This window comes from Carassius gibelio, chromosome A21 (genome assembly GCF_023724105.1).
Source record: "Carassius gibelio isolate Cgi1373 ecotype wild population from Czech Republic chromosome A21, carGib1.2-hapl.c, whole genome shotgun sequence".
In the NCBI taxonomy this organism is placed as follows: Eukaryota; Metazoa; Chordata; class Actinopteri; order Cypriniformes; family Cyprinidae; genus Carassius; species Carassius gibelio.
This window is the reverse complement of record NC_068391.1, coordinates 14,711,268-14,850,673: the sequence shown is the minus strand read 5'-3', so window position 1 is coordinate 14,850,673 and position 139,406 is coordinate 14,711,268. Positions and strand designations below refer to the sequence as shown.

The window sequence follows — 139,406 nt, the reverse complement described above, 5'->3', positions numbered from 1 at the left end:
AACCCCACCCATCCTCGTCCCCCCTCGGTCACACACGACTAGCTTAATGTAGCTCGATTCTCTAAAACCTAGTGATGTGACAAAACCTTAAAGTGATACTTCACCCCCCCCCCCCCCCAAAAAAAAAAAAAAATTACATCGTGTCATTCCAAACCTGTAAGACTTTCGTTGATCTTTGAAACGCAAATTAATATATTTCTAATGAGACGACTTGAGAGATTCCTGTCCTGACATTGAAGTTAATTCCATCTAATGTTCTCGTGAGAACGAAAGATCTCGTCATACGAATTTAGCAACTGGTTCAAGGTGGTTACATGGATTCGTTCAGTTAACTAACGGAAAGCTGCTTGGCTTGAAAGTGACCCCTGTATTTTGCCAGTGAAATTTACAGAGACAAAAAAAATTATATTCTAAGTACTAGTGTAGCAATTCGTGAAACACAGCTCACACAAAAGTCCCACCAAGCTGCTTAATTTTAGTCAACGCAATTCTGCATGATCCACTAAACGCAATGAAAAATCTTCTGTCCTCAAACGAAATTCCCAGTGGCATTCATTCCCATTAAAATGTCTGTTATTTGTCCGTAAAAATTCACCAAATGATGGTTATGTGACCACACCTTAACACGTAATCTAACTTTTGTAGTTTAGTACTTTCATAGAACTTGTAAATCAATTTCTTTAACACCTGCAAGCTATTAATAATTTTATGAAGTTACTAGTACAGCTGTGCAATTAATTGAAATTAATTTGGCCTCCAACGATTATGAAAATGCAGTAATCGAGATAAAACGATTACTGCACTCCATTCTGCCCTCTTTCAAGTGGTGCGCTTTCGCACTTGGTGATTATACACATAAACCCTCGTCAGTTATGTAGTATATGAACGTAAACGATTGAGAATGAAAATACGTGTGTAACAGTTAATTGGATCCGTGTGGCTCTATATTCCTGCTGCTGACTGTCTGCTTAATATTAATCAAACAACCAAAGACAAAGAGAAAGACAAAAACACTTTTGTAGCTTTAATAAGTAACTTAAGTGAAGACTACTATGAGGTTTTATTTTACATTCAATTATTCAATTTTTATAGTAGGCTCTTAGCTGAATACTTTATACTTGCATATAAAGTATATGCATTTTTTTTCTATTGTATTTGTCCTTATTACTGACCGTTTCATTATTTTCAATAAGTTTTCAGGGCTAGTTTTAGTTTTTTACTAATTATTAGTTACCCTGGTATTCTGCTGTGTTATTAAGAATTGTGAAATTTCTCTAAATCTCTAAAATGTAAATGTCATAGCATTTTTTTAAATATATATATATAAAAAATATATTTGATATAAACTGCTATCTTTAAATCACTTGTATAAAGTTTTAGTAGGTTATGTGGCCCACTCAAAATCGTGTTAAATAACCATGATTCCAATATTGACCAAAATAATTGTGATTATATTTTTGCCATAATCAAGCAGTAAGTAGGTATGGTTAAGGCCCATTTGCAGTATTAAGGTTTAAGTATTAAGATTATGGTTACATTTGCTGTCGTTTAGCAAATTTGAATGGGTTATATACAGTCATTTCAATAGAAATCCATGGAATTGCAAATTGCGTGTGAGAGTGAATGATTTCTCCACACAGATTTTGCAATAAGGATTCACACTAGGGCTGCACGATATTGGGAAAAACTCACATTGCGATATTTTGTATTTCTGTGATTTATATTGCGATATGAAAAAAAAATGACAGGTGATTTCAAAAGCTCTATTTGAAAAAAAAAATCAATGATTTGGGTGATTTTGTAGATGAGTAAATCAGCACAGAAAAATAAACAGAGTACAAACATATATAAATATAATAAAACAAAGATATAAATGAAATAAACAGTGCTTTGTATTTTTCTGGTAAGTCTAACTGTATTCAGGTATACTGGTTGAATAATCAAATGTAAAATAACACTGCATAGTCTTCACTGTATAAATTAAATCTAATAAATGTGTGTAAAAGTGGTAATCACAGGACCAAATTTACTGACTAGATGCGCATGATAATATTGTTAGAAAAATCTGTGTGGCTCTCGCCGTGTCTACACCAGACGCGAGCACCGCGATGTAACAAAAAACTATAGAACCCATTATAATCAGTGATGCTGTCTACACTGGATACAGCGTGACACAGAAAATCCCTTGTTCTTTTTATGACATACTGACACAAAGTTCAAAGGATTTGCAACAGTCGTTTTTTGTCGCATCCAGTGTACGTAGCACAGCGGTCACGAAAATGATCAGTATAAATATAATTATCAGTAAAACTAGAAAAACGCACATCCTGCGATGTCGATGCTAAAACGTTATATCGTGCATATCGCCCTAATTCACACTGACCAACATAAAGTTTCTTTGTTTGAAAGTGACTTCAGTGTGAGGGGCTTCATAAAGATGCAAACTTTTTATAACAGACGGACTGGTTTGGCCCATGAAATAAAGCGATTGTGTCTTAAATTTCTCGATTCAACTGCTCAATTCATATGGAAAACTTTTACATTCTCCTTTTTAATTTTTTAGGTGGTTTTGATGGAACAGATTTTCCCAAGTTTCATTAAAAATATCTTCATTTAGGTTTAAAGATGAACTACAGATTTGGAACAACATGAAAGCGAGTACACTTGCTGGGTAAATCATCATTCTTAACCCAAATCCTGGGTTCAGCCTGCTGGGTCATTTTATTGGGATATTTTGTAAGATTTTTATCCAGGTGTTGGGTAGTTTTTCTGAAAAATGTTGGGTTGTTTATTTATTTTTCCCACAATTCAGCTTGCTGTATCATTTTAATGGGTTACTTGAACTGGAACAGCTTACTGATATCAATTTTCTTCCCACAGATTCCCACTGGCTGCTCTTTCTGCTCCTGTCATGTCCTAAAAAGCTAACTAAATTTTACTGAACAGATTTTAGAGTGAATTTTTGACGATGAAAAACCTTACATTTTAAAATTAAGATCTAGCACTATGTCAAAAAAACAAACCCAGAAAATTGGTTAAATGTATAAAACCCAACAAGCTGGGTCAAAATAGCCCAGCATGTGTTCTGTCCAATATTTACCTAGCGCTGGGTTGCCAAATAACCCCAAAAGCTTTGTTTTTAACCCAGAATGTTTAGAGTATAACTGACAGAATTTAAATTTTTCGTTGAACTATCCCTTGAAACTCTTTGTGACAAAAAAAAAAGTGCGCATTGTGTTGTTTTCCTAGTAACAGGCACATGTGTCATGGTTGTTGCATTAAAAGAGAGGTATTTGGTTGTGCTTTTATTCATGCAAACATATTTTCCATTCGAACTACGCCAAATGTGACACAAATAAACAAAACAAGGATGCGGAATGAGACGAATATCTGAACTCTGTCCTAAAAAAAGCAAGAGCCAATTGTTCATTAAAGAGAAAGCTTATTTTTGGAATCTTGTCCGGCCTGTTGTTTACGTACAAAGCTGCTTGTGTATTTTGGGCTTTTTGTATGTGCGTTTGTAGATACAGATGATACATGTTACCAACATGCTTGCTTGTTTTAAATGAGAGGGCGAGGTTTGATGGGTTTTTCACACCATGACATCTGTTTTGTGATAAGTCTGCATGCCAGAAGGAGGGGGAAAATATTCTCTGAGCAATCATGATAAGAGATACGACAACAATTGATATCAGCTTTCCCATACCTCGCCATTATGGAGAGCTACAGAAAAAAACACAATTATTTATAGGTCACAGTGCTTGGAAAGGCAGGGGAAAGGTCATGAAAATATTTAAGAGGGCAGAAAATGATAGGATGGAAAACAATGGCCAACAGGGGTGCACAGAATTTTGCCCCTTCATTAGCCTGATAGAGGTGGACAAGTGCTGTCAAGCAGACACTGTTAACTTGTTTGGCTGCCTTTAAAGTTTCTTTTCACCCGTGACAAAGGAATGTCACCACCATGAGAACACCCAAAATGCATATACCAAAAAAAAAAAAAGCAAATTTTCTATTTGCGTGCATTCTGAGACGCAGTTTTGCGCATTTCCGATGACGGCGCATGAATGTTTAAACTGGCAAGGCTTAAATGAGTTTAGTTTAAACAGAGACAGCAATGTGTGCTGTTAAGGTCTCACCTGAGTGAAATCAACACCTGAGTGATGACAGCATCAATGACTGCTCATATTCCAGCATACGGCACTCACATTGAACAAAGAGTGACAGTTTTGTCCATGTTTTTTTTTTTGTCATTGTCGTTGTTATATACTGGAAAGCCAGAATGCATATCTATCGACAGAAATATACATTATCCAAACTATTTTATGTGTTTTGATAAAAAAATATATATAATAACATTTTTCAAATGTGTTTTCATTAAGTTGAACTACGGTGCAAGTGCATGCCGAACCATGGGTGGAGAACACTACGGTTTGATTTCTTACCGAGAATGAGGCCATATTTATTTGATCATAAGTACAGTAAAAACATTAATAATGTGAAATATTATTACAAAAAAACAACTGTTTTCAATTAAAATATATTTTTTTAAATGCAATTTATCCTTCTGATGGCAAAACAAAATTTTGAGCAGCCATTATTCCAGTCTTGAGTGTCACAAGATTCATCAGAAATTATTCTAATATGCTGACTTGGTGCTCAAACAACATGTCTTATTATTATCAATGTTAAAAACAATTGTGCAGCTTAATATGTTTGTGGAAACCATGATACATGATGTGGTTTCAGGATTCGGGACAAAAGAGAATACAAATATAGCAAGGAAACATCTTTTTATGGAATTGTCTTCACAGGATACACATGAGAGACAAAACAAGGCCTGTGAGATCCATTTCCTGAGCAAATTACTAAATGCCAGTTCTTTTAATAAGTCATTTAAAAAGTCTACTGAGTTAAATCAGTCTGATGCATCCTTCAGGAAATGAACTCAATGAATACACTGAAGAATATTATTCCAGTGGTTTATTTACTCATTTATCTTGTTTGCGTATTGGGTGAAGCAGATATTCTATAAAAAGAACACTGGAGATCCAGCTGAAACGCTACAGGGGAATCCTCCTCCCTGTATGCTCTGTGAATCATATGCAAAAGAAATGAAGCTTCAGATACATGTGGAAAATTCGGTGGAAGACTGTTGTATTGACTACTATATCTGTGTTAAGCAAGATGTAACTAGCTGTTAAGTGCAGGAACAGAAACAAAACTAACTAGGCGCAGTTTGCCTCCTACACAGCTCTACTGAGGCGAGTGTAAAACAATCAATCTTTTGACTCTATGAATGTCCTGCTTGGTGTGTGTATGTGTGTGTCTTTCTCACTTTCGGACATCTCCACTGAGCTCTCCTCTATGAAATAGCACCATTTAAATCCGGCTCTATTTAATAAATCAGTCATAGAAAAAAAACAAAAACTATAAAAATACTGTACAAATAGTTTTTTTTTAGTAACCAATAAGTTGCCTTTTTTTTTTAATTTACTAGTGACAAAATTGTAAATGGTTTTACATCACTTTTTCTAAAAATGTTTTGTAAAGTACTGTCAAAGTAATGTTTATGTATAGTAAAAACTATAGATTACTTTAAACTTATTGTGAAAAATATTATTACTAAAGGCCCCGTGTGAAACATCACTTTTTTTTCTTTTTACATTGTTTTATCTTATTTCTGATAAATAATGTACATTAGGGTGCTTTGTGTAAAATTTCTTTATTTTTAATTCTTTACTTCTTATTTGTTATTTAGAAGTAATTGTTTATTGCATTATTTTAGTGTGCATTGCCCAGGTGATATTTTGTCTTTGTGTGTTTGTTTATACATGAGTACTGATCATGTGTTATGTATATATGATACTGTTAAATAAAGTGTTTATGGAAAAAAGAACAACTCCTATTATGATTTACAGTGAAACCCCGTAAACTGACATTTCCAGAACTCCCTGTGTGACACTTCACACATGATGTGTTTCTTATGCTATGCATGTTAGGTTTTTTTTTTACAAATTAAACATTTTAATTTGTGTTCATTGCATCGTTTTAGTGTTTTGTACTTAATTTGTGTGCATTATTAACATACTTCAGAAAAGCAAATTGTGATGTAATTTGACTTTATCTTTACCACCTGTTACTATTTGTGATTGTCAGTAAATTTTAAGATTTTAGTAGAGGAGCGAAATTACAAATACTTTCTTAATTATAGGTTGTTCTGTAATATATGCTCACATTTTACTTTATTTTTACGTTATTATTCTAGCATGCACATTTTAAACCTTAACGCCATTTAACAGGATAATTTTTTTTTTATTATAGTACTAAATCGGTAATCATCAAAGGTATGAACCCTGCAGATTCTGCTTTGCTCAAACACGTTGGGTTATGGAAAAACTATCAAGATACCTCAGAAGACTGACCTTCCCAGAACAATGCGGAAGAAGGCACAAAGAGAGGTCTTGTGGCTCTCTCTTCTGCAGTTCGGTATGAATCCGGCTGCAGAAGCCTTCATTGTTGTGGCCTGAATGGAACCTCTCATGGGAGTGAGGGCCGCCCATAGTAACTTCTGTCAGAGCACAGATGACAGGGCAGATAGACTGCGCAGACACCGCCGTAAAAGAGCCCTTTGTTGTTACCGGCTCCGCTACAAGAGGCAGAGGTGACGCTTCTGAAAAGCACTGGCCAGCCACAAAGGCGGACGGAACGGATGAGCAGCAAAGAGTTGAGATTCAGCTTTAGCAACATAAACAAAAAACAACAGCCAAAGGAATGTGGCTGCAGCGGTTTAACTCTAGAGAAATGCTTTATTCTGAATTCTTTGAGCCGCAGAAACACAAGGTGTTTTCTTAGAAGTGCCATTGAAACAGGAACTTTAGCTCTATCTGGGCCATTGTTCTCGCATTCTGCAAAGATAAACTGTAATTTTGATTGTGTTGATTAAACACCTACAGAAAAATAAGGAATCTGTGAATTTCAGTGGTGACGGTGTGGTGGACATTTCAAATGAAGTCCCCTCTCCGCGTCTGGGCTTTTATGGTCTAATTTAAATTCATGTTTCATTTGATGTTTAAACAGTTTCCAGGTTACAAGCATCAATAACCTCACACCATCGATAAGCTTCCCAATATATTGCACTGGAGAGTCTTGGGTGAGTTGAGCGAATGTTATATAATGTTGGCTAAACTAGCTGGGTAGTCTGTTTACATTATATCTGTTAGGGATGCACCGATCATGATTTTTCATGGCCGATTCCGATAATAATAACAAACGGTTGAAAACAATAACCGTAACCATCTGGAATTAACTGCAGTAACTGTACAGTAAGTAGCCGACATTCAATACAAACATAGATGGTACAGACATCAGCATTTAGCTTTTTTTTTCGAATTGGGTTGAAACTAAATAGAACTGGTCTTAAATGAAAAGATTAACTGTAACTATGTGAAATGAAAGGGAATAACTGCATAGTTCTACAGTCCAAACAACACAATCAACACACATTCAATGAAAGTTTTCTTAATCAGCATTCAGTATTTGTTTAAGTTTATAAATTTGTTTTGTTTTTTAAAAAGGTCTTTACCAGTGAGACTAAATAAAAATATGCTATATAAATAAAAGTGATTAATTCATCCAATAAAAAAAAAAAAAAAAAAATTGGGTAAATATTCACATCTCTATTTTTTTTTTACTTGAGCCAATGAAAAATAACTATTGTCTCAAGTTAAAAAATATAGATGTGAATCATTACCCAATTTTTTTTTTTATTGGATGAATGAAACACTTTTTTCAGTGAGCGTTTGGCGTGTATGCCCCATAATACTTATCTTGTTGATTGTTATATCAGCATACATTTTCTGTAAAGATACGAATCAAAAAACACTCATATGTCGAGTAAAACATAAGCGTGAATGGCATCTCTTTCTAGTTGAAGTTTATCACGAAGCTCTCTCCATCTAGAAAAGACACCGATATTGAACTCCGCTCTTTCTCTCCTTTTTCTCTCCTCGTTACGGGAGCTGTCCTTGTCAACAGAACCAGCGGCAGATGGTAAATAGTAATTATGTTGCATAAATAAGTAACACAATCCACCATAAAATGTGAAAGAAGTAAACAATGAACTGCTTGAAGTAAACTAGTGGTTTGCTGGATGTTAGAAACTACTTCCACATCTGTCCACGACACTGTTGTCATGTGGTTTCTACGTCAGTAAAGGCGGTCACAAAAGGTAACTAACGTCATTGACAGGCGACTGCATTGCCCCGTGTCACTGTTTTTAAAATGGGGATTTTCTCATGATTTACAAGTAGTTGAAAACATTAGAGATATTGTTAATCATCAGCTGGACAAAATTTGTAACACTAGCCTAGTGGTTTTTGGATATTTTACTGCAAATGTCTTACAAATTGTACCGTTAAACCTTAACACGTAAAACAGTAATTTTAAATTATTGTAAAATTTCACAATATTACTGTTTATCATATTTTTGATTATAAATGCAGTCATGGCAAGTATAAAACACTCAAATTTCAAAAACATTAAAATATATTATCAACCCCAAACATTTGAACAGTATAATTATCTTTTATTTTTGCAAATAAATAAATAAACATTTGCATTTTAAAGATCAGTCTTTCTTTTGAGGAGGGGCCAGGCAAAATTTTGGCCCTAAGAGACTGTGTGAATCTTTGTGAACGGTTTCGTCTAATATTTTATGTTTTATTTTCATGCTATCAAATATTTTTCTTTGAGGGTGCAATAATTGGATGGGCACTTTTAAAAGAGTAGTGTAGTTCTGTGCTACTGTCAAGATCAAGGGTACAAAGTCAAATGAGGCGCAGCACAGCGGGTGCGAGGAGACCCATCATGTGTCTCAAAGAAGATGTGGGCATGAAAGTGCCATGTAAGGACATTTGTCCCATGCACTGACACCCAAGCCATGCAACTAAATCTGCAGCATCTCCCCTCCTGCTGTCTCTGGAGTATTAATAACAAGCTTCTCCTATCTTTCACTGCAAATGCAACAAACAATACCCCGGTGAGACTCAGGGAAGGGGGCTGACAGATCCATAACAGCCCTGTCAACAGGTTATCTCACACGCTTCACAACAGACCCTCCCCCACTATGGGCACGCAGCCCACCTGCATCGTGGGCCAATTATGAGCTCATAGTGGAACCAGCAGTGGGGTTAGTGTCACCCAAAGAGTCATCAGTCATGTATGGGGATCACGAGGGTGGTGTGTAGGCCAAGGCGATGCTCAGATGCTGACAACATCGTGTTACCTCGTAACGTATTGCTTTGCGTCTAGGCTGTGTGAATACCGAGGCCAAAGGAGTCATGAGTTCATTCGCTCTCTGTGGTCTAAATGCAGTCTCAGTATGTACTAGGCGGAAAATGGCAGCTATGCGGTTTGACTGTACACAGGCGTTAAAAAAGCAAGGAGGCTTGTGAAACATTTGTGTGACTCAGGGGTTGTCTTTCAAACGCTAACAATCACCATCATTATATCGGTGCCCTTAAAAGCCAATTCACACTGCACTGACCGACGCCAACAAACGGCAACAGACACGTTCATTAGGTTTTTGTCTGATCAGTGTGTTACCCCTGTTGGCGTTGGTCGGCACTTGTTTTCGCCAATTGAACAAGTTAAATCAGCATTTTTTTGGGTCTTGGAATGTCTGAGAAGTGACGTACTTTATTCAGTCGACTACCAACGCAGAGTGAATTGGTCTTAAAACCAACAATTGATTATGACGTTTGGATAAGCAGAAAACATTTGTGTCTGGGGCCGGATTCACAAAAATCTTCTTGTTAAAGAAAATGTTTTCAAAGATCAAAGACTTACTGACACCCATACATAAGATGTTGATTACGGTTTTGATGTAAATGAACTATGTTCATCATAAGAAGGGACAAGATCTGGATTAAACCACTTGATTTATAAATTACTTTTTCTATGCCTTTATGATCTTTTGTGTGTTTTGGCTACTTGGAATTTTAAGGGAGGGACAGAAGCATTTGGGGTTTCATAAAGAATTATCTTAGTTTATGTTTTGAAAATTAACCAAAGTTCAGAACAGCATGAGGGTAAGCATTTTCATGGTTGAGTGAAACCCTTAAGAAAAAGTTCTTGGGAGTCCTGGTCACCTGTAAACTTTCTGACTTGTTCAAAGCCAATATGAGGCCTCTATATAATTATGTTAAGTCTTTATTCCTATCCTATCTCTTTAACAGGAAGGCAGAATATGATCAAAATGAACTTCAGTGGCTTCCTATAGTTACACCAAAATCTTTAATCGTTTATCAGCAGAATATTACATCTTTTATGTGGAATAATACGTTTAAATGAATTAGTCAAAATCATCTCATGAAACCAAAATGCCTGGCTCTGTCACTTTTTCAAACATATTATTAGGCAGCAAATATAAGGAATATGCAATTTTTGGTTACATCATGACATACAACTTCAGAAATTACTGATGAAACCTGCCTCCTGCTCCACTGCAACTTTAACATCCTTGCTATGTGCACCATTCCCTTTAAGTACACTCATTTTGTTAAAAACTTTGTTGTTAACATTCATTTAGGATCGGTCTCAGTTTTGTCTCACATTAGGTCTCAAGGACCATTCTTTTACAGCACCTTTTTTTTTTTTTTTTTGCAACATATTCACCTTCTTTTTTTAGAGGGCCTGGATTAGCTACAGTTGGCCAACTTTTCACATAAAATTTCACATACACTTTGCATGATCTGCAAAATGTTAATTATTTTACCAAAGTTAGAGAGCTCATTCAAAATGCATGTTATTTTTTATTTAGTATTGACTGATTAAGATATTTTTCACATTAAAAGACGTTTACTAATAGTCAACAAGAGAAAATAATATAGAATTTATAAATATAAAATGAACCCGTTCAAAAGTATACATACTGTACACTTGATTTTTAATACTGGGTTGTTTCCTGGATGATCCACAGCTGTTTGAAGATGTGTACAATTTTCTTATTTCGCTTAAACATCTTTTTTTTCTCATTTAGTATAGCCCTTCAGAAGCTACAGAAGATACTTACATGTATCAGTTTACCCTGATCTTAAAGGGGGGGTGAAATGCTCGTTTTCATTCAATATCCTGTTAATCTTGAGTGCCTATAGAGTAGTACTGCATCCTTCATAATTTCAAAAACTCTTTAGTTTTATTATATTCATAAGAGAAAGATAGTCTGTACCGATTTTTCCCGGAAAAACACAACCGACTGGAGGCGTGACGTGTGGGCGGAGCTAAAGAATCACGAGTGCGAGTAGGCTTTTGTGTCGAGAGCGTTTGGAAGCTGTGACATTCCCTTGAGGGAAAAACCATCATCCAAAACAAACCATGGCTTACAGTCAGATTCAGCCGTTTATTTATGATCCAGAATCAGATCCCGAGGCTGAAACTGAACGAGAGCAGCAGCAGCAACGACTCGCTCCGAGCGGGGCTCGAACCCGGGTCTCCGATGGGAGCCAGACGCACTAACAAGGAGGCAGAGATATTTTAAGCAGTTTTACTCACCGTCTGCGGTTCCAACACACGATCGTGACCCTTTTTCATTGGGATTGCATCATCCTTAAGAAATAAACGATACGCAAATCCGGCGTCAAACTGGGCCTTGTTTGTAAAACAAGCATTTTCGAAATGCAGGGAACAAACACAAACACTTGCACAACTCCGTTGATGCTCTGTAAAACTAAACTCCATCCACTGGTCCCTTAATGCTGTTTTTTCTTTGGTAATCTCTGCAGGGTTGTCTTGCCCTGGCAACCAAAAACACACTCCTTTTGTGACATTTCGCGACGCTCTCGCTCTGATCAGTGTTTGTCTGTGCCCAGCCTCTCAGTACTCTGCTCTACGGGAGCGCACGCTCTTCGGGGAGAAGTGCCCTTAAGACCCATATAAGGAAATTCCGCTCCATCTAACGTCACACAGAGCCATACTCGAAAAAAACTTTCCGAAACTTGTGACAAACCGGAAGAGGTATTTTTGGAACAGAAATACTCCTTCAAACGTACAACTTAATTTTTGAAACTTTGTCCATATTTAGCATGGGAATCCAACTCTTTAACAGTGTAAAAAACTCATTATGCATGAAATAGCAAATAGCATTTCACCCCCCCCCCCTTTAATCGTGTTTCCTTCTGTAAAATTTATACTATTGTCCCCCTCAATGGCTCCGTTGAGGATGCTTTGGAAGTAGGAGCTTAAACTGGTGCTTGAGGAAAAAAGGCTTGGGACTCAATCCTTGCTCGAATCCACTCATTATCAATCAATGCTAGCATACTCTAATTCAATTCAAGGTAGTGCATAGAACTCATTGGGTCCAGAACTAAATCCAGACTTGACCCAACCTGTCTTCGTTGTGAAACTGAACCAGCAACTTTACTGCACTCTTTTTGGTTGTGTCCCAAATTGTGTTGACATCTGGGGGAGAGTGTTTAGGTGTTTCTCTAAAATCTCTTTTTTTACCAAAGGACTCTAACCCCTTAATGGTATTCTTTGGTGTTTTACCAGAATCTGTCAAGCTGACCTCACTGCAGGGTGAAAGCACAGCCTTGGCGACTTTATTGGCTAGATTACTCATTCTCATGAATTGTAAGTCAGCGGTTCTCCTACCTATGACAATGAGTTTTTGATTTTCAGCATGCTCTTAAATGGAAAAGATCAGATCTGCAATGAGACAGAAGCATAATCTCTTTTTGATATGCCATAGTTCACCCCCTAAATTATTATGTTTTCCTTGTCAACTCTATTGACCACCCCCACTGACTATCGACATCTTGACTGTGGAGAGAGTCAGCAGCACTAAATTCCTAAAGGGTGCATACAACAGAAGACCTCACCGGGACCACCAACACTACACCACTCTCAATGAAGTTGCAACAGTGGCTACACTTCTTCAAAAGGGAAAGTCTCCCTCCAGCCATCCTCACCACATTCTACAGAAGAACCATTGAGAGCGTACTGACCGGCTGCATCACTGTCTGGTATGGGAACTGCAGTGCTGGTGACCACAAGACCCTATAGTGGACAGTACACATAGCCCCTCTCCCCTCCATTCTGGACATTTTCCTTGCACAATGCTCAAGTAAAGCTATGAGTATCGCAAAGGAGCCCACGCATCCCTCCCACAGTCTCTTCCAGCTCTTGCCAACAGGAAGACAGTAATAGAGCATCAAAGAGGAGAGCATCAGAGGGTTTGACAAACCACCTGTAGAAAACACCCTCTCTTCTATCTAGATGCAGGGTTTTTTATAAATACTTCATGTTACAAAGATTTAATAAGACAAATGTTTACTTGTGAATGCACCAATAATCATACTGTACTTCTTGCTTCTTAACCTTAAATGCCTATTTTGCATAATGTCAGGCAGTTATCATGTAAAGTAATTGTATAGTCTGTTTTAGGTTATGTGTATGTATAGTCAACTATTTATTGTACATGTAGACTGTAAAAAAAATATTGTAATTTTAACAGTTAAAGACTATAAGTTCTATGTAAGTGTATGTAAGCAACTATGTAAGTTTACATACTATATTCGGCAAATAAACGTAATTGCATTTAATGTAATTTTACAGTAAAATACTGTTAAAAAAATCAGTTTTTGTAAGAGAAATGAAAAAGTCATTGTATAATTAACGGTGACAAACAGTAAAGTGACACTCCTAGAATTCACTCCATGACATTTCATATTTGATGTTTTTGTGTGTGTGTGTTTAATAATGTTTTTTAGTTTTTTTTTTCTTATTAGTTGTGTACATTATGGTTAAATCTTACATCTAATGATGTTAAAATGATGTTTATTGCATTATTTCAGTATCATGTGTGTCATCATGATGGGATTTAGTGTTTGGGTGAATGACACAGTGCAACTTCTATATATAAGTATTGCCCTTATGTGACTTTCTCAGCACCACCAGTTTTTCTTGGTTATCAGTGCATTACAATGGTACAATAAAAACTTCAATATGTTGGTTTATTACCATTATATCAGCTTATAAATGAGGGTATTTTATTGTGAATTTAATTTCAATTAAATTAAAGTCTGTAAAACCCAATATATTATGCTACCATATATTTTTTACTGTGAAGTTCTTGCAACCACAGCTGCCTGTATTTTACCATAAAGTTACAGTTTTTCTTTTTTTTTTTTTACAGTGTTTAATTAGATTATCGATTCAATTAGTTAGCTATGTAGGTCTAATAATTGTTCTAAAGTCTAGTTTTGTATGTTTTAATTATGTTTATTTATGTAGCACCGTGGTCCTGCAAGACACAACATTTCATTCCACTGTATGTCCACACATGTAGCGGAATGACAATAAAGCTCAACCTGACTTTACTAAGTACAATCTTATGGTAAAAAAAAAAGATAAGAACATTATTAAAAAATGTACAAAATATTCGTACATTTTATTTTTAAGTTAGAAAATAAGAAGAAAATAGCAGTTAAGAATAAATGTATACGAATGCTTTTAGAATCTGGCCCCTGGTCACTATGGGATATGTAACGGGCACAGTGCAATGAAACCAGCTGTCATCGGGTTTGATGAGGTACTTCTTATGGTGGGGTTGGGCTGCACCACCAGGGAAGCCCTGGGCACCGTTCCAGAAGTCACCAGCCCTGAATTTGTTCAGGATGAAGTCATGGCTGAGCCTGGAATTACACCCAAACTGCCCAGTGCACCGCAGCCAAAGTCAGACAGGCCCAGACACGATGCAGAACACAGTCTCAGCCAGAACACACACACACACACACACACAGCTCAGAAATACTGTACATGAGTGAACTCCTAAGACCATACAGCCCTCATGTAAACTTAAGGTGCACTTCCTTTTAGCTCATTTGCCTTTTAAATGCTCAGTACCTGCAAATAATGTAAGTAGCATTAAGAAAAGTATGTGCATATGCAAAGTTGGGAGGTGGATGAGTAATTGATCAGATAGTAAATACATTATTCAAACTATGCAAAGTGTTTTACCTTGACATCTTGGATAAACAAGGAAATGCATTTTCCATATCACTCTGACATCATACATGTGCAGTGCCACTCAAAGCAAAGAATATCTAACAGGCTAATAGACTAAATTTCAATTATTGTTTCATTAATAACCTGAAATGATAACAATTTTAAAAACCCTGTGTCCAAACATGCAAAAGCAGTTATTGCAATTAACAGTCGAAAACTTCATCAAGTCTCTTATGCTTGCGAAGCTGCATTTATTTGTTCAAATATACAGCATATTATTACAATTAAAAATAATGGTTTTCAATTTTGATATATTTGAAAAGGGATTTAATGTTGTGATGAAAAATCTGAATTTTTGTCAGCCATGAATCCAGTCTGATTGACTGCTTAATATTTAATATTATTGGCTTAATATTTTTGCAAAATTATGAAACTTTTTAAAATAATTCTTTGATGAATAGAAAGTTTAAAAAACAGACTGAATGAAAAATATTTTGTAACAAAAGTCTTTACCGTCACTTTTGATTAACTGAATGCATACTTGCAGAATTTAATACTTCATATTTCTTATTAGCAATCATTTCTTTAATAAACACTGTACTGATCCCAAACGTTTGATTAGATTTATGTATATATTTGTAAACAGCTATTAAATTAACAAAACCAAATTAATGAAGACAAGTATATGAGAAAGAGTGAGTGAGAGAAAGAGAGAAAGAGAGAAAGAAAGAAAGAAAGGATTTTGTGCCTATACTTCTGATAAAGATACTTGATGATTGTAGCCAGAGGGTAAATACTTGCACAAGGTCATGACTTAAACGTTTTGATCTACATTTTCAACACAGGCTCAAAGCTGGAGAGAGATGAAGAAATGATTCTGCATGACACATCAGACCCAGACAGATGAACTAGACCACTGTGTACCTGTACTAAATGTCTCATCTGCTTCATCTGTTTCACTGCATCACAGACCACCTTTCATTACTTCATACACTCAGATCAAGAGGCTCTGACACAATTCATCTCCACTGATATCTCTCATTCTGCTTAAACATGATCTTACCAGCATTGTGCACTGTATAAAATAAACTATTTTTAGTACATGACTTTAAATTCCCATCATAAGGAAATAAATACTTGCTCTCATCCTTCTCATAAAATTTTCCAAACTTGCATAGTCTTAAAATATCTTTCAAGAAAAATAAATAGAAGCACGCCTCACAATATGACACCTTGATGACAGGCTGTGCTGTTTTATTAAAACTTCTCACCTGAATGGGGTTATATCTTGAGTAAGAAAAAGAAAATGCAAATACGATGAAGAGAAGTTTCCGGCAAAAGCCTGCTAAATCCCCCCAGAGTGTGTAGTAAATGCTAGTATTAAGCAGTGTTTACGGACTGGATACTTCACATAATAACATGCATTTGAAAAATTTACCACAAAGCAAAGTTTAATGACCAGTTTCCATACAAGGTGCTAACTTGCTTGTGCTGTTTAATGTGTGTGAAATGCTTTCTTCAGTTCAATACTTTTGTCTTACTGCTATATTCTATGTTGTTTAAATGTTAAAAACAAAAAATCACATATTTCATTTTGCAAAATGGGTTGTCTTAACAGTTAGCAATTTGGCATTTAACTTCATGCAAAAGAGAAAGAAGTGCTGTACTTTTGAGTGAAATTTGTATTTAGAGAATAGTTAGGCGAGCGTCAAACTGTAACTACCATTTAAATGTTTGGCGTCGTAATATTTGTTTCATGTTTTTGAAAGGAGTTTCTTATCCTCTTTATTTTAAAATAGTTTATAATAATTTCTCCTGTCTTCAGCATCACACGATCCTTCAGAAACCATTTCTTATCATCAATGCTAAAAACATTTGTGCTATGTAATATTTTTGTGGAAACTGAGATGCATTTTTTCAGGATTCTTTGATGAACAGAAAGTTCAAAGAGCAGCATTTAGTTGAAATAGAAATCTTTTAAGATTAGAAATGCCTTTGCTGTCGCCTTTGCTCAGTTTAATCCTTCTTTGCGTAACAAATTAATTAATTTAAGATGTAACTAATAGGATTATAAAAGACTTTAAAGTAATAAGTACATTTCATGAATAATTAAATAATACAGCTCATTAAAAGGAAGGTTCACTTTTAAAATTCTTTACTGTATAGAATAAAAAAGATATGTAAAAAATGCAATAAAAATGGTCAGTAAAAATCTGAATGGATGATACACACATACACAAAAATTGTATATATATATATATATATATATATATATATATATATATATATATATATATATATATATATTAGGGCCGGGACTTTAACGCGTTAATTGAGATTAATTAATTACACAAAAAATTACGCGTTAACTAAGATTAATTAATTACAGAAAAAAAATTCCCGCATTTTTAATAACTTATTTTTGCACCGCGGAACGTTTCTCACTGGATGCGTTTCGGCGGACCGATACTGAAGCACCAACTAGCGTTCGCATATCACCGCAGCACATCGAGCCTCAAGTATCACCTCAATGCAAAACATATAGCAGCTAGCGTGAACTTTACACTTTATGTTGAACTATGTATTATTTTGTTGGTGCAACAGTTTATGTTGAACTCTTTATTGTTTTGGCCAAGGTTATTGAGAGTTGGACTTAGTATGTTATGGCCTCTGAAGCAACAGAGAGATGTTTTCTAATAGTCAGTGTTTCCAATGTTCTGAATGTAATTGACAGTATTGTGTATTACTTAAAAAACACTTTACAGAAGGTTCCAGCACCTATAAGCTTCCTGAATTTCTGAAATGTACTATTTCTAAATTGTTTCTAAATATGCTATTGCTACACTTCATGGCAAAAATTGCACTGGTCTGCTAGACTTGGTTGAACAAAAATAAACAATAATTGTCTTTAAGCTTATGTATTCAGTCATTATTCAATGGTATACTATAAATCCATGTGAAAAAAAAAAAACTTCTCACTGTTCTCAGGTCAAATATTTATCTGCAATTAAAATGCGATTAATTTCGATTAATTAATTACAAAGCCTCTAATTAATTAGATTAATTTTTTTAATCGAGTCCCGGCCCTAATATATATATATATATATATATATATATATATATATATATATATATATATATATATATATATATATATTTAGTCTACTGCATCCTTGGACTCTACCTATTTCATAATGTCAGAAATCCCTCAAAAACCCAACAAACAAGCAATCCAATTTCCCAAGGAACTTTGAAAGAGCAGATCATTTAAATTTGATGCCGGTGACACCAAAACCTGTGACAACATCTACGATTCAACACCCCACAACAGGAAAAACATGATGTGACACTGAATCCATTGCATCAGTCATTTTCATAGAGGCCCACATGTAGATGATGACGATGACATTTGTCATCACAGTTTCCTTATAATGAGTTCTTGGTGAGTCAAATCAAGAATGAATAGATCAGTCCTTTAACAATTTCTCTCAGACCACCTACTAAGTTCCTAAGCTTTCTCACTGGCTAAAATAAATGACTGTCAGTAGACTATGAATTTCATAAAATCTTTAAGCAGTATTTTACACAGTATGGATGTACACGGTCCGCAAAGCAAACTAACCGCGCAAGCATTTGGGTTTTTAAAGAAACAGAAACTGAGCACAGCTTCCATGTAAACACTTGAAGCCACACACACACACACAAAAATAAGATCTTTCTGCATCAAAATACTATTTATACATTAATTAGCATCTTTAAATGTGGTCCAGTGTCATTAATAAAAACACATTTAGTCTTTTTTCTTTGTGTAGACATGGTTTGTCTGAACAAAGTCAGACATTTCTTACTCATGAATTGTCTAAACTTTCTACTTCTAATGGTTTTAGTCATCTTTGTAATAGAAGCATGACAAAGCAATTGAACAAGCTAACAGTTCTGACACCTTCTTTTCGAAATTCAAGAAGAGGGAAGAGAAGAATAGGTATACTCGGATCAGAAACACAAGACATGGGCTCTGTTTACACCTGGTAGTAACATCGGTCTTGGGTGATTTGATCATGAGTGGTCGACCTGATCGCATTACACCTTACACCACATGCACTTCAAATGCATTGGACCACTTGTGATTGGATTTCATCAAACTGGGGAGCTTTCCTTTCACGAGTGCATACATCACAGTCACTGTATCAGTGTATCTACTGTTCAAAACATTGGAGTTGGGATTTTTAAATAAGTCTCTTATGCCCACCAAGAATGCAATTATTTGTTCATAAATACAGCAAAACAGGAATATTGGGAAATATTATTTGAGCTATATTGTGAAATATTGGTTCAAAAATTAATTCAAATATGCTGATTTGGTGCTCAATAATTTTTTTTTTTTGCCATAATCCGTGTTAAAAACAGTTGTGCTGCTTAATACTATGGTAAACCGTGATTCATTTAGCTTTAAACAGAAATCTTTCATAACATGATAAAGATAAAGCAGAGAATAATAAACTAATATTTTTAATAATTATAATGTACATTTATATAATAAAACACAAAGTTGTAAACAGTCAGAAATATATCTGCTAATTTTTAAACACAAAAATGATGATTAAAATCCAATACTCGGTTATTTGCAAAATCTAGCGACCCGGGAATACATTACCCGCACATTTTCCGGAATCGCCGTGTAAAAGGGGCTTGTGTCCATGCATATGGCATGCTGAAGCTGTTCTGTGTAATGTGTATATGCATGGAATTCCATCATATTTTTCTAGATGATGCATAAACAGAAAACTGTGAAACGTTGGTATTTTATTAGTGGTTGAGTAGACAATTACATATTAGCATGTACACTAACGCAATCAATGTGCCACATGCAACATCCCTAAAATGTGGTTTCAGTGACTAGGTCCAAAACGCTTTAGGCTTTGTTTACACCTGTACTGGACACTTGCGATTGGATTTCAATATATATGTTAATACCAGATGTAAACATGTAAATCAATACTGCTGAGAAGTAAGAGAAATTGCTGTTGTTGTTTTTTTTTTTCGTGGTCCTAACTTACCTCAAGCTCCTTGATCTTCTCATCTGCCGTCTTCTGCTTTTCCAAAAGCTGATTGGCGATCTCATCTTTTGACTGTAAAATGAACCTGTAAAAATTGAGAAGATGGTCAAAACAGTGAACAGAGTAAAAAAAAATAAAAAATTTAGTGCAGATTTTACACCAACAAGAATGTACATACATGCGTCCTGCTCCCTCGTACATGCGGGTGCTGTCAGGGAGCAGTTTGATCTCTGCGTGCGTGAGGTTGGAGTGCTTCTTCATGCGGCTCAGCTGTTCGATCTGCAGGTCTGCCAGCTTCACCTTCTGCTGGGTGTCAACCATTTTAGCCTGCAACTCTGCAAAGGCCTGTGGCATACAGATGTAAGGATTGCAGTTTGAGTTAAATGAGATCTTAAATGCAATATCATCGTCTTTTCGCATGCCTTTAAAAATGTTTTATTGGACGTGAAAGAGAAAGTTATTATAGAAGAAGAACATGAAGAAGGGTTGTTCTATATAAACTACTATACACTAAACTATATGGACTACACTAGACTCTTTAAACCTTTTTGCAAAAGGTTTATCATTTGAATCATACATTTCATCAAAAAATATCGCAGTTAATCAGAAACAAAGTAAACATCAATTAACCAAAATGACAGCTATATTTTGAAAGCCTCGTACATCATTTGATGTATGTATTATACATATTAATTTATAAAATGTTTACAGTAGTAAAAAGTGTAATGTCTATGATATTTGGACTTTATAATACTGGGAATAAGTCAATAAAAAATGAAAATGGTTCTAGTGCAGCGAGGTTGCATATTGGTATATATCACATTGTTTTTGCAGTTCCATTGCATAATTGTAATCTACCTGGGTTTAAAAACTCTTTACTCGCTTAATTTATTATGACGAAGCAATAACCCCGTTTTTTTTGTATGAATAAATCTGTATTCCCTCGTTTACCTTCTTCAACTCGAGGTCTATGGGAGCCGCCATGATGCCGAGTAGAATGAGGCGCTGCGCTGCGCATGCGCACGATTGTCGCGAAGACTCGTGACAGGTCTGCCTAGAGACACTGGCATTTTCGGTTTCGTACAGACGGCTGGGTTCTCAAAAATGCTTTCTAGCTAGGCAGCACGGTAGGTTTATAAAAACAGCATCAGCCTTAAAATAGTGCAGCACAGGAATGGCACAGTGCATAAGATATTAAACGTGTGTAATATTTTATATTTATTGTGAATGATGTTTTAAGTGTAAATATGTAATTCTGTAAAAATGGCAATGTTTCAAAAGCCAGTGCTGCCTTTTCTATTTTTCCAGCCAGTTTTGCACTGGAATGTTTCACCTCAGTGCTACGTTGCTCGAGAAAATATCTGTAATTATAAAAATCTTAACGTAGTTTTGTCTTCTAAAGTCATGTATGTTCTGCACTATGGCTCAAATGAGTCACTTTATTTGGTTTCTTCTGCCATACAGAAGACAAACTATAGCAAACCCACCAGCACAATGCACATTCTATGATACATACCAATACATAACATAACATAAACATATTAATTCCCACCCCAGTGACCTCTCAATAGTTTAAACTTTACAATAAATAAATAAAATATAAATATTTATAAAAGACAAATGTGCTACAACATATATTATAACATTATATATTATAGTATTATAAACACTGAAAACAAAATCACAGACATTCATAATGTTTATTAAACAATTGTTTATTAAAATGAAACAGTAATATCATTGGTTAAAATGTTTCGTTGTCATTGCCTAAAATTTACTTAAATTTTTTGATAAACATATTCTATTTTATTTCACTTAATTTAAGCTACACTTTGTCAGTATTAGATATACCTACAAAGCCCTGTGTCAGACATTCCTCCACAGTATGTGATTTAATTGATTGCGTTTTTAGAGCTCCACAAATCGGTTTATTTCACAGTTTAGCTATAATATTATTAAACTATACAGGAGGGCTTTCCATACAGGTATTAGATTGTACAGTCTGTCATGCAACTTCAGTCCTATTATTATTTGATTGTATCTATCAATAATAAATATCTATACAATAAAAACACATGTACAAAACTATCAGTGCATTCACACAAAATTGTTACATATCAAAATAAATAACCAATACATTATAAATAAATAATTACAAGTGTTTTGTGGTGTTTCCAACAGTACTATAGATTTAGACTGATGGGATAAACGCTCCGGTTGCTAACGTAACCTCGGTTCCCTGAGATAAGGGAACGAGCTTTGCGTACACACGCTTATGGGGAAAACTCCTGTTTACTCTGATACTGAAGCCTGATTTGTTCAAGTTTGTGTACCTGCATGAACAAATGGTGCTTCAACCTGCCAAAAGAGGAGGAGCCACTACTATATGAGTTAGCTCAGAGCGCCATTCGTCAGAATCTTTCGACTGTCAGCTGCAGCCATCGACTTGCATGCAGACTTATAGCATGGCAATTTATGTAACGCTCGTTCCCTTATCTCACGTAACTGAGATTACATTAGTGTGACGAGTGGGGCGGGGCCGAGAGCCGTGGGACCAGGCCTGGACCTCTCTCGTCCGTCACTGTTGTCGCTCCTGTTTTATATCCTTCCATCTCCTCCGTGGGACTTGAGACCGGTGGGTCGAGCAGGTGTCGCTCATTTCCAATCACTCTGCCAGCCTTGCCCCGTTCCCACGGCTCTCGGCCCCGCCCCACTCGTCACAATTAGTAACCAGAGTGTTCCCATTCGAATGGTATCTCCTGTTGAATATACACGCTTACGGGGGAACGCATCGAAAAAGCAACATGTTATAATAAACTGCATAACTAAGAAGCTCTGCATACCGAAATAAGGGCCCTTAAGAAGCATGAGTATGAATGAGCCCTGAGCTCAACTCACTGGGGACTACATACAGCAGTAAAATCTACATAGGATGACCAGCCAGCAGTGGCACAGATGTCACCAGTAGAGATTCCACTGGACCATGCCCAAGAGCCCAAGAGGTGGTCATTCCTAGAGTGGAGTGGGCCCAATGTAGCATAAGCTAGGGCTATACCATAGATGGTCATTGTTTCATAACTGGCAGCCCTTTAGAGCAGCCTCCAAAGCTTACAAAGAGCTGCTCCAAGTGTTGAATCGGACCAGAGCGCTCAACATACACTCTAAGAGCCCTAACAGGGCAAAGTGGATTGGGACACTGCTCGTCCTCTGAACTAGGAAGAGCTAGAAAGATAATACCTTGTGCTCTAAACAGGGTTGAGAGAAACTTAAGCACATAGCCTTGTCTTGGCATGAGGATGACTTTTCAGTCGTTAGACCCAAACTCAAGACATGAGGCACTGACCGACAGTGCTTGCAGTTCACCTATTCACTTGACCGATGCTAATGCCAAGAGAAGGGTGTTCTTGAGCGACTGGTGCCGCAAATCAGCCAACTGGAGCAGCTCGAAGGAAGGACCTCGTAGACACAGTACGAGGACGAAACAGGTTCAACATCGGAGCTACCCTCAGAAATTTAACGACCAGGTAATTTTTAGTCACTTATTGGCCAACCACTAGAACATGATTCGCTGCGATGGTTGCCACATAAACTTTGAGTGTGTAACTTTGGGTGCACCCTTTATCCAGCAACTCTTGTAATAAAGGTTAGCACGTGTGGCACGTCACAAGAGGACGGATCCAGGCTGCATCCTGTACACCAGTCAGAAAGGCATACAAGTGAGCGCTGGGGCAATCGTGGGCCTGGGCATCTTGGTGCTTCAAAAAGTAAATTGGGCAGTAAAAGTAGTCTTCTTCGGCAAAGAGGTCTAACTCTGCCCTCTAGAAGACAGACCAGATCATTTGAACCAGGCGACCTATATTGCTCACTGTTCGCCGGGGGAACAGTCTCTATTGCTCCTTTTTACAAGCAATGTTTGCACTTCAGCCTGTAAGCATGTGCATCACTATGCTGTACCAAAGTATGAATAATACATCTGAAGCTAATGCCGCGTTTCCACCGCAGGAACTTTACCCAGGAACTAGGGACTTTGGCCTGGTACTTCGTGTGTTTCCACCGCAGAAACCAGGAACTAAATAAAGCTCCGGGTAAAAAAAAATGCCCCTCAGAAAAGTCCCTGCTGGCGAAGTAGTACTTTTTTAAAGTTCTGGAACTTTCGGGGGCGGGACTTGTGCTCTAAACGTCCTGATTGGTTGAGTTCATACAGCATTGGTTGAGTTCAACCACCATTTATTCGGATCAAAATATTACTGTTATTGTGTCATGAAATGTAATCTTAAAAGTATTTCAGGCGAGAATGTAGTTGTTTAAAACTCAAATATTTGGTTTATTTATAAAGACAGCGCCTATTTAAAAATGTGTTTCGCCGATCTTGGAGACGTGAGCCTCACCTCGGCTAGACCTTCTGATATGTCCCGCTGGCTTTGATGTCTCTTTAGTGGTTAAACATAAAATATCATTTGTTTTGGGTAAATCTAACAGGTTATCTTTGGTCTGTATTCAATTTATCTATATGTTAAAATTTAAATTAAAATAGGCAAATTTATATAATATTTTGTTTCATTGTAATGGCTGTATAAATACATATATCCCTGAACTAAGTACATTTCTGCAGCTGTTATTATGTTAAAATGAAAATGAAAGGAGGCAGTGGTATTTGATATCCTATTGCGTTTTATTGTAAATATACAGTGAGGAAAATTGCAGTAGTCAAGGCAAGCTGACTGATGTTATCAAGTACGCTGCCGTTTGCAGAATTACCGGATTTACGTCGTCGCAGACATCACACTCCCGAGTCGAATGCACAAAGTCTGATCTACCGAGGATGTACATCCAAAATCAGCGTACTTTGTATTGAGAAACGCGCGCAGACCTACGTCACCAGACTATTTGTCGAATCTTCCCGGTACTTTACACCGCGGTGGAAACGCAGAAAGCAACAGGTCTGGGGGGAAAAAAGTTCCTGGTACAAATGTTCTGGGTAATGGTGGAAATGCGGCATAAGTGGCCTTCGTGCGCACTGGAATGAGTAACCTCATTCTATGGTTTTTACAACCTATACAACCTTGCACTTTTACAACCTGACACATCCGGGAAAGCTGTCCAAGCCTGAAGCCAGATGAACAGTGGTTTTAGTGTTTTGATTGGCAGATTGCCAATATGGGGTAGGGAACTGATTGCCACGGCAGTGAGAAGTGATGAAATGCTCTTTTGAGTTTGTGGGTCAACTATCTCAGCAGTAATTTTCTTGGGCTGAAGGGCTCTTACAAAAGAGCTTCCATAAAACACAAGGCCGGGAAACGGAAAGCAGACACGAGTCTTCTTTGAGGGAAACACAGCCTCTGTAGCCCCTTTCACACTGCACGTCGGACCCGCAATATTCCCGTAACATTGCCTGGTCACCTTCTGTGTGAAAGCAACCACGTCCCGGAATTGATTACCGAATCGAACCCGGGTCGGGGACATAGTAACATTGCGGTAATCGATCCGGAATGAGCGCTGTGTGAACAAAAGCCAGATCTAATTCCGTATCGAAGTGATGACGCGCGTTATCGCGCGACTCTTTTACCGGCTGTTTTGAAGGAAGATCAACATTCGCGACGAAAACATATGTGCAAACTGTAATGAAGCAGAGATCAGTTAGTTCCTCACTTTCCGCGCTGACGCAGAGATCGTTTGCTTGCTTCAGTTAAAGTATAATGTGCCAAGCATTGTCGACTCGTACATTACACGTCACGCGCTGATGTCACATGTCGTTACGGGATCTTCAAGGGTTGTGTGTGAAAGCACGCACATATACCGGGTCATCACTGGCAGTGTGAAAGTGCCAAATCTAGCGACCAGGGAACAATTACAGGAACACTTTACCCCTGTATTTGCCGGAATGGCAGTGTGAAAGGGGCTTGTGAGACTTAGCCCTCTAATCTTCCTCTCTTGCTGGTCAGGATAGATTTTGACGAATGGCTCTTGAATAGTAGTTGGCTCCTCCCCTTTTGATGGGTTGAAGAACCATTTGTTTGTACAGGTACACATTGTCAACAAATCCGGCTTCAGTATCAATATTAAACGGTAGTCTCCCCCATAAGCGTGTATACGCAATTGGAGAGACTTGGGAAGGGAACTAGAAACACCCTTTTTGAAATAAATAAATAAGCAACAAACAAAAAAGCAACTTGATTAAAGTCGCAATACATTCATTCGGTTCAGTCCTTTCAGTATGCTCTCCACAAGGAGAATACATTGATAAGGACATTGTACTGCACATGGAAGCAGCATTCAAAACATCCTTCATGCCAGTGTAGACAGCCACCATGACTGCAGGACATGGGATCAGTTTGAACGGGGGCTATCTATCCATGGGTCACACATCCTTTCGGCTTTCTTCACCCTGTAAATCAGTAATAAATATTATTTTGGATTAAACTGAATAAGAAGTAAAGTCTGGCCATTCATTGAGAACTATTTACCTTTCTTCCCTTATCACTTCTGTACTGATGTTGCCTGGAGTTTGACCTTTTCTTCTCTTTCTACATCAGCATCATCTTTTTTGTGGTACCTGTAAGAGAAACATGCTGAATATCTAAGGAATTTTGTCAAACAACAGTGGTTTAGTGATTGAGAATAATAGAATGCTGATTCATGGTAACTCACCTTAGGGCCAGCAGAATAGCGATGATTGTGAGACACATGAGGGACAGGACCACAGCGATGACCGCTAGAGCTGTGGTCCGGCTGTAACGCTGTTCCTCCTTACCAACTGGTAGTGTAAATATATGGCACCTCTCTCCTGAGTATCCTGCTTTACAACTGTGAGAAAGACCATCCAAAAAAATCTAAATTAGTGTGTTACCGCGCAACACGAGAATCATATTCATTGATTTACTCAAATATTCATTTAAATTCCTATTCTGTAAAAACAATTAATTATGTTATCTCATCATTCTACTTTTTTTCTGCTCTACTATTCAAACTGTATATTGTAATATTGCTGATATTGGGGGCCTTTAAATGATTAACTGCTTGTTTTTTTCCTTCATTTGTAAACAGCTTTGGATACAGCTAGATGAATAAAAGTAAAAGTTAAGCCTAAAACAAAAGATGTTCTTAATTTGTTGAACAAAAACTGAAAAACTGTATGACACTCACACACAAGAATGAGTGTTCAACTCCTTCAGATGCTGACACTCCCCGTGAATGCAGAAATCTTTGTATTCCTCCAGGCAGGGGTTCTTCTTTCTTCCCTTGCCTTTTCCTTTGCCCTTCCTTTTCCCTTTTTTTGTCTTCTTCTCTGTAGTGGGAATCACTGACGGATGTTTGGGTTTGGTGGAAAATGCCACTGTTGAGCAAGAAAGAGCGGTGATGTCAGTCCATCATGATCTAATATCATACAATAGTCTATCACACTCATTTCATATATTCACGTATTCACTAGCATTTCCTGTTGAAGTATACGCCACTTAGTTTTATGATTATTTTTAATAGTAAAATAATAATCAGTTGGTTTACATAAGTAGTCATTCCACAAAGTGTGACTTCAAAATGTACTTATGTTAAACAATTATATTATGTTTTTTTACAGTTAAATTGCGAGTAGCATTGAAACACTAATTGACCAGCTTTACAAATTGCATTCAAAGAAATATTGCAACTCTACCTCTTGGCTGGTTAGAGTCATAATCGTCAGATAGATCACCATCTTCGTCGTAATCATCATCATCTTCATCCACAACAGTCCCACTGTCCACCTGGTGCTGGGTTGTGTTTATTTTCTCTAGGGTGTGAAAGAGGTTGCCCACTGTTGTTCTGGGTTTGGCACTCTCATACCTGTCCACTGAGGCGCCACTGCACACCTTGAGTAACACTGGAACAAGAACAAGACTCTTAATAGATATAAAACACATATTTTGTGTATCTTGCATACAGTCAATATGAAAACGTAAAAAAAGAACAATGGCAAAACTGAAAGCTGATGGAGATTATAGATACAAGTATAATGCAAAATGTTCAATTAAACCACGGCCAAATTGGGGAATAAGATTAGTAATCTGTCAAACGTGGTTAGAATAAGCTCACAGCAAAAAATCATTTACTTAAAAAAAAAATGTCTCTTAAAAGGTCTCACACTCATTTAAGAACCTGATGTAACAAAGTGCCACATATATTGGCCAGGTCCGCGTGCAAGTTATAACAGCATGTTTCATTAAGAAACCATAGTTTTAAACACTCACCGAGACAACAGAGGAGAAATGTCGCGATTCGTAACGTATACATACTCCTTTTAGTATAATCCGAGATATTACAGGATCAGAAGTCGGTCTCGCTGTAACGTTGCCTCCCTGCCTCCAGCACCGTCCGCGATCTGGACTTAAATGCGCGTGCTGGGTACTGTGTCAAAAGTCTCGTGCGGAGTTCTGCTGGAAACAAGAGCGCGCGCCAGTGCAGTTATATAGACCGACACACCTCCCTTTTATGAATCATTTTTGCCACACCTAATCAACCATAAGCACGTAAGACACAAAGCTAATATATAGTCTGTCTGGCTGAGACTGTTTGAAAATTTGACATGCCAATAATTTGAGGGTACAGGAGTGCTATATATATATATATATATATATATATATAGATAGATAGATAGAGAGAGAATTGATAAAGAGTTAATAAAAATTGAAACAGTCTGAAATCACTGATTACTTTTAAATACTTGTATTATTTCAGGATACAGAAAACGTTCATTAAAAACTGTGATCATTATCTGTAATTGGATCACTGGCACCACCTTGTGCTCAAAATAATAAGCTGACAATATGTAGACATTAACCATAAATTCAAATCCTTCTTATAAACATTAGTGAGGAGTAGCTGCCTAAAAGAAAGCCTATATTAGTCTAGTCATGCTAACTTGGTTGTTCTTGAACTACAGTTTACTGTTGGCCCTTTTTTTAACCTAATGAGTTTGTCTGACAGAAAAAAGGGACAAAATGTGCATAAAGCAGAGACAACACATTGGTGAATGTTTATTAACCACATGAGAAATCAAATACAAACCAATAAAGCGGATCGTGACATCAACAATGAAAATGAAAATATGCCTCTTGTGAAGTAGCCAGACAAGAAAAGAAAAACATTTTCCAGTTTATTTTAAAAAATCAATTTCAACAAAGTTCTTTCCGCATTATAAAAAGTGGAGTTGCAGCACATCGTGCCATGTGAGGCTGGTGCTCTATAGTCTCTGAAGTGAACGATTTATCTGGAGGATATTTACAAGCATGGGGCTAACGGACAATCGTCATGACTTGAACTCAGCGGTTGACAGTCAACTCAGGAATTGCAGGAAATGTAACACTGATTCCAACACTGAGCTTCAGAGTACAGGTGTGCAAGGAATGAATCTGATTCTTCCCATAGTCGTCGTCAAAAAAACAAATCCAGATGGCCTCAGCAAGAAGACCAAACACTCAAATATATTCCTTCAGGTGCGTCTACATGCCCCAGCCCCCTCCCATGCCATTCATGCTGACTGATCCACGGCTGCTGCCATAATAACTGCTGTTCATTCCACCCTGGCTATCTGTTGAAGTGCAGGAATAAACATGTGAGAACCAGAAATTAGTGAAAATATTGTTGAAAATATACAACAATAAAATGGTACAAAGTTAAAACCCACTGTAATCATTGTAGCCTCCCTGGTTGCTGTATCCTCCAGTGTAGCCTCCACCCATCTGCTGCCCTCCATGTCCATAAGACGACTGGTTTCCTAGAAAATAAATAAATATATTATACTGAAAATGTAAGCACTAGTTTAGTCTCAGACTCAGGACAGCTGCTTCACTATTGTCAGTACAACAATTAATACAGATTAGAATAAGACATGACTGTTGCATGCTGGTCTATTATTCAGGGTTTCTCCAAGTTTTATGAAGGTAAATTTAACACCAAGTATAGAAAGTTCAAGGAATAAATTCAAATGTCAATATGGTCTCGAAATGTAACATTGTATTATCAATGCATCAAAGTTTGAAAACACAACTTATCTGTATGCATAAACAAACTGCAACAGATCTCCATTACTTTTGTAAGACTGGAGTGGGACCATCTGGACTGAGGAACGACTTCCTAAGAAAACAAAGGACTTTCCTGATGATTAACATTTGAACACTCTCTTGAATACCCTCCTGCAGAAGTAACAGTGCCATCAGAGACGCATCACACCTAGCAGTTCACACCTCACCATCACACTCCCTCCACTTTAGTTTCACTCAGAACTGCCAGTAGTATAATATTCTACATTAATGTAAGTGATATTTACAGTCATGTTTGGTGTCATTTGACTTGTCTCGGAACGACTAGTACAATGGTCTCAATCTTACAAAGTAGACTCAAAGATCATACAGCTCCTAGGAGTTAAGAGATATTTTGATTACTAATCAATGGGAGTAATGGGAGTACCCTTTTCCAGGGTCTTCCATGTAAATTACCTTCTGTTCCCTTTGAGGTGTAAACTACCCTGGTCTGGGACCTGACTTAATAAATTCCAATTGTTAGTTTCCTTCTCCATCTCGGGGGATGTTTGTCTTGGTCTGACGTATTTAAAGGATTTCAGCAAAAGGATCAGGGCGATCCCGTAGCCAGAAAGCCCGTAGTGTGTCTCTTCACTTCATACTACCGTATTTTTCGGATTATAAGTCGCACCTATAAGTCGCATCAGTCCAAAAATACGTCATGATGAGGAAAAAAAAAACATAAGTCGCACTGGACTATACAAGTCACATTTATTTAGAAGAACCAACAGAAAACATTACCGTCTACAGCCGCGAGAGGGCGCTCTATGTCTTCAGTGGTAGGCTACAGGAGCACAGAGAAGCATAGAGCGCCCTCTCGCGGCTGGAGACGGTAATGTTTTCTCTTAGTTCATGTCAAATTAATTTTGATAAGTCGCACCTGACTAAGTCGCAGGACCAGCCAAACTAAACTTATAGTCCGGAAAATATGGTATGTATTTTCTAAGGTCAGGTATGCATATTTTACTTTTAGATTAATCTTTGGGATTTGATGTTTTATAATGCTATGATTGATATGTTTCAAATGGATATGTAATTGGCAGAACACATTTACCTGACTGATAATAAATTGCTACATTTGATTTTATTTTGTTTTACTCCGTAATTATTGACAAATCCTTGTTAGCAACATGAGCACCCGAACGAACGAGTTAATATAAAAGTAAAGAGTTAACTAGAATAAATGTCAGAAGAATACGAATTAAAAAAAGCATACAACCAATTTGCATTTCAACCTAAATTCAAGGTCATACTAAAATACAGTCAGATTAAATAATAAAATGGAGTCAGATTTGAGTTTAACCTAAATTGAATAACTCTACGTGCTGAAAGACCGAACACGCAGGAAACCTTCATCCAGCACCGGATACCTTCCTTGGGCCGGTGAAAAAAATTCTTATGTAGATAAATTTACGTGATGAGAAGCAAAATTACTAGGGCCGGGACTTTAAACGCGTTAATTGAGATTAATTAATTACACAAAAAATAACGCGTTAATTAAGATCAATTAATTACAGAAAAATTTTTAACGCATTTTTAATAACTTATTTTTGCACCGCGGAACGTTTCTCACTGGATGCGTTTCGGCGGACTGATTATACTGGAGCACCAACTAGCGTTCGCATATCACCGCAGCACATCGAACCTCAAGTATCACCTCAATGCAAAACATATAGCAGCTAGCGTTAACTTTACACTTTATGTTGAACTATGTGTTATTTTGTTGGTGCAACAGTTTATGTTGAACTCTTTATTGTTTTGGCCAAGGTTATTGAGAGTTGGACTTAGTATGTTATGGCCTCTGAAGCAACAGAGAGATGTTTTCTAATAGTCAGTGTTTCCAATGTTCTGAATGTAATTGACAGTATTGTGTTTTACTTAAAAAACACTTTACAGAAGGTTCCAGCACCTATAAGCTTCCTGGATTTCTGAAATGTACTATTTCTAAATTGTTTCTAAATATGCTATTGCTACACTTCATGGCAAAAATTGCACTGGTCTGCTAGACTTGGTTGAACAAAAATAAACAATATTTTGTTGCTTAAGCTTATGTATTCAGTCATTATTCAATGGTATACTATAAATCCATGTGGAAAAAAAATACTTCTCACTGTTCTCAGGTCAAATATTTATATGCGATTAATTAATTACAAAGCCTCCAATTCATTTAATTATTTTTTTTAATCGAGTCCCGGCCCTAAAAATTACAAATCTAGTTTTAAGAAAGCAACATTAGTTAAATAATTAAAATTATCCAGTTGTTCAATTTCCCAGAAGCAAGACTTCATATCTTCAATTTGCATCTTCAGTAAATGTGTCTTGATTTAAGGATGTTTTAATGTATGTATTGGACTTCGAGACCTTTAAGACCTGCAGAAACCCTGATTATTGTGACATTCACATCACATCAACTTGGCCATCTCAATTTAATATAAAAAGTCTCAGTAGTTATACCATTAACTTACCCATTCCCCCCATCATCTGCCCGCCGTAGCCCCCATTACTGCTCCCTGCTGTGGAGTTTAAGAATAACTCCACATAACGGTGTTCTGAAAAGGAAAAGGAGGGTGATTTATAAATACACATTTTGAATGTTAAATCCCCTTATTTAATATCAGTAACACAAAAACAACTCTTTCTAGTCAGGATACACCTAACATACGCATGTTTGCTTTGTCCTTTGACATTGCAGCCACTGCATCTTCGTGTGTTGCAAATTCCACGTCAGCTTCACCCGTTACCCGCCCATCTGGCCCAATCTCAATGTGCACACGCACCGGGTTCAGAGGAGAGAAAAACTGCACAGAAAAGGTTGAACTTCATTTTAACATCCAAATATATTTCCAAATGACCTTCAAGTCATAAATTAAGCGTATCAAACAGCCCCCAAACTTACATTGTAGATGTCAGGCTCTGCTGCCCGGAAAGGGAGCCCCCTCATATGAACACAATGTCCTGTGGTACTCTGAAAACTCCCACCATCACCATAACGTCCATCTGAGCCTCCTATTAAACACAAATACACAAGTAGAATTAAAGAAAGCACATGCAAGATGGCTAAAGCACAAAAATGTGGCACATTGGCAAAAGAAGCTGGTCTCACCTCCACTGTACCCACCACGTCGCACCCGATCAAAGGATCCCCCACGACTCATGCCATTGTAGCCTCGGCCTCCTCCGCTGGGCCGGTCGTAAGGCCCGGGTCTCTGCATGCCCATGCCTTTACGTGGGGGTTCATAATGTGTCCGCACTTCAGCTCGGCTGCTCTTAAAGATTTCAATATACCTACAACCGTACACATGAACATTAAGGTGCAATGCAAGAAGTCAACACAAACACTCCTGTTCAGAAGCAAAATGGACACCAAAGAACCAAAATTATAAGTATGATACTGTAAACATTCCCATGTGCTACATGTACAATATACATGCATTTGACAGTTTGATATTAGTACTTATTTTTGACCACCTTCTTCACAAAATTATATAGGTCTCCATTGTAGAGCTTTATAAAAGAACATTAAGCCCTTTTATAATTTTATAATAAATGGTATACCTTTAATAGTTGATCCAAAAATGAAAATGCACTCACCCTCTGAAATTCCAAGATATAGATTGAGGAATTTAGCATTACATCATGTGCTCACCAGTGAATCTTCTGCAGTGAATGGGTGCTGTCAGAATGAGTGTCCGAACAGATGATAAAAAACAATCGCAATAATCCACATGACAATTAAATGTCTTGTGAAGCAAAAGTCTGTTTGTAAGAAAGAAATACATCAAGGCATTTTAACGTCATGTCAAACTGCTAAAGAACCCATAACAACTCTTCCTCTAATGAAAAATTCCATCGCCTATTGTCAAAAAAATCATTATTAAATTATTTTACATATAAATGGTGAATGATCTGTGGACACTTCCCTCCTGATTATTACAAGATTACTTTTTCACTGAAGAGAACAATATTATGAATAGATGAGTGGACTTTAAAGTTGGATTTATTACAAACACGAGGCTTTTCACTTCAGTTAATTGATGGACTGGATTTGCGAGGATTATTATGTTTTTAACAGCTCTTATTCTAACGGCACCCATTCACTGCAGTGGATCTATTGGTGAACAAGTGACGGAACGCTTAATTTCTTCAAATCTGTTCTGGTGAAGAAACAAACTCATCTACATCTTGGATGGCCTGACGGTGATAAACCATCAAACTTTCATTTTTGGGTGAACTATTCCTTTAATAATACAGGTGCTGTATCCAAAGTAACAAAATTCAAAGCATTTTAAACAGCCGTTACATTTTGCTGTGCCATCCATGCATTAAACTCTAACATCTACTTCAGCATAACAGTAAATAGAGACCAATTACACAATCCAGTCTACAATGGTATTCAAACCGGCTGCTGCACTGCACTCATTTGCATACTTAAGAATAAAAAAATCCCATGATGCCCAAGTGCACCATTGCTATGCACTAAACATGCATTCAGCCTTTTTGAATCCAGACATTTTCACGACTGCTCACAAATAAACACCTAAGGAAACAAAACAGTAGGAATCCATCAAGGCCCTGGGAGCCCAATGGTAAAGATGTGTGCATGTCCAAGTGGCGTGTGTAAATTCATGTTGCATACCACTTTGAACGTTTACTGTAGTAGGTGTTTACCACATGAAAAACAGCTATCCATGAAAATCCAACCATCCATCCCCACCTGTGCCCTATTCTTTCCTTGTGTTTCTTTAGAGCCTTTTCAGCTATTTCCTGTGAAGCAAACTGCACGAAGGCCTCCCCCGTACTCCTCCCCTGGAAGTCCACCGGCAATGTTATCCCATTTGGCACGATTTCCAACCCTTCAACCCAAGGACAGATAACCCCAACGGGTACATATTAAATAAATCACATGCCCATTTACAATGTTTTTTTTTGTGTGTCTTGAATGAAAATAAGAATTTAAAACAAAAAAAGCATATTGCTTATTACTGGGAGAGTTCCACCACTGGGGAACATGGCCTAGAAGTGTGCAAGCACTCCACTAACTTGGCTTAGACTTGATGATAAAGTGGCCATCCCAAAAGAATGTAGCTAACAAATGAATAATCCTAGCAGAATAATTTGGGGCAACAGTGCTGGATTAACTAACTAAATGTGTCAAATTATTCTAGCAACCATTGGAATGGTCAGATTCACCTCAATGAGTACTACGCTTGGCCATTACTTCTCCCGATGACTATGTGAAGGGCTGCAGCGAGGAGTTTGAATATACCTGAGAAAAACTGCACAATCTCTTCCTTGCTACATCCAAAAGGAAGCCCACGCAATCTGACTAGTCCATCTCCCTCGGTCTCTGGACAGTTTGGACCAGTGTGCTTCATAACCCAGTCCATTTCCACATTGTTTGATTTGAATACTGAGAATAAGAACAGAAAGAAAACAATTCAAACTGTGAGGTAGTGCTGACCCCAAATTTCTAAATAGCAGCGTACATAAACACACTGATCCTCGTACCTTCCACATATCTATGCCCCATTGTTTCTCTGTCTTTCTTGACGGCAAATTTCAGGTCTTCCTCTGAATCCAACTCCACAAATGCTTCTCCACTCGGTCTGCCTTCTCGTGTGTATGTAAAGTGGATGGCTGTTCCATTTTTGGCAATTTTGCAGCCTGAAAAAAAATGGTTCAACTTTGTTAACTTTAAAGCTAAAGGTATATTATGAGGGAAATATGTTATACATAATGAAGAGTATTATGAGGATCAATATGTAGACTCCATGTTCTTACCTGAAAAAAACCTGGACACTTCTTCTACAGAGCACGACCAAGGCAAACCCCGAACACGGACGACAAACCCTTCATCATCAGCCATGATAACACAAGGAGTCTGCTTTCAAGTTAGAGAAAAAACTAATGAGAAAAAACGTTCATACACCGCTCAAGTATTCCTGATGAAGATACTGAGAAACACCCTGGTCAGACTGACTGAGAATCAACAGTGACTGCAAGAACAAAGTCTATATAAATATAGTATTTATATAACTATATATATAGTGTTTATAGCTGCAGTGGTGTCTCATTCAAGCTTTAGAGGTAGCTTGCTTAGCAACAGCTTTGTATATATATATATATATATATATATATATATATATATATATATATATATATATATATATATATATATATAAACTTTGTTAAACTGACAAACCACTAATGTTTACTATGAACAAACCCAGCATCTACTGGCTCTGTTATAAGGGCGCATAAGACATATACACACGGCCAGGACTCAAACAAAGAGCGCACGCAGGCCTCTGAAGGCCGGCAGCTTCATAACAGATAACGTTAACGTTACTCCTTTAACGCAAACAGGAATTCAACCTCTCAAACTCTTACACTGTACATTGTGAATATAGTTTTTAGAAGACGAGTAATACACATGATACCTTGGTATAACTGGTATTTTCTCTGCTCTGCGTGGTCACGTTTGAACGTTTCTGTGCTTCTCTTTCAGTGCTCAATATGACAACTTCCGGTGATTTTCCACGCTCACTTCCCTATTTCTTCTTCTTTGGTGTTTTATTGGCGGTTGGCAAACCAGCTTATAATAGGTGAATTACCGCCACCGACTGGACTGGAGTGTGGATCAAGATTTATGCATTATCTATGATGAGGAAAAAAAAAAAAAAACACAAAAAAATAAAAATAAAATATTCTTCTTCTTCTCCTTCTTTTGTAGAATTCCGGCGGTGTAGACGCTGCTGCCCTCCACGGGTCAAAGTTTGACCTAAATTCTTACATACAGTCCTGTATCATGCAAGAACTGCCTTGGAGATCATTTTATGCTCATTACTGTGACTAAACAAAACTTTTATATTTTAATAAAAGAGGAAAAGCCTCAACTCCAAGTCCTGCTAGTTTAAAAAATAATATATTTCTTTCTTCTTCCCTATTCTTTTACTTCTTTCAAGTTTTATGGCAGTTGGCAACTCAAGGTGCTTTACCGCCGCCTACTGGAGCATAATAAATGCTCAAGTGTTATGTTTTGTTCACCAATTTTTGTCTTTAACTCTGCCCTATCCTCCTCATATCTTTTTCAGTCTAGTAGCATATGTTTCACTGCCTCTTTTACATTACAGTGTGTGCATAGCCCAGTGTTTTTTTTTTCCTATTCTATGTAGTGTTGAATTTAAACCAGCATGGTCTATTCTAAGACACAAGACTAACATCTATTACTTTACGTGTCTGCCCTTGCTTATTCTCATGACTACTTGTTTTATGTTGTAGAAATTATGCACTGTGTCAGCAATGTCCCAATGTTCCTGCCATATTTTGAGTGAGTGTTCCTTTATCATTTTTTTGTATTTCTACTATTTCATGCTTTATAGAACCTTTTGCTCGAATATCCACAATCTCATTTCCTTTCATCCATGGGCAGGAACCCAAAGGAAGGAGATGTCCAGATCGCCCCGATTATGGAATATGAGAAGCAGATGGAATGTTTGATAAATAACATCTTGTCTACATGATGTCTTCCCAGACTGAGTTGGCCTACTTGATAACGCTGATGAACTGTCTGAAGCTACGGTGACACTTTGGTTCTGATTATTTTCTTCCACCCACTGTAAAGCCAGTAAGGTTGCTAATTCCAAGGTGAATACTGACAGATGATCTGTTGATCATAGTGAGGAATGACAAAAGCAGCATCAGTGAAGCCTGCTTTCGTTAGTTTTGATCTATCTGTAAATATGATTAGTTAATTCTGATACTGCTTTACATTGTTTTGAACTATTACCCATTGTGGTATTATTTTTGATTTATCCTTTATTATTTGTTGTAGGCTTGTTTTACCAGGTTGGTATCATTGATACTGCCACAGTAGGACTTATTTGCAACTGACTGAGACCTGCATTTTGTGCCTTTGCATTCCCATCCGAAACTATAGAAATTGCTTTAATTGTGCTCCGAGCATTCTTGTAAGATATTCTTCGTAGGGTGTACTCTACTATGTCCTTGTACTTTTGTCCAAAATGCCAACATGGTCTTGACCCTCCTAATACGCAGTGGCATTTCTCCTATCTCCACCTGTAATGCAGACACTGGTGATGATCTAAATGCTCCAGATCAAATCCGGAGTACCTGTTCCACATCAACTGTTCCACACTTTTGCATTCAGAGCCAGCATGCTGCTTTTGAAATAAATATGTCATTTATGTTGCTTAAACTTTGTTGTAGATGAGTTATTACTGTCTACATGTCAGTTTTGGGGTTGACATCACTGTATTTAATATGCCATTATACCTGTGTGACTGAAAGTTTCACACTAAGATACTCTATACCAAAGTACACCACATTTTCCCTAATGTTTACATTAAATAAAGATGGGCTTTTTGAAAACATATTCAATTGGTTAGCCTATATTATTATAAATAGATTAGTATTATGCATAATTATTATTCTACACAAACACTCAAGACAATCGTTTTGACATTTAAAGATGCATTTGCTGTAAATTAAGTCTATTTGTATAGTATTTAATCTCAGCTGGTTGATTCAGTTCTGAATATTCATCTTTATTGTAGTCACTAATAACATAACATACCCAAAGCATTGATATTCAGAAAGATGAAGCGTTTTTCGCTGCTCTCTCCTGATTCACTCACACAACACACCATAAAAAAAATAAAATAAAATAAAAACACTCCATGACGCATTTCATTCAGCTGGATTCAAACTCATTGTCCGATATATGTTAATAGCCTATAATGAATGATTTGGCAATCAAAAACAACAGAGTTCGTTCTGAATAAATGTATCTGAATTAAATATATTTTATCCATTTCACTTCCGGTAAGGATCAGCCAGCCAAAATAAAAGCTACAATACAACGTTTGATTTTCGAAGGTGATGCTCATCTGAACCAGCTCATTACGTCTTCTTATTAATATTTTTGTTGCTGACGAGTGCGTTTCTTCACTGTGGTAAAATCGCTCTTCACAGCATATAATAATACCTCGGCATATCATAATGAAATAAAAGTATCCTGATCTTCAGTACTTTTTGGCTTATGTATTTATAACATTTACATTTATTTTAATTTACATTTATAAAATGTAGAAATTTTGTTTCGAAAAGTGTCTAGTTGTTTTTATGTATATGGTATAAAACATGTAATAATGAATAGGGCTAATGGATATTCTCAAACATTGCATTAAATGGGACTAAAATAAGAAAGAAACTTTCGTTCACAACCAAATTTAGTAAACCAGAAGAAAACATACCAATGCTAATAATTATTATTATTACTATTACTATTATTATTATATTTTGCATTATATTAGAAACAGCACGACATTCAGTTACATTGGTATACATTACAGTTCTTAAGTAAATGTACTTTATAAATGTGCATGCCAGCGCAAAATGCTGGTCAAAATTATAGACTTATATAAATTATGACTTAATTGTGAAATTGTGACTTAACCACACTGGCGTTATGCAGACCGTTGGAGTAAAAAATGATTGTTGGAAAATTCACACCGGATATGCACATTTACATTTGATAGCCAGACACTTGTCATGTCAAAGGAGCAATAGAAAACAGTCCAGTCATGACAAAATGGCGAGCGGAGTTGGAAGTGAGTATTGCTCTCTATATTTTCATCATACACATGCATGTACGGCGTATGTCCTGCATGGTGCGGAGGGCAGATTGTAATTGATGCATGTCAAGCGCGTGCATAATGGATTCAGCGGTGCGCGTGCATGTTGCGGGATTCGACACGCAGAAGTCATGATAACAGTTATGACGCTCATTGGCCGAAATCACTGGACACTTTACAGAAATGACACATTTATTACTAGCTTTCGTGAGCACATCACATTCCCCATCTATTAGAGGAATGTGAGATACCGATGATGTGTCGACCATCTAAAACGGCATCATTATTAGATGTCAAGCTGCCCACCCACTGTTGTATAATGCGTCTCACAGCGCAGCACAGATGTGTGTGTGTGAATGCTGTTTACACGTGAAATGCTTTCTTCGCTTTATATTCTGTCTTTTTATTCTTTGGACAGAACATAAATTGCTGTTGGGCCCCACAGAGCCATGGTCAGTTAGGGAAAAGCTGTGCCTCGCCTCGTCTGTCATGAAAAGTGGAGACCAAAACTGGTGATTGTTTTAATATATATATATATATATATATATATATATATATATATATATATATATATATATATATATATATATTATTATTTTTTTTTATTTTTTTTTTTTTCACATGTGTATCACTGCTTTAATCTAGTGGTTCTCAACCTTTTGGACTCCAAAATTGTCCCAAACAGTATTCGAAGGCCCCACGACTATTTCATTTTTTTTTTTTTTTTTTTTTTTTTGAGCTTGGCATAACTAGAAAAATGTAAATTTAGTATAAAAATATCTTTATTTATAGTTGTTTTGGCTTATTTTAGTGCTTGCTTTGTTCCAAATGTATGCATAATTATGTTTCATTTATGTATCATTCAAAGTAATTTATAGTATGAAAGATATTCGGTTTACAAGAGCTCATATGGTATTTTCCTAATAAATATAAATAATTGCATAATTTTTTTTTACATTCCTAAATATTAAGTGCCTTAAATAAGCACCAGCAAGAAACTTTCATTCACATCTGATACCATTTTTTATTTTTTTATTTTTTATATACCATAACTAGAAATATGTAAATTTAACTTATTTATTTCCATTAATTGAGAACCCCTGGTTTAATTTCAGTAAAGCAAATCTGGCTTTCCTCAAATCAGGCTAATTTAACATGCGGTATCACAGTCATGTGTTTTGTAAATGGTTGTTTTTCCAGGGTGTCTGTGAGCCGAGCCATTAAGCCGTTTGCAGAACCTGGACGCCCTCCTGACTGGTTCTCTCAAAAGGTATCAGGAGAGCAGTAGAGAAATCTAATGACATGGAAAACTTTAAGGAATAATTCAACCAAAACTTTACATTTGCTGACAATTTACTCTCAGGCCCTTCAAGATGTAGATAAGTTTGTTTCTTCATTGGAACAGATTTGGAAAAATGTAGCATTACATCATTTGCTCACTAACGGATCCTCTACAGTGAATGGGTGCCGTCAGAATGAGAGTCCAAGCAGTTGATAAAAACATCAATCCTGCAAGAAACAAGTCCTCCATCCATAATATTGCTCTGCATTATAATTTTGGGTGGACTATCCCTTTAAGGATGAATTCATTAAACATTATGTGATATATACTTTAACACACTCTCTCTTTCTTCACAGCATTGTGCATCACAATACTCTGAGCTCCTGGAGACAACCGAGGCCCCAAAGTGAGTCCACTTTCTGTTCATTTGCCTTCCAACATCCACATCGTTTCTGACAGCACTTAATGGTGCACGTTTTCAGGAGAAAGCGAGGTGAAAAGGGGGAGGTGGTTGAGACGGTGGAAGACGTCATTGTTCGTAGGTTGACAGCGGAGAGAATAGAGGAGTTGAAGCGACTGATCAAGGACACACAAGAGAAGCACAGGTACCAAATGTTCACATGCTTTACATGGACCAACAGCTGCCTTCTGCTGACTTTAACTCTGTTCCTGTGTCCCTTTAGGAAACTGAAGAGAGAAACTGAGCTCATCCAGGCCGGACATCTGGACTTTAAACTTGAGGAGCTATGGGAGGAAATTGTACGGTAAGAATCACTCTACCAGGTTTATCCATCGCCAACTCAGGCAGTTTTATCTGTAAATATACCACATTTTAAGGAATAGTTTCACCCCAAATGGTCATTTATATGATTTATTATTTCTATGCTATTTTATTTTTTTATTTTATATTATATTTTATTTAGTTAATTAATTTTAGTAAAAAAAAAAAATATATATATAAAAAAATTTTTTTTACTAAAATAAATTAACTAAATAAAGTAATATATATATATATATAAATAATATTTTTATAAATAAAATATATATATATTTTTTTTATTCACATCAATTCATAGTGACTTTCATTATGTTCCACACATAAAGCTATCCTATGCAAATCATATCAATATAGCACATGGTCATATATTTATATACTATTGTATTATTTATTAATATTTTGAGTTTTTATTTGTATATTTTAAGTTTTCATTTTACTTTTAGTTTTAATAAGATTGTTAAGTGCCTCTTTAAATTTTAATTAGCTTAATTGTTTTAGTATAAGTAACTTAAATGCCTTTATTAAAAAATTTTTTTTTAGGTTTTTCAGTTTTTCATCTAATATTTATCTATATGATTTTATTTCAGCTTCATTTCAGTTATCGATTTTTAATTGTTTTAGTTAAGAGTATGCAACAATGCAACAAAAAGAAGAAGTAAATAATCACAGAATGTTCATTTTGATGAACTATCCGTTTAAGATTGCAAGTGTATGTTTGTCAGTTTAATGATTTCAATTCTGTATGTCCATTAGGAGCAGAAAACAAGAGGAGGAGGAAGCTGAAGTGAAAAGAAAGGCCACAGATGCAGCGTACCAGGGTATGTAAAGAAAGCCCACAAAGTGTCATTAGCATTGATTGGTTTGGTCACATTGTCTTAAAGAGATGATGATGAATGCATATTTAAGCATTTATCTGAGATTCTATATGAGGAAAAATGCTATTCATAAATGTAGTTCCAGTTAATCATAAATGCTTAATAGTAAGAGCTGTTGATCTTTTTTTTATCAGCCAGGCAGGCAGTGAAGAACACTCCTAAACGTGTGGCCAGTGTGACAGTGCGCTCCCCCACTGGGGCCTGCTCTCCGAGCCTGGACTTTCCTACTGGAGACCCATCTGAAGATCCTAGCACAACGGTGTGTTTCTTTGTTTTGAATTTTTAGATTTTAATTCTTCAATTTGAATTTGTCATTTATTTTAACAATCATCCCTTCCCGGTGCAGGGGGCAGGATCAACAGTGTTTGTGCCCCTGACGGAGCTGCCAGGCCCTGGAGTGGTAGAGGCGAGTTTGGGGTCACTGCTAGATGAATCAACGCAGAAGAAGCTTTTGGGTCAGAAGATCACGCCGCCTCCCTCTCCTCTCCTGTCAGAACTGCTGAAGAAAGGCAGTCTTCTGCCCACCAGCCCCAGACTGGTCAGAATTCATCACATTTTGTCTTTAAAAAAACTGTAAAATATATTTTGGATAATTTTTAAAGGGGTCATATGATGTTGCTAAAAAGAACATTGTTTTGTGTTTTGAGTAATTCGATGTGTTTATACGGTTTAAAGCTACGGTAGGTAACTTTTGACGCTCTAGCGGTTAATAAACAGAACTGCTTTCATCTTGCGGAAGAACATCGAAGCCGGAACTACTTCTCTCTGTTTATGTCTATGAAGAATCACAAAGGTACTGGGTTACTCCGCCGCGGTACCCCCGAAGCAATCTAAAATAGTCCGAATATAAACACTTATTATAGGTGCACCCTAGTGATTCAAGACAAGCTAAAAACACGGTTTGGAAAATGGATTCATGGTGTACTCGCTTATTATATACATTTTTCTACATTTTGAACACAAACAAAGTTACGGACCGCAGCTCTGATTGGTTGTTTCTTAACGGGAGCGATGTACTTCTGCAAATGGCAATAGGAGCTTGATTTTTTCACAGATTATGTGTCTCATATTCTACTGTCAGGACATAATGACAGGTTTAACAAATATGTAAAAAATATATTTTTACAAAGATTACCTACTGCAGCTTTAAGGGTTAAAAAACACATATTTTCCAAATACTACACATTATTGTTTCTCCTCTATGCCCTGCCTTTCTGAAACGCATCGATTTTTACAAAACTCATCGTTCTGAAAAGTGAGGTGTGCTCTGATTGGTCAGCTATCCAGTGCATTGTGATTGGCTGAATACCTCAAGCGTGTGACGGAAAGTTAGTTTCCACAATGACTGGAAACCCTGAGTAGTTTTGTCTTCAGTGTGGACACACAAATTTCTTGTCACTAGAATTTTCTTGTATCATGCCTGTTTATGACTGTTGGATTCTTTGTTATTGTTCAGATTTTTTGTCAAATCTAGTCAAAATGTAAAGCAATCTAAAGAAAATCCTTATTGCAGGCAGTTGAGGGAGAATCTCCGTCGAGTCAACTTACAGGAAGTCATGATAATCAGATGATGACTTCTTCGCTCCCTGCCTCTCAGGCAGCGACAGGTATGAATTCACTCACACACTCATGATATGGGTATCTCTTCCAGCTTAACTCCTAGCCTGCTCTCTCTGTGCACCACGTGTGTGTGTGTGTGTGCCGCATGTGTCTCAGGTGCTCCCACACTGTCTCGTCTGCTGGAGGCTGGCCGCGCCCAATTTCCCTCTCAGCTGAGCTCATTGGCCACTGCAGACTCCGCCCTCAGCGCTGCCACCTCTGCAGTGGACCCCGCTGTCACGCTCGGCACAGGTCTCTAGACTGTACACAATGTCTTATCCTTCTCCCATCTTTAGATCATAGCTGATGTGTTAACTATTTTGTACCCTTGCTCAACTGTCTCTTGTTTGTTTGGTTTGTTGGAAGAGAAATGTTTGTCTAAACGTCTGAAGTGGGTTTGATATGTGTCGAATACTTTAAACAGGAGGTGACGGAGCCCCCATGGCTTCAGTGGATAATAAGGAGGCAGTTTTAGGGGAAGAGGACCTGGTGACTGTGTCCTATATGGCAGAGGAGCTGGACTTAGAGACAGTCGGGGACATCATAGCCATTATTGAAGAGAAGGTAAATCAGACATCACATTTCATCTTTTTATTATTATTATATTACATTCTTGATGTCCACTTTAATATTTTTGTGTGCCAATGTCATATTTTTAATATACAATATTTAATATTTCATGTTATTTGGTAAAAATACAGCAAATAAGTTATAAAATAAGTAATGTTTTATTTTGTGATATATTTTCTAAATTTTTATTTATTCCTGTGATGGTAAAGCTGAATTTTCTTCACGCATTACTTCAGTCCATGATCCATTGGGAATTGTTCTAATATGCTGATTTTGTGCTCAAGAAACATTGCTTATTATTAACAATGCAGGATTCTTTGATGATTAGAAAGTTCAAAACAACAATATTGAGTGAAAGAAATATTTTTTAACAATGTCTTTACTGTCAATTTTTAATGTAATGCATCCTTGCTGAATATAAGAAGTTAAAAAAATTACTGAATAAAAAAGTTTATGATAATATTTATAGTTATATTATAGTACTTATGTATAAGAAATTAGGATTTTTATTTTAAAGAAAAGGAAATAGAAATGGTGCACAATAGTACCTCAGTAGTTAGGATGAGCTAGGCTTTCAAGAACAACATTATGGATAGATAATAATGAAACAAATGATTTTTAAATATGTAGGATTTCCAAGTTTGAAAACATGGATTTGAAAAAAAAAAAAAAAAAAAAAAGATTTGTAAGACAAAATCAGTTTTCTACTTAGGATTTTTTTCGTTGAGGTACAATATCTGTCATTTGAATACAAATAAAACAGTAAACGGAGCAGAAATCTATAAATAAAATATCAAAGCGGATCAAACTAGTTGATATTACAGAAAAACACGATTATCCATTAAAACATTACCACTCAAATCTTTCCATCTGTCTGATGTTCCAGCAAAAAAAAAAAAAAAAAACATTTTTGTGTTGACAAAGGGTGATGAGAATGCGGAGGCGCTGGATGCTGCAGCGGTGGAAGCCGCTCTGTCTCTGTGTGAGGACACGGGTCACAACCTGTCAGGTACCTGGGAGCCCGACCCCTTCAGGCCCATTGGCCCCGAGCCCTCCAGCACTTCAGAGGACTTAGACCCACATTCTCTGCATCTGTTAGAGGGGAAGCGAGAGGGTCTTGACATGTGTGGCTCCAGCAGTGGCTGTGCACAGGAGTACACGACACCCTCCACCACTGTCCCCTCTGTTCCTCAAGACCCCACTCCAACAGCAGGAGCCCATTCAGACCCAGATGCCCTCAGACAAGAGCACACTGACGAGGCCCAGGATGGCCGGCCAGAATCACTGCATACTGTGATCAAAAGTGAGGCTGATGAATGGACACGGTCTCAATCAGGTACTCCACATTTTGCTTTTACACCAGGGCAAATTAGTTAAATGGTTTGAATGTGGTGAAAGTGGACATTGTACACTACTGTTCCAAATGTAGGATGAGTATATTTTGTTTTCAATTAAATTTTTTATTAAGGGATGTAGATTTCTAGTCTAAATATATATTTTAAAAACGTATTATTCATCCAAAAATCCACAAAAAAAATCACAGTTCCCTCAAAAACATGAAGCAGCATTTACATTTAAAAAAATATTGAAATAGAAAACATTTATTTTGAATTTTAATAATATTTCACAATACACAAATACTGTTTAAAAAAACTTACGCCAACTTACCCCATACTTCAATACACTTTTAATTTCTATTTATGGGAATAAAGTCAAAGATATTTACTGTCCAAATAAAAAACAAACAAGAAAACAAATGAAATTCTTAAAAAGAAAACCTTAGTTTGGCATAGTTCTTTATTAGCATTTCTTAGGGGGGAAATAGTTTTGTTAAAATGTTCAAGATAAAACATAAAACGGGAAATTATCAGTAAGTTTTAAGACAAGACAATGATAGTTTAGTTTGTAAAATAGCAAGTGGTGTGACCTCCCCAAAATCATATTTATAAGATATAAATCATAATACTTGTGAAAGGAAAATATATGTATACCTTAAATGTGTATTTAAAACATTTTGTTGGATAATGACAGGATGTTTACATTCAAATCATTAAATGTTCCGTTCTCTTCCAGATACACGGTCAGAAGATGACCCTGTGATAAAACAGCACTCAAAGGTGTGGTGATGCTGTGACTGTGTGCATACGCTAACACATAATGTACCACCCACGAGTACATATAGGCCCGGAAACCATTAACTCTGCCCTCTTTAGTATTTCTTTTACACTCCTCGTTAACAGGAAGTGAAAGAGGAGGCCGTGAGTGATGCGGAGGAGGGCAGTGTGTCAGAGATGAAAGCTGGATTAGAAGGGGATGGAGTGGAGGAATGTGGGGGAGAAGAGGATGGAGACGGAGTATATCTCTCAGAGCCTGAGGGGGAAACCGAGTTGGATCCTCCGGCCAGCGAGAGCGAGGACGGATACAGCATGCACACGGCATCCTCTTCTGTACAGCTCCACACAACTGCAGACTCCATTCCCAGCAGCCCTGCCTCCTCACAGTTGTATGTGGCAAAACTACACATAATTAAGGAACGTTCACACTTAGTCTGATTTTAAATAGTTGTGGTGATTATGATTATACTTAAATTTTTTTTTTTAAAGGAATAGTTCACCCAAGATGAAAATCTGCTTCAAATCTACTCTCAGGCCATCCAACATGTTGACGAGTTTGTTTCATCACTGGAACAGAATTGGCTAAATTCAGCATTCCATTACTTGCTCACAAATGGGATCCTCTGCAGTGAATGGGTGCCGTCATAATGAGCGTCCAGCTGGCTGAAAAAAACATTGCAATAATTGTCAAGTTATCCATACGATTCCAGTCCATCAATTAACATATTGTTAAGCGAGAAGCTGCATGTTAGTAAGAAACTGATCCATCAATGTATTTTTATGTTAAACCATTGCTTTTGGCCAAAATATGAGTCCATAACTATTTTCTCATATAAATGGTGCTTGATCTGTGCATATTTCTCTCCCAAATCCGACTTTTCACCGGAGAAAGCAATATTATGGACATGACACAATTTCAGGTTTAAAATGCTTAATAATTGATTTGTTTATTACAAACATGCAGCCTTTTTTCCCACTAATGGACTAGATTCGTGTGGATTACTAGTGGATTATTGTGATGTTTTTTTATCAGCTGTTTGGACTCTCATGTTGACGGCACCCATTCACTGCAGAGCATCCGTTAATGAACAAGATGCTAAATTTCTCCAAATCTGTTCAGTTGAAGAAACAAATTCATCTAAATCTTGGATGGCCTGAGGGAGAGTAAAATTTTCATGCGTGAGTGAACTATTCCTTTAATACTTTTTTGGTGTCATTTAGTCACATCGGACTTGGTGTAAACAGACTCTAATGTGCAATTATGCAACATGCTATTATTATTTCATAATGATGTCAACTCTTATCCTCCTCAGCTCTATCTGCAGTGAAGATCAAGAAGCAATTCAGGCTCAGAAGATCTGGAAGAAAGCCATTATGTTGGTGTGGCGAGCAGCAGCCAATCACAGGTGAGAGTCTTCATTACTCATTCCAAACCCCGCCCCCTTTTATCTGAAAGCCTCGGTTCTGCGCAGCCAGAATGATTAAACTGAGTGGTCATTTTAAACAGGTATGCAAATGTCTTTCTGCAACCGGTGACGGATGACATCGCCCCGGGTTACCACAGTATTGTTCACAGGTGAGAGCGAATTGTTGAAGGCAAATTCAAAGGGTTAGCAATGAGGAATCCAATTGTCCTTGATGATTTGCGATAAAAAAGTAATTACAAAGTCTTTGTGACCCTTTTGGGCCTTTAGGCCAATGGATCTGTCCACCATCAAGAAGAACATTGAGAACGGGCTGATCCGGACCACAGCTGAGTTCCAGCGCGACATCATGCTGATGTTCCAGAATGCAGTGATGTACAACAGCTCGGACCATGATGTGTTCCACATGGCCGTGGAGATGCAGAGGGACGTGTTGGAGCAGATCCAGCAGTTTCTGGCCACACAGTTGATCATGCAGACCTCGGAATCGGGCATCAGTGCCAAGAGCCTGCGTGGGAGAGACACCAACCGCAAACAGGACCCCAGTGACAAGGTGGGATGCTTTATATGCCATAGCATTTGACACTTTTGCACATCAGAATATTCTCGATAACTAATATTATAATATTCAGATCTTTCTGTTCTTGTCTTCTTCAATGCAACATCCTCCTTTAAACTGCTTTTGCATTTGAGTGTGTATTCGACCTTTTGTCTTCTCACAGGACTGTGTTCCTATGGCCTCTCCTGCATTCCTTCTCTCTCTCTTTGTAAGTATACTGTCTGTTTCTCTTACCCCTTATCATCTGTTTTTACAGATATTTTGAAGAATGTTGATAACTAACAGTCGCTGGCAGTCATTAAGCCATTAAAAAATACTACGAAAGTCAATGGCTACCAGCAATTCTTTGGTTATCAACATTCTTTGAACTGAAGACGAATTTTCATTTTGGGGTGAAGTTAGAGCATTTATGTTTATTGGAACCTACTGGCAATTTTTTTATATACCATTGTATATACCAATTGTCAGATTTTATGTTCCGTTTAACGCATATTTAAAAGTGATCTGGAAAAGCTGCTGTAAAAAATAAGAGGGGAAAAAAAGTGACTTGCTTCTAAGTGACTTTGACTCATTCTCTTCCTGCAGGACGGGGGTACCAGAGGGCGACGCTGTGCTATTGAAGCAGACCTGAAGATGAAGAAATGAGCTGCCAGTGGGTGGATTCCTCTGAAACCATAATAAGTGACTGAGTGATGAAGACAGCGTAGGAAAGTCTGTCTGAACTATATCGCTAACACACTTAAACAGCAGAGTTCATGAGGGTTTCACTGGAGCGTGGTGTTTAGGATTGGACAACGATGGGACTGTCTGAAAACCTGTGCATATATGTCTCTGTGTATGTAATTTTGTGAGGTGAGTGTTGTGTAGTACTAAAGATTTGTTTTGTGTACAAATAGTGCCTTTATAGGTATTGGTGAATGACCGATCGAAAGGACAAAAAGTTTAAATTAAAATGCCTTCCTATGTAAGAACAAGGTTACTGACATTTTATCCTGTTTTCACTCCCTGCCATAATTCTGTATTCTTGTGCTGTTCCAGACTAAATTACTTTTTTTTTTTCGTTTTTTACTTAGATTTTAAATAATGTTCACACATGTAACAGATGAGGACCAAGGACTTTCAAGCAACAAAAAAGAAAAGAAAAAAATCAATTAAAAAAAGCATCATAAAAAGAGATCACATGACTTGTGTGCTATATTCAAAGGATTCTGAAGCCTTAAGGTAGACTGATGTGAGGAACGGTGAAATGAGAACACAATAGCTGTATTGACAGATCTTTTCTTCAAGATTGTGACACATCGGAGTAAAACTGATGATCAGTAATGAAAACTAAATGTAGGGCAGGAACTTGGCTCAAACCATTGGTTGTTAACTGGATGGAGAAAGATGGGAAGAATGCGAGCTTGTAGTCGATTGTACGGAAAGGACTGGATTTAAGAAGATGATATGATTGAAGGAATCTGATTGAGCTCTAATTGACCAGAAGATTGGGCTGAGCCTGAGACACATTGATTAAAACGAATCAAGAAACAAACAATTTCATTATTTATTGAAAACCTTTGGTCACCATTGACCTTAACTATAAACCAAGATTCTGATATGATCACCTCTTCCTGACTATTTGGTTTGGTCAGTACTTTGGAGAATTCAACGTATAAAAGCACACAACTTGTGAGAATCACAGACCACAGAGAATCAATGTTTGATTAATGATTTATTTAAGCGGCACAAAAATGCACTCAATCCAAACAAAAACTTCCAGCAGTTTGTGGACCGCATGGAAATAAGATCAGAATACCACAAGTTACAGACTCTCCTAGTCACATCCAACACACCATTTCATCCCGAATGAGCGGACGCTTCATGTAGCACTTCAGAACGTCTTAGCCTTCATGCTCAAATTTGTGCTAAAGATATATTATATTATAGTATGTTATATATAGAACATAGTGTTCACTGAAATGAGGTAAAACATTAATTGTAGTTTAAAACAGATGCTCAGTAACTGTTATTTGCCTAGTTATAATTACGAATATTAAACTGTGTCAGTAACACCTTCGAACACTAACAAGGCAGGAAGAATGCATGGATGGATGCATGCAATAACATAAGTAGTTTAAGACGAATAAAGTGCCAAAAATATAAATCTAACACCGCAGATTAATAATTCTGATGTAATGACATTTAGCATTTTTGTCAGTGCACTTAACAGTTTTACCTTCTTCACAAAAACAAAAAACAAAAAAAACCATAGCTTAAAAACAGTTGCCTTTAAATGTCCAAAACATATAGCACTGTAACAAAGGACCAAAAAACTAATTTAATGTACACATGGGGCTTTTTAAATTTGCTACGTACAGAGAGCTTTGAAAAGCTGTAGTGGTCTATATCCCTGTTTTTAGAACCGTTTGTTTCCAAAAACAAAAAAAAAAATCGCTTTCTATTAAAAGTTATTGTCAAATGTAATTCACAGCACAAATTCAGAAAAAAAAACATTAATTAAATATGTTATTATATAAGTTAAATTCCTATTAACAATTAGCTTAAATGCAACAAATAAACGACAAGCACTACCTTTAATCCTGTCGGCCAGCCTGGAGTCGGTGCTCCTTAATGTAAGGAAAAAATATACCAGGCGCTCGCACAAATTAACATCTCACACACACACGAACGCACACGCGGTTGTGCATCGCAGCTGAATCAGATGAGACAAAAGCCGTCAGACTTCACCCCATTCATGGATGAAAGGCACAAATGCTCAAGCGAAAATCAGCTTGGACTCCTGCGATATCCTTCCTTTCTCCTTCTCAAAAAGGTGACCCACCCAAGTAAATTGAAATATATAACCAATACTAAAAGCTCTTTGATTAGGTAGACCATGCTGTCTAGGTGGGCGGCGCTGCCTCAGTCTCCTCTCTGTCGGCCCATGAAGCGGTGCAGCTTTTCACAGTGATCCAGCTTCATGGTCTCGGCCTTCTGCTTCAGCCGCTCGTCTCGGTACAGCTGGCCCAGATGAGCTAGATCAGATTCTGAAACAAAACAACATAGCTTTAGTGATACAGGGGTTTCTATTACAGAGCCATGACCAAATGAATGAGAAGACGTCTCACTCTGTTGCTTCTCTTTCCAGCAGCTGCTCTGTAGATGGTCAACATAGTCACTCTCAATAGTCTTCTCCAGCTCTTCCAGGGCAGAGCCGCGGTATTCTTTCTCAAAACTCTTATCCACATAGTATGGGACACCCATGTGCTGGGTTTCTCTAGACACCACCAACCCCATGGACCTGTGAGACAGAAAGCACGTGTCAGGTCTTTTCTTAAAGTGGATGTTTTGAACTATGTGTCATGATTGGCTTACGGTTTGTAGAAGAGGCTGTAGGAAGGGTTGGTGGCCATCAGCTGAGTGAATACAGAGATCAGAATGAGCACGAGCACCGGCAGCAGCTGCAGCAGAGCTGTGAAGTTGTTCTACATGGAGACAAACAGGAACAAGTATTGAGATGGACCCTGTTTACAGCATGGAAGTCAGAAACAGAATGAAGGTGAGGTCAACTGAGTGAAATTTCCAAGACCAAAAAAGTCTATCAATAGTGTAGCGGTAAGTAGTAAGTCTTTTTTAAATCAAACTGCTTTCTCTTGGTCAATCCAGTAGCAACTTGAACCCAGTGTAAAATCTGCATGTCAAAACCTTTTGCCCTCACTCGAAATTACTGACTGTGCAGCTGTGTCTTTTGAGTCAATGACTTTAATATTAAAAATACATAAATGCTATTCATACATCAACTTGAGTATATCAACAATGAACGTGTTCTACGATGAACAGGTTTTCACATTTCTGAATTAAAATTGATTTCTGTTCTTATAGCAAAGAATTAGCCTCACTAAAATGATGGAAATTAAAAACTTTAAATAGTTAAACTGTTTTCTTTAACTGCATTACTGCTTATTAATATAAAAAAACTATATATTAAAATAAAGTAAACAAAAAATGATTTCATGCAGATGACATCATAACACCACATAACATTCAATGTCCCTACTTAAAAATATATATATATTTAAAAAGCATTTTGGAAAAGAATGATTACATTTATTTAAGAATATATATATATATTTTTTTTAAATGTAATTTTTTTTATGTCAAGGCATTAAATGTAGTTTTTCAAAACCATATGCAATTTATTATGACATGTATTTGTGATCGGCTCTTATTTGAAGACTGGTCTTGTTTTAGCCCATAACTTGTGCGCTCACCTATACGATCAAGCAATCATAAGATAAGTCACCTGACTGTGGCTCTCCTCCACCTCTTCCTCCCGCCTCTCATTCGCACGGCGTCTGCGGGGCTGGTAATAATGAGAGTAGGAAGCTCCTCGGTTGGTATATACATGGATGTTGCCTGCATGAGGATAAGACTTGCTTGTTTTTTGAAATATGTGACGGAAAGATTTAGCTTGCATTGTATTCATTATTGGAACATAGAAATGTTCCAAATGAAACTACACATTGCAATGAATGAAAACGATTTCCTTAGCTGTAATGCTTTTCTTAAAGAGGTTCAGACCTGTAGGAAACCTGCCCCCGAAGAAGATGTTAAAGAGCTCCTCTGGAGAGATGTCAGCCTCAAAGTCTCGACCGAAGGTGCGGTGGTGTCCGTATGCATGAGTAGGCTGGGCTGAAGTATGACTGGATGTCTCTGCAGGGCCCTGCTCCCCACACTGATCATATTGCTGCCTTTTCTCTGGGTTACTGAGCACCGCATATGCATTGCCTATAGCTGAACACAGAACAGGATATAACAATGTGAGGGTAGTAAGAGGTCTTTTATGCTCGCCAGGGCTATATATATATATTTGATAAAAACAAAATACAATAATATTGTGAACTGTTTCTAATTTAATATGTTTTCAAATGGAATTTATTCCCAGGGGTTAGAGCACATGCAAAGCATCCAATGACTGTGGCATATTTAACATTTGAAAGGATACTATGGCAAAGTTATTGCTTTCTTTATTCAAACTGATTTTCTTTTTCATGAATATATGATTGACCTGAATAATGAATGCTGTATCATACATTTGGAAAATTTTGAGCTATATCACTGATTACCGACATCCTAGTAATTTGCTATTTTTTTGTACCACAAACAGACCTAAGTGAAAACCAGGCTTTAGTATGACTATTTCTATACGATGAGTAATATAAGCAATAATAATTGGCTTAAATAAAATATCAAACCAAGAATTGACATGATTGTATTGAACAACACTGTTAAAATACATAATCTAATATGCCTATGCATAATATGAACATAACCAATTTAAAACAAATACCTGCAGAGGGCGTCAATGGCCTGGTGACGTTTAACTTTACAGCGTGATTTAACAATGTTTAAATCAATTACATTTTAATATTTGGCCACATGCAGAAATGTTTATGTTGAAATCGCGATGTACAATAATACAATACATATTTAGACATAGGTTGATGCATTCTCCTGTGTTGGCAAAGGTTTATAAATGATTTACGTTACAAATCTAGTGAGATAATGCACACTGTTTTTCCAGATGACGTTAAGCAATTCAAATTCACAGCGTATACAGAGGAAGAGTTTAAACCCTTTCACACATACAGTCTTCACTGGTAAAGTTACATTATCAGATCATGTGTGAACAAGACCTTTTCAAAAATCCCGTTAAATATTATCTGGAAATCATATCGTTCTTATGGAGATTACATGATTACGCTGAGCTGTTTACAAAGCTATGTGACTTTATAATTGGTTTTACCTTTTTTTTTTTTTTATGTACATAGGATTATTTTTTTCTGCAGACCAACACTGCGCGCTGGAAATCCGGCACAGTGCCAGAGAACTTTAAGCCCTATATTCCTGTGCTTGCAAGTCTGAATGTTCAGTGTCACATGGTTTTTCCGAAATCATCTAATATGCTTATCTGGTGCTCAACAACATTTTTTTATTATCCAAGAACATTTATATATAAAATTTTTGCATCAATCAAAAGTATATTTAGTAATTACTTAAAAACATCTTTACTGAATAAAGTATTAATTTCCTTTAAAGGCGAATAGAACTGACCCTAAACTTTTTACCATCAGCAGTGGTCATAACATATTTGAGATACCTTTAAAAGCTTCGGTTGCTCCAGGGGCACAGTTCTTATCTGGGTGGAAGCGTAGCGCCAGCTTCCTATAGGACTTCTTCAGGTCGTCATCACTGGCATCCTTTGGCACCCCCAGAATCTCATAGAAGTCTCTGCATCTTTTTATCCTGCACAGGTTTAGGCATAGATAAACAAACAATGACTGACTTCTCATTTGTGGGTGACTACTCATGCCAGTATGGGTAAGTCGTGGCCTAATGGTAAGAGATTTGAACTCGTAATCCAAAGGTTACAAGTTCGAGTCTCGGTCCGTCAGGAATTTAGGTGGAGGGAGTGAATGTACAGCGCTCTCTCCACCCTCAATTGAGCAAGGCACCGAACCCCAACTGCTCCCTGGGCACCACAGCATGAATGGCTGCCCACTGCTCAGAGTGTGTGCACTTTGGATGGGTTAAATGCATAGCACAAATTCTGAGTATTGGTCACCATACTTGGCTGCATGTCACGTCACTTTCAGTACCTGAGCACTCCTTGCCGCTGCTCCTCCGTGTAGCTCTTCTTGTCATCGCCGGATCCCTCTGCTCTCTCTTGAGTACTGGGCCGCTGATGTGGAGCCGGGCCATCATCTTCAGAGTTTCTCCAGCCTGGTGGAGGTGTGAAGGTACGCTCTTCTTCAGGGGGAGTGCCACCATTCTTCACAATGGCATCAATCAGTACTAATGAGAGAAATCAGAGAGACATTTTAAATTGATTGTAGTGACTTTATTTATTTACTAGCAATTACAGTAAATTATACATAATTACATGCAACTAATCCTAAACCAAACCTAACCCCTATGTACATGTTGTTATTGCTAAATACTTGAAAGCGTAAAAAAGATCAAATAAAATAAAAACTAAAAATCATGTATTATTGAGCTTTTTACAACCAATTAAAGAAAATGTAAGGACCAAATTGAAGGGAACACTATACATCAACATGTTCTCTAAATGTAAGTGTCTATGGAGAACACAGTGAGTTACAACACTTCAGAGTTTGACTTTGAGAATATGACCTCTAACCAATCTCCATTGCTTTTTAATTTATTTTACACACACACAGCTAGAATATGTTAACAACTTTCATTGTACCTTTTCATTAATAAAACAGAGGTGTTAATTTTAAGACCTTAAAACGCTACATGTAATAACGTAGAACACTGTCTAAGACTTGATGGCTGTTCTGTCAATCCTTCGTCATCAGTTAGGAACCTAGGTGTGCTATTTGATAGCAATCTTTCCTTAGAAAGCCACGTTTCTAGCATTGGTAAAACTGCATTTTCCAATCTCAAAAATATGTCTAAATTATGGCCTATGCTCTCAATGTCAAATGCAGAAATGTTAATCCATGCATTTATGACCTCAAGGTGAGATTATTGTAATGCTTTATTGGGTGGTTGTTCTGCACGCTTAGTAAACAAACTACAGCTAGTCCAAAATGCAGCAGCAAGAGTTCTTACTAGAACCAGGAAGTATGACCATATTAGCCCGGTCCTGTCAACACTGCACTGGCTCCCTATCAAACATTGTATAGATTTTTAAATATTGCTTATTACTTATAAAAAGCCCCGAATGGTTTAGCACCTCAGTATTTGAATGAGCTCCTGTTACATTATAATCATTCACGTCCGCTGCGTTCTCAAAACTCAGGCAATTTGATAATACCTAGAATATCAAAATCAACTGCGGGCGGCAGATCCTTTTCCTATTTGGCGCCTAAACTCTGGAATAACCTAGCTAACATTGTTCGGGAGGCAGACACACTCTTGCAGTTTAAATCTAGATTAAAGACCCATCTCTTTAACCTGGCTTACACATAACATACTAATATGCTTTTAATAAAGGATTTTTAGGCTGCATTAATTAGGTAAACCGGAACCGGGAACACTTCCCATAACACCCTATGTACTTGCTACATCATTAGAAGAATGGCATCTACGCTAATATTTGTCTGTTTCTCTCTTATTCCGAGGTCACCGTGGCCACCAGATCCAGTCTGTGTCCAGATCAGAGGGTCACTGCAGTCACCCGGATCCAGTACGTATCCAGACCAGATGGTGGATCAGCACCTAGAAAGGACCTCTACTGCCCTGAAAGACAGCGGAGACCAGGACAACTAGAGCCCCAGATACAGATACCCTGTAAAGACCTTGTCTCAGAGGACCACCAGGACAAGACCACAGGAAACAGATGATTCTTCTGTTCAATCTGACTGCATCCTGGAATTGAACTACTGGTTTCGTCTGGTCAGAGGAGAACTGGCCCCCCAACTGAGCCTGGTTTCTCTCAAGGTTTTTTTCTCCATTCTGTCACCGATGGAGTTTCGGTTCCTTGCCGCTCTTGGCTTTGGCTTGCTTAGTTGGGGTCACTTCATTTACAGCGATATCATTTGACTTGATTGCAAATAAATGCACAGACACTATTTAAACTGAACAGAGTTGACATAACTGAATTCAATGATGAACTGCCTTTAACTGTCATTTTGCATTATTGACACACTGTTTCCCTAATGAATGTTGTTCAGTTGCTTTGACGCAATCCTTTTTGTTTAAAGCGCTATATAAATAAAGGCGACTAGACCACACAACACACTGAACACACAGCACAAATGTGATGTTCTTCATTTGTTTTTGTTTTTTATTTCAGTGCAAATGTTAAAAATTCTTAAATTAAAAATATATGCAAAAATGAACTGCATGTATAATAATAAAAAAAAGATCAAATATCTACCAATATATGCTAAATTCACTTATTTTAAAGGGAAATCCATGTTTCATACCCCAGATATTTGTTCTTGTTCCATAAACTCACTTAATTAAGTTCATTTCTCAAACGAGACTTCTAATCTTCATTTTGCATCTCAAGTAAAATTATTTTGATTTAAGATATAGACACAGTTAATTTTTTGCAGTCTATGCAACATTTCATGCCATAACTTGAATTTAAGACATTATGCTCTAGTCTCAAAACTTTTTAAGGCCTTAATTTATGGAAAGACAAATTAAGAGTTTTTAAGAATTTCTGCTGTATTTTGGCCAGACAATGGAAGTCAGTGGTTCCTAACATTTTTCAAAATATTTTATTTTGTAATCTGCAGAAGAAAGAAATACATAGGGGTTTGGACCGGAACCACATGAGGGTAAGTTACAAGTTTTTCATTTTAGATGTTAAAAAAACATTTTTTTTTTCTTTCTTAAGACTGAATTACAACAGGGACGTGTTTCACAATATCAGTCTCCACAGCGATGCACCACAGCTTTCAAAACGTCGCATGTCAGATATTTTCAACCCTTGAAGACCCAAACCCATCGCTGACCTGAGGACAGATTATATAACACACAACACCACGACGCTGCACTTTCTATTTCAGCGCACTGACCAAACACACCTGATTTGTCAATCAAAGTACAACAGCAATGATACAAACCTCTAGCCCGGGTGCTCGGGTAGATCTTCTGCGCCTCATACAGCAGCTGTAAGGCTTTCTCTTTGCGACCTGACCGCAAACACAGCTTGGCTTTCTCTATCAGCCTGTCAGACTCCTCTCGGTCCATCCCAAACGGTGACATTTCAAGCAACGACACCTCCACAAACCCGCATAAATGACGACAGTGAACGAACAGGACCAAAAAAATCAAAACAAAGCGTGTTTGACTGTAAAGACGACTCGCAATGTTGTTGACATGAAGCTAAATCTAGTGCGTTATGCTAATACAACCAAAACAATTTAACTTCCGATGTTAGACATCTTCCGCTATCTTAACGGACACCGCGACTTAGATATTAATTTATCAAAAAAAATTAATGTTTAACCCTCTGTAATAGATTTGGCTTCGTTACTGTAAAATGTGCGAGAAAGACAGAAATACAATACTGCTTGAAACCTCCTCCATCTCTAAACGGAAGCGGAAACGCATGATGAGATGGACTACAACTCTTTTACTGTCTATGACTACAACCCAAACAGCCAATTAGAAGGCGACATTCCTTGCCGTAAATGGCATGGTGGCAATACCATAAAAATCCTAAACTGGCACTCGGCAATAATGAGTGCCGATGCAGTAGTGGTTGTTATCTGTTAGATAAATATAAGCTTTCACTGAACACAATGACCTTGTACGTTTAGATTAAAATTGTTAACGAACTTCTTAAAAAAAAAAAACATGTCGCTAGGGTAGGCTATGTTACAACACACACACACACACACACACACGCACACGCACACCCACACGCACACAACCCTACTGATTGTCGAATTTTAAGGAACGCACATCATTTTCAAGATGAAAGGACTGCCTGTCGTCCTCTTGTGGCTGTAACAAGGAATAGGATTTGTCCTCCGGTATCATATCTTGAACACATTCTGACAGAGATGTATAAAGTAATAGAGACCCATACTTGAGTAAATGTACAAGTGCTCTATCAATTTAAATTTAAATTTACTACTCAAGTACTGAAAGTAAAAGTTTGTAGTTATTAAAGAAAGTAGTCAAGAGTTTGAACATATTGTTTTTACTATTTCAAATGATCAGAGGTGTCAAGTAACGAAGTACAAATACTTCGTTACTGTACTTAAGTAGAAATTTGGGGTATCTATACTTTACTTGAGTGATTATTTTTCAGCCGACTTTTTACTTCTACTCCTTACATTTTCAGGCAAGTATCTGTACTTTCTACTCCTTACATTTTAAAAATAGCTTCGTTACTGCTATTTCATTTCGGCTTGTTTTCATTCCGGCTTGTCATCATTCAAAAAAAAAAAAAAAAAAAAAAAAACCTATCCAGATAAATCGCGCCATCCGGATGGAGTGAATTTGATTGTGGTTGGATGAGAAGTATAAACATATACCATTCCGACACCCTATTGGTTTGTACGCGATCCATCGCACCTGCACGTGACACAAATCACATCACAGTCCAGCCAGGACAGACAGTTTTGGGTTCGTTTATCAAAAAATATATTTCTTAAAAGTAGGGTTGGGTATGGAAGCAGTATCCGATCGCCTCAGAGTCAGTCCGCTTAAATTTCACATGAAACCAGCGTCAGACCGGTCTCCTCCCGTCTTTCAGCGCGCTCTTCAATCCGCAGAGGCGCAAACCGCGAACGGAGCAGCGCATGCGCACTTAAACAAACAGAGGACACAAGGTATGTGTTTATCGATAGATTGTTAGAATATCCATATCTGTGCAGTTCTTTGTCATAAATACAGTTTACAAAAGGTCACGAGGTAGCAGTCGGTTTCTCATCTGTAAAGTTTTCGCTCATCACACCACAGCCGTTTCCTCCAGCGAAAATCTAGCCCTTAACACATATGAACGAACACATACTTTAATTACACTTATTTAAATATACTTAATTTAATCATACGTACTTTATACATACACTACTGTGCAAAAGTCTTAGACACGTTAGTATTTTCACTTAAAAGAATGGTGTTCGGACAGTTATTTATATATTTTGCTGTAGTGTGTCAGTATAAAATATCAGTTTACATTTCCAAACATTCATTTTGCCGTTGTCAGACTGCTTGTGCATTCAAAATCGCACTAGATTATTATTAAAATTAATGGCAAACTGATATTTCCTACTGACACACTACAGCAAAAGATATAAATAACTGGCTTAAAACCCTTTTTGGGGAGAAAATACTAATTTGTCCATAAGACTTTTGCACAGTACTGTATTTTAAAAACGACATTGTTGCTACTTTATAAAGAATGAGCATACAGTAATTCACAGAACTGATTTAAGACAGTGACAGACAGCACTCATCTTAACTAAATATCAGAGTGAGTGACAGAGATACAGTAGAAACATTATGTGTGGTTTTGTATTAAATAATGACCCAGATTGTGAAATACATTTATTAGCCTTAGATTAAGGGAAGCACAACTTGCACAACAAGCTATGGATTTATTTTAAATATTTGTAATGTTCTTTAAAGTTATCCATAGTTTTTTTTGTGGTTCTTTTTTTTAAAGTATCGGTTCAGGCACCGTTTAGGAGCCGGTACCATTTTAAAAGTATTGAAAAGGCACTGGACCCTACTTAAAAGTTATTATTTCTCACTGGCTCATTTACCAAATGAGTGCTTTTTCTTCGTCCTCCACAAATTAAACTACTGTAGGTAGTTCGGTGGCGAGACGTTTTAATAAATTAGCGTTTTCGATTGACGATGCGATTGACAATGTTGTGATAAGTAAGCTATACCAACTTTGTAACTCGTTCCCCCCCGAACACTGGACATAGCCGACGTATGGACCAAATACAAGAAGCTATCAATCAAGAAAGTATCAGGATTATGATTTCTTTTTCTATTTTAGTTTTTGATTAATCACTTGGATTAATCATTCATTTTGACAGCACTATAATGTTTACTGTAAATAGACAACCATATAAGTGTAATTGTTACTAAGCCTGCACCAATGTTCTTGTCCATTGCCCTTGCAGATTCCTGCAGCTAATCTTGGATGTACATTTACATTCCATTAAAAGTTATTGATGACAAGCCTCTGAAGTTTGACTTTTTGCACCATAACAATACTTATTGGCAACTAGTCATCATATCTCTAGTCCTTTAATGTATTTGCATTGTACTAAAGTGCGTTCATTTTAAATGGGCATATATGCGGCTGATGAAGACCTGAAGGTCGAAACGTTGCTTGATTAAATTCCTCTGGAGCAGTAGTTTTCAGTGTTCAGACTTCACTTCTTTATTTGTCTATATCATTTAGTTGTCTTGCACCTGCGTCCTAATTGGATGTTTGGGATGTGCACACCATTTTTGTATTTTCATATATGCGGCTGAAACAGGAAGCCTAGTGCACCCCAAATTTTTCAACATGAACATTTTAATATAACATTATAGTCATTATGGCCTATGGCCTTTAGAAAAATGTTTTTTTGAGGAGGGGTAGTGCACAATAGGCCCCTGTGGTGCGGCCTAAGCTTTTGTTCTTAATGGCATTTTTTTCCCCTTACATTACTTTTACTTTTATACTTTAAGTAGTTTTTTAAACCAGTACTTTTACACTTTTACTTGAGTAAAAAGCTTGAGTTGATACTTCAACTTCTACAAAAGTCTTTTTAAACCCTAGTATCTATACTTCTACTTGAGTAATGAATGCCAGTACTTTTGACACCACTGCAAATGATTAACCTAAAGGACAATCACAATTCCTTTGACTGTAACTTCTTGTAAACAAAAAACGGTTACTAGGGTTAGTTAGCCCAATTTGCAAAATGATGTCATTAATAACTTACCCTCATGTTGGTTCAAACCCATAAGACATCAGAGGGTCATTTTAGAATTTTTTGAAGCATCGAAAATACATTTTGGTCCAAAAATAGCAAAAACTACGACTTTATTCAGCATTGTCTTCTCTTCCGTGTCTGTTGTAAGACAGTTAAAAACAAAGCAGTTTGTGATATCTGGTTCGCGAACGAATCATTCGATGTAACCGGATCTTTTTGAAACAGTCCACCAAATCGAATTGAATCGTTTTAAACAGTTCGCGTCTCCAATACGCATTAATCCACAGATGAATTAAGCTGTTAACTTGTTTAATGTGTCTGACACTCCCTCTGAGTTAAAACAAACCAATATCCCGGAGTAATTCATTGACTCAAACAGTACACTGACTGAACTGCTGTGAGGAGAGAACTGAAGATGAACACCGAGCCGAGCCAGATAATGACTCGTTCACGAGTCAAGAACCGTTTCTGTCAGACGCGTCCGATTCGTGAACCGATGAGCTGATGATACTGCGCATGTGTGATTTAGCGTGAAGCAAACCGACACACAGAGCGTCTGAACCGAACTGATTCTTTTGGTGATTGATTCTGAACTGATTCTGTGTTAATGTTATGAGCCCAGGTGCAGTAAACGCCAATGACGCCATTGCATCGAGCGCAAAAGAATCGGTGAACTGTTTTCTTCAACTGGTTTATTGAATCGAACTGTCAGAAAGAACTAACGTTACTGGTCATCCGAGAACCGATGCAACCGGTTCTTGACTCGTGAACGAGTCATTATCTGGCTCGGCTCGGTGTTCATTTCTCTCTTCACAGCAGTTCAGTCAGCACGTGCAGTCTTCTTAATCGCTTGTTTCGCTCAATGATGTGCCAACTTCATCAAATCTGCCATCTACAGTTCTGGCAGTGGTTATGGAATGATTCGTAACATTATTATAATTGTAACGAGTAACGATGCAGCACATAAAAAAAATATCGGAGTAAAAGTATTAAACTCAGCGAAAATATGTACCGAAGTAAAAGTGGAAGTAGGAGAAAAAAAGAATACTCCAGTAAAGTACAGATACCGCCTTTTAGTACTTAAGTACAGTAGTGAAGTAGTTCTACTTCGTTACTATACATCTCTGCATTCTGATGAGAGCCAACTCAAAAGCTCAAAAGCACTTTTCATTAGAGCCCGACCGATATGGATTTTTGGGGGCCGATGCCGATGCCGATATTAACTCGAAAATAGCCGATTTATAAGCCGATATTTTGATTTTGAAAGTAAACTGGATATTAGACCCATTTCCTATAAACTGCACTTACACAACATTGAATAGCAAAATATCTACCTGTTCTATGTATGTGGGCTGTATAAACCATTTTCCAGAAGGGATTTATGTAAAAAAAAAAAAAGCCTTAGATTACGGTCTCAATGACTAAACAATTGCACATCAAAAGTATATATTTTTTAATGATCAAAAAACAGTCTGGTTTTAAACATTTAACACTTTTACTTTCTTCCAGTTGAAGCTGGTTTTAACAGTCTGTGTGTGTACTGTAAATAAATTATAATACTAAAGTTAAAGTATTTGCAGAAGTAGTCCCACACTTTGCTGCTACAGCATTCACCTTTTTCAGGTATCTGTAGGCAGAAAGAGAGACAGAGAAAGAATAAGCATGTGTATTAATAATATCACCATGTATCATTACTCATGTCATCATTAGAATTATAATAATAATAAACAGGGATCTCCTACATAGGCAAAAATGAGAAATTTATATATATTTTTATTTGTCAAGCAATAGGTATTACCTACTTATATTTAACTATATTATTTCAACATTTTCCTGTTATGTCTGTAAAGCTGCTTTGAAACAATATGTAAAAAAAAAAAGAAAAAAGCGCGTGTTCAGCTCACATTTATTTACATGTCCCCTCTGGTTTAATCATTTCTTACGCACCTACTGTAGTTACTGTAATTACACTATATTTGCTCTCACAGACACATTCACAACGGACCCGTAGATCTTCTCCTCTTCTCTTTGTGCAGTCTGAATCAAAACATCGTCATGCGCTGGCGAACGTAAAGTTAGCCTACTGTTACCGGAAGATTACGGAATCAATTCGAAGTTGAATGGTTAACGTTAGTGTCATGAACACACCGCTGTCAATTTTGAGAAGCACCACCTTCAAACAAGTTAATAGCAAGCATTTAAGGGGCCTGCTAAAAAGGAAGCTATATTAGCGTTAGAGTAACATAACCAGCCTGAATTCACCAAATTGTGCTCTGGACCTGAGGGTAGCCTTCTCTTCCTTGCTTCTCTCTTAATTATCATCAGCTGGACTAGCGCTATCGCTCGCTTCTTACAACGGGACAGATACATGTTTGCTGCTGACCGAAAGGAGGAACAACAGACTATTAAAACTCCGCCAACGCCATAGCGCAGCGCAGCGCAAATCGCGTTGTATCTGAAGGGCAACGCTGAACCCAGCATACCGCGTCCTGTGTGAAAGGACCATTACGCGGTCATTATGTGGGAAACACACCGCAATAGAATAAGAATAATTTAAATGCTAACGTTATAGTTTGACCTCTTATTAACGTTCGCGCTCTTCCACTAATAAACATGGTATTAGCTTTTTGGCTAATCTAATATAGCAATGCATGAGCGGCTGTAAGTGATGTTGCAGAATATTTAGAAGTGATAATGATAGGACCGTTAGCTAGAACTACCACACCGTTTTTATATACAGTGTATGAACTAAATCTACAATCATTTCACATGACGAACGACAGACTCACCTGGGTGGCTTGGCTGTCCTTCTGTAGTGAATTTCTGGCGCTGTTGTCAACTCTGGAGTTGCAGACCGCCCTCTGGTGGGCAAAGTATGCAACACTCATAACATGAGTGAAGCATGAGACTCTGTTTTTTCATGTTTCATCGGCCGTTATAAACGCCGATGCCGATTTAAATGCAATTAGCTCATATCGGCCGATAATATCGGCCGGCCGATATATCGGTCGGGCTCTACTTTTCATTAATATCAGCTAAGGTCAAGTGAACGTGTATAAATACACAAATTCAATTACACAATTACAGGTGCATCTCAATAAATTAGAATTTTGTGGAAAAGTTAATTTCAGTAATTCAACTCAAATTGTGAAACTCATGTTTTAAATAAATTCAGTGCACACAGACGGAAGTAGTTTAAGTCTTTGGTTCTTTTAATTTTTATGATTTTGGATAACATTTAACAAAAATCTCAACAAATTAGAATATGGTGACATGTCAATCAGCTAATCAACTCAAAACACCTGCAAAGATTTCCTGAGTCTTCTAAATGGTATCTCAGTTTGGTTCACTAGGCTACACAATCATGGGGAAGACTGATGATCTGACAGTTGTCCAGAAGACAATCATTGACACCCTTCACAAGAAGGGTAAGCCACAAACATTCATTGCCAAAGAAGCTGGCTATTCACAGAGTGCTGTATCCAAGCATGTTAACAGAAAGTTGAGTGGAAGGAAAAAGTTGCACAATCAACCGAGAGAACCGCAGCCTTACGAGGATTGTCAAACAAAATTGATTCAAGAAGTTGAGTGAACTTCACAGGGCACTGAGGCTGGGGTCAAGGCATCAAGAGCCACCACATGTGTCAAAGAATTTGGCTACAAGTTGTCGTATTCCTCTTGTTAAGCCACTCCTGAACCACAGACAATGTCAGAGGCGTCTTACCTGGGCTAAGGAGAAGAAGAACTGGACTGTTGCCCAGTGCTCCAAAGTCCTTTTTTCAGATGAGAGCAAGTTTTGTATTTCATTTGGAAACCAAGGTCCTAGAGTCTGGAGGAAGGATCGAGATGGAAAACCAAACTCACTGCACCCGTTTAACAAGACATTTTGGAGCACTTAATGCTACCTTCTGCTGACCAGCTTTTTGAAGATGCGGATATAATTTTCCAGCAGGATTTGGCACCTGCCCACACTGCCAAAAGCAACAAAAGTTGATTAAATGACCATGGTGTTGGTGTGCATGACTGGCCAGCAAACTCAATAGACCAAAACCCCACAGAGAATCTATGGGCTACTGTCAAGAGGAAAATGAGAGACAAGAGACCAAAAATACAGATGTGCTGTAGGCCACTGTCAAAGAAACCTGGGCTTTCATATCACCTTAGTAGTGCCACAAACTGATCACCTCCATGCCATGCTGAATTGAAGTAGTAATTAAAGCAAAAAGAGCCCCTGCCAAGTATCGAGTACATTTATAGTAAATTAACATACTTTCCAAAAGGCCTTAATTCACAAAAAATGTTTATATATATATATATATATATATATATATATATATATAAAACATTGAATTTATACACGAATTTCACAATTTGAGTTGAATTACTGATAAATAAACTTTTCCATGACATTCTAATTTATTGAGATATACCTGTATATAACAATAGAATTACAATGTTTTATGGTGCCTTTTAAGTTTTCATCATTTCAAGTTTTGTTGAACTGGTCCAGAAATTTGAATGTATCATACAAAACAAAAATATATATTTTAGCCACATTTAAGATGCATGTCACTGCACTAGCTAAACTATCAAATCGCCAGACCCTTCCATCTCTCCAGGCTTAGCATTTTGCAGGGCTGGCAGGTTTTGGTTGCATCTGGTGTCTTGGCTTGTGGTAGAAGTTTTAGTGTCTTGTTGAATTGTTGTGTATAGATTAATTTTTCTCAGTTAAGTACTGCACCATCGAATCATATTTATAAAAATGTAGTCACCTAAGACTTCTCAGAGCTCCCTGTCAGTCCCACAAGTTCTTGACACTCACATGACAACAGAGCTCACTTTCTCAGCCACCTTGGGCTCAGAGATCCTGTCAGGGCCACTGCAGAAATCCTTGAGAAGGCCACTTTCACTGCTGCTCCAAAACCTGCTGAGGTCCCACAGAGGTCTCTTATGTAAATGCACCAGAAGACAATTTTTATAGTATTGCTACTCCAAAGGTTCCTGCAAATGGGTCCCAAAGTCAGGGATGCTTCAGAAATCACTGTAAAAGGCCTCCATGTTTACACAAAACAATGACACAAAACAAATATATGTGGCCTATACAGGAACACACACATTTGTGTAGTTGGGCTTTTGATTTAAATTCTTAAATTCCGTGTATCTCACTTTACAAATACATTAGATTACACATTAATGCACTTAAAAAAAAGAGAGAGAAAAAAAGATTATGAACACAAAAGGGACATTTTATTTATCAATGAAGCATGTGTCATGTTCAATATATGAGAGCATGTCTGATAAAGGGATCATTTTATATGCAGTGCGCCAATGTAGGTCATAAGCATGATTTGTGATCCGTACACTGACCATCAGCTAGAGGCACATTAGTTCACATTCACTTAACATTAAATATAGTATGCAGCCTCCAATCTCATGCACTATGAACTGAGTGAAATCACAGTCCGTTATTGATGCCCAGCAAGTCTCTGGTAAATTATTGGTCCTCATTGTCCAGTGTAGTGCTGTGAACTGAAGACGTCTGGGGAGAATCTGTATCTGCACAGAAGAGAACTGCAGTATTACAGGGCATTTACAGATTCATATATTAGAATAACATAAAATGGGATGCTATTATCTCAGTACCAGTCATGAAAACACTGAGGAAGTCAAGTACTTACGGTTTTCAGTGTTTATTGTCCTCACAGAGACAAGAGTGATGCTCTCTTTCTCACAGTTGCTGGTCATGTTGCTTGATCAAAATTTTAGACAATTGTTAACTTGCCAACAGTTCTCTTATCTAAATATAATACATAATATTATATAATATTTTAGCAAATTCAATTCATTTGTTTGTTTTTCTTATTTTCTTCATATATTTTTAGATTTCCCATTAGTACAGTATATTGACGTCATTATTCATCAAATATTCAGATGTGTGCAGTGCATTTTGCAGAGGATTAGAACTGTATCACAATGTTGGTGTTTGTTTCTATAAAGTAGGGCAGTTCCAACTTTGCAAGGACAGTCTGGCACTTCTGACACACAGTCTGTAAGTATGTTTTCATATGTAAAGGATTTGCCACTGACAAGTTTTGAGCAGTGTAGAGTAGCGGTTGTTGTTTGTCGTTTCTCCGATCACAAATGCAGACATGGTTTTGTTTACACAGCATGATACGCAGTGCAATGCATAAAGAGACAGTACAAGTCATTATAATCTGTAATTATCTCCCCACTGGATGCAATAACTGCCTCGCTTGTAACTAGTTTTATTGGTTTTGTCTCATTGCGCCGGGACACACAGCATCACAGTATGGTAAGGGGTGTAACATTTTCGTCACACGCTTGAAGTATTAATCAATCACAATGCACTGAGCCGGGTTTCCCAAAAGCTTCGTAAGCCTAAAAAGTTCGTAAAAATTATCTTACGACTGATCTTAAAGGAACACTCCGACTTTTTGGGACTTTAGCTTATTGACAGTATCCCCCAGAGTTAGATAAGTCCATACATACCTTTTTCATTTCTCTGTGTTCTGTAAGTGTTATTTGACGCACCCACCGCTAGCCTAGCTTAGCACAAAGACTGGATGTAAATGGATACTGTTAGCATAGTAATCCCAATAAGTGACAAAATAATGCAAACATTTTCCTATTTACATGTTGTGATCTGTATAGTCACAGCATGTAAAAATAACAAGGCTATATGAGACAGAGACCATTTTTAATCGTATAAATACTGGGAACTATATTCTCAATAGGCGTAGGAGCACAGCTAACGTTACTTGGGTGGAGTGATTACTTGGGCGGAGTGATTAGCGCAGCACCCGAGACGCGCCGTGGTGATGAGCAGAGTGTTCGCTCAGAGTTGGAGTGATAGAGTCAGCAATTACTAGATAGTACATTTAAAGTGTACAATCATGGGTGTTTGCTGTATTGTAAAGAACTGCGACAATAAACAGGGGAGACAAGGTAATACTATGATGTTTCATAGAATTCCAACCCAAAACGCTGACCTGATGAATCGATGGCTACTTGCTCTGGAAATAGATCCAAACTAGGGATGTCAAATTTCGATTATTTCCATGATCGATCGTCGTTTAAATTAACGATCAATTAATCGATTAATCGTTAACCATAATACTGCAAAATGCGTCTATTGCAGGCACGCAGTCAGCGGTATGACAGGATGTGCAAAAGCCACACACACACACAAAACGCTTTCTCACTTGAATTAAATAGGTTTTAGTCTGAATAAAATGCTAGTAGCAGGATTATAAAATGAATAGATGTGATTATGATCATTTGATAAAATGAAGAGATTGCGCCATACTTTTGAGGTCATTTTACTTTGTTGACAGTTTCCAATCCCGCACGGAGAACGCTGAACGCGCCTCTTTAAATGGTTTTGTGGTGCTCGTTGTTGTATTTTAAAGCACAATTGCAATGTTTTCAACTGACATTATTGTATAAAATTATCCGAAATGTGGAGCGCGTGTGACTGCGCTGCACATTAAGTGAACTACATCGGCGCTGCTGCACCAAAACACAGTTGCTCACATTAATTTGATCCTGCTGGATTCTGTCCTAGAAAATGTCAGATTTTTAAAAATCCGGCATACAGCGCATTAGATCGTGACAGTGCATGCGTGCAGACGAGGATGAGCGAGCGCGGCTTTGGCTAGATTTATTTGGAGGTTATTGCTCATGTCTCATTCGGCACAAATCGAAATGTTTCCATATTCGCAATGTATTTGAATGTTAAACTATTATTTATAATGTAAACTAGGCTTGTACTTAACACGCATTCGCATATAGACGGAAAAGATGATCCTCTTCATATGAGCAAAAACGCGCCCACACTTCTGTTTTAAATCCGTTAATCTTAATTAGCCTATTTAAGTCGGATATATTTCGCATAGCCGATTTAAAAAAAAAAAAAAAACATGAAAACAAATTGTTATTTTTATTTTGGGCCTATTACTTAGTAGGCTATAAATTTTCCTTAAAGCATCCCATTTTGTCCCAGGGCTTAGAACCTGTGCCCTAGTCAGGTCCATGCAGAAACTTGTGAACGATGCTCGGCGTCATCGTTTAGTGACAGCAGTGAATGCTCCAGGAATGTGTCGGTCACAGCGCCTATTAATCGCTGTTTTGAATCCAGCAATTATTTATTTAGAAATGATAAGATCTGATTATGACAAGTGTGGTATAAAAGCTTTGTTTATTAGAGGAATAATAGGTTAACTGGAAAATGTTAGATCGCGACCATGCTTTTGGACCCCATAGTCTTCATTTACGCGGCTTTGTTCTGGTTTGCCGGTTGGTCACGAATTTCCACAAATTCAGTATATTTAGGCATTGTTTCTTTTCCTAAATCTTCATAGTCTAACCCTCTAATTTCCCAGGTTTATTTTATTATCTTTCGCTTTTAATAACTGTTTTCGCATCTCTTACTGTGGTAAACATGGGAAGGGAAATTAAAGATTTCATGAATTAAGAATTCGTACTTCCCTTATTTCACTTAAATCATGGGTTATTTAGGGAACAAAATTAATGAAACATGGACAATTGCCACATTAATAATTCGTAGGAATGAATTAACAAGTTGTAGGAATGAATAGACTACCTGTCCTGTCACTGTGTCCCGCAGCCCTGCAAAGCGCACGATATAAAACAGTTATCTGATGAAATGATTAGTAACTACATTTCTATTGCATTTAATGTTGAAGAACTTTTATGTTGTTTCTATTTTAATGTACTTTAAAGTTTAAATCACATTAAAAGCTTAATTTGTACATTGTGAATGAATGATGATGCTTTTATATATCGTCACCGTCACTCACAGCCGCTCGCACGTGTTGAGTGCGCATGAGCCGCACGCAGCCCAACATTGAATCGGTTAACCGACCATCGATAGCCTTAATCGATTGCATCTCTTATCGACAATTAATCGATCATCGATTAATCGTTGACATCCCTAATCCAAACACACCTGTAAACACCATCACGAAGTATTTCGTTTGCTCTGAACATTTTACTGTGGACGACTATTTTGGAATAGTCCCCAAGGATACAGCCAACCCATCGATAATAAAGACAGGACAAATTGGATCACCTGTTGCTGCGGTAAGTGTTCCGTTATGTTTTGAGATGAAAAACATTAGCTATACTGTAACAGTGCCATGCTAATGTAATATAACCTTAGGAGTGACACTATTACTTGAATAGGGGCTCCGTGTATCCCCTTTATTGTTATTATTGTGTTGTCATGAACACACTGCTCGTGATCATTATAACAAAATCACTTGGTGGACAGCTGACCATTATGTTCACTCAGCATATGGGGCGTTTCTTCCAGTTGATCTTGTTACAATGGGGAAAAAAAGTGACAACTGCCGGGTGAATTAGAGCAGAGAAATCTTCCGTGGTAGTGACGCAAATATTTTGATTGTCAAGCCTTGACATTGATGGCAATACCCGGTCCCATTCATTATGACAAAGGCACTCGGTTCTGTCGTCATAGGTTGGCATGTTCCACATTTACAGCACCAGTCTGTGTTCGTTCTGATTCTCCCTTCGACATCTTGTCTTACAGCTTCCAAAGTTTGTAACTCATCGTCTGTGTTTTCTATCTCAAAACTATATGGTTCTGGATCTTGGTTTGATACACAGTAAAATTCCTCTGAGTCTGACAATTCCTCAAGGTCAGCCATGATCACGAGTCACATCTAGCTAGTCACTTGTTTTGTTTACGGAACCATCAACAAGGCGTCTCGTGTGCTGCGCTAATCACTCCGCCCAAGTAACGTTAGCTGTGCTCCTACACCTAGTGAGAATATAGTTCCCAGTATTTATACGATTAAAAATGGCCTCTGTCTTATATAGCCTTGTTATTTGTACACGCTGTGACTATACAGATCACAACATGTAAATAGGAAAATGTTTGCATTATTTTGTCACTTATTGGGATTACTATGCCAACAGTATCCATTTACATCCAGTCTTTGTGCTAAGCTAGGCTAGTGGTGGGTGCGTCAAGTAACACTTAAAGAATGCACAGAAATGAAAAAGGTATGTATGGACTTGTCTAACTCTGGAGAATACTGTGAATAAGCTAAAGTCCCAAAAAGTCGGAGTGTTCCTTTAATATTACGGTCTGTTTCCCAAAAGCATCGTAACTTAAGTAGCACTTGAAAATCATCGTAGATCTATGGGTGCTCTGGAGTAATTATTAAGCCCTAAGTGCATCATAACTGTGACCATAATTGCATCATAAGAAGACAGATGTATGCGGTCACCTGCAGGACAATCGGTAGATTACACCTTTAACTTGATTCAAGTGCAATGTGATTATAATATAAGGATTTGATTGTGCTTCTGTCACGGCTCGTGATGCAAGGAACGAGGAGAGAGAACCAATTGCGGGTATGGTGTTTATTAAGGGTAATCCAAACGGGTAAACAAGCCAGGCAGGGTCAAAACCAGAAGATCCAAAACAAAACATAAACAAGACACGAACACAAGGCAAGGCAAGGCAAGGCAAGAATGACGGACATGAAATAACTTTAACATTAAACAAGGACTCCGTGACAAAGACACAGACAGACCGGGTATTTATACACAGAAGGATAATGGGGAAACAGGAGACAGGTGGGGGAACAATCAATTACACAACAAGGAGGAAGGTGACCAAATAAGGGAACAGGAAGTGATAAGGTGACAGACACCGTGAGAAAGGGGGACATCTAGTGGAACCCCAGGGAACACAACCCAGACACTGTGACAGTACCCCCCCTCTATGGAGCGGCTCCTAGCCCACGATAAACACAACACAGAGACCAGGAGGGAGGCGGACAGGTGGAGGCTTTAGGGGGAGGGACCGAGGGCCAGAAAGGAAAAACATGGGGAACAGGTACCAGAATGAAAACACAACACAGGGAGACCAGGAGGGAGGAGGACCGGAGGAGGTTCAGGGGGAGGGACGGAGGGCCAGACTAACTGAGGGGAACAGACAGAAATATAACAGAAACCAAGAACATAAAACAGAAGTCCATGAAGGACATGTTGAGGCGCCCACCAGGGCGGAGCAGAGGACCACCACAGCCGTGTGGTCAGGGCGGAAGCCCCCCAGGGCGGAAGCCCCCCAGGGCGGAGCAGAAGACCACCACAGCCATGTGGTCAAAGCCAGAGCCCTCCAGGGCGGAGCGGATGACCACCACGTCCTCGTGGTCGCCGCCAGAGTCCCCCAGGGCGGAGCGGAAGACCACCACATCCTTGTGGTCGCCGCCAGAGTCCCCCAGGGTGGAGCGGATGACCACCACGTCCTCGTGGTCGCCGCCAGAGTCCCCCAGGGCGGATCGGATGACCACCACGTCCTCGTGGTCGACGTCGGAGTCCCCCAGAACGGAGCGGATGACCAACACGCCCCCGTGGTTGAGGCCGGAGTCCACCAGAACGGAGCAGCAGACCACCCAGTGACTTGACTTGGCTCTGGAGGGTCATCGGTGACTGGCCCTGGCTCTGGAGGGTCCACAAACACCTGACTCGACTCCGGAGGGTCCACCGGAACCTGACTCGACTCCGGAGAGTCCACCGGAACCTGACTCGACTCCGGAGAGTCCACAGGAACCTGACTCGACTCCGGAGAGTCCACAGGAACATGACTCGACTCTGAACTGTCTGTGGAGACCTGAGGCACCTCGGCCTCGGGCACTGCCTCTGGAATGGTCTCAGGCACCGCCTCGGTCACGGCATCGGGAGCGGCCTTGGGCACTGCATCGGGAACGGCCTCGGGCACCGCCTCGGCATCGGGCACCACCCCAGCCTCCGGAACAGCATCGGGCACCACCTCGACCTCCAGAACAGCATCGGTCACCGCCTCGGCATCGGCCACCACCTCGGCCTCTGGATCAGCATCGGGCACCGCCTCGACCTCCGGAACAGCATCGGGCACCACATCGGGAACGACCTCGGGCACCACCTTGACCTCCGGAACAGCATCGGGCACCGCCTCGGTCACTGCATCGGGAATGGCCTCGGGCACCGCCTCGGGGACGGCAGCGGCCTACTCGGAAACTTCCTCCTGGACGGCAGCGGCCCGCTCGGGAACGTCCCCCTGGACGGCAGCGGCCCGCTCGGGAACGTTCTCCAGGCTTTGAGGAATGGTAGAAGCCTGTCTCCTCGTCCTCCGCCCTCTACGATGGCGAGTCGGTGGCACCTTGACTGGCGACTCAGAGTTTGAGTCGGCCATCTTGTGCTGTGGCTCTAAGCTGGCGACCATCTTGGGCTGTAGCACTAGGCTGGCGGCCATCTTGGGTTGTGGCGCTGGACTGGCGGCCATTTTGTACTGTGGTGCTAGGCTGGCGGCCATCTTGGGCTGTGGCGCTGGACCGGTGGCCAATTTGGGCTGTGGTGCTGGACCCGTGGCCAATTTGGGCATTGGCGCTGGGTTAGCAGCCATCTTGTGCTGTAGCGATGGACTGACGGCCATTTTGTGCTGTGGCCCTAGGCTGACGGCCATCTTGGGCTGTGGCACTGGAACAGTGGCCAATTTGGGCATTGGAGCTGGGTTAGCGGCTATCTTGTGCTGTGGCGCTTGGCTGGTAGCCATCCTGGGAAGTGGTGCTGGGAACACAACCCAGACACTGTGACAGCTTCATTGTACACTTTATGACTCATTTTCTTATTTTTTTTTATTAATTTATAAATTAAATAATTAAAAAGGGCAGAAACATAGAAATTACTTGTAGTAAACACTCTTGAGCTCTAAGATCAATCGTTATCGGGAACCCCGGCCTTGGATAGCTGGCCAATCAGCATACACCTTGGTTTTCAGACCGATGCAAACATTTGTATTTTAACCAATGTAAAAACTTTGTAAAAATCGACTTTTCAGAAAGGCAGGGCATAGAGGAGTACACAATACACATGTGGAAAATAATGTGTTTTTGAACCTTAAACCACATTAACATGTTGCATTACACCAAATACAAAAAATAATCTTCTTTTTAGCAACGTCATATGATATGACCCCTTTAAGGAATGGTTAACCCAAAAATGAAAATTTACTCAACCTAAAGCCATAAAAGGTTTAGATGAGTTTGTTTCTTTGTCGGAACAGATTTAGAGAAATTTAGCATTACATCACTTGCTCCCCAATGGATCCTCTGCAGTGAATTGGTGCCATCAGAATGATTAAATCAAACAGCTGATAAAAGCATCACAACGATCCACAAGGAATCCAAAAGACTCGACCATCAATTAACCTGAAGCAAAGAGCTGTGTGTTCACTATACAAGAAACAAATCCATTATTAAGGCAGTATAACTTCAAACCATTGCTTCCAGCCAAAATGCCAGTCTGAAATCCATAATAATGCATTTTCTAAAATTTAGGATGGCATGAGTACATTTTATCAAATTTTCATTTTGGGTGAACTATTCTTTTACCAGCACTTAATACCCAATGTGCTATGTAGAGAGAGGCTGGATCCATCAGTACAAACAGATGTACAGTCCACATTACTGTATATTTACATCAACTAAAGTTATATTTGTGTCTTACCCATGTGACTAGAAGATACAGGAGCTGTGCTTGTGCTCACAGTTTTTGATGTATGGCTGGTCACGCTATTCTCATATTGAGATGAAAAAGTAGTCATTGTCTTTTCAGTTTGGACTTCTGAAAAAAAAAGATATATATTTACACTCAGATTACATTAAGGTTCATGTCTATTTGAGCAAATAAAGTTACATCATAACAGACACATTTAAGAAAACATGTTGTTGGACATTTACCTAAACATTGGTAAAATGAGGGTTACCAATTGTTCAAAACATCTTTAATATGGGAACTTGGATATGAGAATTATACACAATATTATAGAATTACTCACCTGTTCTTAAATCAACAGACCATAGAGACGTAGCATTTGTGTTTGGAGGTAACACAGTTTGTATGCTTGTGTCATTTCCTGTGCAAGTCGCACAGAGAACATACATTTCATAAAAAACATATGCTGTATATATAAAACGATCATACATTTTAGGGGCCACCATACATAGTCAGTGACTATTGAAATTTAAACCAGAAAACATTTGGAAACTAATCACTAGCAAGAATCCCCCCTTCTCCACATTTACTGTTTTACACCATTTTCCCTTTCTTTTTACTATATACCAAAAATATGTATAAAATTGGTTTCTGATCGACTCACCGGCTGAGATTATGGATGAAAATGCAAACACGGGAATGAGAAGAAAAAAGAGCTGCTCCATGTCTCAATCCAAATGCATTTTACTCTCATCCACATCCACAGGACAGGTTGTATGTGTCCCAGATATCAGAAATAATTACAGTAATTAAATATGTGTAAAAGAAATGAAAACAAAGCAGAAAAACGATGGAAATGATCTTGAGCAATTGAATTTGGTTGAAGCATTAACCAGTATGTTTAAATCTGTTTCCTGTTGGATATAATTGTAACACATGAGGAAGTGCACATAGTATTATAAAGTCCTGCTGAGAAGCGTGTGTTTGGGTGTGTGTTAGTGGGCTCCGAGCTCTGGTTTGAGGGAGAAGTAGCTGTGGCCCCCTGAGCTTCCTGTGGAAGAATAGCAGGAAACAGGTGGGATGCCCTCATGGAAAAAAGCCCTCACTGTCTAAGCCTACTGAACTCAGAAATGTCTAAAAAAAAAAAAACAATGTAACCAAACTGTGATCTTCTTTAACCATTAATGTTACATTAAAAATTACATTTTCATTGTTGATTATTAATAAAGCAATTGTTGAATAATCAATTAGCTTTTTTTTTTTTAAAGATAAAAACCCTTTTTTCAACCAATGTTTTCAGTCCATCATTGAAAGGGGAAAGACAGATTAGTTCATGCATATTTTATTCAAGAGTAAAAAAGTGATTTGTCCCATAGGGCATGCTTACAATATGTGTTTTCATTTAGGAAGTCAAATGCGAAAATTACAAGAAAAATAGTCACAAATCCATAAAATTCCTTCTTTGAAATAAACCACGTCTGGACCAAACAAGGATCAGAAAACAGTGGAAATTAAAGAACGTAAGCTTAATTGTAATAATAAGAAGATCATCAAGATTCATAATGATAATATAGTTTTCCTCTTCAAAGTGAGACACCGAATTTTCCTCGTTTCCAATTAGTTTACATTTGAATAAACCATGCGATCATGCTTTGGCAGCCTGAATGTTGCTTTTCACTGAGTAATATGTTCATTCACACTACTGAACAACTTCTGTACACCAACTGAACAGAGAGAAAAAACTAAAAGATGAAAAAACTAAAGATGACGGAAAACACCTCGGAAAGAGCGTCAGTGCCTGTACAGCCAAACTACAAAAATAAAATCAACCATAATAAAATTATATTGATGAAAAAAAAGAAAAGGAAAAAGAAACGAAATAATAGATTACAAAATCATATCTATTTATAGAGATATAAAAACAAACTAGACCTTTACAAATATAATTTGAAGGGAAATAATTCAAGTCTACTATATTGAAACATCACAATTATAATTTCACATATCAATAAGGAACTTAGTTGCATGCACTGATGCGTTCAGTACCATAGATGCTGTTAAAAATCATTGCCCTCGACCGTTGTTAATAATCATATTGAAATATATTTATATATATATTTATAATATTTATTTGACTTGCGAAATGTACTATGTGCATTCTCTCTTGAAATACAGGCAAGTGAGAAACAATCAGGAAGGTGGTGCCAAAGGCTGAGTTTGAGCTCCATCCGAACGGTTGCTTTGATCGAGAGTCTACGGCGGACAAGCAGCGCTGCTCTTCTCCTCTACTTCTTCATGGCATCTTACCAAAAACCAAATCAAGAAATAAAACCCCCCAGGTAAGACTGCATCGCAAGTAATAAAATGCACAGGATTTGTTGATAAATGTCCTTTCTTACAAACATGTTTTTTTTCTTTTTTTTTCCAAATTTGAATATTTATTAATACTAGTAGCAAAACATTGTCAACAGTGAGATCATTTCGTTATGAGATGGGATCATGAAGAAAAGCTCGGAATCAAAAGAGGAAACAAGTGTGCATGGAACCGGTATGGGCTCATCACCCGCACCGACGAACTGGATGGATCAGGCTTAAGAGGGCGTCCCTAAACCCCGCACACTTGGCATGTGGGTGGAGCCAGGAAAGGAACTGAGACCGCCCTCTCTCTGATAAAGACACTTTCAGGCCTTCACAGGCAAACCACTCCCCACCCCTCCTTCCTATTTGACACTCCCAAAAAAAGGCAGAAACTTGCCATAGGCAAGGTATCCGCTTCGAAAACTGCAAGCGGCAAACTGACAGCAACAGCCTGCCTCTTTTCAGTGAAACATTAAAGATAGTTTGGTTCTCTAATTGAACATTGGAGAAGAGAGGGATGTGTAGGTGATGTCATCGGGTGTTTTTGGAAGCAGGAGGTCTTAAATCACGGGTTTGGCGTTGTCATGCCATGGATCGTGGCGGAGGCATGGACTCGGATGCAGGTGAGCGGGCAGCCGTTTCATCACTGGATGTTACTGTCGTCATCGGTCCCGTTGGTCTCGGACATGTTCATCTTGCCCATGGAGTGGCCCACGTGGTTGACTCCATCCTTGCGGGGCGGCATGCGCTCGTTGATGCGGTCCAGACCTTTAGCCTCTTCGAAGCTGCGGATCTTGTGCTGTGGAGAGAAGCCACGGATGGCTGCGGAGAGATGGGAAAAGCCCACAATGAGCAACTAGATTGTCCTGTAACTGTGATCAACGTCCTGTAACTTTGTAAATAATCCCATGAGGCCTGTAATTTCTTTTTATTAGAATCTAAATTTATAACATATTTATGCATTTATAAATGTAATTATTCAGCTTGTATTACAGTTCCCACAAAACAAGTAAGTGGCACAAGTGTTTTCAACATTGATAAGTAACGTAATAAGAAATGTTTCTTGAGCACTGAATCAGCTTATTAGAATGATTTCTGAAGGAGCATAAAGACTGCAGTAATGACATCATTAATTGTCATCACAGGAATAAATGACATTTTAAAACATTTATTTAGAAAACAGCTATTTTGATTTGTAATTATATTTCACAATATTACTATTGAACAGTAGCTTGATTATAAAAAATATTATATATGGAGGACTTATAGAATAGAGTTAAATTAAGTAATTATCATTAATAAAGTAAATAGTAAATAGTAAATAGACATTAATAATGTTTATTTAACATTTATTTCAGATTTTCAAAGTGAAGCGTAACAAAATAAAGCATTAATAAATTATTTAAAGTGGACTAATACACAGACATTTACATTAAACATACTATGACTTAGTATAGTTTTTAATACAATTACTAATATTATTTTACATATCTAAACATAATATTACCATATTCTATATATAGTTAATACTTACTACTACTACTAAGTACTTATTTCTATATTTACATTTTTATCATTTGCACTTCTTAATCCATTTGAAAGCTGCATTTTTATATTAATTTTTATCCAACTGGAAAATGCCAATGAACCAATGAATCTTAGACTGAATTTTACACACCACACCAGCCTTAGAGCTTCCTCTGAAATGAAAAAGCTTTAAGCCATTTTAGAGAAAACATATAAATATAAAAGTTAAAAAGGCAAAATACTGGAGATATAGAGATAACCCCACCCTACCTGCTATTTTAACAATTTTATTTTTATTTATGTATGTATGTATGTGTGTGTGTGTATATATATATATATATATATATATATGTATCAAAAGTCTTTAATACCATTAGTATTTTCACCCAAAAAAAAAAAAGGTTTTAAGCCGGATATTTCTATCTTTTGCTGTAGTAATGTCAGTAGGAAATATCAACATTCCTTTTGCAATTAATTGTAATAATGTAGTGAGATTTTTGTATGCACAAGGAGTCTGACAGCAGCAAGTGCTCCACACAGAGATCTTATCTTACCATCATCCATCTGTCTCAGTCATGAAGAAACTTCCTATAAAATTGCAGTACTGTGAAAAGTTTTAGGCACTTGTTTAAAAATACTGTAAAGTGAGTATGCTTTAAAAAAAAGTCATAAATACATTTTATTTATCAATTACCTTCTATTAAATAAAAATAAATTCCAAACTTGGTGTGACCATCCTTTGCTTTTAAAACACCTTTTGTCCTTGGTTCACTTGTGCATAGTTTTTCAGGTAGCTTTGCAGGAAGGATTCTTCAAGTGTTTTGGAGACGTTGCCACAGTTCATCTGGATTTAGTCCGTCTCAGTTTGTTCTGTTTCATGTCATTCCAGACAGATGGATGATGGTAAGATAAGATCTCTGTGTGGAGCACTGGCTGCTCTCAGACTCCTTGTGCATACAAAAATCTCACTACATTATTACAATTAATGGCAAAAGGAATGCTTTGAAAATTGTAAACTGATATTTCTTACTGACACACTACAGCAAATATATATATATATATATATACATACACACACACAGAGGTAGTAGAAACTAGGGGTGGTTAATCTGTCTGATTTCCCGATTCGATTCGATTACGATTATTGAAGTCCCGATTCGATTACAGTCGATTTTCGATTATTAACGATTCTCGATTAACGATTATTGATTTTCCATTTCACAACAGTAAGTAGTAAACAAACTGTGTAAATCATTACTAATAAATGGTAGAAACAAACCGAATGCATGTAGCGGTTGGGATTTTCAGTTTACTACATGCAGCAGGCACTCTGATTCCATGTATGGGGCACATATTTATTATTCATATGACACACAAACACAAGTAGACAAGACCTTTTTAGTTCAAAATCTATGCCCCGTGTCACATCGCCTCTGCTTCTGCTATGAGCAGCGCGGCCAGATCTGCCTCGCGCACGCGCCGAGTGTGCACAGCTCGGACTACTGTCAGGGTCATTGCGACTCCCCACCTTGCCTCCTAACTGTCCTATGAATACTTCGACCTCGTCTAAGATACCCAGAGGCATTAGACAAAGTCTCCACTACAATACTGTCACCGCGAATGCGGAGAGGTGCGGTCAGAAGACAAATATACATGTCTAGCGCGGAAAAAATCTCCCGCTTGGTCCCCGCAACACTAACACGCCTGATAATTTCGCAATGAACACTCCGACCCCTGCAAACATTGTTCACACCTCTGACATTTGGCAAAGGACCATTTACATTGGGCAAAGGATTCACCGTTTGTGCTTGGGGTACTTTCACTTTCAATATCACCGTCATCTTCTGGATACAGATATTCCCCTTCAGAATCAGTGTCCGCGAATAGAAGTCCCAACACTTCATTGCGGGTTTATTGAAGCTTTATTGATGCCATTAGATAATAATAAAAATAATAATGATAATAATAATAATCTAATGCCAATACTCGCTGACGTTGACAACATTGGTCAGATAAAATGGCTCACTCTCACACTAGCTCCGCTTTTTTTTCGCACTGATTCAATGCGCTCTCGAAGATTTTGTTAAGGAGCATTACGTTTTTTTGAGTCAGAGATTAAGTATTACATGTCTGCTATCTGGTGCAGGGGAGGTCGCGTGAAATTTGACACCCTATTTGACAAAATCGGCCGGTTTTATTCAGTGCCGCATCTTGTCGAGTAAACTCGACCATGGCGCCAAGAGGGTTAGAGCTCCTGCCATGAAAACCAAAATAAATCCACACGCTTGCTTTGAGCCCAGATGGAGCTGGGTGGTTCGGTTGGTTGCTCGCTCCTGGTTTTTCCATTTTACACACCTGTTCTGGCTGCTTGCTAACTGGAACTGGGCGCGTTCGTGACGTTCAACTCCCGGTATAATTGTTTTTTACAAAATAAAATAATGCAAAAAAAAAAAAAAAAAAAATCGATTTTTGAAAATGTAATAATCGATTCATACTCGTCCATAACATACTCGCGATTAATCAATAATCGATTTTTTTCACCACCCCTAGTAGAAACTAGTGTCCAAACCCCTGGAGTCCATCCATGTGTGTATCACTGAGGTGAGCTGGTCTCAGAAAGTGAGAGGTTGTAGAAGAGGAACACACTCTGGTTGGCTGAGAGTTCCTGATTGAGGTTAATCACATGCTATGTCCACACTAGAACCATAAGGGCCAGAGGAAAAGCAGCGCCCGACAGACCATATCCAAAAATCATGCCTCCAGTTTAGATGCTACCTCAAACCATCATGCAAGTAATAAAAGGAATGTTCCCTTAATGTCACCACTCCAAAAGGGCACAGCAAATATCTGAGTTATAGTTATAGTTATAATAATAATAATAAGTTATAGTTGCTTAAAAAAACTTTAAAACCTTTGACTTTTTGTAGAAATAGCATCTTGTGATGCTATTAGTTACATAACGGCTGTGTCTGCAACCTAAAAAACATTGCATTAACAGGCAATATATGGAGGTAGGAAGGAAACAAGGCAAATCTGAATCTGAAGATACTACAATGTCTCCATCTGGTCAGTTTCTGAAAGCAGCATATATCCTGAATGCAGTAAGACAGTTGGTGGATTTTCTTTTTCTTATTTAAATATCTAATTGCATATCAGCGGAGTAGGTCTCAAGTACATCAAGTACTGTAGTCATTGCAAGGCTCAACAATAAGGACAGCTGACTTGGGATAAGTGGCCTGTGATAGGTTTGTCACATAGTAAGAATGTGAAAATAATGAAAAAGTAAATAATTAAATAATGAAATGTAAAAATTAGACATATAATTTTTTTTTAAATGATGTAGAAAAAAAACATAATGGAAATATACATTACAATCCAAATGTTTGGAGTCTGTATGGTGTTTTAATGTTTTAAAAAGAATTATGCTCACCAAGTCTATTTATTTGATAAGAAAAATCTGTAACATTGTGAAATATTACTGCAATTTAAAAGAACAGTTTTCCATTTTAATATACTTTAAAAAGTAATGTATTCCTGTGATGGCAAAGCAAAATTTAATGCAGTCATTACTCCAGTCTTTAGTGTAACATAATCCTTCAGAAATCATTCTAACATTTATCATGATTATCAGTGTTGTGATATTTTTTTGTTCAGGATTCTTTAATAAATAGAAAGCATTTTTAATCAATATATTTTGAGACATTATAAATGTTTTACTGCCAATTTAATGTATCCTTGCTGAATAGAAGTATTACTTAAAAAATGACTGACCCCAAACTTCTGAACACTAGTGTAAAATTACACATTCAAATGTATATAAAGGCAAGTACAAATCAGAACTAAAAAAAAAATGTTGAGCCCAGCATTGAATATTTGCTTGGTCATCTCTAAAACTCACCTGAATTTGGTTTAAAACCTTTGATGTGATGTTATGGTGCTTAAAATCCACTTGTGCTGTCTGTTTAGTCATTGACTGAGTGGGAATTAAGGCCGGTGCCTTTATTTTTCGACACAGCTGCAGTGTTAACTAGTAAGCAATCCAGACTATGACAGATTACTTAAACTATTTGACACCAAACTCTACCCAGACATGTGCTGTGCCCCTTTGTAGTGATTGGTGGCTTTCTGGTATTGTTGCTCTTCTCTAATGTAGTGTGTTAGTTGGTTAGAGCAGTCAGCTTCAGTATGTGGTGACCCTGGCAGAAAATCCAGCATAGGACGATAGATGTGTTTTGAAATGTTGAACAAGAAACAAACCAGATACCAAACCATCTACCATTTTCCAAAACTCATCTACCATCTCATGTTGGATTAAGCCCAGATACATGTCCTGGAATTACCTTCTCCGTCTTCGTCCGTCTCGATGGCTTCAATGGCTTCGATGGTTGCTGGAGGGAGAGGAGGGGAGTGTGTTACATCTGAAAAAGCCATGCAACAGCAGTAACGCACAGGCAGCAGTTGAGCACAAGCAGCGGCGGGCGCCGGGACAACCCCCCCGAGACGCATGCATGCCAACCAGACTATGGACCACGGACTCAGACAATCCCCTCAACCATTCGCACTTTGCAAGAGACTTCTCCTGCTTTCCAAGCTTTCTGTGCTCTAGACAGCCCACGGGTCTCTCAGAAACTCACTCTCATCCCAGTTTACCATTGACGGGTAAACCGACCCACTAATGTGTCCATGCTTTGGGGGAACTAAATGAGCAGCACCCCAAAGCTTGGAGTTGTCAGAGGATACAGAAAGAGACAGATGGAGAGACAGGGACAGACATTACAGAGACAGAAGAGGAGGGAAAAAAGAGAGGAGGAGATAGAGAGGGAGACAAGGAACATGGCCAGTACTGGATCGCGTGCTCACCGCTCTGCAGAGTCTGCTTGCCTCCAGAAAGCACCCCGCTGGGCAACATGCCAGTAGGGGTCAGGCCCTTCAGGGTCAGCACATTCTCACTCTCCTCTCTATAGGAACAGCATATTAAAATCAGACACAATCAAACGCTGTTAAATCACTGATATTACACTAACATTCAAACATTTGGGGTTGATTCGTTTTTGAAAGAAGTCTCTTATGTTCACCAAGCTTGCATTTATTTGATCAAAATATTGTGCAACGTTATTACAATTTAAAATAACAGTTTTTTCTATTTAAATGTATATTTGAAATCATAGTAATTTATTCCTGTGATGACCAAAAGCTGAATTTTTTGCAGCCATTATGCCAGTCTTCAGTGTCACACGATCTTTCAGAAATCATTCTAATATGCTGATTTGGTGCTCAAGGAACATTTGTTATTATCGATGTTGAAAACAGATGTGCTGCTAATATGTTTGAGGAAATTATGAAACATTTATTTTACGATCCTTTGATGAACAGAAAGTTCAACAGAACAGCATTTATTTGAAATGAAAATCTTTATTAATAATGAAAGTCTTCACTGTCACTTTTGATCAACTTTATGCGTCCTTGCTGAATTAAAGTAATGATGACCCCAAACTTTTGAATGGTAGTGTACATATGAAAGTCTCATGAGAGATACAAACTTTATATTCAATACATTTTAAAAACCTAGCAGGCTAGACCACGAGTTTCCAAAATGGGGTCTGTTGACAATTTTAAAGAACAAAGATGATGTTTACTGAAATTTACGTTATCAGAGATCCATTCTACATTCTAAAGGATGGACAAAGCACATGATATAAATTGTGATCTTTTTTTTTATACTTAACAGACATAGTTTTTAACAGTAAATAAGAAAAAATAAAAATAAATAAATGAATAAACATATGTGGTCATATTTGGCTTTAGTACACTGACAATGTTCTTCATAATTTACTTTTACTGGTTTAAAATGGCCATATATATATATATATATATATACACACAGTGGGTACTGAAAGTATTCAGACCCCTTTCATTTTTCACTCATTGTTATGTTGCAGCCATTTGCTAAAATAATTTCATCAAGTTCATTTTTTTCCTCATTAATGTACACACAGAACCCCATATTGGCAGAAAAACACAGAATTGTTGACATTTTTGCACATTGAAAAAGAAAAACTGAAATATCACATGGTCCTAAGTATTCAGACCCTTTTCTTAGTATTTAGTAGAAGCACCCTTTGGATCTAATACAGCCTTGAGTCTTTTTGGGAAAGATGCAACAAGTTTTTCACACCTGGATTTGGGGATCCTCTGCCAGATCCTCTCCAGTTCTGTCAGGTTGGATGGTAAACGTTGGTGGACAGCCATTTTCAGGTCTCTCAAGAGATGCTCAATTGGGTTTAAATCAGGGCTCTGGCTTGGCCATTCAAGAACAGTCACGGAGTAGTTGTGAAGCCACTGCTTCGTTATTTTAGCTGTGTGCTTAGGGTAATTGTCTTGTTGGAAGGTGAACCTTCGGCCCAGTCTGAGGTCCTGAGCACTCTGGAGAAGGTTTTCATCCAGGATATCCCTGTACTTGGCCGCATTCATCTTTCCCTCGATTGCAACCAGTCGTCCTGTCCCTGCAGCTGAAAAACACCCCCACAGCATGATGCTGCCACCACCATGCTTCACTGTTGGGACTGTATTGGACAGGTAATGAGCAGTGCCTGGTTTTCTCCACACATACAGCTTAGAATTCAGTTCTATCTTGGTCTGATCAGACCAGAGAATCCTTCAGGTGTTTTTTAGCAAACTCCATGGGGGCTTTCATGCGTCTTGCACTGAGGAAAGGCTTCCGTCGGGCCTTTCTGCCATATAGCCCCGACTGGTGGAGGGCTGCAGTGATGGTTGACTTTCTACAACTTTCTACCACCTCCCGACTGCATCTCTGGAGATCAGCCACAGTGATCTTTGGGTTCTTCTTTACCTCTCTCACAAAGGCTCTTCTCCCCGATAGCTCAGTTTGGCCGGACGGCCAGCTCTAGGAAGGGTTCGGGTCATCCCAAACATCTTCCATTTAAGTATTATGGAGGCCACTGTGGTCTTAGGAACCTTAAGTGCAGCAGAAATATTTTTGTAACCTTTGCCACAATTCTGTCTCTGAGCTCTTCAGGCAGTTCCTTTGACCTCATGATTAGGGTTAGGGTTAGGGTCTTATATACACAGGTGTGTGGCTTTCCTAATCAAATGTCCAATCAGTATAATCAAACACAGCTGGACTCAAATGAAGGTGTAGAACCATCTCAAGGATGATCAGAAGAAATGGACAGCACCTGAGTTAATTATATGAGTGTCACAGCAAAGGGTCTGAATACTTATGACCATGTGATATTTCAGTTTTTCTTTTTTAATAAATGTGGCACTGTATATATAACAAAAAACAGCTGCCCTTCAATTTTAGGAAAGCAGTCTCTCAAATATAATTAATAATCCTCTGCATATAACTTGGAATTTTATTTTATAACAACAGATATCCATTCCATACTATACCTTTGAAATACTTTCTTTAAAATACTTTGCGTACCTTTCAAATAGTTTTTGCTTCCCAGTTTTATGTGTGCACTGAATATCAGCCATGAATATCTTGCTTTTGAGAAGCCTCTCCTCTATCTATCATGTCTGATAAGCAAGCATAATATAATAATATAAGCATAAGCATGTGACCCAGCTGACAGCAAACTGAATGACTCAGCTGGAGGAAGCCCCATTTATACCTGAGCACAGAGAACATCTTGGCCATCTTCCCAATGGCACGGATCTTGTTCCTAATCACCTCTTTCCGCGCAGCTGCTGCATTGGCTGTGGGCGGAAAGAAAAAAATCAAGCGGTCTCGGTCAGTCTCAGTATGACCAGAGGTTAAAAACCTCCAGAGAAAAGTTTTAGTTTACATTTCTTTAATTATAAGTAGATTGAAGCTTAAAAAGTTTCTCTAATACTGGCTGGTAGTAGTTACTTTAGCGGCTAGCAAAGTCAAATACTAAGATGAAACATAAGGGCTATATAAAGCACAGTATCACAAGAGTGCTACTTAGCATGAAATATAGTTAAAGAACTATGAGTCATAATTTAGGATGTACCTGACGTCAAAGAAAAGAAAATCATAATCATGTTTCTCATTGGGGAACTCATAAATGTTCTTCATCTAAATGCAATACAAAGGACACTGTGGAGCAAACGACTGAGGATGTCTCACCGTCAAAGATCTCTTCTCCGTCATTCATCAGCTCATCGTCAGAACAGATGCTCAACACATTTACCAGCATCTCCGTGACTGCAGGCAAAGCACAGCCAGTCAATCGCAACATATCAAAACAACATTTAGCTGAATATTTCGGACATTAGCAAAAGCTTTGGTTTAAGATGTTTTTGAACATCTTATTAAAGATGTATTAAAGAAATTAATACTGGAAGGAATGCATTCAAATGATAAAAAGTGGCAGTAAGAAAATTTTTCTTTTGAACCTTCTAATCATAAAAGAATCCATAAAAAAAAAAAACTGTATTCACCATCGATAATAGGAAGAAATATTAGAATGATTTCTAAAGGATGAATTCAGCTTTGCCATCACAGGAATAAATGATTATTTCTAATAAAACAGAATAGCAATAATATTTAACAATATTACTGTTTTACGATATTTGTAAAAAAAAATAAAAAAATTAGTTGAGCATAAGAAACTTTTTTATTTATTTTTTTTTTTTTTTACAAATATTAAAAACAGACTGTTGAGCTATGTATGTATGTGTGTGTGTGTGTGTGTGTGTGTATATATATATATATATATATATATATATATATATATATACAGGTGCTGGTCAAATAATTAGAATATCATCAAAAAGTTGATTTATTTTACTAATTCCATTCAAAAAGTGAAACTTGTATATTGTATTCATTCATTACACACAGACTGATATACTTCAAATGTTTATTTCTTTTAATTTTGATGATTATAACTAACAACTAAGGAAAATTCCAAATTCAGTATCTCAGGAAATTTGAATATTGTGAAAAGGTTTAATATTGAAGACACCTGGTGCCACACTTTAATCAGTTAATTAACTCAAAACACCTGCAAAGCCTTTAAATGGTCTCTCAGTCTAGTTCTGTAGGCTACACAATCTTGGCAAAGACTGCTGACTTGACAGTCTTCCAAAAGACGACCATCGACACATTACACAAGGGGTCATTGCAAAAGAGGCTGGTTACAGAGCTCTGTGGTCCAAACACATTAATAAAGAGGCAAAGGGAAGGAAAAGATGTGGTGGAAAAAAGTATACAAGCAATATGAATTACAGCACTCTGGAGAGGATTGTGAAACAAAACCCATTCAAAAATATGGGGGAGATTCACAAAGAGTGGACTGCAGCTGGAGTCAGTGCTTCAAGAACCACTACGCACATATTCAAGACATGGGTTTCAGCTGTCGCATTCCTTGTGTCAAGCCACTCTTGAACAACAGACAGCGTCAGAAGTGTCTCGCTTCAAAAAGGACTGGACTGCTGCTGAGTGGACCAAAGTTATGATCTCAGAAGAAAGTAAATTTTGCATTTCCTTTGGAAATCAGGGTCCCAGAGTCTGGAGGAAGAGAGGAGAGGCACACAATCCACGTTGCTTGAGGTCCAGTGTAAAGTTTCCACAGGCAGTGATGGTTTGTGTTGCCATGTCATCTGCTGGTGTTGGTCCACTGTGTTTTCTGAGATCCAAGGTCAACGCAGCCGTATACCAGGAAGTTCTAGAGCACTTCAAGCTTCCTGCTTCTGACCAACTTTATGGAGATACAGATTTCATTTTCCAACAGGACTTGGCATCTGCACACAGTGCCAAAGCTACCAGAACCTGGTTTAAGGACCACAGTATCCTTGTTCTTAATTGGCCAGCAAACTCACCTGACCTTAACCCCATAGAAAATCTATGGGTATTAGGAGGAGGAAGATGCGATATGCCTGACCCAAGAATGCAGAAGAGCTGAAGGCCACTATCAGAGCAACCTGGGCTCTCATAAGACCTGAGCAGTGCCACAGACTGATCGACTCCATGCCACGCTGCATTGCTGCAGTAATTTTTTGTAACTTTGTAAAAAAATATTTTTTACATATTTATTAAACCTGTCATTATGTCCTGACAGTAGAATATGAGACAGATAATCTGTGAAAAAAATCAAGCTCCTCCCAGTGGTCCTATTGCCATTTGCAGAAACTCCATCGCTCCCGGTAAAAAACAACCAATCAGAGCTGCGGTCCGTAACTTTGTTTGTGTTCAAAATGTAGAAAAATGTATATAATAAGTGAGTACACCATGAATCCATTTTCCAAACCATGTTTTTGGCTTGTCCTGAATCACTAGGGTGCACCTATAATAAGTGTTTATATTCGGACTATTTTAGATTGCTTCGGGGGTACCGCGCCGCGGCGGAGTAACCCAGTACCTTTGTGATTCGTTATAGACATAAACAGAGGAAAGTAGTTCCAGCTAAGATGTTCTTCCGCAAGACGCAAGCAGTTCTGTTTATTAACCGCTAGAGCGTCAAAAGTTCCCTACCGCAGCTTTAATAAAAGTCCTTTCTTTATATTGGTCTTAAGTTATATTCTAATTTTCTGAGACACTGAATTTGGGATTTTCCATAGTTTTCAGTTATAATCATCAAAATATAGAAAGAAATATAAAAGAAATAAACATTTGAAATATATTAGTCTGTGTGTAATGAATGACTATAATATACAAATTTCACTTTTTGAATGGAAATAGTGAAATAAATCAAATTTTTGATGATATTCTAATTATATGACCAACAACTGTGTAATATATATATATATAAAAACAGAGGTAGGTACCTTTCTCCCCCACAAATGGAAGTGACCAGGTAAAGACATCCATGAAATTTGGCAGCCAGTAAGGATGAGGGGAGCAGTTAAACTGCCGGATGTTCATTACATTGTTCTCGTACTTCAGAACAGCAGCTGAGGAAGTGAATAATAATAAAAAAAATGAGGCTCCGGGCTTTGAGCATTCTTGAATCAATAATATGAGAAATCATCTCAAGAGAACACAGCTTCCTGAGCCGCTGGGTTTGTTTCCTAATCAACTAATTCAAGTGGAATCATTTTTTGCTAAAACTGTGCATACACACAAACCTGGCCTAAATGAGCCCTATAAGGAAGAACATGTCAATCAAATCTACAGTATATCAGTACATCCGGATACAAATGTACAGTATATTAATAGGTCTGGATATACAGTATGGAATTTTTTTATGTGCCATTTTCACAAAAATCCTCCACTAGATGGTACTGCTGAGAGGTTGACCCTGTTCCATCAGCGGATGATAAGAACACATGGATGGAGTCACTCGAGCTGATGCTCCTGCCCACACTCTCATCTAACTCTCCCGTCACAATGCTCCATTTTTCTTGCACATAATGAAAAACAGGACTCACCTTTATTGTTGTAAACATCAAGGTAGTTTGGTGCAGAGAAGATGGTAATAAGGGAAGGGAAGCCAGTAGTCTGACTCTTCCTGTACATCCGATAACTGATAGAAGAGAGAGAGGGAAGACAAATCACTCTGTAATTTACTTTTAATAAACAAAATGTGCAAAAACCGTACATGTACAAAAAAGGTGTACCCTTAAAAGTACAGCTTAGGACCTTATCTACACCTGAAGCAGGGCTGACCGAACCCGGTCCTTGAGGGCCGGTGTCCTGCAGAGTTTAGCTCCAACTTGCCTCAACACACCCGCCTGGAAGTTTTAAGGATAGCTTGATTAGCTGGTTCAGGTGTGTTTGATTAGGATTGGAGCTAAACTCTGCAGAACACCGGTCCTCCAGGACCAAGTTTGGTCTGCCCTAAAGGTTGCATATTTATACACAAAAACTAAATTACAGAGCAAATGACAGGGAATACATACCCTGCATCTTGTGCTTCGTGTGCTCGAATGATTGATAACAAGTTATTATTCTGTAGGAAGTCACAGACAGCCGGATAACTGCAACACAGCGATTGAGAGAAAGAAAAAAGAATGAGAGAGAAAATAAGACCCAGTATTCTCAAACTGTGGGTGGACGTGTCTCAGTAATGTTGTAGTGTTTTTTTTCTATGTCAGCCAACCAAAACATTCATGTGTGAAAGGAGGATGATTGCAGTTCGATGTGTGTCCAGCAGGGGCAGTGTGGCGCTCAACTGTGCAGCATTATCATCTTATGTTAAAAGATACCCTGAGAAAGAAATCCTCTTCTTACATATTTGCAATTTAGAATTCATTCACTCACAGTCTCAGAAGATCATGGTATGGTTTGTGTTTCAATGAAATTAATACTGTGATAGTATTTTACATTGTTATTTTATCAATAAGTATCATGATAGTTTATCTCACAATATCTCGCCAAGAATTTTAGTTACACTCTATTTTGCAGAACATTTTTCTCAAGAATATTTTTGGTAAGAAGACATTAGCTATAAAATACTTTAACAAATGTATTGCCCCTCATTAGTTTATGCTAGATTATGCATTAATGGCTACACTTTAGTTTAGGGACTACCTATTAACTACTTCTCAATATTTACTAGTTGCTCATTAGCATGAAAAAAACTAGAATATGGCTGTTTATTAGTACTTATAATCCACATATTCTGTTTGACAATATTCCATATTCCTTATCCTATCCAATGTCTAAACTTAACAACTACCTTACTAACTATTTATAAGAAGTAATTGGTACTAAATTGAGGCAAAAGTCTTAGTAAGTAGTTAGTTAATAGCCGAGAATTGGACCTTAAAATATAGTGTGACCACATTAACTGATGTTATTTAATAAGACCTTATTGTATGGTGTTGCAATTATTTTTTTTCAACCACACTTGCTTTACACTAAAATAATAATAATAATAATAATAATAAAACTCTAATCATATACAAACTATATCATATAGAGTGCTGTAGATCTTGTCCACTTTTTCAATGATTTTGGTTCCAACAAGCATTTTTGCTTCTGAATCATCAATTATATCATGATTATACCTATGGAAAAAATATATTTAGGTTTATTGCAAACTATGCATAACTGAACAAATACTGAAGTATTTTAACTAAATGGGAGTGTGCATTGGTTGCAGAGCTCTTTTTGTGCAATCTGCTCACTATTACTCTCAGATTAGTGGGATTTTCTGTACGGAATCGTGGATAATGTAGTTTTTCATGACAAAGTCAACCGTTAAATCAAATTATTTTAAGAATAAGTTTTAAAAATATGGAATAACGCAAAAAAATGGCTTCAATAAAAAACATTTCAGTTAACAACCTCAGAATTCACAGTAGGTATGCGTTTAAAAATTTATAATTTTTTGGTAAAAGTCACACTATGCAATGAAAATGAATGGAGATGGACGCTGAAAGCTTCACTGAGACAGAATCCTAATATACGTTTGCTTAAAACCCAAAGAGTGTGTAAAGGAGGGTGTGAGCTGCACTTGGTCTTTCTCTTTCTCTTGTGTCGTCGCGTAGTGAGGGGGCACCAATCACTTCTTCCTCTGCATCTCTCTTCCTCTCTCACTATCACTCGCTCCAGTTTGGGAAGGGGAAGCCGGTTGTCATGGCAACACCACACTGCAGAGCCCTTGGGGATTGTGGGATAGATCGCGTAGCTGAGTTGCCGTTGCTGGCCGCAGTGTAAGCCCAAAACTCCCTCCCTCCTTCCATCTCACTCTTTCTGCTGACTACAGTAGGATCAGGAGGCTGAAAGGGCATCCACCCATCTCCTCATCTGACAGCTTCACCCTAGTCTCACACGGCCAGACGTTTAATCAGCAGAAAGCCTGGTTCACTTCCAACTTAATCTGACAAAGAAACCTCTACTATTTTTTTACATATCAGAAACCATGGTGGAATATATCATAATTGGGAAAAGTACACACTGGATTGTTTGCAGACGTAATTTACAGGAATTTTTCGCGTTCATTCCAAATTAATCTCAACTGACAGCAATTATGCTGATGAAGACAAAAAAATAGTTGGAGTTTTCTCTTGATTTCTTTAGAAGAAAGTAAGGGACTTAAGGTGAGGATGCATTTATTTTTGTCTATGGGTGAAATCCAGTCAATTCAACAGAAATCCACAGAATCTTACATTTCGTGTGAGAACTTTGAATTTCTCTGAACTTTGAAACACGTACATTGCTACACATTTAGCAGTAGACAATAGGCTGCTAAATTTTGCCAAAACTTCTAATGTGAAGTTATTGAGGCAAATCTGCAAAATTTCTAAACATAATACAAATTAAAATGATATAAACAAATTCAAAACAAGCTTTTAGTGTAAAAAAAATCATTTATTAACCTTTCCTGTGTAAAGTTATATTCATTTTAAACTTTGTTTCTATGATAATGCAAAGCCTAAACTCTAACTAAAACAACTGTAAAAATTCAACTCAAATTCAGTTTTAAAATACAAATTAATGCAAGTTCTTTAATTTAATTAAAATCTTTACATTTCTTTGAAGATTCACGATACTTCACATTTAGTCTTTTTCTAAAAGATTTTTCTTTTCTTTTTTATGGTAATTAGCATTTTACCACAAATGCTTGACTTGTATTAAATATTCTCTATAAAATAATTTCGTTTTGTTCATGAATAAAATGTAATTTATTTGTATATTTTAACAAATGTATACTTATATTTACAGTGGCATGCGAAAGTTTGGTCACCCCTTGCAGAATCTTTGAAAATGTGAATAATTTTCAAAAAATAAGACAGATCATTCTAAATGCATGTTATTTTTTTATTCAGTACTGTCTTGAGTAAGATATTTTACATAAAAGATGTTTGCATACAGTTCGCTGAAAGTATTAAAAGTATTAAAACAAGACTCATTAAGAACTAAGAGAATTTGAAGATCAAGGTAAATTGTACTTAATTTGTGTTCCAGGAAACATGTAAGTATCTTCTGTTGCTTACGAAGGGCAGAACTAAATGGGAAAAAAATTATATTTCAACAAAATAAGAAAAATTTGGACATCTTCATCGTGTTCAAAAGTTTTCACCCCCAACTCTTAATGCATCTTGTTTCCTTCTGGAGCATCAGTGAACGTTCAAACTTTTTTAAAAGTTGTGTTTGAGTGCCTCAGTTGTCCTCAGTGTGAAAATATGTATCTCGAAATCATACAGTCACTGCTGGAAAGGGTTTAAACATGCGAAAGAAGCTAGAAAACTGAAGAATCTGCAGGACCTTAAAGATTTTTCTGAAGAACAGTTCTCAGTTTAACTTTTCAGAACAAGCAAGGGACTCATGAACAACCCTTACAAAACAGAAAGACAGTCGAGGATCATCAGGTAACAGCACACAGTACTAAGAACCAAGGGTTCCTAAACTTTTGAATGGGGTTATTTTAATAATTTCAGCAATTTTTTTTTTGTGTTATGGACTAAATGTAAACATCTTTTATGTACAATAGCTAACTCAGGACAGTACAAAAAAAAAACATGTATTTAGTATGATCTCTTCTATTTTGTTAAAATTATTCACATTTTCACAGATTCTGCAAGGGGTTCCCAAACCTTCGCATGCCACTGTATACTAATTGCCTCTTCAATTCTCTAAACGTTTTAATTTGTATGTATGCACTATGGGAAAACCATATACATGGTGTCTGCATGTGAATAAAGGCAATCACATAAACAAATGGAGTGAATGGAGTGAAATAGGAGTGATTAAACACCAACATGGTGATACAGGGAGATGGGCAGCTCAAGGAACATTGACAACACAGATTAAAACAAATGGCTTCTGTGAGACTTGCATAACAGAGGTGTGTGTGTGGGTATGTATCTGTCTTCGTAGAGTTTGCAGCGCTGTGTGTGTGTGATAAATTCAGTTGTGTGTGTTCTGAAACATGGCTGCCTCTGGTATTGTGCATATATAACATACAGACATACTAATGAATGTAGGGCTCCAAACCACTGGCCCAAATCTGCAGTTTACACCAGACATACAGAGAGAGAGAGAGAGAGAGAGAGAGAATAAGAGAGAGTGTGAAAGAGAGCGAGAGAGAGATTAGGAATTAGACAGATAGATAGATAGATAGATAGATAGATAGATAGACAGATAGATACCCTAAAACAAAGCTATTGTATGGTTTCAGAAGACGAAATGCTAATGCTAATGCTAAAACACAAACACTTTTGTATGCTGAATAACAACAGACAAATCTAAACTCTCGATCTAACAGAAACAAACACTCATTCTCACATATACAAGTGCAATGCCATTCCAACAAATTTTGCTTTATGCAGTCAGATAAGAACAGAGGACAGAAAACAACATCAACCATGAGCACCTGGAGAGACCCAACAACTCCCCACCGACTCCTGCTCTCCTCAAATACACACATGCACACACACACACACAAATATATACGCCCACATATGTCCAAAATATGTTGCACAACATCAGTGCACACACATATGCACATTCAAAGCATTGTGGCAGTGGCATTAAGACATACACACAGAATCTCACAGAAAACCCTCTGAAATCAAAATCATTTTTGTGAATTCTATCCTCCAAATTAAAATCCCAATATTATAATTTTCCACAACTGATGGTTAAAAGAGTGAGCAAAAAATAATATATATATATATATATATATATATATATATATATATATATATATATATATATATACACATTTAGAAAACATACTTAAATATATACAACCATTCTTAAGTTTGGGGTCAGGAAGATGTTTTTTTAAAGAAATGAATACATTTATTTAACAAGGATATGTTAAATTGATCGAAGGTGTAAGAAAAGACATTTACAATGCAAAAGATTTCTATTTTAAATAAATACTATTCTTCTGCTGTTTGTTTGTTAATCTGAGAACCCCCCCAAAAAAGGTATCACGGTTTCCACAAAATTCCACATCCATCTTCAACATTGATAATAATAAGAAATGTTTCTTGAGCAGCAAATCAGCATATTAGATTGCTTTCTGAAGGAACATGTGACTCTAAGACTGACGTAATGATGCTGACAATTCAGCTTTGCATCACTGGAATGAATTACATTTAAAAAAAAACATTAAAAAGAAAACCCTTATTGGTAACACTTTATAATAACTGCACACTATTAATCATTAATTAAGCATTAGTAAACAGATAATTCATAATTTATAAAGCATTAATAGACAGTAATAAGCAGTTTATAAATACAGATATAAATGCTTTATTCTTTATTTAAAAGCATATCTATAATGTGTATAATAATTGTATTTTCATACTTTATTCATGATCAATTTATCATTTCTTAATGAAGTATAGCATTATTTACAAACCAGTTATTTAGGAGTTGCCAGTGATTCATAAGATCACAAGAAATGTACTAAATTCAGGTAGTTATAAAGCATTTAGTAGTGGTCAGTTAACTATTTATGTGAGCTCATCTAAAGTGAGGACTAGTTATGCCTTGTAAAGCATTTATAAAGGATATTTAAAGGCTCAGTTATCTTCTAAACAAAACAGAAACAAACACAACACAGTGATACAGAACATAGAAATATTAAAAGGCTTTAAATCTCATTTGTAAAAGCTTTACAAGGCATAAATAGTCCTCACTTTAGATGAGCTCACAAAAATAGTTAACTAACAACTACATGTTTTATACCACCTGAATTGACCCTGAATTACAGAAGAAATACATGTTAATAAACCATTTATTAACACTATAAGTAACTATTACTATATGTCTGAATAAAAAGATGTATAAATGCACATTTAAATAGTTTATTAATCATTTACTTACAATTTCTAAGTGATCTTACGAACCACGGACAACTCCTTAACAACTGGTGTGTAAATAATGCTATACTTAATTTAGAAATGATAAATTGATCATTAATAAAGTATGAAAAAACAATTATTAAATACATTATAGATATGCTTTTAAATCAGGTATAAAGAGTTTGTATCTGTATTTATAAACTGCTTATAAATGTCTATTAATGCTTTATAAATGATGATTTAACTGTTTCCTAATGCTAAATTAATGATTAATAGCTTGCAGTTATTATAAAGTGTTACCCACTTATTTTCAGTCGGGATAATATTTCACAATATTACAATATGTTTTTCTTGTATTTCTGTTCGAATAAATACAGCATTGGTGAGCATAACAGACTTCTTAAAAAAAAATATATATATATATATATTTAAATCTTACTGACCCAAAACATTTCCTTTTACATTCTTGTTGTTTCATGAATTGTTTTACTAATTACATTTAGCTGAAAAGCCCATTATAGGCTATATAAGACACACCAAAACACACACAAAAACCACCCACCTGTAGAAGTATGAGCATCCTCTGACTGTGTTGTGGCTAAAGTACTCTTGGCTCTTTTCATTGCCGAAGTCCTCCAGGGGATCGGACCAAAGCAAATCACACATAGGCCCGAATGCTGGGGGCTCCTTAAATCGGTCCAACTAGGCCACAGAGACACAAATATATGGTAATACAGAATACAAAAATACACAAACGTATATGGTTTTCTTGTGGCCATGCATGAAATCTTTCTCCTCCCACACACAATGCTGCTGTTCATGGATGGCTTGGCAGTACCTTCTTTATGTCATCTAAGGTCTGTATTTCTGGGGACAGGCCACCGTGGACACACAGGAACTGCTGGTTCATGAGAGCTGCCAAGGGCAGACAGTCAAACGCGCCCATACAGGCATCGTAAACCTGCTCTGAATACTTGATTTTACCTGATTCACAGTGAGGGGGAAAACAACAAGTACACAGACTTTAGATCTTTGGTCTCACCATTAACTAACAGTTTAACTACAACTTTTGTCTTAATAAATACCTAATTTGCTGCTTATTTATAGTTAGCAAGGTATGTTTAGGTACGGGGATTGAATAGGATTGAATGAACTAAAATATGGTCATGCAGAATAAAGCACTAATATGTGCTTTATAAGTACTAATCTCTACTAATCATTCTCTTATCAAGCCAATATCAGTTTCTCTGCCTTGCAAAGACATTTTAATGCTAGCATTAAAAATTAAGAGCAATAGATATGCATTATGTGTGTAATTGATGCTTTCTTTTTAGAATTTTCATACTTGTGCTGTCACAGAGCATGATGGGAAATGCAGCTCGGTCGCACACATCTGTCTCCTCATAAACCCACGGAAAGAGAAGCATTTTTTACTTAATCATTACTCTTTCTTAAAAGATACCATCAACAATTCACAATTACTTTTAATTATAAATATCAGATTCGCTTCTGCTCAGAATCTTTAATGGACACGTTGTTCAAATTCTGTGTTTTAAAAAAATAACAATGTAAATACAACATTGTGACGGTGTTCATGTGCACTCGCTATTATTATTTATTTTGTTTTATTCATTTTATTATATTTGATCATATTTTTTTAACCTGAAAACCACTTTTAATGTTAGTCAAGCTTTCAAAACAGGCTATATTTGCTACTGTACCTTTAAGACAAGAAAATATAAGATGTAATGATTAGTTATTTTTAGCTAATGCCATAATTTACACTGTAGTTGTTATCAAGTTGGGTCACATTCTAATAAAGTAAAAATTCTGACATCGTAGGCATGACTGGGACTGCATTGTTAACATTAACGGTCTTTTACATAGTTACATCACGTACTTTCATTTCAAAACAATCAAAAAATCTTGTTTTTCTACAGTATGCCTCCTAAGGGTAAACAGAGGTAAGTCGTTATGAGAAAGAAACAAGAGGTGACATCATTTTTTTTTTTTTTTTACAGTTATTTTGCAAAAACAACCTAATATTTGTAGCAAACATCAGCTATTTTGTTATAACAGCACTTAACATGTTTTTCTTTGGTTTCATTAGATTCCTACTGGGACCGAATTTTAGCGGTCAGCCCCATGTGTCTCAGTGCGTCACAAAAACTTACACACAAGATAAACAGTGTCTCCAGACAGAGGAGGGTTTATTTTTCTCTCAGTGTGTCAACGCGTGTCCTATTCTCATTATGTCTCAATACCCCGCCTCTCAAAAACATCTGTAACCATGACGACAGGTCAGTGGAGTAGACATAGAAAGAGTTTGGCGTCAACTCTGCACCTCTCCCTCCCACCTCACCTGTCTCTGTGCTCCGCCGCTCCGCCTCATGGGAAAGTGCCATTCTGAAGCATTACCTCATACTCCACGTCCCACCCCTCCCAACTGCTCTGCGTTATAAACCTCATTCTCTTTAAATGTCCTTTCAGGAACAATAGACATTGTAGGAAATAATCGAAGTGCATTGAGGGTTGTGCTCTTATTCTAACTTGATTACTTTCAGTGAATAGTATAGTATAGGGAGATGGAATTTATATAACCTTTTTAATCTTTGTCAGTGTTATGAAACGTGAAATGCAATGCGAGTGTACATGTAAAAATATAAACACAACATATAAATACACTGCATATAAAATCAAATCAAATAAATGATTTATTCCAAGTTAATGAAAAATTATATAAAGCCAAAAAAATATACATTATATATAAAATGATGATAAATCAATCCGTTCTATTAATAATGATTAACTGACAGGTCTGATACAGGAAAATATATGGATATGGAATTCATGCATTCCTATTAAAACACGAATTACGAATCAAAAATACAAAAATCATTATGTTAAATTTCAAATGTTGAAATATAATATAAATATAAATTATATTAAATTTATATACACTACTGTTGTACAGTTTTGGTCTGGTGAGATTTTTTTAAATGTTTTAAAGTCTTTTATGCTCAACAAGTAGGGCTGGGCATCATAAAAAAGAAAAAAAAATTGATACCGATACCTTGACTTCGATACTGGTTCCTGAACAATACTTTTTTCTATACCAATTTTATGAAATCAATTTTAGCAAGATAAACTTTTATTTTTTCAGCTTTTTGATGTTTATACAAACTCAAAGACTCATCTCCTGAGCCACTGCACAAAGGAACAAAATTTAACCAGCACAATAAATCAGTGCAAATAGTTTTGATAAAGCTCAAAATGTCTTCAGTTTACACATATGTTAGGCTACATTTACACTTCTGCGTGTTCGTTTTAAAATGCATTGCTCAGACGTCAGAATCATGATTTCTATTTATTTTCCACTGATTCACTGATGAGCATTAGCAGCTTTCAGCGCTGTCTGCCTGTGTTCTCTCCTCCATGATTGCTGCTCTGACTAAGAGGTAATACAATTTTTAATTTCAGCAACATAACATGGCCAAAACACACATGGCAATCGGAAGTTATTACAAACACTTGATGGTGGTTTAAAGCGAGTTTCTAGTAAAAGCGGAATATACATCTTATTTATTGTCCTATACAGTTTGCATGAATGGCCACACACTAGATGATTTTTTAATCTTAATTGATTTTAAAATCATGGGAGACCACAGACATGAAGACAGTTCAAACAATTCTTAGCCTTATAATCCTCTGAATGCGCACACTAGATGAATCGACCAGACCATGAGACCACACACTTGATCATTTTAGGAACGATTTCAGTGACACATAATCTCATGTACACTCGCAAGATCATACGTGACTAGAGAAGAAAAACAAATAGAAGAAAATCAATGTTGTCAGCTGGCTCTCTTGGTGCGCATTCTGTTTCACAGCGAAAAACAAAATATAAAATCATTACTTAAAATTTAGGACTTAAAATTGTCTAGTGTGCGGCCAGCCTAACACACGCTTTCGGTCGTGTAGTATGAACGGACATCTGCATATGATCGGAAATGAATGACTTCCGGTCTGTCGCTTGTCGGAGATAGTGGAAAGCCGCAGTGGAACGCAGTGAAACTTGAAACGCAGTGGAAATGCCAGTATGACTAGATTGTTTTCATTTTAAAATAAAAATGAACCAGTGTAAATGTAACCTTACATCTAAGGGGGCTGGGATGCATTTACAATACAGCCTCAGGTGTGCACCACATCTCTGAGTGTAACTGGTGTAAACTAGTAGGTGTGTTCGACTTGATGCGGATCGAATGTGCAGACCGATCATTGTATTACAGTACCAAGAGAGCTATGGAGAGAAGACTGCTCCGTGCACTTTCGAATCGCTCTTGTGGATGTCAAACACTAATCGATCTGCGCCGTGCCTCTGGTCGAACACACCGGCTAGTGCCTCAGGCTTATTGGCTCACTGACACTGATGAGATTTACCCCTTAAGTATCGAAATTTGGTATTGAACGATGAGATGTTTTTCGATACTCGAAGGTATCGAGGTAATTTGGTCGGTGCCTAAAAAGTATTGAACTCATTTATTTGGTCAAAATATAGTAAAAACAGTAAAGTGAAATATGTTTAAAAAATAAAAAATAAAAAAGCAAATTAAATGCTGATTTGCTGCTCAAAAATGTATTATTCTTATTTAAAAATGACTGTGCCTCATAATATTAATTATATAATTAATATATAACTTGCATAAAATCTATATTTTTTTTAACATTACAGATTTCTTTACTAACACGTCTGATAAATTTAATGCATCTTTGATGAAGTATTAAAAGTAAAAATCATACTGACCCCAGTCTTTTGAATAGTAGACTACTAGTGAGAAAGCCATTACAAATTATATTTGCAGCATATTTACAAAGCATTGCATGCTTAGTTTAAGTGTACAAATGTAGCATACTCACATTCTTGTTTGAAGGTGAAATATTCTGTCAAATGTCTACATTCATGATTTCCTCTCAGTAAAAATAGTGTCTTTGGGTAGAGGATTTTCAGTGACCAGAGGTACAGAACACACTGCAGAGAAAGAGAGGGAAAAAGAGCTGAAACATACAGTATTTCCACATCCATGAGATACCTACAAACACCATGCTAATGCAGGATCGCTCAAATTCTGTGTAGTGTTAATGATACTCTTCCAATTAAGTTACATATGTTATCACATCCACTGTCAGTCCCCATCACCTTCACTTCCAGCCCTGGGACCAAACCATACATGGGCTTCCTCTTCTCCCTTTACTGCTAATACACACACACAGTGTTAAACACAACCAGGCTGACTAACTCATGCTGATCTCATGTATTTATGCTTTAATAAATAAAAAAATAATTCTTCAGCAAAACATTGGGAGCTGAAAGATTGAACTGAGCAGTCGGTGTTGAGATGTGTTCGCAGAGCTAATCATGGCCTGCAGTCAAAGATGGCAGAAATGGGACATGTCGAAGAACGTGAATGCCAGAGAACTGCACTCACAGATGACCGATTCCTCCTCTCTGTTTGAAGCTGGACGATGATTCCCTGATGTGTGTGACAGAATTAGGGCTGTCAAAATGACTGAAAAACTAAATTCGAATTTTCTACTTACTTCTATTTTAATTATATTCGAATTTAAAGGCATAATTTCAGTTAGGGGGAAAAAAGAGAGTGCATCTCGCAAAACAATATGCACTGTCTTTCAAAGCGTAGTAAAATAACATGACTATCTTTGAAAAAAAAAAGTGCATACTGTTTAAAAAAAGTTTATAAACCATATATAATTAATGTATGCATGTAATTAATGTAATGTAATATAATTAAGTTCCTTACAAAAGAAAAACAATTACAAAAGAAAAAAGAGCACCATGCATGTACAGTATGTTTAGTTTAATACAAAGGACCGAAAACCAATCATAAAGAGTAGGCTACTTTCTTCATTTGAAAACATGAGATACAGTGGGATGGGGAAAAACCACCATAAAGTTTTTAAAAATGTTTTTTGAACTTACATTGATTCCACAAGGCTTTCTAAACATGCCGCTCTCTTGTGCGAGACGCGAGTGCAACGCTGATATATGTACCTCTAGAAAATGTTATAAATATGCCTTCTGTGTGAACTTGGTTTCAGTTTTGACATAAACTACATCTTCTCCACACTGATGCTCTCGTTTAACACAATATATTGAATGAACAACATAGCAGCGCCGCATCTAGTGGGTTCAATTGGATAGGCCAACAAAAGCATTAAAATGCAATAACATATCATTGTCGCATTTTGTGTGCCACTGATAAGGCTGCCTGATGGCTGACGAAGACCTAAAATTTGAATTGAACGAATAAATTCGAATATATTTAAATGCAAAGAATATTCTAATAAAAGAAAATTCTAATAAAAGAATAAATGCAGGTACAGTATTACGACAGTTATGCTTTAGTCGCAAAATAAGTCATTTTTGAGTTTATAAATGCTAATTTTAACCAGTTAACCGTTATGCGACCGTAAGAATTTTGACCGATTAATACAATCAGTTAAAAGGTTTAAAAATCATTTATTTATTTCAGTAATTTATCATAATATTTAAAAAGGTTTGCTGCACGGTTAAAATACCCTACACATTTAAAAAAAAAAAAAAGAAAGTTTTTTTGAGTGGAAAAAAACTGACTTTTATTATTTCATGCAGAAATAGGCTTAATGTGGACACAAAATATAGACAAACATTATAATAAACACTTTAAACATAGCTAGGTTATTTTACTTCCCCTCACTCCACAACAAATTCTTTCAATTAACAGTATTTAGAAAAGAACAAGAATTAAAAATATAAAAAGCTATAGCTAGCCAAAACAAATGAATTTAGGCTAAACAAAACTGAAACCGACTTTGGGTCTCTCAATCGACACAAAATCAAATGCTTCCATATTTGTAATGTATCTGAATGCCAAAATATTATTTATAAAACAGATAGTTCCGGTCCTTGATTCTGATTGGTTGAGGCGCGTTCATAGCCTAGCTTTATTATGTTTTTCCCCACTCACAGAAGTACTGCAGGTGTGTGATGTGATATGATGACCATGTGAATCCTGTTGTTTGCTGCTTTTTGCGCATGAAATTAATTAATTATTCTCTGGGATATTAATCTCTGGGAAACTAATGTTAGCATTTTTAACGGGTCACAGTGTCACGATCATCAGCTGGAGTACCCATGAATTCCTATAGAGGGCACTCCATTTAGGACTCTGGCATCTTGTATTTCCATTCTCAACTCCATTCCCCAGAACTCCAACCCCGTGCTTAGAGCTAATAACCACTAGGTGTTCCCCATTACCATTCCCCTATATAAACTGTGTTTGGACTCTCTATTCTCTATTCTTGTTTAGTTCTGTCTGGCATTTCCGAGCGGTTTCCTAGGGTTTGTTCCTTCCGTGTTTGACTTTGGATTGTTTATACCGACTGTGATTCTCTGCTGCCTGCCCCGACCTTCCTTATTGTTATTTTTTCTGGATATCCCTTGACACACCTGACGCTGTTGCCTGAATTCTGCCTGTTTGACCATTCTCTTTAATAAACTACTGCATATAGATCCGACCGTCTCTGACTCCATGTTACAGAAGACTTCGCACTATAGGAGAGTCCAAACACAGTTTAAATAGGGGAGTGGTAATGGGGAACACCTGGTGGTTATTAGCCCTAAGCACAGGATTATGGGAAATGGAGTTGGCAATGTAAATACAAGATGCCAGAGTCCTGAGTGGAGTGCCCTCTATTGGAGTTCATGGGCACTCCAGCTGATGATCGTGACACACAGACACTTATACTTTGTAATTGAATTCAAGTCTAATTAAAAAATAATCTTGTTGGTTAATAATCGATAAAGAGAGTCCGTTGTCAGTTAGGAAAAATAACCAAAATAAAAATTTTCTAATATTGTTTAATGTTTATTTTATTTTATTTTATTATTTTATATTTATTTTAATATTACTGGAATCTTATTTCATTTTTTATTAACATTATTTTTTTTTTTGTCACGGTGCAAAGCAGTTACAGCAATGTCTTACAATGTGGTATTTTTTTCTTGAATAAAAGTTTATTAATGCTTTTATAATTATAATGCTTCTTTATGAGCATTTATTGATGAATTAAATAGTTATAATTTGTATTCATCTATTAATGAATTAACATAATATTTATGTTATACTTATGTGTTTAATTTATATCTATAAATGTTTATGCATTAATATATTTATTATAAAATGCAACATCTGCAGGTTTTTATAGAATTTGTTTATTAAATATTTGGACAAATGTAAAACTGCTTTGTAGCTATTACAAGATCTATACGAGTGCAGAGAGACTACATGGAATTTTTATTTCAAATTGTATAAATGTCGTTATTAATATTTATGCATGTATATTTATTAATATTCATCATCAAAATTAACCTCTTTTGTAGTTTTTTTCAGAATCTGTTTGTTTATTGGACGTCATTTTAATAATTTAATACATTGTAGAATGCTTTCAGCTACCAGTAAGAGTGCAGTTACTCTTTTTAACACATTTCACCATGTTTAAATTCATTCTGCAAATTTCTGCCTAAAATCAGTATAGCGAATCCTGCATATTGAGTCTGGACCTGATTATGACTCAAATTATCCTATTCATTCAAATGAATCAAAGTGAAACACTTCTCCACACTCAAAATACTCAATTAACATGATTAAAAATGGCGAAACCATAAATGGATGTATGCACATACTATCCCAGTGCAACTTCTCTTACCTCAATACTGAAGTAACCCCGGTCCACATAGTCGCCCAGGAAGAGGTATCGTGTCGTGGCTGGAGAGCCTCCCACCTCAAACAGTTTCATAAGGTCAAAGAACTGCCCATGGATGTCACCGCATACTGCATAAAGAAAGAGAAGGCAGCAGAGAAAAAGAGAGAAAAATATTGACTAGCTGAGCTGGATGCAAACAGACTCAACTGTTTGTTCAATATACAGGACATACAAACATTAATCCATGGCGGATTCATACAGCCATAGCTATTAAAATCATACCGTAACTGCAGCTCTGTGCTAGGTGTAATCCCTTAATATCCACCACTAGACTGCTTAAGCCATAATGAACTGATCGAATTGAACCACCTAAGAGCCTATATGAAACATAGCAGGCCTAAAGATCTACGTTGGTCCTTTGCAACATAATTCTCTCTTGATGATAGAGTGAGAGAGAGAGAGAGAGAAAGAGAAAGAGAGAGAAAGAGAGAAATACAAACTCTTGTTGCCATGGAGACATGAATTTGATGAGAATAAAGAATGAAATAAATGAGGAGTTTGCGTTGGCATGGAGATGCTGCCTAAGTGTTTGCCCCAGAGACCTCTCAGCCTGTAGTGTGTGTGGGTGTGGCCACGGACAGAGAGGGAAACACACACATTTAGAACCCTCTTAGCTCATGCATCACGTAAGAATACCTAGATATCAAGCCCACATCACTGACATACAAAAGACAGAGGTTGAAATGAGCATGTGTGTTTAATCGGACGCTGAGCTTGTGGGAAGGGAAACGAGTTTGAGAATTTCAGTTAAAGTCTGGCGCTTGAGGAATATGATTTTACAGCGAAAAGTCCAGATTGTGTGTAATGACCTACTGCACGTGCGTCACCACGCTTGAGACCCACTTTCTCCCACTTTAAAGACACCAAGACACTGTTAATCAAACAGTTTTCAGCATGATTAACTAAATGATAAACTATAATTAATTAAATGTTTTGAACATTATATATGGTCTTTACTGCCACTTTAGATCAATTGAATGCATTAATATTAAAGCAGATTAGCACAACCAATTTTTCCCCCCAAAAACGACTAATCAGTGCGTTGTCTGAACGAATAGTCCACTAATCAGTCTTCAGGGAGTCATGTGTGATAGATTCACCAGACCCCATTAGAATCCAGTTCTTATGATTAAATGCATCTGTCCTGAGTGTTTATGGCTGTAGCTTAGCACAGGATCAGCACGCTAATTAAACACCACCACTAAAAATATCTAATAAAAAAATAAAACAATGAATGCATTAATAAACCTAAAATAAATATTTTTTAGAAATAACCAATATACTTAAAGGGTTAGTTCACAGGTTCAAAAAGATCCGGTTACATCGAATGATTCGTTCGCGAACCGGATATCACTAAACTGCAGTGTTTTGTACTTTCTAACAACAGACACGGAAGAGAAGACAATGCTGAATAAAGTCGTAGTTTTTGCTATTTTTGGACCAAAATGTATTTTTTTGGATGCTTCAAAAAATTCTGACCCTCTGATGTCACATGGACTACTTTGATGATGATTTTATTACCTTTCTGGTCATGGACAGTGTACCATACATACGTTTTCAATGGAGGGACTAAGCTCTCAGACTAAATCTAAAATACCTTAAACTGTGTTCCAAAGATGAACGGAGGTTTTACAGGTTTGGAACGATATGAGGGTGAGTCATTAATGAGATAATTTTAATTTTTGGGTGAACTATCCCTTTAACTTACATCTCATTCATGATTTTCTACTTGATAGCCGGTTGGGGAGGGGCATTCTCATTCTAGAGAAAATTTGATTGGACAGAAATCACTGTAGTGCAGGATGAGTCATCAATATTTTTGACTCGTTTTCCCAGAAGAAAGATAAAGTGTATTTTAAAGTTGGCAGAAATGGAATTTGTGATTGTCTGCTCTTCAAATCAAATATCCGAGTGAAGCTCTTCTCAAAAGAGAGAAGGCAGGGCTATGAGGAATAGATTGTTGTTGTTTGCTAACTGCTGTGATCTCATGTGAGTGACAGGTTGTTAGAAGCAAGGAATTATTGTCCGGCCCTCAAACCAGCGTACACACGCCATCAGAAAAAAAAGAGAGGGAGGGGAAGTTAATGTTTTTGATTAAAGATTACAGGGGCACATGAATTTTTAACAAATAATTATGTGCATGGATAAATAATTTAAACACGAAAAAATAAGACCTGTCAGTTTTGCTTTCAAAGCCACTTTAAAGGCGAGCAACAGCTAAAAGCAAAATCTGTCACCATTTATGTCTACACTAACATCAAAACAGACAAAGACTAAAAGCCAAATAAGTTGAATTCTGACTGGGTATTTTAATCAACACTACAGGCCTTCCTCTACTCTAATGTTTGTTTCCTCTACAAGCCAGCATTCATTTTTCAATCTTAATGAATATACGTATCATGTTGGCCTCCTTTTCTTCTGCTAGTACATTATAGGGACACAAGCATTCTGTCAGACTCTAACCAAACAGCTCTTTACTCAAATCAATAGATTTATTCCTAAAACGACCACTCATTTAGCCTTACACATCTCAGGGGAAGCGGCTTAAATTAAGACTCCACATATCAAACAAATTAGTGGACTTATCTGGCCTAAATCATAGAGCAGCGGCAAGCAGTCCACCAAGTCTGACATTCATGCAAAATGGGCCATTATCATGAACCATTAACACACATTAAAGTGCAAAAGCCCTAAAAGTAATCAAGCACCGCAGCAATGTCAGGAAGATCGAAAGCTTCTAGAGGAAAAGATGTCGAGAAGGGCTAAAGGGACCGTTTTCTGGAAGGCCAGGGCCACAGGGGCTGCAGTTAATGCCGTTTCATTCTCTTTCTTTCTGCTGGAGCACGGCTGATGAATGACAGGGAGGTGACAAGTTGAACTCTCTCTCTTGTCTGCTCGCTCTCGCTCCTCCACCAACTGGTAAAGAGATTCTTCTGCCCCCTTGTAATCAGCTGCTACCGCTTCAGCCTTCTCACGCTGTGCTTATTTCCCTTCTCTCAACTTGCCTTCTCAACTGCACCCAAGCCATCGATAAAAACGCAGATGCATTGTGGGGAACGGTGCACGACACCATCTGATTTCGTCTCACAGGAGGGGCAAGATCTAAGTTGTTACGACTCGAGGGCAGATCATTAAAAGCACAAAACACATTAATTTCATCTGCACTGCTGTGGTTGTATGTGTGAAACGGAAGGGTCTTACAGGAGTTTTAGTTCTCCATATTTGCCCAAGTGGGCTGTTTCCCTCTGGATGCCTAGTTTTCTGTCTTTATAACTTCTTGCAGAGCTCTGCCGCTGCCTGAGAGTCCTGTTGTTAAAGTCGTTGTTTAGGTTTATATAATCTAAGGAAGAAAAAAATTGCAGATATGCCCAGTCACGTTGCAGAATCAGAGCTGCATAATGCATGGGCAAATCAGATGTGACCAGGCTGTGTTAGTAAGCGGCGTTTACTGTATATAAATGAGCGGATCCTGCATATTGAGACATTACATTATGCATGAAGAGGTATCTGAATTGTGCATGAAAATGATCCGAGTCCCGGTGTTAAGTGCTTCTGTTTAAACAAACTGGCAAGTTCGCTGGGCTGATTTTAACTGTGCTCGAGGAGAAACAGGTATTAAATGTGCAATTAACATGCTTGTTCACATTCTCGGGTCACATCCCGCCCGAGTGCATGAGGAGAAGAATGCAGATCTGATGTGTGTCAGTCACACTGACTCTGTTATGATCTCTCCTCTTCTGGACAGGAACAGAATCTCATCTTCTCTTCTTCTCCCCATCTTCTCCTTTCACCTCTCCTTTCTTCTTCCTCTCATTTGGTCTGGTCTTCTCATCTCTCTTCTTTCCTCTGATCTCTCATTCTCCCATCTGTTCGAGCTCCTCTCCTTTCACCTCTCATCTGTTCTTCTTCCCATTCTCTTCTTCCCCCCTTCTTTACATCTCACCTGCCCTCTTCTCATATCCTCTTCTCTTTCCTCCACTCTCCTCTTCATCCTCGCCTCTCATTATGTAAGCTGGACTTAATGAGCAAGCAGCACACAGCACAAATCATTCTTAGCATAAATGAATGGGCCTGAAGCAGCACTCTGTGCATGTGTGTGTGTGCGTGTGTGTACATGTGTGTGATTGTGTAAGTAGTCTTGATTAACAATGGCATGATGTGATGGCCACACAGCTGGGTGAAGGTAGTGACAAACGGCAAAAGATATGTCTTTGTTTGCCATTATGCTGCATCACAAAGGAAGTGGATCTACTGACAATGACAGGTCCTTGTGTACACTGTGCCTCCTGAATATTTCATATCCCTTTGATATTAATAATAGACAATGGCCAGGCATAAACTTCACTTGGCCTAATTTTGGCTGATCTGGGGAAATATTCTGAGCACAGGGACAGACATCACACATTCGAGCATGCCCCCAACACACACGCACACACACATACACACACACACACACTCTAAATGGTGATAATTGTAAGTGTGGCAGTGACTGTGCAGTGCTGAGTGTGGGGGGGGGAGATGCTTATTCTCACATCACCCACTGCAGGCGCACAGGGTGCAAGCAGAACTGGATGATGGGAAGAGATTTAGAGAGAGAGAGAATATTGAGTTGTTAGATGCAGATGACTCAGAGGTGTAGGTGTGTTGTGCAGCAGAGAAATGCTCTCTTTATCTCTCTCTCGCTCTGCAGGTCGCTCTGATCAACTGATGGATTTTAACAGCTGCACTGTACCAGACAAATCTAAGGGCACAGTGGAATTGAACTCTTCCTGTGAGACTGTGACTGAACCGGGGTGAACTCAGATGCTTTGTGTCTTAAAACACAGCAGCGAGTGACTCCTGATGCACTGAAGCTTGTGACCGTGTGACTTTTTCGGCTGCCAAAAACGGCCTTTGGTGCAGTGATATCAACACAAGTTAGTCTCAGTTTTTTAGTCTGCCAAATCAAAACAATAAAAAAAAAAAGTCATTTTTTGTAATCAGTATCTTTCTCGTTTTCCAGAAAAAAAATCTAATAAAATCTTAATAAAACAATACAATTAACACACACACACACACACACAACAATTGTCATTACTGTTTTTACTCTATTTGCATATATTCTTGTTTTTTATTTACTGTATATTTTATAAATCTAGAAAAAACTAAGTGAGGTTTATTCTTCAAACAACAGAAAAATATGTGCCAACAGAGAAAGAAAAATTATAAACTGAATTCAAGATCTTTCAAATTTTGCTTTTCAAGTTATCTTATTTTAACTTTTTTTTATCCTTACACTGCAAAACAAGACAAATATACTAATTAAAAACTGTTTTGCAGTGTAAATACGTAACTTCACTCCTTAACTATAAATGAGATAAACCAAAACACAAAAAACAGCATTAAAAATCCTGTAAGTATTCACGGGGATGTACCATTTAAGTGAACAGAATCACATTACAAAAAAAACTAATCAAGCTATGTCCATTATCTCTACATATTAGTATTTTTTGTGTGCGGTTACACAAGAGCCTGTTTCTTTCAGGAGTAAGCGGCTCATACGCGGATGACACAGTGGAAATCACGGCCAGCTGGTGTGCTGACACACTCCTGCAGATGGACGCGGGTATCAAGTACTCAACTCTAGTACTCAACAAGGCATTGAATAGACAAAAACATGCTTTACATGGTACGTACATTACCCTAGTTTGAATTTACAGCTAATGTATTTTTCCTCTATTCTCAACTCATAGCTGATGTGAAGACAGGTAATAAGGGAATTAATAAACACACATATACATGTTCGCACATATACAAGGGATCGAACTTTAAAGTGACAGCTACCTTCACAGATAAACTTCATACGGAAACACCTCGAGCGCTTGCTCACTTTGCCGCCTTTTGTTTTTGTCAGCCTTGTTCATGCATTGAACTCCCAGTCGGGTGTTTTGGAGTTTATTTTTGTATTTGAGGTCAGGATTGTGCATTCTTTCTCAAACTCTCGCTGTCTCGCTTCTCTTTAGTCCTGTTTGCTGACAGTATCAAAGCAGGTTGTCACTGATATACAGTTAACACATGCAGACGGCGTCAGATAACAAACTGCATTAAGTACACACACAGATGCTAATGCACAGACGGTCTTTATCGACTAATGTCTGAAAATATATCCAAACCTGATGTAAAACAGCACACACGCACTCAAATGCATGTCAAATGAAACCATCCTCTTTACTACTTTGTATATTTATCTTCATATTGAATGTGAGGTGAATGTGTCACCATAACAAGGAGGAAAGAATACCTGTGACAGGTGCCTCTATGTCCAGCATGGTCTTCTCCTGGCGTAAGATAGAGGCCCCTTCATTTACGATTCGGAGGGCCACGGTCTCCTCCACTCGGCCCTCTTTAGTGAGGTGGGCTTTCAGTAGATCCACCCTTGGCTTCCCCTCACAGTCAAACACCTCCTTCATGGTGAGGCGATGACTCAGGGGGAAGGGAACGGCTGAGAGGAACACAAAACAGAAAGAAAACCACAGAACTTGATTGTTACATGTCACTTTTGATATGTTGTATAAGCAGAAGTCAGTGGTCAGCTGCAACTATTCTCTGGGGATATTTTGCAACTGCATCATTTTATGATTCAGATACTTTCTGAGACCACACAATATATTTATCATAAGTAGAAGGCCTAGTTGAAGTATCTGTTAGAAGAAATATCAAATATAGTAGAAATATTTTTTTCAAATGTATTTTAGAAGTAGTTTATGCTCAACAGGACTGCATTTATGTGATCAAAATTGAAGTAAAAACTGTAATATTAATACAATTTAAATTCATTACATTCATTATAACTTAACCTTATTTTATTTCCATTAGCTTCTATGTTATTTAAAGTACTGTAACAAAAAATGTTTTTAGTTTTAGTTATTTAGAAATCATTCAGATTCAGAATTCTTCATAAATCATTATAATATGCTGTTTCGGTGCTTAAGAAATATTGTACAAACCCCCCGGTTTCTTTGATAAATAAAACATTCAAAACAACAGCATTTATTTGAAAAATCTTTTCTAACATCTCCAACAAGTATTTCCTGTCACTGTTCAACTGAATGCATTCTTAATGAAAAAAAATAATAATTTCTTTCAAAAAGAAACAAAGACGTACGTTGAAGGACGTTCAACAACAGCTGGATGGAGTTAGCATGCTAACAGTTAACATGCTTAATAAAACACCATCACTAAAAATAAAACAAACTGACCTCACTTTTTAATTAGATGAGAATTAGAGTCAACTAGCCTAGATGACCCACTCTTAATGACTCTCTGTTTACTTAACTCCTCACAAAACTGTTTTTCTTCAATAATGGCTGCCTAGCATCATTGCTTGCCCGTTAAACTCACCTACAACCATGCAAAATTGGCCTTTTATCACAAAAACAAAGCCACAGCTATGAGTTAGTTGACTGACAAGTCATAATAACAGCTGCTTATTAAGCTTCCAAAGAGCTGGATGTGAATAATTAATAAAGGTGCGGCAGACAATGTGCCGATTCTCAGCTGCGTGAAAATTACATTTAGAAATTAGATGAAGAAAACTATATCTGCACCGAAAATTGGGGCAAAGGCAGTTTCTTTCAGATATGACTCAGTAATGTGTACACTGATAATGTGGGACTTGGCTTCGACAAAACATTGGCATGGTGAATTATTTACGCATGTGTGTTTGCGGAGATTCACCCCACACTGTACAGAAATAATTACTGAGTGCAGTTACAGTGCCATTGAGAAGAAAAGCTACACATTGTTCGGATAGCTACACGATGACATAGTCACTCAGATCAGGATTTCAGAATAAGACGGAGATATGGGTAATTCTGTGAGAAAAACATGCATTTTGGATTGCTGAGTAGAGGCTAGCAACCACATACACACACACACACACACACACACACACACACAGAAATACAGTAGGGGAGCTGGGGAGAGAAGCTCGGGGCAGAGACTCAACGTGATCAACACAATGCTAAATAATTCATGTTTGACTTAAGGGGGAAAAAGAGAAATCTCATGTTCCTGCTGCTGGGATAATAAGACTAGGCCTAGCATATGATTTTAACAGCGTTCCAAATGTGTGTGTGTGTGTGTGTGTGCTTCCATTGCTTCTGCATATTTGCATATGTTTGGTCTCCTTGGTCATGTGAATTTTAATAAATCTAAACATCATTCACATTAGTGAAATTTCACTGGAAAAAAGGCAGTTTATTGTCAGCAGTGTAGAAATGTATGGGACACTGCTCCCATTGATCTCACTTTCAATCCAATCAGCATTCTGTTGGTCAGAACCAATTTGAACCCATTGAGAAATCTCTGAGGAAATCTTTTGCCCTCACATGACATTCCCAACTGTGTGGATTCCTATTGAAATGACTGGATGAAAATTCACAGAACGATGTAAAATATGACAGCATATTAACATTTCATATGTTGCCTTTTATGTAAGATATGTGTACATGAAATTCAGAAACCCCATTTATATATACTGCTGCTAGTCAGGTAGCCTTTAGCATGTACAGCATAAAGCTATTTTGTTGTAGTTATCAATCACTGGAAAGCACCGACGGCAATGTTCACACAGCTTTTCTTTGGCCTGCAATCAATTCCACTGAAGACAAATGTGTCAACATTTATTTAAAAATGCCCTGCAAACCACTACATTTTTGGTTTATTAAAATAAAAAGTTAGATTAAGGGGGACTAGATCCCAGATCCCCTCATATGCAAAGAGGGAACATCACACAAAAGAAAAGCAAATAAATGAAACGCAAAATGGCACCGTAATTATTTCAAAAAGATTTAACAGCAACATAGGCTACTTGATCTTCAAGATCAATACCTCATTTAGACATTGTTTACTGAAAGATTATGTTCAATCATTTCTGCATGCGGTAATTAATATTCATGAGCCAAGCCATCACCATTTTGTGAAATCACAAACAGCACAGATCTCTGTATTCACTGAACTGTCCACACCACTTCTTAAAACAAAGTGATCATCTGTCTTTTGAATGCAGACTTTGCTATTTTGGGAAAACCGAGGACAATGTGAAACACTGCTGAGATCTCTTCTGAAACATCTGAGGAGACTAAGATTACTACAGCCTTGTTCTCTAGAGAGAAATGCAAAAACAAAAGAAAAAAAAACTCCCATTTCCAGTAGCTTTGTTATACTTATAAAATAGAGCTGAAAAATGAAAAATATTAGTGCAATCAATAGATTAAAGGTATTAATGATGACTATTATAATATTTTTTTTGTAGTTAACAAATTTAGGTCATTTAGGACAAGAAAAAAAAACAGATTTTTTGCTGTAATTATGACAAATCCACTTTATTTGACACTTTTTTTATTATCGGAAACTGCTGGTATTGATAAATTAATTAATCACAATTCATTTTGTGACTCCAGAAATGTCAAGAACTGCTTGTTCTTCAAATATTTCAATAGATATTGACTCTGGTGACTTTGTTATCCTTGTGCTTTTAGATCTAACTGCTGGATTTGACACAGTGGATTATGAAATATTGATTCCACGTTTAAGGCATGATGGGTGAGCATCAGTGGCATAGCTCTGGATTGGTTTAGGTCATACTTAGCGGATCAAACTTTTTGTGTTAGCTTAGGTGACTCTGTATCCTCCTCTGCTCCTCTCTTGTGTGGGGTCCCACAGGGCTCATTCCTCGGCCCTCTACTTTTCTCTCTGTATTTGCTTCCACTTGGTTCCATACTTAGAAAGTATGGCATTTCATTCCACTGTTATGCAGATGACAGTCAGATTTATGTTCATTTTAAAATTCTGTTATTTGCTTTTAAATCACTAAATGGTCTTGCTCCGCCATACCTTTCTGAGCTTCTACACTCTTATAAACCCGTCTGCTCTCTCAGATCAGATGATCAGCTGCTCCTGACTGTGCCTAAAACTAAGCGTAAGCTCAGAGGGGACCGTGCCTTTGCTGTGTCTGCCCCTAAATGGTCCACTTTGGTTGTTGTAAAGTGCTTAACAAATAATGTGGTATGGTACGGTATGGATATTAAGGGAAAATAAATATGATTTTAAGTTGATTTTATGTGTTTTTTGTGCTTTAATTTAATATTAATATATATTGAATTTATTATTTAATATTATAGATTATAGATTTAAGATTATTGTAATATATTAACACAATTTTATTTACATAATTGTAAGTCATCCCGCATCCTAATTGAGATCCCTGGTTGAAAACCACTATTGTAGAGGAATATGCTTATTTATTAAACTCTTTACTTCAATAATGCTAATGCTATCCAGTTTATCATGAGCTAAAATAAACCAATTTCTAGTATGTTATTGATTCAGGGGCCCTGAGGGAGGGTAAAAAAAAAGAAAATTGAAAGCACTACCCAGCAGAAACAATGGCGATATGCAAGATTTATGCATTTCTTTTTTTTATGCATTTTTTTCCTTCTCAATGTGAAGAAGCAAATGTGTGTAAACAGAGACAGCATTTCAACAAATCTTTGGCACTTTTCTGACTCAGTGTGCAAGTCCACCAAAAGACGTCACAGCACAGACAGACGAAGAGAGCGAGAGAAAGACAGACAACGCAGAACATAATGCATTTCCACAAGAACATAATGTCCCTATTTGTCCCCATCTTTGCCTTCTCCCAGTACTCTAGAGGGCTGAGATGCACTCGCACAGCATCCTGGAAGACAGAAAGATGACGAGATAGACAAGCAGTTTGTGTATGTAGTATAAACAATAATGAGATGGTCCAGAGCACAACATGTGGTTTATCAGAGTGAGAAGAAACTTAATAGAGAGAATAGACAAGAGAGAAATAGGAGAAAGTGTGAAAAGCCTGATGAGCAACAGTCTCAGTAGGGAGGAATGGAGAGCAAATGAAAAGAGAGAGAGAGAGTGGTTCAAGGGTGAGATGGAAAACAGCAGCTTGGCTCTACACTTCACAAGATGTTGGACTGTGGTGCATGTTGCCGAGCAACAGCCGGTGACTACTGAAGTGTGGCCAGTTCAGACACAGTATACACTGTGATTTAGGATTAAATCTCCAATGTGCAGGTTCGCAGCAGCTCTTTCTTTTTCTACACACACCATAAACCCACACCAAAATATTATATTCTGGAGCTAATAAGCAGTAAAGTACTGTGCGATTCAGCAAAAAAACAAAAACAAAAAAAACAAAGCAAAAAAAAAAAAAAAACAGCCAAGGTAAGCAGAAAAGGAGACCTGCTCTTAATGGGAGTACCTCAGGGGTGTATAATGTACACATATTTACATATAAATAAAAACAAGGTAAACCTAGAGCAAAGCATATTCATATAGGAGAGCATGTACAAAAATGAATCAAGAAGAATCTGCATTCATCAAAACAGATATTTTAGTATTTTAGTTTTGAATGTCCATATTAATTTAGATTTTAGTAATTTCAGTACATCATGTTGAACAAAAATGAAAAATTTGAAATGTTGCCTTGGCAACTAACAGAAATAAAAGTTTTATTTTATTTCATTTAATGCTTATTTTATGTCAAGTAAAAAGATATGTTTCTTTATGGTTTGAGTTACGCATAATAACCCTGGCACAATGCAAATTCAAATTATACTTACATACACAATGCCCTCATCACTGATTCTAAAATACGCACTTATCATTTTTTTCTTTCCTGTTTGTTTATTAAACATAAAATATAAGCTCTGTTCCAAAACCTACCAGGCCGCTTTGTTGTCTAAGCAGCTACCTTCTAAGGGAGGATCCTATCTGTCATGGGACTGCATAAGTGCTCTACATAGGCAGCCACACAAATAGCACTCTGCATATGAGATGCATGTCACGCAGTGAATTATAATAGTGTGATGTTAGTGTGTTGCTAATGAAAAGAGATATAAAATATAAATATGTAAAATATTAATGACACTTCAGCATAAACAGACAGTTTTTAATCAATATCTACATTTTTAATAGAGTGCAACAGTCCATGAAAAATTCCATATAAAAGACAGACTTAAAGGGAGCTACATGGATGTTGATTGGTGGTATACACTTTTGCCATCATCTTGCTTTTTTCAACTTATAAATAATGTGTATGTGTTTAACAGCACAAATGTCACACTACTGTGCCGGAAGGAACACGGAGCCGAGAATAATCGAAAAAGTCTATTCATCCAACACAGGGGTCAATCCAACACGGAGTACAGGAGTTAGACACATGTACTTGACTGGTAGACAAGACTGAACTGAAAGGCCTAGGGTTTTTAAAGGCAGGATAATGGGAAAAACACAGGTGTATGGAATGACTAAATAAATGGGGACATGGACTGCATGGCGCAGAAACTAGACACACCTGGAATCAAATTCAAAAACAGACCACGGGAGAAAGAAACTGAGTCACAGGGGCAAAAACACACATACAGGTCCATAATCCTGACATTTTGCCCCCCTTCCTGGAAGGTGTGTCCTCGCACCACAGGAAACAATAGGAGGAGGCATAGGTGGGAGCTTGGGAGGAGGCTCCGATGGAGGACGGACCCCCGGGAAGGGTCCGGCAGACAGAGACCATGGAGGGAGGATCCAGGAGGAGCTTGGAGCAGGAGGAGTCCAGCTGGACCTAGGCAACAGCCATAATGACAGCCCAAAGTGGAGCAGAGGGTGGGAGGAGCCATGGAGGAGAAATGGCCGCTGACTCCAGGGGGCCGACCAACGGTGGCGGAGCAGGTGGAGGAGGAGCCTGAGGTAGAGAGCCAATGAGCCAGGGTTATACCAAGGATCCGGGGGGCCAGGGTGGAGCCGAAGGCTCTGGTGACCGAGGCGGAGATCCAGGGACCCGCGGCAGAGCCAGAGCAACTGAGGACCAAGGTGGAGCTGGTGCGAAAAAGGAGCCCAACGGAGCTGATGGGACAAAGGGACTAGGTGCAACCAGTAGAGAGGAGTCCAGAGGCGATGGCGGATCAACACTCGACCAAGGCGGAGCTGGAGGCACGAGGGAGCCCGTTGGAGCTGATGGATCTATGGTTGACGGTGGAGGTGAGGGACCTAGGAGCCGAGGTGGAGCCGCTGGGACTACGGGCTGAGGCGGAGTCCGGGCTGAGGAGGCTGGAAGAGGACGTGAGGGAGACTCCAACCATGTCGAAGCTTGAGGATGGCAGTCCCGTGGTCCCCAGATGGTGGGCTGAGGGCAAGCAGAGGAACTGCCAGACAACAGTGGTGGAGGAGGCAGGAGCGGGTAGGAGGGCGGTTATTCGAGGATAAGGCACTGGAGGGCACACTCTAGGAGCAGGTACTGGAGGACACTTTCTAGGAGCGGTTTACAGGAGGATCGGAAGCCCCCTCTGGGCTGGACGAGGAAACCAAGGATGAAGGAGGGCTGGATGGGACTAGCGGAGATGACAGAGAGAGGAGAGGGGGCAGTTCAATTTCCAATTCCGATTCCCAGTCTATCAGATACCCCTCCCCGTTTTGGCACAAACCACGCTCCATACTCAGCTAATCCTCAGCCCTGAAGCAGGGGGCGGAGCTCTACTCTGCGCTCACACCATCCACGGCTGTCTCCCTTGTGGTGGGCACTGTAACCAGCTCTCGCACCTGTTCTGACAGGTTGGGCTCCATATCCGTGGGGACACAGGGGTAAATCCAACATGGCGAACAGGAGGAAGACACATGTACTTGACTGGTAGACCCCACCAAACTGAACTGAAAGGATTAGGGTTTTTAAAGGCAGAATAATGGGGAAAACAGTTTTCGGGGACATGTAACACATGGCGCAAAAACTAAACACACCTGGAATCAAATTAGCAAACCAAAGGAGACAGAAATTGGGTCACAGGGGCAAAAACACACAGACAGGTCCATAATCCTGACAGCAAATCATAGTGAAAAACTTAAAATTAACATAACATATACAATAAGCTGATCTGCTTCAAAATAAAGTTTGTAATGTTGTGATTAACCTTTTAGAAGGCTGGTTTAGCTCATCATTTGACTCTTTAACAAAGTTTTTTTTTTTTCTCCTATGGACAAATATAGCTGAAAATCCAGCAGGAAAAAAAGGCTTAAATCATTACCCAAAACACTCTAAAACAATCAAACAGCTTGTTTTTCTTTTTTTCCTCCAGCAGGGATGTATGTCACGGAGTCACAGTGCATTGTGGGATTTCAAACTTTGCAAAAGGCAAACAAAGCTGGTTTTATGCTTAAAATCAATTAGACAGATTATATGGCGCGCCTTAAATGCTGCCTAGATAAGCAACTGAGCAGGTATTAAAACGGAGCTATAGTCTCTTCACAAATGCAGTAGAAACCTAGTGTAGCTCTTCATTTTCTCAAGATGTCATTCAAGCTTCACTTTCATTAGATGTGAAATCTTGTCTGTGTATCAGACTCTGTGACTCTACATTCCTCAATGGATGAGTCTATTGTGGTTTCACTTCATCTTATGTTCATCTTAACAAGCTCTGTTACGGTTGCCTGTCTTCATGACTGTCTCACATTGTGCAGTCGACGGCTCTATTACACTGAGCAGATTCTCTCTTCCTCTCTCTCTCCTCATTTGCTCCTGTGGGAAAGTTCTGGATGCCTGTGACTGACAGTAAACCTTTAGCTGAAACCTGAAGGATGTAAACACATAATAGAATCCCCTCTGTGTGTTAGACTATGAAATGGGAATAACCACTACCTGCGTGTGGCAGAATATGCACAACTGCTCCGGTTGTCTCTCTTAGACAATTCATGCATCACCAACAAGCACACCTGGCAGCATAAGAGTTTATATGTCTGTCAATGCCCTTATGTTAACATAAAAGCTTCAGTCTTAGGCCCAGACCACAAACAACTGTGCTAATGCTACTGGAGATTGTCATGGTCAAATTGCCATGCTAAATTGTCACTGCAAGCAACATATATTTAAAATATGTGCTGAATATGCTGACAGAGCTAGCCTCATAATATGGACTTACAAAAATGATATAATATTGTAATATTGTATCACCAAAACCATAAACAAATATTGTGTAGGTGCACACAAACACACACTGAATATTATAGGCATAAAGAACAGGGACAGACATATTCTAAAGTAAAAACATTACATTGCATTTTTATTAAGTGTATTTAAATAATTAACATTTAGATTTAAAAGAATTTGATTTTTATATTTCTGCATAGGCTGTTAAAATAACATCTTGATGAAAGGGGCCATGCAACAGTTTTAACAGTGTTAAAACACTCAAACATGTGACTAAGCTCTGTAAATGAACACATTTGGCACACAAATGGCACAGTTTGTCATTAACGCCATTTGAATATTGAACCACAGCGCTCCAGATGCTACATTTAGTAAGGGAGCATAACACGTATAATTTTGCATAGAATTCAATCCCAAAATGCACTACAACAAGCTAAGATGGTGGGCAAAAAAAAAGTACTATAAATACTGAAAACTGTCAATAAAAATTCCTTGTAATTATTTTACCAAATACACTTTGTGTGTCTATTATGAGTATTAGCTTAGCAACATGCTAATGTCAAATCAGTTACTTTAAGAGCATTTATGTGTGGTTAGGATGCTGTTTAAGTGGCACTTAGTAGTAAGGCAGCCAGCTAGGTTTTGGAATAGAGTTTTTTGTTAACGTGCACAAGGAAACGGAACAACAGATCATTTCTTCTGTATTTTGATACACATCCGAATGTAGCGAATTATCAGAAAACAAAAAAAGTGCATTGAAATAGGTATACTTCCATACTACTTTATATACTGTAGTAGGCAAAAAAACTGCACGCTAAAAGAGTAGAACGTCCAAATTCACATTTGAAAAATAGTAAACAGAAAGTACCTGGAAAACTTCCCACTGAGGTTCTGGAGTTCACATTTGATGGACACTTTACTATGGCATTCATGAATGGCAGTGAAGCAACTTTGACTCTGTTAAAATAATTTATGACTTTATTTAGTGAAATTATTCACTTTTCACCATTACCCATTGTGCATGTTTTGGCCTAACATACTGTGCACTACAGGCTAACAATGTATCTGTCACCATTGGACGACAAGCCGCTAACGTCGCACAGCGGATCTTTTATCAATGTAACATTTCAGGTGTTTCAGAGGTGGCGGAAAGCTGTGGAGCCTGTTAAAAAGTACAGAGAGAAGTGGACATGTTGACAGGACATTATTAATAACTGAAGAAACTGGATTACATAACAGCCTCAACAGTGTCTACCACATTAACTCTAGCAGAATCAACTGCACAGCGTGAAACAGCGCATCTAGGAATCACTTTGGACTAGCGATTCAGATTAACGTCCTCCAGTCCCGACGCCATTGTGTCTGACTTCTGTTGTTTTTTGGATCACAAAAAATAATGCTTATGTCTAAATACAGTAGATCTGGTGAACATAATTGGGAACACTTGTTTTATGAGACTCAAAACACAAGCACCGCTTGTGTCCAAATGCACCAGTGATTCCTGCAACATGCACAGACCTGGACTGTGCCGAGCCTTTATGTGTTTATGGGCTGTGGCAGTGTGGCAGCTTGCAGGCCTGAGCACAACCCATGCATGAAAAGCCAATATGCTGGAGAAGGAAGAGATGAAAGAGATGGAGTTAGTTTGGCTGCCATGCCCTGCTGACTGGTATGAGAATCGGGGGGTGGGGGGGGGGGTGGTAGGGGAATACAATATATATCCAAACAAAATCAAAACAGTGCTTCACTCTGAAACATGCAGCACATATACTTATTTACTGGCAGACCATCAAAATATAAGCTCTGCAGTTTAATGTTTGAAGATTAAGACATGATATTAGTATTGTAATTTTACAGTGTACTGTAAAATAAATGTTTTTATATTTTTATTACATAATGCAATGCATGTCACGATTTTATCATCTGAAACATGCTGCGACTTAAATAATGCAAATGCACATTTGGATTTGTGCCAAATGAGAGAGGTAAACCTGAGCCCAAGTTTACTTGTATAGTGCATTTCCTACACGCCTGTAGTTTCAGTGTATTTTACATTATTTGTTCATGTAATATTGAAATGTGACTCATCTGTGTTGTTTTGTCCCAGTAATATTATTTTGATCCGGTGCGAGTTATAGTCAGGTGCATTTATTTTCTGGAAAATATGGTAAATTGTTATTTATTTATTTATTTTTTGTATAATATAGCATTATTGCAATATATGTCATATTATTTTGTTTGATCTTTACTTAATAATAACTGACAGTAAATATCTTAATATTTTATATTCACATTGAATGGGTCAAAATAGGGAATATAACCTATGAAAACTGAAATGAATAGTTTTCAGCTTTTTAAAATTATTTAGGTTTTTTTAAGCGATTCAATCTAGAAACACAATCTTTCCAAATATAGCTATAACAGTATATATTAAAGTCATCTGTTTAAAAAATAACTGTATTTCTTCACATCACAGTATAAAGTGCAAAAAATACTAATGTTCAATATTATGCAGTCCTAATTTGAAGGGTTTTTATTACTTTTGTATTGAAAGGAACATTGGACACAAACTCATGAAGAGAAATCATGCTAGCTAGAATAAAACCTGTGTCTCCCATGCAAGCACTAAACTACTGCTCAGATCATTAGAACCTTTTTTTTCAGTAGGATGGCTGAGAAATAACAAGAAACTGTGAGTAGAAGAGGAGGGAACTTGACAAGAAGCAAGCCATATTCAAACAATGTGATGATACGAGCATGAACAGAACAGATCAGGACTTTTGAAATGTACTCTCAAAAGTGAAGCAATATACCCCTAAAAATATTCACTGAAATAGCCACTGACTTCCATAGTATGAAAAAAATTAAATGTGAAAATTGAATGGCTATCATCAACCACTTTGGTTACCAACATTCTTCAAACATTCAACATTCTTCAACATCTTCGTTTGTGCTGAACAGAAGAAAGAAACTCAAACAGAAACAACTTGAGGGTGAGTAAATGATTACAGTATTTTCATTTTTGGGTGAATTATCCCTTTCGATGAAAGAGTGATCGCATTAGTAATGTTTGATGTGTGTGAAGGTTTGTGTATTTGTTGAAGCAGGAATACTAGCTTACACTTCATCCACAGACCTGTCACATATACGTACGATTTACAAGCATCCTCATGCGTGGCTCTCCTTCTGTCTCTACTTCTTATCTATCGTATTATTTCTCTCCTCCTCTCTATCACGTCCTGGCTGCCTACTTTAGCCTTCATCCGTCACTTTCTCCTCACGTTCATCATATTGCCTTTTGTCGCCCTCCGGATCCTTTGTCCACCTTTCTCCATGGAAATGTCTTTATGTCTTACACCTCTCCATCCTTCTTACTCACACACACACACACACGCACACCCACACATCCCCCATTCCCTTTTCTGTTTCCCCTGTCCTATTCCTATTCACCTATTCACACCCAACACACACAAAAGAAAATACAACACAATTTGCAGTCAAAATGTATATACAAATATTAAAACAAACATAAACTAATATTTGTTAAAATGAAATGGTAAACAAATACTTTCTGATGGAATAGGTGGTAATTATTGTATTATTTATAAATTACTTTTGTTAATTACATTTTTAAAATATGATTTATTTTTTTAAATCTGTATTAAAAATGGTTTAAATATTTGCCTTTTTTTCTGTGAGTGGACAAATAGCATAACCAATGTACTTCAATGTATAATTTGAAAATAAATCACAAATGTTTTTTGCTATTTGTTTAATTATATATTTGTTTAAAAAAAAAAAAAAAAAAAAAAAAAAAAAAAAATATATATATATATATATATATATATATATATATATATGTATGTATATATATATATATATATATATATATATATATATATATATATATGTATATATATATATATATATATATTTATTTTTTTATTTTTTTTTCAAACAAATTTCAAATTTTTCTGGTAATGTAAAAAGACAACTACATAACCATATGTAGTAGACTGTGTAGCAGCAGTGACTTGGGAAATGTGGTCAAAAACTAATGTCACTGGCTTGTCAAGGACAAAAAATCCCTGCATAAAACAGTAGGTTTGTCGGCAGATGCATATTATTCACTCCCTTATTTTCACAGATCCACAGAAACCTAGTGTTTTTCTTCAACATTATCCTTTGACTGAACATTTGCAGTGAATATTCACATTGGGGTGAATAGGCCTTAAGATTGTTTCATCCGTTCTTTCATCTTTTCTTCTTCATTCCCTCATCTCCCTTCTCTTCTCCATCTCATCAGCAGGCCTCAGGGAAGCATTGTTATGTAAGAGAGCCATGTGAACTGAAACAGTGCTGCAAAGCAATGCTTAAATAATTCACCCACACTACTATATAAAGCCTACATGTACATATCAGTTAAGCAGATCCCCAGCATCCATCCCGCTCCCTCTCAATACTGTCAGTGATTACTCCACCTTACCATCCACCCTCGTGCACCTGCACCCTACCACCGCCTTTTGAATGGCCTCCTTCATCTCCCGAACAGATTTTGCTTTGAGCTTACTGCTCAAACAACAGTTCTGGACGATCACTCAGTGAATAGCCCAAGGGATCACACTAATTCAAAGGAAAAACACAGGCTTATTAACTCATTAAAAATGGATATGATGAATATGGGAAACTGCAACAGCGTGGCCAGAGAAGCTCATGCTGATCGATCAAGAAACCGACGCTTAAATGACAGAGTATTTGTTTAAAACCATTTGTTTGGGTGGATTTCATAAATGCATTCAGTTGCTCAAACCATTAATAATAGGGAACACTGACCCTAAATATACGACACTTTTTGTTTAGACAATATTTATGTGACTGACTCAATAAGACCAGTATTGGAGAAAAAAACTGATCAACTGGTAAGACTGGTCTAAGCAGTTTATGCAACCCACCACAGAACACCATAGCAACTGCATAGCAAATACTCTAAAAACCAATCTAAGAACATCTTAGCAACTGCAATGCCATGGAAACCACAATGCCTCAGCATAACAGCAATGATTATTAAAATTCTGGCCAGTATAAGATGATTTCACGTTATGACCGATAATCGATACAAGGCCGATGTTAAAAATCAATACTAGTTTGTCAAAATAAATGAAAAACAAAACCCTTAAAACTACAACCAATCATTTGAAATGCTACAAATTAATTAAAGCATGACAGTTTAAGGTAACACTTTACAATAGTCTTTTTAAATGAACATTAGTTAATGTTCACTAGCATTGACTAACAATGAACTATATATTTGTTACAGTATTTATGAATCTCTATTAATGTTAGTTAATAAATATTAACCTGTTTGGTGTAAGCGGTTCATGTTAGCACAGGTTCATTAAATATTATTAACAGATATAAGTTTTCATTTAAACATTATTTTAAGACATATTAAGAGTTCATGCTAACTAAGCATTACCCATTTTAATATACGGCATGAAAAATCGATTTATTTTGAGATTTGTTAAAAAGTACATTTAGTAAACAATTCGTGTTTTAAAGATCAGCTTTAAGCGACGGCAAAGGCAGTCTTATTTTAAAAGTGAGTATGCACAATTAAATATCCAATATGGGTCACTACCGATCAATTAAAATCTAATATCAGCCAGCGTTTGATATGGTACTGACATATTGTTCATCTTCAATGAGTTTCTTTCAAACACCACAAACTTTTGTTCCCCCTTTTTCAGAAAATGAAATAATCTTATTTGTTTTTTTAGTTAGAATATGAGGCACTTTGCCACACAATGACATTTTATTTGGCAACATTCCTTACTAGTTTGTAAGTATGACACTGTCAGCTCAACAGCATTGTAACAACACTGATTGTAGTAATCTTCACGTGTCCTTATCAGAACATGATCCAGAGAATCCTCACTCAGCTTTCTTAGTGTCATGAAGGCATCCCAAAGTGAGTGGGCTAGTGGCATCTACACAACAGAATTCAGAGGCGATTCAACACTTGACCTTCCTCCTCTGGGCTTTAAAACCAGGCAATGATTGACATGTTGTATTTTTGAAGAACACTGTCTAGTAACTGCATTATACATTCACTTTCCCTATTACATCCTCCCTAGAAACACATCTATATCAATGTTTTGTTTCTCAGCAAACTATTGTGCAAGTTCATATGTATTATTTTGTTCAGTAATATCACAACTACAGCTTGTGTGATCAACATTATAATTAAACAGCATTCACAGCACCTGCAGAAATTCCCAATTTTGTTTGCTTTAGAGGGGTCTGGGTTTGTTTGGGGCGTTCGAAAATGGTAGACAATGCAATTATAGACAAGGTAATATTAACAGTGTAAAGCAATCACTGCATGTCAATTTGAAATGTTGCAAATTATAAAAAATTAATACAACCATAGAGTAGCCACAACATTCAGATTCTGCAATAAGACAGACGCGAACGAAGCATCGTGACATTCTTAGTCTGTCGGAACATTTCACAGCTGCAAATCTGTAAATGTTTTTCTGCCTTCATACCAGGATCATTAAGACAGATTTATAAGCAAGCTGGAAAGGAGTATGGGAATGTTAACAGTGTGGCTACAATATAATGATTTAGCATACAAAGAGTGATGCTTAGTACAACTCCCATGAGACGAGGCGATAAACAAGCATATCAAAACACTAAATGGAAAGCGCCATAAAATCCATTATGCCAGCACAGAAATGACAGGCCTAACTCTAGTTGCACTTAGTAAATGAGACTCTGCAAATGACACACCATGCAGTGTTTTATGAAATCCTGCTTTGCTGCTGTGGGGATTCTATATGGAGACAAATTCTTTGTTTGTCTCCGGCGTTTGGAGCTGCACACTGCTAAATTTGAATGCTTAGCTAACCTCATCACTGGAATTGTAGATGAGGTTATTTATTGATGCAGTTTGTTTATGATAAAATCCCTTAATTATACATGAGGGGGGGAGAGGAGACAGAAGTATTTCAGAGAATGCCATTACGGCTAAAACAGCCATATCTAAAGTTAAAGTACCTCTATAAAGGAGTCGGTGCGTTGGAGGGGGGGTCACTACTGTGATTCATTACGTGTGCCTATGACTAATGCAACCTTAACTTTTAGAGGGGTCAGATGACTTATATCAAAGCCTGAATTATAATGGGCCTTATCATAAGATTCTGCATTCAAAGGCAGATAATGTTCTGCCAAAAAATGCCCACATAAACAAACCGGGACTGAAACGATCTTCAGGTTGGTATGTGCGATTATGCACAAGATTTATGCTGTACATCAGCCTAACATCTGCTTTTTGTGAGAATCAAATGGGATTTAAACAGTAAATGATGAAAGGATTTTTAGGCGGACTATGTATTTGTTACAAAAAGTGTTTTAAATGCTAATACTATTTATCGAATCAACACAGTAGAAAACACATTTAAATGTGGCCACATTAGCATGCAAATCGAGATATCCTGGAAATTGTTTTCCCGGAAAAGTTCACAAGCCCACTGATTTTTGCAATTCAAATCAATCAGCTAGGCTGAAGTGTTAATTTGTGTAAAAACAAGAAAAATATTAACATTGGCCGTTTACTGTTTTGAAGGGGCTGGAATCCATACATGTATATAGTCTGCGATTCAAACACATATCTTCAAGAATATATCTGTTAGTAATATCACAAATTATATAATACATCCATCTCTGGACCAAAAAGACAAACGTGTCAGACGTGAGAGGAGAAGGGAGGAATCATGAAAGTGCAAATGTGATCCATTAGTTGTCATAGAGGGTCGGAAATGCATCAATGAAAGCCCACAGCACAATAAACTGAAACAATTTAAAATAAATTATGTCTATATTTAAATGCTGAAGCTTTTTCCTGTTTGTTACTGTCAAGATTAAAGGTAAACTAAGTAGATTGTTGTTTACATGTATCTGATCTCATTCATCCAAATAATACTATTGTTTTAGACTTACTGACACCCTTTGGCCTGGATGCATTACATTTTATCACTAAATACTGACAGTAGCAAAGCGTTTTTTTTTTTTTTTTGTTTTTTTTTTCAGGTTTCTCTAAATTTCTCGTTTATTGGCTTGAGTTATGGTTTCGGTTTTTCCATTTCATTCATCTCGGTGGGTCGCACACCTGATGATCCATACCGAAGCTCCGTTTTTATATAATGTCAGTTGTTGTTAGAATTTGCATTTATGCTTTGTAAAGCATCCTGGCAAAAGTATTATTGTAACAGGGTCTGATGGCAGTGGCCTTGGAAGTGGAGACCACACAAAACATCTCGAGACTGTGTATATATATTATGTTAATACTATATTTCACAACGAAAGTGCCATTCACGTTAAACCTTTTTAGTAAAGAGATGACCTATAGCACCTTTCATTAAACACATAAGACCCAGATGCTTGTATTTCGTCTAGGTGGTCACTGCTTTTATGTTCCTATGAATACATGTGAATATTAATGTGCGCTACGTGACCAGTAAATGTGCGAAAATCAATCGGACGCAACGGGGGCGCGACAGTCTTCCAGCTCGATTTACCTGCAGATCGAGGCTTTCCTCCAGAAAGGACACCGCTAAATATGAACTGAAAACCTTATTGCTTCATTGTCTCTGAAGAATATATGAAATGCTGCGTGATGCCACCTAAATCCTGCTGCATCACCGCCTCCACTGAATCTGGTTTATTTAACACATCTCTCCTGCCCGTGACTCAATTAACATCAATCCATCAACTATCTCTTTTCTCGACACCATTCTGTTTAAACATGATCCGACACACATTAATAAAAGCAATCGATCTTAATTAGCTGTGGCAAGATTTTAACCATTAGAACATTAAATAACGGCAAGGCATTCACTGGTCCCAAATTAAAGATGCGGGGCTACACTTACATTTCACTATCCGATCGGTGGAGTTCAAGACCATGTCAGCGTTAGACATCTTCATGGGCAGTGGATGTCTCCAGGCGAATGTGTTTCTCCCTCCTCGCAGAAGAAGCGCTTTATGCTCGGCGTGTTTTCGCGGTGGCGAGATGCGGTTGATGCAGTGGCATCACTCGGATGCTGCTGCTGCCTAGAGAGGGTGGAGGAGGACGAGGCTGCTGCTGCCGCTGCTGAGACTGAGACTGTCGTGAGGGGGAGGATGGAGCTGATGGGGTGGAGGCGGTGGAGAGAAAGGAGAGATCCTTCCAGCGCGTTGCACCACCCCGACATGGCGAAGCGGGGAACTCCCACGCACCCGTGTGTAGGGGCTGCGTGATGCTGCCATCAGGTGGAGGTGAAGGGCTTTCCCGGGAACGCGCAGCTCGCGCTTTGCCATGACTGATAATCATGTTGAAATGCCACTCAGGTCTGTTAGAATGTGTCTCGCATGTGGCATCGTCGCCTTACACGTTTGTAAGGGGAACGGTAAACTTTATTTGTTAAATAAGTTTATGTGCTCTTTTAAATGAGAGTTATATGGATAATGTGTTGCAAAACAGGATTTGGAATTAGCCAAAAACTCCATAAAAATACATTTAACATATACATATTGTTTCGAAATATGGCTGTAGTAAATATGGTTTTGCAATCCTTAAACAAAAGTTGTTATGAATGAAAAAAATAGTTTTAACCAATTACTTCAACAGTCGCCTTGAACAAGTAGATTACTCCTGTCATTTAATTACAGTTTCTTCTGATTTAATTGCACTAAATACTGCATAGGCTTTAAAATAGTTCTATATAAAAAATAGTGGTTTTAACATTTCTAATGTCAAAATGTCTCATGTTAAAATGTGTGTTTTTAATATAACCTTCTCCCTTTAAATACTTCAGTTCAAGAATAATTTATTCAAATGCATATTATTCATTTGAAATAATTAAAGGCAGAATGAATTTGAAATAATTACAAGCAGTTTCATTTTGTTCAAACTGCTGAAAGTTAATATGGGATTAAATATTTCTTTAGCAATCAGAAATGCAATAGAATTAGAGTGATTCATTCTTAATCAAATTAGACTGTTGATGTAATTATTCAATTAATTAATTAATTAATTGCTATTTAAAAAAAACTATACTTATTATATGAGTAACCATAGTAACCAGAGTATCATCTATAATAAAATATAATTTATTACAGTTATTGGTACCTCACATTAAATTGTGATAACTGGTGATAATTGTATAAAAAGTCAATAAACTAAATCACAACTTTTGTAATAGTAAAACATTAAACAGCTAAGGCTAATGGTGACGTGATAATGTGACCGTTAGTAGCATTTATTCTGTTATGTTAAATATAATATTTATATTTTATCTTCCTACAGTTGATTTGAAGAAACCCAAATTCTCAAATGGACACCTAATCTAATATAACAGTAAAATGCCATTAGCTTTATTTTATAGTGCGGTGTTAAAAGGTAGATTTATAGTTACCTTATCTATTCTTTTTTCACATCTAAAATCTACATGTCCCCAGGGAGACACTGAGCAAGAGCTGAACCAACCATGTGCAACAGGCAGTCAGCTTTGAACTGACACTAACGCTGCTTTTTCTTGCTGGTAAAAAACACAGCTGCTGGGAACTCCTTGGTTCAGAGGGCTGAACTGTTTTTGCATTACTACAGTTTTGCAATACCTTATTCTTCCCATAAGGGTCAGGGCAGGCTAAAGTAACGCAAGCACAAACAGCACATTCAGCAGTGCAGTAATATTGTTACCTCATTCAAGTCGATGTATAAACACTGTATTGCTGTTCGAAAAAATACTTTTGCATTTAAAGGTCCCATTTTTCGTGCTTTTCTGAAGCTTTGATTGTGTTTACAGTGTGTAATATAACATGTGTTCATGTTTCGCGTGTAAAAAAACAGTATTTTTCACACAATTCACATCTGTGTACCGCTGTTTTCACCGTCATAAAAACCAGGTGGCAAGGAAGTTGACCGGAAGTTGAAGTCGGCCGGGTGCCACCATCTTGTAGCAGATCTTCACTTGCGTTAGCATCCCATTGACTCTTATTCATTTTGGCGTCACTTTGACAGCGAATAACTTTACATCTTAGGCGTTTAAAGACTCCGTTTGTCCATTATTTATTTCTAAAGATACACGACAATGTATAAAGGGTTCCATTACCTTCTATGTTACATTATGGCCCCGTATAAACAGTTTTTGTAAAAATATGCTAACGATTGCGTCATAACCACTCGACTCTCTGTCACATTACCGTACTGACAGGAGGAGAAGCTCGCAGGCAATTAACTTAATATGGCGTACTGGCGTTACATTTTAAAATACTATACAAAATAATTAATCAGAATACTTACTCCTGCTCACTCACACCAAAGAACTCCGCGCTCAAGCTCGCCGTCTCTGCAAGATTAACGATGGCAGTTTGCACGCACAGCCACTTATAAGATTTACATCTGTCAGACAGGTTGCTGACGTCGTCAAGCCTAGTTTGAGTCTGCGCGTCAGAAACGGAAGTGCTAAAAATAGCTAAAAACGGGCTTCACTTGTCTCAATTGAGTTCCAATGGGGTCGCTGTGTCCATTTCTTTTATGATAAAAATGGGCTGATGACTTCCTTGTTCTTTAAAGCCCCTCCTCCAGAAATACGTAACGAGTTCTGATTGGGCCAGAGGTTCCTGTGTTGTGATTCGACACCAGCTGAGCGCACACTGCCCTCCTGGAAACGTGATTGGGCTAGTTTTGGACTAGTTTTGAGAAGCAAGTGGGCAGGATTTGTTTTGAAAACCTGGCAATCCTGATCTGAACCATAGACAGTAAAAGAACGCACGTGCTGGAGATTTACTTATAATCATAGGAGCGTTTTTACTGACGAGATGCGCATGAAAATCGCATTCGATTTTTTTGCACAGCCCTAACATCTAGTTAACAAAGCTAAACAGCGTTGCCCTTTGTGTAGTAAGTTACAGAAACTGTTAAACGCACCAACTTAAATAATAAATTGCACTTACCGGTTGTGGTCCATAAACAACACCTTCTCCAGACAAAGAGGGAACTGCTCCATCTTTCAAGAATAATCTTTGTGCGAATCCGGCATTAAACTGATTGAGATTGAGGAAGTTGTCCTCAGCAAAATGTGCTGCACATTGTTTTACATGTGGATTATAATTTTCGGGAACCGACTTAAACATAAATTGTAACCATTGATCTCTAAGTACAGCGTCCCTGGGAAGGCCAAACAAAGATGATTGGACTCCGAGATGAAAATAACAGCGTTTCGACGACATGTCGACAAACACAACTCTTCTCCGTCTGAGCACAACAAGACCACACCCCCTGTTTGTGTATTCATGTGGGCGGAGGTTAGTCAAAAAACTGTTTTAGTGACGTCATTACTGCAGGAACTAGAGGGATGTAGTCTAAACGGGTCGTTCGATGTATAGGCGAATTCTGTTAAATAAAATATCTCGCTTGGCATTGAACTTTGAGCTTTAAAATTTTACAGATATTATTTATACTCTAACAACAACATTACACACAAACTAAAGTTTAAAACATGGGATCACGAAGAAGGGGACCTTTAAGTACAGATTCAAACAATGATTAGAAATTAGTCTTTTTCAATATGTGCTCCAACCTTGAAAGGAACAGAAATACCAAACAGCTGTTATTTGGCAGCTTTTAGTAAAAAAAAAAAAAAAAATACTTAATCCGAAAATTAAATTGTTTCCTCATCATTTAAATGTAAACCTGCATTCTGATGGTTATGAGACAAGCAGGTAAAAATGCCATTTAGTGTCACTAAGGGACCAAGTTTGAATATACACATGCAATATACACTTCAAAGGTTTTGGGTCTGTAAGATTTGTTAATGTTTTTGAAAAATGTATCTTATGTCTCAATAAGACTGCATTTATGTTTTGACATATTATTACAACTTGAAATAACTGTTTTAGTTGAATATTATTATGATGTAATTCGTTTATTATGCATGGCAAAGCAGAATTTTCAGCAGCCATTATCATACGATCCATCGCACATCATTTTAAATGAGTTTAAATGTCAAAAACAGATGTACTGCTTAATATTCTCTGTGGAAACCGTGTTCGATTTTTGTTTCATAGACTCTTTGATGAATGGAGAAGGTTTTTTTTTTTTTAAAAAGCAATGCCTTGTAACATTGTAAAAGTCTTTACTGTCATTTTTGATCAATTTAATCCATCCTTGCGGATAAAAGTATTGATTTCTTTTCTTTTTTTATTGTAGTGTGTAAAGTATAATTTTCAGGTTGCTCCTCACATTAAGCTATTATGTTATCGTATATAATTTATTTTTCTTTCTCTTTTTTTCTGCTGTGAAAAGACGAATTCTTCAAAATATTCCCTTTTGTGTTAAGAAGAATTTAATACAACTTTGTCATAATGTACTTACCCTTTAAGGTGCACTAAGCAACTCTGATAAGAATATGTTACTTATGTAACTACACAACAATCATCAGATCTAAATCACTTATAGATTTGTGACTCATTCACAAGAGTAACAGACAAAAACACTTTACCTTTAACTCATTCTGTTAAGTCTGCAATGCAGCCAGGTGACCACTAGATGGTGATGTTTCATTGTAGGTTGTTTCTCATACACATTCATTTCTAAATGACTTGAGAACGCCAGATTCCTTCTTTGCTACATAACTATGCATCTGTTCATTGTTTCATAGTCATTTGTGTGGCTGACACTCTTAACATGCGCAGTTGGGATGATGGTTAGTGTTTAGGAATCCCTGACGAAAGCCCAAATTTGTACATTTTACCTTATCGGATCTGTCTCATCAGCATCTCCCATGAAAACCTCAATATTTGGCCACACCTGTTCATCTGATGACAATCCTATCATTTGGCTCTTGAGTGATTCCTCCTCTAATTCACAGATGAATCTCTGTGCGGGAGGGTTCAGTTGGAGTTGTGTAGTCTCTCACTCTCAGTACTACTGGGTTAAATGCAGAGAGATAGTACAGGTTTTTTTGTGTCACGCTGTCAGGCTCGGCTTTTCACAGACAACCGTATGCTCTTGAACGCAGAGGGATAGTCAAAGTACTGCATGTCCCATAATCTGACACGTTGGATGAGGGGAAATGGGCTAGATACAGGCCAGAAGAAACAAGAGATGCGTAAATAAAAAAAAACAAAAACCTTGAAAACCAACCCATGAATTGACGCATTAGCAAAAACAGAACATCCAGAGTGATGGGGATCTTGTGTTGAGGCGGCGGTGGGAGGTGAGCATTTCAAGGAGTGCTGGGCTGAGCCTCGGGGCAGAGAGGAGAGAGCGGCACTTCTGTGTTTGCTTGGAAATCTCACACAGCTCGCAACATTCCTGAGCGCCTGCGAAACCGGACATCTTTCTCTACTCGCTCTCTGGCATTTCTTTTTTTTCCTTTTTTTTCCCGGGCTGTCTTCTGGGGCACTCCTGCGGTGCTAGTCATGCAGCTGGAGTGGGAAGAAGTAGGCAGAGTAAAACTAATACCCCCTCTCCCTCTCTCTCTCTCTCTCTCTCTCTCTCTCTTTCTGGAAAGTGTCTCTGCCTCATCTCACGCAGTGCAAACGCAACAAAGATCTGAGTGTGGCGATAGCCCCGGGGCAAGCGCGCCCACCACGGCCTCTCCTGTGTCACACATTGCTGCTCCCTACCAGAGCAGTCTTTCTCTTTCAGGCAATGTTCAGCCAAACAGGCAGTTCAGCTTAGTATTTTCTACTTTGCCATTACTTTTAGGACACACATTTAAAAAAAAAAGTATTTCTGTTAAGTTCTGCTGAACACAAAAGATATTATAAAGAATGTGGGTAGCTAAACCGTTTCTGGTACCCATTGACTTTCATAGTTATTTTATTTATGTACTACGGAAGTGAATGGCTACCAGTAACTGTCTTGTCTGCCACATTCATCAAAATATAAGTTTCTGTTCCTCATTGCTTTATAATGTATTTATTTATTTATTTTTCACACTATGGAAGTCAATGACTACCAACAACTGTTTGGTTAATTTTCTTATGGTTGATTTTCTTAAATAAGACATCCTAAATGACATATGCAGCCTTCAAATGCGAAATGAGATGCAGCTAACGTTAATTTACTAACATTTCATAATACATTATTAAAATAAACTGTTAGTATTATTTAATGGACCTATAAGCACTATCTAATGGACTTTATTGTAGAATGTTACAGATTTAGTTGTTTTTGTACACATTATCTGTTCAGGGTCCTAAGATTCTGGCAAGGGGGTGTTAAATAGCCTACTGCACATTCAGTACACAAATGAAAATGTATCACTTGTACTGATGTCATAAGGTTACTATTATGTATTTAAAAGCAGTTTTTAGGCATTTTGTCAGTGTGTGCAGCAAAAACGTTCTGTTACTTATTAGTGTTTTAAATTTCTACTTATAAGAAGTATATTCAAAATATTCATACTTAATGAAAATGAAGTAAAGTGGATTTCTGGGAAAATTGTCCTGTTAAGTGAGACTTAAAAGAATTTCAGATTACATATTGATTGATGATGCCTCGTGCTGTCTCAGTTATCAGAATTCTGTGAAATTCCTTGCTTTCAGAGAACAGAGCCCTGGTGCAAAGATCATCACTTTACAACTACTGTACGTGCAAGTCAGCACTACATTAATATTCTTCAAACATTCAATTTTCACTTTTGTTCTGGCTACAGATTTCTGGAATTATTTCAGCTTAAACCACTTAAAACACTTTCATATAGTAAATAGTATTTTTTTTTTTTTTTACAGGATTTACAAGTAGAAATGTGAAGCTTGTAATTATATAATATAAGTATAATAATAATATAATAATAATAATATAAGTGTTTTTGTGACCTTTTCTGTTATTATTACTTCTTCTGTTATTAATTAGTGCATTATTTGAGCATTTTAACTTGTTTAAATTATCTTTTTAATGGGATTTAGTGTTTATGGTGTTGCGTTGCGTTGCATAATGTCATAAAATGTTAAATAACTTTAAACAGAAAAATTTGTGATTTGTTTTAATTTTAAAATCATGTTAACATGCATTTTGCATAGGTCTGTGTCTTGTGACTGTGCTATTAAAAGAGTATTTTTGCTTTTACAAAAAATTGGCCCCATCTACTTGTTTGACAAGGGTCATACTGTAATAAAATATTTTTGCTTTATTATTTATTTATTTATTTTTTTTAATTGATTTGGAAATTGATTTTTGTGGTAATCAAAATATCAATAAATATGTCAAGGATCTTAACCTGTACTGAACTTGAAATATTCCTTTAAGAATTTAAACAATAAATAAGAGATTTACATTTATAAATGAACTTACATTGATAGATTGTTGAACATGTTATTACAGCATACTGAATTCTGATTGGTCCTCTTCTAACATGCATAAGCAGACAGAATTCGGCCTTTGCTGGAGTTTGATTGACAGGTGAGCTAACCAATCATAATGCCAACATACAAACCAGACAGGGGAGTAGATTAGTAGATTAATTTCAGTGGACTTGAACTTGAAAAATTGTTTAAACTACATACCTTTTCAACATTCATTCATGTTTATTTTGTGCAGTAACTGGTAGTAAAGAGGAAGAGATAATCAGCTCACATGCAGGTTAAATTGTGGTGCTACAGTGATCTGTGGTGACACAATATACATTGTACGCGCTACATAGTGAACGTCATGTCAATAATAAGATTATAACTGATGTAAACTCAATGGGTAGAAAATACCCATAATGCACTGTTAGGGTTGCGTGGAATGATTTCCTGAGTCGTGCCTGAAGACCATGCCTGCAGCTGAATCATTCATTCATCCATTTTAAAAACTGCTTGTCCAGTACAGTGTAATACCATAGATAAACTTTCAAATAAAAATGTATTATTAAATAGTTGAATTAAGGTTTATACATGCTAGTTTCCATGACTACTAGAGTTGCTGGTTTGCTAAGTTTCAAATGGTAAGTAAACAGTGAGTACAAACTATACAGAAGTGGCAGCCCTTCCAGCGAATTCAGTTTCCAAATTCACTCATTTGTTTTTATGCACTCCTTCAACGGAACAATATTAGTGGACTAATTTAGGCAATAGTGAATGATGGTGTAGGGTGCGATTTCAAACACAGCCATGGCCAACTATGGTCGCAAGTTCCATCATCACCAATGTAGTTCAATGATTCTGTGTTTCGCGAAACCATAGTTCAAATGAACATTTGCAAAAAGCATTACAAACTTAAATGGTTGGAATTACAGCTCTCTAACTGTGGTTAGAAGCATAGTATCTTCTTAGAAAGACACACAGACTTAAATTCGGCTCTTGGGCACAGTAAGTCCTCAATAAGCGCCAGTTTTGAAGAATTTGCATGTGCATTGTGCATAAATGCGTAAGGGACCCCCGGAGTATGAAGTAAGAAAAAACCCATAGATATGCATAGGTAGATGCCACATTCGAATGCTCCAGACATGTCGACACATCCGCCATCTCGGAACGGTCAAGGTGTCGCCACTCACAATAAAAATCATTGAGTTTCAAGATGCCCCAGCTTCGTCTTGTTGTGTTGTATTAGTTTAGCTAAATCATCTGTTTAAGTCTGTTGCAGATATAGATATTCATACATACATATCTAGGGTTTCAGACATACAAGCAGCTTGCTCTTGTGTGTTCACAGACTTGCTTCGACCATTCCAATATGGTGGATGACTTACGTGTAGCGGCTCATGGAGACAGATGCTAACAGGGCATCACCTATACATATCTATGGTAAAAACCAATGTGTTTCAAAGATGTTTGGGAAACAGTCATGACTAGCTGGTTAGTTTCTACAACAATGCCTCCTTCTATGATGGTTAAGCAGTGAGATAAACTGTTGTACAGGAAATGTTGTATGATCCTGTGCAGTTGCAGACTTTGCACAGCTATGCATCATTTCTGGATCCCAGGGTCAATCTATATCAGTTTCATCCAATGTCAGTTTCTTATCCTCACAATTCTTGAGAAAACGCTGAGGTCAAGCTTGGAATGCTATGAAGTCTCAGGGTCAGTCTCATGCA

General features: G+C 37.5%; 7 protein-coding genes across 12 annotated transcripts in view; 1 reads left to right on the top strand and 6 right to left on the bottom strand.

The window, feature by feature from the left end:
* Positions 1-6,563, bottom strand: part of slc23a1 (solute carrier family 23 member 1) — a 12,774-nt gene extending 6,211 nt beyond the window's left edge. The window contains 1 exon segment of the mRNA XM_052537989.1: positions 6,426-6,563. Coding sequence (XP_052393949.1) covers positions 6,426-6,563 — 138 coding nt within the window.
* A 13,446-nt stretch (positions 6,564-20,009) lies between these two features.
* On the bottom strand, positions 20,010-21,146 carry pfdn1 (prefoldin subunit 1). Its single transcript, XM_052537172.1, has 3 exons — positions 21,015-21,146; positions 20,242-20,408; positions 20,010-20,148 (listed from the first exon to the last, which is right to left on the bottom strand). The coding sequence occupies exons 1-3, from the start codon at positions 21,045-21,047 to the stop codon at positions 20,055-20,057; spliced, it is 294 nt and encodes a 97-aa protein (XP_052393132.1). The 5' UTR covers positions 21,048-21,146; the 3' UTR covers positions 20,010-20,054.
* Positions 21,147-21,757: 611 nt separating this feature from the next.
* hbegfb (heparin-binding EGF-like growth factor b) lies at positions 21,758-28,488 on the bottom strand. The gene is made up of 6 exons (XM_052537171.1): positions 28,289-28,488; positions 27,715-27,921; positions 27,207-27,396; positions 26,712-26,867; positions 26,528-26,616; positions 21,758-26,448 (listed from the first exon to the last, which is right to left on the bottom strand). Exons 1-5 carry the CDS (start codon positions 28,329-28,331, stop codon positions 26,541-26,543), a joined length of 672 nt encoding a protein of 223 aa, XP_052393131.1. The 5' UTR covers positions 28,332-28,488; the 3' UTR covers positions 21,758-26,448; positions 26,528-26,540.
* Positions 28,489-29,050: 562 nt separating this feature from the next.
* On the bottom strand, positions 29,051-36,717 carry hnrnph1l (heterogeneous nuclear ribonucleoprotein H1, like). 4 transcript variants are annotated; one of them, XM_052537167.1, is made up of 12 exons: positions 36,559-36,717; positions 35,900-35,999; positions 35,627-35,782; positions 35,385-35,528; positions 34,833-34,971; positions 33,222-33,403; positions 33,015-33,124; positions 32,781-32,916; positions 32,584-32,667; positions 30,129-30,173; positions 29,725-29,814; positions 29,051-29,628 (listed from the first exon to the last, which is right to left on the bottom strand). In XM_052537167.1, exons 2-12 carry the CDS (start codon positions 35,982-35,984, stop codon positions 29,540-29,542), a joined length of 1,260 nt encoding a protein of 419 aa, XP_052393127.1. In that variant the 5' UTR covers positions 35,985-35,999; positions 36,559-36,717; the 3' UTR covers positions 29,051-29,539. The 4 variants fall into 4 exon arrangements, with proteins under 4 accessions (XP_052393127.1, XP_052393128.1, XP_052393129.1 ...); XM_052537168.1 differs by having other exon boundaries at positions 35,900-36,002; positions 36,559-36,695; XM_052537169.1 differs by lacking the exon at positions 30,129-30,173 and having other exon boundaries at positions 36,559-36,716.
* A 2,889-nt stretch (positions 36,718-39,606) lies between these two features.
* brd8a (bromodomain containing 8a) lies at positions 39,607-50,149 on the top strand. Of its 2 annotated transcripts, XR_008149239.1 has the most exons (21): positions 39,607-39,750; positions 40,193-40,286; positions 40,975-41,044; positions 41,413-41,462; positions 41,539-41,661; positions 41,740-41,820; positions 42,588-42,652; positions 42,844-42,968; positions 43,056-43,247; positions 44,223-44,316; positions 44,426-44,560; positions 44,733-44,872; positions 45,803-46,214; positions 46,952-46,995; positions 47,119-47,381; positions 48,306-48,398; positions 48,500-48,568; positions 48,687-48,969; positions 49,139-49,183; positions 49,561-49,827; positions 50,049-50,149. XR_008149239.1 is itself a non-coding variant. In XM_052537488.1 (20 exons), exons 1-20 carry the CDS (start codon positions 39,609-39,611, stop codon positions 49,618-49,620), a joined length of 2,580 nt encoding a protein of 859 aa, XP_052393448.1. In that variant the 5' UTR covers positions 39,607-39,608; the 3' UTR covers positions 49,621-50,149. The 2 variants fall into 2 exon arrangements, 1 of the variants encoding a protein (XP_052393448.1); XM_052537488.1 differs by having other exon boundaries at positions 49,561-50,149.
* A 527-nt stretch (positions 50,150-50,676) lies between these two features.
* On the bottom strand, positions 50,677-59,054 carry LOC127941985 (dnaJ homolog subfamily C member 18-like). Its single transcript, XM_052537489.1, has 8 exons — positions 58,563-59,054; positions 55,617-55,812; positions 55,118-55,263; positions 53,539-53,751; positions 53,261-53,373; positions 52,333-52,442; positions 52,086-52,258; positions 50,677-52,004 (listed from the first exon to the last, which is right to left on the bottom strand). The coding sequence occupies exons 1-8, from the start codon at positions 58,702-58,704 to the stop codon at positions 51,880-51,882; spliced, it is 1,218 nt and encodes a 405-aa protein (XP_052393449.1). The 5' UTR covers positions 58,705-59,054; the 3' UTR covers positions 50,677-51,879.
* Positions 59,055-77,264: 18,210 nt separating this feature from the next.
* Positions 77,265-130,569, bottom strand: LOC127942345 (protein phosphatase 3 catalytic subunit alpha-like). 2 transcript variants are annotated; one of them, XM_052538032.1, is made up of 14 exons: positions 130,272-130,567; positions 112,627-112,827; positions 106,290-106,414; positions 102,441-102,552; positions 98,359-98,504; positions 98,083-98,222; positions 91,656-91,733; positions 91,185-91,279; positions 90,582-90,707; positions 87,940-88,017; positions 87,461-87,545; positions 84,684-84,781; positions 84,164-84,211; positions 77,265-79,118 (listed from the first exon to the last, which is right to left on the bottom strand). In XM_052538032.1, the coding sequence occupies exons 1-14, from the start codon at positions 130,324-130,326 to the stop codon at positions 78,940-78,942; spliced, it is 1,566 nt and encodes a 521-aa protein (XP_052393992.1). In that variant the 5' UTR covers positions 130,327-130,567; the 3' UTR covers positions 77,265-78,939. The 2 variants fall into 2 exon arrangements, with proteins under 2 accessions (XP_052393992.1, XP_052393993.1); XM_052538033.1 differs by lacking the exon at positions 84,164-84,211 and having other exon boundaries at positions 130,272-130,569.
* Positions 130,570-139,406: the final 8,837 nt, after the last annotated feature.

Coding starts and splice junctions, on each gene's coding strand:
- pfdn1 (XM_052537172.1), bottom strand. CDS start 21,047: ATGGCGGCTCCCATAGACCTCGAGTTGAAGAAG. Junction 20,409..21,014: donor TAGACCTCGAGTTGAAGAAG/GTAAACGAGGGA, acceptor TGTATGCCACAG/GCCTTTGCAGAGTTGCAGGC. Junction 20,149..20,241: donor TACGAGGGAGCAGGACGCAT/GTATGTACATTC, acceptor CAATTTTTACAG/GTTCATTTTACAGTCAAAAG.
- hbegfb (XM_052537171.1), bottom strand. CDS start 28,331: ATGTATACGTTACGAATCGCGACATTTCTCCTCTGTTGTCTCG. Junction 27,397..27,714: donor TGACTCTAACCAGCCAAGAG/GTAGAGTTGCAA, acceptor CTTGCTCAACAG/TGGCATTTTCCACCAAACCC. Junction 26,617..26,711: donor GCTATTCTGCTGGCCCTAAG/GTGAGTTACCAT, acceptor TTTCTCTTACAG/GTACCACAAAAAAGATGATG.
- hnrnph1l (XM_052537167.1), bottom strand. CDS start 35,984: ATGGCTGATGATGAAGGGTTTGTCGTCCGTGTTCGGGGTTTGCCTTGG. Junction 35,783..35,899: donor AGTGTCCAGGTTTTTTTCAG/GTAAGAACATGG, acceptor ATTTTTTTTCAG/GCTGCAAAATTGCCAAAAAT. Junction 29,815..30,128: donor CCCACTCCAGTCTTACAAAA/GTAATGGAGATC, acceptor TTTATTTTCTAG/GAAACCAGTCGTCTTATGGA.
- brd8a (XM_052537488.1), top strand. CDS start 39,609: ATGCAGACCGTTGGAGTAAAAAATGATTGTTGGAAAATTCACACCGGA. Junction 41,662..41,739: donor GACACACAAGAGAAGCACAG/GTACCAAATGTT, acceptor GTGTCCCTTTAG/GAAACTGAAGAGAGAAACTG. Junction 49,184..49,560: donor CATTCCTTCTCTCTCTCTTT/GTAAGTATACTG, acceptor CTCTTCCTGCAG/GACGGGGGTACCAGAGGGCG.
- LOC127941985 (XM_052537489.1), bottom strand. CDS start 58,704: ATGTCACCGTTTGGGATGGACCGAGAGGAGTCTGACAGGCTGATAGAG. Junction 53,752..55,117: donor AGCAACCGAAGCTTTTAAAG/GTATCTCAAATA, acceptor TTCTGTGTTCAG/CTATAGGCAATGCATATGCG. Junction 53,374..53,538: donor CGGGGGCAGGTTTCCTACAG/GTCTGAACCTCT, acceptor ATCCTCATGCAG/GCAACATCCATGTATATACC.
- LOC127942345 (XM_052538032.1), bottom strand. CDS start 130,326: ATGAAGATGTCTAACGCTGACATGGTCTTGAACTCCACCGATCGGATA. Junction 90,708..91,184: donor TGATGTTTACAACAATAAAG/GTGAGTCCTGTT, acceptor TCACTTCCTCAG/CTGCTGTTCTGAAGTACGAG. Junction 88,018..90,581: donor TCCATTTGTGGGGGAGAAAG/GTACCTACCTCT, acceptor CTTTGCCTGCAG/TCACGGAGATGCTGGTAAAT.